At 45.6% G+C, this 143,391-nt stretch overlaps 3 protein-coding genes across 31 annotated transcripts in view; 2 read left to right on the forward strand and 1 right to left on the reverse strand.

Annotated features, from left to right (window-relative positions):
- The first annotated feature begins 27,713 nt into the window (after positions 1-27,713).
- On the forward strand, positions 27,714-31,828 carry LOC146672526 (hatching enzyme 1.2-like). 2 transcript variants are annotated; one of them, XM_085402226.1, is made up of 9 exons: positions 27,722-27,821; positions 28,058-28,085; positions 28,178-28,228; positions 28,537-28,668; positions 29,378-29,495; positions 30,167-30,345; positions 30,662-30,743; positions 30,959-31,083; positions 31,176-31,828. In XM_085402226.1, coding segments are annotated over exons 1-9 (771 nt in total). In that variant the 5' UTR covers positions 27,722-27,767; the 3' UTR covers positions 31,178-31,828. The 2 variants fall into 2 exon arrangements, with proteins under 2 accessions (XP_085258351.1, XP_085258352.1); XM_085402225.1 differs by lacking the exon at positions 31,176-31,828 and having other exon boundaries at positions 27,714-27,821; positions 30,959-31,091.
- A 14,597-nt stretch (positions 31,829-46,425) lies between these two features.
- Positions 46,426-121,333, forward strand: LOC146672527 (calcium/calmodulin-dependent protein kinase type II delta chain). Of its 4 annotated transcripts, none has more exons than XM_085387306.1 (18): positions 46,427-46,748; positions 48,869-48,963; positions 81,708-81,767; positions 83,235-83,289; positions 86,638-86,703; positions 93,404-93,476; positions 97,344-97,446; positions 98,088-98,171; positions 98,628-98,722; positions 98,826-98,948; positions 99,027-99,110; positions 99,206-99,248; positions 100,713-100,753; positions 111,217-111,265; positions 116,350-116,425; positions 116,513-116,607; positions 118,984-119,212; positions 120,133-121,333. In XM_085387306.1, the coding sequence occupies exons 1-18, from the start codon at positions 46,687-46,689 to the stop codon at positions 120,134-120,136; spliced, it is 1,437 nt and encodes a 478-aa protein (XP_085243432.1). In that variant the 5' UTR covers positions 46,427-46,686; the 3' UTR covers positions 120,137-121,333. The 4 variants fall into 4 exon arrangements, with proteins under 4 accessions (XP_085243441.1, XP_085243455.1, XP_085243432.1 ...); XM_085387323.1 differs by having other exon boundaries at positions 100,716-100,753; XM_085387315.1 differs by lacking the exon at positions 120,133-121,333 and having other exon boundaries at positions 46,426-46,748; positions 118,984-119,216.
- A 2,562-nt stretch (positions 121,334-123,895) lies between these two features.
- The window catches only part of ank2b (ankyrin 2b, neuronal), a 156,696-nt gene continuing 137,200 nt past the window's right edge, over positions 123,896-143,391 (reverse strand). For 20 of the 25 annotated variants that reach the window (XM_085401246.1, XM_085401245.1, XM_085401235.1 and 17 more), the window contains 13 exons: positions 142,415-143,391; positions 141,876-141,953; positions 141,611-141,742; positions 141,357-141,494; positions 140,903-141,137; positions 130,946-140,540; positions 129,641-130,552; positions 128,608-128,700; positions 127,960-128,043; positions 127,705-127,869; positions 126,965-127,153; positions 126,718-126,809; positions 123,897-125,941 (listed from right to left, as the gene is read on the reverse strand). The exon at positions 142,415-143,391 is cut by the window's right edge. In XM_085401246.1, the coding sequence (XP_085257372.1) occupies positions 125,746-125,941; positions 126,718-126,809; positions 126,965-127,153; positions 127,705-127,869; positions 127,960-128,043; positions 128,608-128,700; positions 129,641-130,552; positions 130,946-140,540; positions 140,903-141,137; positions 141,357-141,494; positions 141,611-141,742; positions 141,876-141,953; positions 142,415-143,391 (12,886 nt within the window). In that variant the 3' untranslated portion in view covers positions 123,897-125,745. Of the gene's footprint in view, positions 125,942-126,717; positions 126,810-126,964; positions 127,154-127,704; positions 127,870-127,959; positions 128,044-128,607; positions 128,701-129,640; positions 130,553-130,945; positions 140,541-140,902; positions 141,138-141,356; positions 141,495-141,610; positions 141,743-141,875; positions 141,954-142,414 lie in introns of all 25 variants that reach the window. The other 5 variants (XM_085401257.1, XM_085401255.1, XM_085401261.1 and 2 more) reach the window with 4 other exon arrangements.

A 143,391-nucleotide genomic window follows, 5' to 3' on the forward strand; every position in this document is an offset into this window, starting at 1 on the left:
CAACATTTTTTGTGCCCCATTTTTCAAATTGTGCATCTTACTTCAGCTTAATGTGTTTCCTGTTTTGTTTTTACACAGGTCATGTAAAAGAAATCCTACCAGAGACTCGACAAAGCTGAACTGAAAGACAGCACGGGCAATAAATCAGAGCAGCACAGAACTTAAGCACACATATATAAGGTGATTTAACAAATCATGTCTGTTGTAAATGAGTAAGCCATTTATCGACCTGACTCAGGTTTTAAATCATCATGAGAAAAGACTGAATCCTGACCTGAGAATCCCAAGTGTACACTTTGGACTCTCCACTGCAGAAAACAGAAGCTTCAGTCCTGAATCCTGCAGGTTGTTGTTACCCAGATCCAGCTCTGTCAGATGGGAGGACTGGGAGCTCAGGACTGAGGACAGAGCTTCACAGCTTCTGTCTGACAGGTTACAGCCACTCAGTCTGAAGAAAGGATGACAAGAAGACATGAAACACTTGTGTTAAAGTATTCATGGTGCCATGAGGAGCTACTACATTTACAATATTTCAACACTGTTTCAGGACATGCTGGAATCCTTATTGCCTCATGTTACAAAAGACAAATGTGGCAGTTTACTGTGACTTGCATGGATTCATTAAAAAAACAAAACATACGACATTCTCGCCTGAAAATACAGTGGGGCAAAAAAGTATTTAGTCAGCCACCGATTGTGCAAGTTCCCCCACTTAAAATGATGACAGAGGTCAGTAATTTGCACCAGAGGTACACTTCACTCACTCACCACCGGAGTTTGCTCAGTAACTTTAGGGTGGCGACGGCGTGAGCGCCGTTTACTCCTGGGAACTGTGCCGTGAGTTCCCGAGGCTGTAGACGCGGGCACCTCAGGGACGTCGGCTGACTGAGCCGATGACGGGCCGGGCTGCGCCGAAGGGAGGGACAGGGAGCTTGCGCAGCTCCGAGCGTGGAAGTCCCAGGAAGAGCGCAAAGGACTGCAGCGGAGAAAGGCTGCTTGTCGGAGGCACGAAATCTCTCCTCGGCCGCCGAGTAACCCTCTTCTTTGCGCGGGACGTGGGCGGCGACAGGGGAGGTGAACCGGAAGTTGAAAAGGCCGGAGGAGTTGTGGCAGGCGATAGGCTGAATCCTCCAACTCTTATCACCGTGGGACGATGTGGGGAAAAGGCAGCAGCGTTTGCAGTTTGGAGGCTGCGCGGCCCACCTAGAGCCAATCGAGTCCCATAGAAGGCAGACTCGCGCTCCCGGGCATGCCGAGCCTCCTGCCTTCTCCTCTCGTTAGGGAAGGCGGGGTCTGCACGCTGCCGGTTCCGTAGGGAGTTTGCTGGGTCCATTACTGGTCGCGTTCTTCTGTCATGGATCGCTGTGTGGCAGGCAGGATGAGGACCCAATCGCAAAACTCACAGACACGGGGGATGAACTCCTGAAGTGGGAGCACGCGGGGAACACAGGTGACACTGATAATCATAACAAGACACGGCAGGCGTGAACACAACACTAACGGGAGACGGGCAAAGTAAAACAGGAAGTACAGAGGTTCAGACAGGAGGAGAGAGAGCACGGGGAGAACACAGACCTAACGGGCTGGGGAAAACATAGAATGAAACACAAGGAGGGGAGACGAGGGCTCACAGATACATAGAGGGGCACACAGGGAATAAAAGTCACAAGGGGAAAACACATAAGGAACAAAATACAAAAATACATGGAAACTAAGAATACTGGGCCAACATGGCCCAGGACCATGACACCCATTATTGCATAATGTGGTAATATACTCCAGACTGTGGTGTATAAAGAGGGACAGTGTTGATATGGGTAGCACTGTGGCCCCACAGCACTTCAAACCCTTGACGTGTCAGGTCAGGCATCCATAGAATAAAACCTGCACACATGCAGCTATGGCACATTCCTAAGTTAAACTGTGCTGAAAGATCTGATGAGTTCTTTAAGTCCCTATCTCAAAGCCAGCATGACTGCGATGGTGCCCTAAAGCTTCCAGTAAACACTCCCATTTAGATCACACTTCCCAAACTGAAAGTTCATGTTGATGAACCAGTAAGACTAGCAGGTACAGTAACTTGTCCCTTTCCTTCTTTCCTTTCCCAGACACTAGCAGGAATTCAAAAAAACCTCTGTTTCCACATGAAAAGAATCTTCTAAGTGGATCAATTGTGGTTACAAGGGTGGCTGTAGCTCAGGTGGTAGAGCAGATCAGCTACTGATTGGAAGGTTGGTGGTTCGATCCTTGGTTTCCCAAGGATGAACTGCAGTGCAAATATTGTTGGGCCAAACACTAACCCCAAGTTGCCCTACGATGCGTTCATCGGAGTGTAAATGTGTGTGTGAATATTATTTGTTTACACTTGAGTTTAGAAGTGCTTGTGTGAGTGGGTGAATGTGGCATGTTGTATACAGCGCTTTGAGTACACCAGGAGAGTAGAAAAGCGTTATATAAAAATTAGTCCATCAACAAAAGTGATACAGAGAAAGAAAAAGTTTTTTAATAAATAAAATGAACATTTAAACATTCTTTCTCCATTTATTGATTTATATCTTTTATGAAATTGTTTTAAGCACAGCCTTTTTCAGGTTGCACACAAGGAAGCTGCATTTACAAGAACTAATCTTAAAAACCTGTTTCCTGGTTTCCATCCCAGCCCTTTGTCTCACGTAGAGGGTGGCTGAGGTCCAGCTGGTCCCTGCTTCTGTCCCCAGCCTGGCAGAGGCGCCGTTCATCCCAGCATCCGTACCTGCTCCTCGGGTGGGGTTGATGGACACCCAGCCTTTGCCTGCTCCTGTTCCGGTTCCCCGGGTGAGGTCAGCCGTGACCCTGCCGACTCCTGCACCCGTCTCAGTTCCTCGGGTGGGAGCGACAGAGGTCCAGCCAGCTCCTGCACCTACACCGGCCCCCAGGGTAAAGGCAGCCAGAGCCCAGCTCGTCCCTACACCCGTATCTGTTTCTCGGGTGGGGATGACTGGTGTTCGGCCAGGCCCTGCACCCATTCCTGTCCCTCGGAGAAGAGCAGCCAAGAGTCAGTCACCTGTTCAGTCACCAGTTCAACTACCTGCTGTCCCACCATCACTACAACCACAACTACAACTTGCACTTCAATCGATAGCACAGTCACCAGCTCAGTTCATAGCTCAGCAACCCGCTCAGACACTGTCAACCTCAGCTGGCAGCCTTTGTGGGCTTTCTCCGCCAGCTGAGGACTGCGTGGTACTGATGGACTTTGGACAGACTGTTTGCCCTGCACAGCCCCAGCCGTTGCATCCCAAGCCGACTGCGTGCCCTGTGCAGCTAGAGTTAGCGTCTGCTGAGCCGGAGGTCCCTGCACCTGCTGGCTCTGCATCTGTCTCCGCTGGGGGTTCAGGAGGACCCCTCCAGCAGCTCCTCGTCTCCGCTGGCGGCTCTGCCCAGCCCGGCCAGCACCTCCTCATCTCCGCTGGCGGCTCTGCCCAGCCCGGCCAGCACCTCCTCGTCTCCGCTGGGGGTTCAGGAGAACCTCTCCAGCCGCTCCTCGTCTCCGCTGGGGGTTCAGGAGAACCTCTCCAGCAGCTCCTCGTCTCCGCTGGCGGCTCTGCCCAGCCCGGCCAGCACCTCCTCATCTCAGCTGGCGGCTCTGCCCAGCCCGGCCAGCACCTCCTCGTCTCCGCTGGGGGTTCAGGAGAACCTCTCCAGCCGCTCCCCGTCTCCGCTGGGGGTTCAGGGGAACCTCTCCAGCTGCTCCTCGTCTCCGCTGGCGGCTCAGGTCAGCCCGGCCAGCACCTCCTCGTCTCCGCTGGAGGGTCCGGGGGGCCCGTTCAGCCGTGGTCTGGTCCGGCCTCTACATCAGCTGCACCCACGCCCGGTCCGGCCTCTGCATCAGCTGCACCCACGCCCGGTCCGGCGTTGGCCTCTGCTTCTGCTCCGCCTGGTCCAGCTTCGGCCTCTGCTTCTGCTCCGCCTGGTCTGGCTCCGGCTTCAGCCTCATCTTCGCCTGGCCCAGCCTCAGAGTCTTCGTCCTCGTCTGGCCCAGCTTCGACTTTGGCTTCTGTTTCGCCTGCTGCAGCTCCAGCCTGTGCTTCGCCTGCTGCAGCCTCGTCATCGCCTGCTGCAGCCTCGTCATCGCCTGCTGCGGCCCCAGCCTGTGCTTCGCCTGCTGCAGCCTCGTCATCGCCTGCTGCGGCCCCGTCATCGCCTGCTGCGGCCCCGTCATCGCCTGGTCCGGCCCCGTCATCGCCTGGTCCTGCCTCGTCTGGTCCTGTGCCCACCGGGCCATGGCCAGCACGCCTAACACTGGAGAGCCGCCGCTGCCTTCCGCGCGGTCGGCCCCCTGAACTGCTCCGCCGTCTCCTTCGCCGCCGCCGCTGCCTTCCGCGCGGCCGGCCTCCTGAACTGCTCCGCCGTCTCCTTCGCCGCCGCTGCCTTCCGCGCAGTCGGCCCCCTGAACTGCTCCGCCGTCTCCTTCGCCGCCGCCGCTGCCTTCCGCTCGGCCGGCCTCCTGAACTGCTCCGCCGTCTCCTTCGCCGCCGCCGCTGCCCTCCGCGCGGCCGGCCCCCTGAACTGCTCCGCCGTCTCCTTCGCCGCCGCCGCTGCCTTCCGCGCGGCCGGCCTCCTGAACTGCTCCGTCTCCTTCGTCGCCGCCGTTGCCTTGCGCACGGCCGGCCCCCTGAACTGCACTGTGTTTTTGGGTTGTTTTTCTTGGGCTCCGGTGTTTGCTGTGCTCTTTTGTTTTCTGTTCCGAGCCCTCCGTCCTGGGCCCCCGCCGCCCGCCCTGGGTCGTTTTCTGTTTGGTTTTGTTTTTCTGTGTTTGGGCTATCTGGTGCCAGCCCTTTAGGGGGGGGGGGGGTGATGTCATGGTCCTGGGCCATGTTGGCCCAGTATTCTTAGTTTCCATGTATTTTTGTATTTTGTTCCTTATGTGTTTTCCCCTTGTGACTTTTATTCCCTGTGTGCCCCTCTATGTATCTGTGAGCCCTCGTCTCCCGTCCTTGTGTTTCATTCTATGTTTTCCCCAGCCCGTTAGGTCTGTGTTCTCCCCGTGCTCTCTCTCCTCCTGTCTGAACCTCTGTACTTCCTGTTTTACTTTGCCCGTCTCCCGTTAGTGTTGTGTTCACTCCTGCCGTGTCTTGTTATGATTATCAGTGTCACCTGTGTTCCCCGCGTGCTCCCACTTCCCTCGTTAACCCTCTGTGTATTTATGTCTGCGTCTCCCTCAGTTCTGTGTCGCGTTCTCCCTCATGCTGTGTGTGATTCCCCTGTGTTCCTTGGTGAGCTTTATGTTAGTTTTTCCCAGTTTAGTTTTGTATTTCCTGTCTTCCTTTGTCAGCAATAAAGCTGCTTTTTGAGTTCATCCCCTGTGTCTGTGAGTTTTGCGATTGGGTCCTCATCCTGCCTGCCACACAGCGATCCATGACAATGGGAAACACAAAACAAAACCTAAGAACTGGAACTTAGAAAATACTAAAGAACTAAGGAGCTAGGAATACTTCACATGGAAACTGTCATGTTCAAATATTCAGAAGGACTTCAGGAGACACTGAGGTCAATTATGGAGTTCCATAGGGTTCAGTGCTAGGACCAATTCTGTTTACATTATACATGCTTCCCTTAGGCAGCATCATTAGAAGACATAGCATACATTTACACTGCTATGCAGATGACACCCAGCTCTATCTGTCCATGAAGCCAGATAACACACACCAATGAGTTAAACTGCAGGAATGTCTTAAAGACATAAAGACCTGGATGGCCGCTAACTTTCTGCTTCTTAATTCAGATCAAACTGAGGTTATTGTGCTCGGCCCTGAAAAGCTTTGAAATATGGTATCTAATCAGATTCTTACTGTGGATGGCTTTACCTTGGCCTCCAGTAACGCTGTGAGGAACCTTGGAGTCATTTTTGACCAGGACATGTCCTTGAATGCACATATTAAACAAATATGTAAGACTGCTTTCTTCCATTTGTGCAACATCTCTAAAATTAGAAATATCCTGTCTCACAGTGACGCTGAAAAACTAGTTCATGCATTTATTACTTCCAGGCTGGACGACTGTAATTCATTATTATCAGGATGTCCAAAAAACTCACTGAAAAGCCTTCAGCTAATCCAAAATGCTGCAGCAAGAGTCCTGACAGGGACTAGAAAGAGAGAGCATATTTCTCCTGTTTTGGCTTCCCTTCATTGGCTTCCTGTTAAATCCAGAATTCAAAATCCTGCTCCTCACATACAAGGTCTTAAATAATCAGGCCCCATCTTATCTTAATGACCTTGTAGTACCATATCACCCTATTAGAGCACTTCGCTCTCACTCTGCAGGCCTACTTGTTGTTCCTAGAGTATTTAAAAGTAGAATGGGAGGCAGAGCCTTCAGTTTTCAGGCCCCTCTTCTGTCGAACCAGCTTCCAGTTTGGATTCGGGAGACAGACACTATCTCTACTTTCAAGATCAGGCTTCAAACTTTCCTTTTTGCTAAAGCATATAGTTAGGGCTGGACCAGGTGACCCTGAATCCTCCCTTAGTTATGCTGCAATAGACGTAGGCTGCCGGGGGATTCCCATGATGCATTGAGTTTTTCTTTTCCAGTCACCTTTCTCACTCACTATGTATTAACAGACCTCTCTGCATTGAATCATATCTGTTATTAATCTCTGTCTCTCTTCCACAGCATGTCTTTATCCTGTCTTCCTTCTCTCACCCCAGTTTTCTTCCTGTTAAAAGGGAGTTTTTCCTTCCCACTGTCGCCAAAGTGCTTGCTCATAGGGGGTCATATGATTGCTGGGTTTTTCTCTGTATCTATTATTGTGCGATCTACTGTACAATATAAAGCGCCTTGAGGCGACTTTTATTGTGATTTGGCGCTATATAAATAAAATTGAATTGAATTGAATTACAGCTGGCGTGGACGAGGCTAAGCATCAGGCTTTCAAATGAATTAAAAGTCTGTCTTGGTCTTTCATTAATTAATAGGCTGGTGTGAAAAATTGCTGCCACACCGCCCCCTCGGCCTGTGCTTCGAGGTTTCTGGTAGTTATAATGACTCGGGGGTGTTGATTCATTTAAACTAACATAATCATCCTGCTGCAACCAGGTTTCTGTAAGGCAGAGTAAATCAATTTGTTGATCAATTATTAAGTCATGTACTAACAGAGACTTGGAGGAGAGAGACCTAATGTTTAATAATCCACATTTCACTGTTTTACTCTTTGGTTCAGATGTGGATACTGTATTGTTCTTTCTTTGTGATTGTTTATGTTTAAGTTGTTTGTTGCTGGTTTTTAGTTTGTTTTTTGTCTTTTTGGAAGCTGACACAGTCTCTATGGAGATGGGTTTTGGGGGGGTAGCAGGAGGAGAGAAGCTGCAGAGAGGCGTGTAAGACTGCAACTCTGCTTCCTGGTCCCAACTCTGGATAGTCATATTTTGGGGGGTTTAATAAATTTGTCCATGTTTCTAGAAATGAGAGCTGCTCCATCCAAAGTGGGATGGATGCCGTCTCTCCTAACAAGACCAGGTTTCCTCCAGAAGGTTTGCCAATTATCTATGAAGCCCACATCGTTTCTGGGACACCACTCAGACAGCCAGCAATTTAAGGAGAACATGCGGCTAAACATGTCACTCCTGGTCTGATTGGGGAGGGGACCAGAGAAAACTACCGAGTCCCACATTGTTTTGGCAAAGTTACACACCAATTCAATATTGATTTTAGTGACCTCCGATTGGCGTAACCGGGTGTCATTACTGCCGACATTAATTATGATTTTACTAAATTTACATTTACCCATAGCCAGCAGTTTTAAATTTCCTTCAATGTCGGCTTCTCTGGCCCCTGGAAGACATTTGACTATGGTTGCCGGTGTCTCTAGCTTCACATGTCTGAGAACAGAATCACCAATTACCAGAGTTTGACTCGAGTGTGTCGCCGAGTGGGGAAAAACGGTTAGACACATGAACGGGTTGGTGGTGTACCTGGGGCTTCTGTTTAGGACTATGCTTCCTCCTCACCGTCACCCAGCCGCCCTCTTTCACAGCTGCTTGGGGTCTGCTGGGAAACAGCTAGCGGGGCTTACGCTATCTTCCAGAACACTCTTCTCCAACTTGAAGAACCTTGTTGGAGCAACTATTTCTTTAATGGGAGATATCAGAGTTCTAACCAGAGCACCTTTAGCTCTTTCATGGAGAAACTTGCCCAAAGCCTTCCTTCTACTATCCCAGCTACTTTTGTTACTATCCCACTTATAATCTTATCTTTTCGCCTTCAGTGAGTGATTGTTTATTTAATTCTTTAGTTATTGTGAACTGTATGTATTTTGATAGGGGTTATTTTTTGGTTTGGCTTTTGTTATATAAATGACAATAAAATTTCTAATAACTCCAAACTATGTCATAATCAAATGCAAACTAATACTATAGAATGGAAAGAAAAAACAGAAAAAACATACATTTTTCTTTTTTTTCTTTTGTTTGTTTTTTTTACAAGCGAAAAATAGTGTGACGTCTGCACAATGTTTGGACCCCTCTAGGGGTCTTCCTCAGGTGCTTGGCTCGCTCCTGAAAACAAAAAGGCTGGCTGGGTCAATCACAGAGTTTTGCTATTAACAATAGCTTTTTTGACCAAAGTCTATTTCTTTGGCTCCTGACTAAGGAGAACTTTCTTGTTCAATTCTCAGTAAGCAAGACATGCATGAAAGAAGATTATGTATGAATAGATGAGAAATTTCAAGTGACAAAAGACTCAGTGATACATCAGACAAACCAGGAAACAGTTGTTTTTTTTTAAACGAGTTTTTCTAAATAAAGCATCCTTGGGTGCAACCTGATAAAACCACAAGCTGTGCTTAAAATGATTACATAAAAGATAAGATATAAATCAGTAAATGGAGAAACAGAGTTTAAATGTTCATTTTATTTCTTAAAAACTATTTATTTAGTTATCTGTTCATTACAATTGATCCACTTTTTTCTTGGAATTCTCATTTTTATTTATACACAGAAAACAGTTGCAGGTGGATGATTCAAAAATGAGGAAGTAAAGCTGTCAACAACAAAAGTAGGCTCATGTGTAACAAGAAAAAAAAACACCTCTAAGCTGGCTCACCAGACAATACAAATAACAAAGGACAGCATAGTTTAGTAAGGAGGTCTATTTTTGAATTCCTGATAGTCCCTGGGAATAGAGGCAAAGGTATGTATTACCGTACCTGCTAGTCTTACTGGTTCATCAACATGAACTTTCAGTTTGGGAAGTGTGATCTAAATAGGAGTGTTTACTGGAAGCTTTAGGGCACCATCGCAGTCATGCTGGCTTTGAGATAGGGACGTGCTATGCGATGTGCTGTGAGGCCAGAGTGCTACCCAATTCAACACTGTGCAGCAAATCACGAGCTTGTGATATCCCAATATATAGAGCTGGATCACTTTACAAGTGTCAAAAACCTGAATTAGATGAATCAATATCACTTCCTATTGCAAAGTGGGAAGCAGATTTATCAGTCAGCTTAGACCAAAACTTCTGGTCTCAGATTTGCTTAAAAACCTTTAAATTAATTAAAAAACCCAGTCTGCAATTAATACAATACAAAATACTACACAGAGTGACTATACAGGTCATCGGATGTTCAAGATGGGCTTTACATCTTCCAACAACTGCTCACACTGTCAAGGCAATACACCAGACAATTACATCCACGCTCTTTGGTTCTGTCCACCAGTGCAGAAGTTTTGGCGCGAGATATGTGAAGACTTATCAAAGTGTCTTAAATGTAACATTCCAACTTCCCCCTTAGTGTGTTTGTTGGGCAGCTTAGATAATGTCACTTCAGAAAACAATATAGCCCATATGGTTTTCACTGCCCTATGCATAGCCAAGAAAACAGTCCTCATGAACTGGAAAAATAAAAATAATCTTAATTCTAACCAATATAGAAATTATCTATTAGATTACATTAGTCTCGATACAGCCTCTGCCACCACATCAGATCAATTGCTCTGGGCTCCTTTTATCAGCTCCATCACCTAGTGGGGGTGGGGGGTCATAGTTTGGTCCCGCCTTCACTGTTGTGATTGGTGTGGGGGTAGGGACAGGCTTAGGGCGTCGGGGGGTTCCCCGGAGGCATCTTCCTTGGGGGGCTCAACCCGGGGTAGCGGTCATGTCCGGTTGGGGGCTCTGTGGGCTCTCAGGTGACTGTTTCCTCGCGGCTGCGTGCAGCGGGGCTAGGGGAGGGTCTGTGCTGATGGACGTGGGTTACTGACCTGGTAGCCTGGCTGGCCCTGGGTGGGACCGGGCGTGAGGTTCTGGGGGCGCTCCGTCTCTGGGCTGGGGCCCGGGCCGGGCCTTGGGGGCTTGGGTCCTGGTTGGTGTGTTGCCGGGGTTGTGGGCGGGTGGGTGCATGGGGGCCCAGCCCTGGAGCAGGGTGCCGCCGGTGCGTCGAGCCACCTGGGGGGCTCTTCAACTGGTGGGGGAGATGGTCACATCTTGCAGGAGCTTTCCTCTCTTCAGGAACTCTCTCTGCAGGAGGGGGAGATACAGGAGAGGTGGAGGAAGATCTCAGCCTGGGCGTTTACTGTCTTATGTAGTCTGGAAGATGAGTGGGTGGTGGGGTGGGTGCAGTTTTCTCTGTGGTGGGGTTGGGTGGACTGTCCCGGGCTCTGTGGGGCCGGGGGGCGCTGCTGGTCTGGATGGGCCTGGGCCCCCTTTCCCTGGCGGGTCGTGGAGTATGGGAGTGCCTACTGGGGTCAGCGGGGGAGCTGGCCCCAGGGAGGGGTTACCTGCCCCTCCCTTCCTTCCCTCCCCATCTCCAGCTGCCTCCCTCTTCCCGCTCCACCACAACCACCCACACATGCAGGGCCTTGGAGTAGGGGTATGTCACCAGGGTGCAGAGGAGGCTACCCCCCCCCCCCCCCCCCCTCTGTCCCCTTCTGGCTGCCTCTGCCTCAATTTTATCCCACAACTTAGACATTCACATTATTCACACTCTCATTACACATACATATAGGATCTTGGGGGTGGGCACGATACACGGAGTCCAAAGTACCATCAGGGTGTACACCCCACCCCTGGCATCGTTGCCCACCTCTCAATTTTAAATACACTTAGACATTGAGGGCTAGCAGGAGGGACCATGCGCTTACCTGCTGCTCTCTGGCAGGTAGCTCCATGCCCTCCTGGGTTTTAAATGCACCTTAGAACACACATGCATCAACACTACAATGAGCGGGTGGAGTGAGGCTTGGAGTCTTCTCCCACCCCCGTTCTCTGCGGCCTGCTGGAGCGGGGGGGCTAGGAGGAGGAGTTGGCCGTCCGACTGCGGTCTGGAGTGTGGGGCCTCCCTGCTGCTACGGAGTCGGGGTGGTCTGCCTCTCCCCACCGCAGGGAAAAGGGTAACACCACCTGGGTCTGGGTGCAGTTCCCCCCTCCAGGGTCAAGGGTACCTAGACCCAGTTTTTAGAGTACGCTTGGGGAGTGTGATCGTGTGTACAGCGTCTCTTTATGTCTGTCTCCACGTTGGTTGAGTGTGGAGTGAGTGCATATGAGAGCATGGGGGGGGAATGGATGTTTGTGTCTGTGTGTGCCTGTATGTCTGTGTCTATATGTCAGGTTGGGTATCAGACGCCACCTCTCTGGGGACACCTCAGGTCCTCCAAGGTTTGGAGGCCTATCTCCACCCACCACCACTTCCCCTGCCGGTGGCGGACTCCCTCAGGTGTCGGTGCGTTGGTGGTTCTTTGTGTCTGGGGGTGGGCGTCCAGGTACACACCGGCTCACTCCTTGGCGTCCGCTTATCGGGGCCTGGAGCCTGGGGGTCGCTTGGGCCCCTTCGGAGGTGGGGTGCCCCCGGCCTCTCGGCCTGGGGCTCGGTCACTCAGGCACAGCTGGGGGCCGGCGGAGCTCATGGGCGCGTCACTGCAACCCCCCCTGGCTTCTGCTCCGCGGCTGCTGAGTGAACCCTCATCTGGGACTCTCCTCAGCTCTTACTGGAACAGTGGCGCGGCTGCCCCTCTGTTGGTCTTCCTTGGTCTCTTGTGTTCTGGGGGCCTCTGGATGTCTGGAGTTTTGATCTCCTCCATACCCGCTTCACACCCCGGAGGACGGGGCTGTGGCCCCCCCACACTCCCTAGCAGATCGTTACATGGAGAAACCTTTGGAATACAAGCGCGCTGATCCACACAGGTATGCACATGGGTGTTCACTGCTCGTAGACCCAAATTACACCTTTCTTGGCTGCTACTTCGAAGCACATCTGTCCTGCGTGCTGCACAACAACATTGAATATGTAGTATTTACTGCTGTTTACACTTAGCTAGATTAATGCGATGGTGTTGTGTTTAGTATGTTGCTTTGTTTTTTTTGCTTGTTTTCTATTCTTCTCTCAACAGGTGATCCAGGAGATTTTTACTTTTTTTCTCCCCCCCTTTCTCACTGTCCCTCTCCCCTTCTGTTTTTCCTTTCCTTCCTCTTTCTTTCTCCCTTTCCTATCCCTCACTCATGTCTGTCCCGTCTGTAACATCTGAAAATAAAATATAATAAATAATAAAAACAAAGATCGACCAAATGGACCAATACGGCAATGCCACGATGATCCATTTGGCAAAGTAAATCCATTGGGTATCCTTGTTGGTCTTCAGACAACAATTCTGATGGCTAAAGAACCAAATGGGACAGGCAAAAAAAACCAAAAAAAAAACAAAACAAAAAAAAAAACAAGTGTCAAATACCTTTCCCATCTTTCTTATTCTTTTTCTTAGAAAGTGGAGTTACAAAGATCACTCTTAAACTCAAAGATGGAGAAAAATAAATGCTAAAGATTTGAAAATCAAAACCATACACAAAAGTCCAATTCGATCAGATTAGAAATACAAATCTTTAACAAACCAATAATGATTTAAGCTACATTAGCTAATGTTTTTGACGCTATTGGAAGAAAAAACAAAAATAAGCAGACACTTTATAAGTCACAGCAATGTATACACGTTATGGCGACAGTTTGAACTTTTGACATATTTCATGAATTGTGTTTTAAATCTGTGTCACTGATTTGTGTCATGTAATTATGCCTCCATCTTTCTGTTGCAGCAAGAAAAGTCTTATTTCCGCCAATAGTGGCAAACCACGCAACTGAAGCACCAACGCCTTTGTGTGAGTGCACTATGACATCATAGTATTGTGGGACGCCACTTGGTGTTCGCTCGCTCTGTGGTAGAGTATCACTTCCTGTTCCTGCTCAAACACAGTGGTGTTTCTGAGTAGCTTATTTGCTTAGCAATTTAATTAAAACTTTTAAATACATTATTTTTTCATAGTATAATCTTCTCGTGCTTCATCCAAAGCACAATCTCTGTGTAGTCACGACCTAATTTATAGCCAAAGTATTCACTCACTGTGTCTGTACTGTTTCGCTAGCTTAGCTTAGCTCATAGCCGACTCGTTAGCACCATGGCTACTTCACCTGTCCCTCCTGCACTTTCTTGCTCACTGTGTCAGATGTTTAGTTACTCCTCGGCCTCCTTTAGCAGTAATGATATCTGTAACAAATGTAGCATATTTGCAGCTCTGGAGGCCAGGATTACTTAATTGGAGACTCTGCTTCGCACCCTTCATTCATCCATAGCTAGCCAGGCCCCTGTAGCTGGTGCAGCCGAAGATAGCGTAGGCCCCACTCAGTAGCGGTTTTTGATACGGGCGACACGGGAGGTTCAGCGAATTTTTAGGACATCCTGATAATAATGAATTACAGTCGTCCAGCCTGTAAGTAATAAATGCATGAACTAGTTTTTCAGCGTCACTCTGAGACAGGATATTTCTAACTTTAGAGATGTTGCACAAATGGAAGAAAGCAGTCTTACATATTTGTTTGATATGTGCGGCGGGGGATTCTCTGGCTGACTGGAGCAGCATCTAATAACCAACTCACAAAATAAAAACAAAACAACAAACACGAAAACACCAGACATTATGATACAGACTTATAATTTGCACCGATGTTTTTTTTTTAAATTCTATACGCGAAAAGTGAGCGCAGGAGCCCTCGGTGCGCCTGCAAAGTTAAAGTAAACTTTATTGTCATCTCCGCTATATACAATCCAGTATATAGAGAGACGAGACGACGAGGCTCCAGTTACAGCAGTGCAAGTAAACAAACAATAAATATAAGAAGATTAAGAGAATAAATATACACTTTAGGACTCGGGGTAAAGGTAAATGGCCTGTATTTATATAGCGCTTTACTAGTCCCTAAGGACCCAAAGTGCTTTACATATCCAGTCATCCACCCATTCACACACTGGTGATGGCAGCTACATTGTAGCCACAGCCACCCTGGGGCACTGACAGAGGCGAGGCTGCCGGACACTGGCGCCACCGGGCCCTCTGACCACCACCAGAAGGCAACGGGTGAAGTGTCTTGCCCAAGAACACAATGACCGAGACTGTCCGAGCCGGGGCTCGAACCGCCAACCTTCCGATTACAAGACGAGCTGCCAACTCTTGAGCCACGATTGCCCCAGGGATCAATAACAATTTAAATTCTATAATTTACAGTTTGATGATTTAAAGTATCACACACAACCCGTCGAAAGGGGAGGCTGCTTCCAAATAGAGCACATTTCATTCATAATGATGTAATTCCAAGCCCATTATTGTCACGGTCGCAGTGGCTGACCGTATGGAGAGTGTGTGGAGGACTCAGGTGCAGACACTGGCGAAGACATGAAACTGAGTTTTGAACGAAAAGCGAGCCTTTATTTCGGCTGAAGACACAGGGTTCAAACAAGGCAGAATTACAGTGATGAGAACTAAACTATAACAAAACTGGGGAACTAATACTATGATAAGTTATGAAGACACGGAAAGCTATGGCTAAGAATACAAAAGACTGGGCATGAAAACATGGAGGGTGGGAACACAGACGACGCGACACAGACTGCATGAAACACATTGGCTGTATCCCAATTCAGGGTCTGCAGCCCTAAAGTACACAGTCTTAACGATCCTCAAGGGCCGCGTACTTAAAGACCGCTAAGGCCGGAAGTGCGAGGCTTGTGAAACGGTCTAGCCTCCATTGCGCTGCCCAGGTTGCCTAGCAACCATGATACTAACAGCTAAAAACGTTTCATAAAGCTTTGTTTGACAGAAATGAAGGAGAAAATCTTTTGTTCATTTGTTTGTTTGTTTCTACATGAGCTTTGATCATTCTCTGTAAGATGAAGCTCAGCTATTGAACGGCATATATTTTAAAGTAAAGGCTTTAAAACCAAGTTAGTACAAACGTCGCTAATGTCACATAACTTTCCCGACATGTGGCCAACAGTAATGTTTTAATGTTCTTCGTTATTGAACATTTGCACATAAGTGACATAATATTCAGTACTTACTTAAAGTTTACTCTTCGGGCGCCCCTCAGCCGCAGTTTTTTTCGGCAAAATTATCCACACCCACTGCCGCGCTATGCATTCTGGGATATGTTGGGCCACGAAGTCTACACTGCCACATCCTTAAAATTCAGGGAAATGAAGGACGCATTTGAGGGCCGCATTTCGAGCAGCCTTTGAATTGGGACAGCCTTTGTCGCGTCGCTGTGATGTAATCGGCCTTAAAATGCGGCCTTTAAGGCTGCAGACCCTGAATTGGGATACAGCCAGAGACTAAATACACATGAGGGATGATCAGGGGAAGTGGCCACACATGGGAGCACAGCTGACACACATGAACCTAAAGACAGGACAGGAGAAGTGAAACTAAATACACTGGCATTGAATACAGACTTTCAAAGTAAAACAGGAAACATGGAGACCTGAACTAACCATAACCACGCAGACATGATTCATGACAGGTAGACGCACGAACCAGGGAGACTGAGTACAGGGGGAGATGACATAAACAACTAAGAAGCAAAGGACTAAACAGCAATCTAGAAATTAACTAGATGAATTAAACCCTTATGAAAAGGACACTGAGGGAACAGTTTACCCTGCCCGGGATAGGGTTACCGGGGCCCCGCCCTGGAGCCAGGCCCGGGGAGGGTGCCCGAGGGCGAGCGTCTGGTGGCCGGGCCTTAGTCCATGGGGCCCGGCCGGGCACAGCCCGAAGAGGAGACATGGGCCCATCCTCCCGCAGGCCCACCACCCGCAGGAGGCGCCATAGGGGTCGGGTGCATTGTGTGCCGGGTGGCGGCCAGGAGCGGAGGCCCTGGAGGACTGACCCCCGGCTGCCAAGACTAGCAATAGGGACATGGAATGTCACCTCTCTGGTGGGGAAGGAGCCTGAGTTAGTGCGTGAGGTTGAGAGGTACCGGCTAGATATAGTCGCGCTCACCTCTGCACATGGCTTGGGCTCTGGAACCAGTCTCCTGGAGAGGGGCTGGACTCTGTCTCAGTCTGGAGTTGCCCCTGGTGAGAGGCGGCGGGCTGGGGTGGGTATCCTAATATCCCCTCGGCTTGCTGCCGGTACGTTGGGGTTTTTCCCGGTGGACGAGAGGGTTTGTTCCCTGCGCCTTAGGGTCGGGGAACGGGTCCTGACTGTCATCTGCGCTTATGCGCCGAGTGGCAGTTCAGAGTACCCAGCCTTCTTAGAGTCCCTGGGGGGGGGGGTGCTGGAGGGTGCTCCACCTGGAGACTCTGTTGTCCTGCTGGGAGACTTCAATGCTCACGTGGGTAACGACAGCGAGACCTGGAGGGGCGTGATTGGGAGGAACGGCCTCCCTGATCTGAACCCGAGCGGTGCTCTGTTATTGGACTTCTGTGCTAATCACAGTTTGGCCATAACGAACACCCTGTTCGAACATAAGAGTGTCCATAAGTGCACGTGGCACCAGGACGCTCTAGGCCGTAGGTCGATGATCGATTTTGTAATCGTATCAGCAGATCTGCGACCATATGTTCTGGACACTCGGGTAAAGAGAGGGGCTGAGCTGTCAACTGATCACCACCTGGTGGTGAGTTGGATCAGGTGGCGGGGGAAGACGCTGGACAGACCTGGTGCACCTAAACGCGTAGTGAGGGTGTGCTGGGAACGTCTAGCAGAGGCCCCAGTCCGCGACATCTTCAACGCACACCTCCAGCAGAGCTTCAACAGCATTCCGAGGGAGACTGGGGACATTGAGTCCGAATGGACCATGTTCAGCGTCTCCATTGCCGAAGCTGCTGCATTGAGCTGCGGCCGCAAGGTGGTTGGTGCCTGCCGTGGTGGTAATCCCCGAACCAAATGGTGGACACCAGAGGTGAAGGGAGCCACCAGGCTGAAGAAGGAGTCCTATCGGGCTTGGTTAGCCTGTGGGACTCCGGAGGCAGCCGACAGGTATCGACAGGCCAAGCGGAATGCGGCTCGGGCAGTGGCTGAAGCAAAAACTCGGGTGTGGGAGGAGTTCGGAGAGGCCATGGAAAAAGACTTTCGGACTGCCTCGAAGAGATTCTGGCAAACCGTCAGACGTCTCATGAGGGGAAAGCGGTGCTCTACCTGCACTGTGTATAGTGCTGGCGGAGCGCTGCTGACGTCGACTGAGAAAATTGTCAGGCGGTGGAAGGAATACTTCGAGGACCTCCTTAATCCCACTGACACGTCTTCCGAGGAGGAAGCAGAGTCTGGGGATGAGGGGAATGACCCGCCAATTTCCGGAGGCGAGGTCACTGAGGCAGTTAAACAACTCCTTGGTGGCAGAGCCCCTGGTGTTGATGAGGTCCGCCCCGAGTTCCTGAAGGCTCTGGACGTTGTAGGGCTGTCCTGGTTGACACGCCTCTGCAATGTTGCGTGGAGATCAGGGGCAGTACCTGTGGACTGGCAGACCGGGGTGGTGGTCCCCATCTTTAAGAAAGGGGACCGGAGGGTGTGTTCCAACTACAGGGGGATCACACTCCTCAGCCTCCCTGGGAAAGTCTATGCCAGGGTGCTGGAAAGGAGAGTTCGTCCGTTAGTCGAACCTCGGATACAGGAGGAACAATGCGGTTTTCGTCCTGGTTGCGGAACACTGGACCAGCTCTTTATCCTCTCCAGGATACTTGAGGGTGCATGGGAGTTTGCCCAACCAGTCTACATGTGTTTTGTGGACTTGGAGAAGGCATTCGACCGTGTCCCTCGGGGTGTTCTGTGGGAGGTGTTGCGGGAATATGGGGTGTCTGGCCCATTGCTACGGGCCATTCGATCCCTATACAACCGTTGCAAGAGCTTGGTTTGCATTGCCGGCAATAAGTCGGACTCGTTCCCGGTGGGTGATGGGCTCTGCCAGGGCTGCCCTTTATCTCCGGTTCTGTTCATAATTTTTATGGACAGGATTTCTAGGCGCAGCCAAGTGGCGGAGGGCTTTCGCTTTGGTGGCCTCAGAATCTCATCTCTGATTTTTGCAGATGATGTGGTTCTGTTGGCTTCATCGGGTGAGGGCCTCCAGCTCGCACTGGAACGGTTCGCAGCCGAGTGTGAAGCAGCGGGAATGAGGATCAGCACCTCCAAATCTGAGGCCATGGTTCTCAGCCGGAAAAGGGTGGAGTGCCCACTCCGGGTCGGGGATGAGTTCCTGCCCCAAGTGGAGGAGTTCAAGTATCTCGGGGTCTTGTTCGCGAGTGATGGGAGAAGGGAGCCGGAGATCGACAGACGGATTGGGGCTGCAGCTGCAGTAATGCAGACGCTGCACCGGTCCGTCGTGGTGAAGAGGGAGCTGAGTGTAAAAGCAAAGCTCTCAATTTACCGGTCGATCTACGTCCCTACCCTCACCTATGGCCACGAGCTGTGGGTAGTGACCGAAAGAACGAGATCGCGGATACAAGCGGCAGAAATGAGCTTCCTCCAAAGGGTGGCTTGCCTCTCCCTTAGAGATAGGGTGAGAAGTTCGGCCATCCGGGAGGGGCTCAGAGTAGAGCATCTGCTGCTCCACATCGAAAGGAGCCAGCTGAGGTGGTTCGGGCATCTGACAAGGATGCCCCCTGGGCGCCTCCTGGGCGAGGTGTTCCAGGCATGTCCCACCGGGAGGAGGCCCCGGGGCAGACCCAGGACACGCTGGAGAGATTATATCTCTCGGCTGGCCTGGGAACGCCTTGGTATTCCCCCGGATAAGCTGGAGGAGGTGGCTGGGGAGAGGGAGGTCTGGGCCTCTTTGCTTAGGCTGCTGCCCCCGCGACCCGGCCCCGGACAAAGCGGTTGAAGATGGATGGATTAAACTAGGGCACAAATGGATACCAAAGATATATAAAAAACTCAAACACTGGGTCACACGACCCAGCACCATGACAATTATGTAGTTTGTTGTGTGAAATCCCAGAAATACACCTTAGACAAAGTGAATCTGTGAACTAAGGTGTAGGTCTGTTAGGTTATGTTGTGCTGATCCTCGGGTTGGGGGATTTGTGTTCATACTGGAGTGCAAAATTAAAACCAATTAAAACCAACCAAACAGCGAGAGCATACATTGATGTGACACCACAGCCATGCTATCATTCAAACACTGATAACAGCATAAATCGAATTAAATCGGGACTTGATGAGACCTGAGTATCACTAGAAATATTATAAACAGTCGTCTCCGTACCACAGCTTGCTATCAGTAAACACCGACAGCATTCATTGATAGCATAGCACATCCAAGTTAGCAGCAGAGATGGGCAGTAATGCGTAACGCGTTATTACCGTTACTTTCCCGTAGGAACGCTGCGTTACTGCGTTATTAAAACTGTGATTTTTTTTGCGAGAATGTCTCATGACAGTGACGTAAGCAAGTGCGCCGTTGGTGACAACAGTTGTGTGCAGATCAACAATGAATCATATATGGAGTGCAGAGAGAGTATGAGCGTGCAGCGTTTAAAGCGTGGAAGTACTGACCTTACTTTGAGTTTGATTCCATAAAAAGTGACAAAAACATTAGTGTCCATCGTGCGTGGGAAGAAAACTTCTTTTTACAGGGAAAAAAACCCCTAAACAAGCACCGAGTAGCTACGACGTAATGGGAAACTCACTGAGAAACTCGCGGATTCTTCAACTGACCGCGGCACACCTGCACCAGGGTAACCCTCCGCCTACCGCAGTCCTGCTTTAAAGGTGAAAATAGAGCAACAGGACCGCTGAGTCTTTGACTTTATTTATTTTCTGCTGTGTTTTACTTGCATCTATTTGAAAGACTGAGTGTAAACACAAAAAATATTTTATTTTATGTGCTGGAATGTGTAGAAAATAGGTTTAAATGTTAAACAAATTTCTTCCAGTCAGAGAATGTTGCAGATAATTAAATTTTTGCTTGATGCATAAAGTTAAAAAATTAAAACTAATAAAACAAGTTTTAAAAAGAGACTTTTCCATTTGATTACATTTTGTATGATGGATTATGTAGAAAAAGTAGAATTGGGCTGAAAGATCTATCGCTTTATCACCTCTTCAGGTTGTAAATCATGTTTTTAAAAAGTAACTAAGTAACTAAGTAATTAATTACTTTTGAAAATAAGTAATCAGTAAAGTAACAGGATTACTTTTTTGGGGAAGTAGTCAGTAATTAGTTATTGATTACTTTTTTCAAGTAACTTGTCCAACACTGGTTAGCAGTGTATAAATGGATGATTTAGCATATATTAGCACAGGTATCAATAAAGGACTACCGTATTAAATACGTTTACTAACCTCAGGCAGACGGACAGGCGCTCTGCAGGTGGGATTGAGCGCCTGTAATTGGTGTCTAGGCGGGCGATTCTGGGACTGATGCGGGAAAGCAGGTCCTCAAAATGGCCGAGTGAGAGACGGTGATAGCGCTGGAATCGGCCGTCATCCAGGCGCAGCTCCTGGAGCAAATGGTGAAACTCACCAAACTGCTCACGCCTCTGGAGGACCTGATGGACCCAGGTACGGCGAGGACGTCTTTTACGCCGCTGCTCTGCTCTCCACAGTAAATAGAGAAGGGAGACTCTCTCTTCAAGCGCTAGCTCGACAGCTGCCATCTTGCAAAGATACCGTCTGGCACAACTTCCTCCCACATTCCTCCCACATTTCCGGTTCACGATATTTTGACGCGCGATGGATTTTTCTTGGACACGCGTAGAGGTGCGAATGTGCACGCGTCACATTAGGGCCGTTTGGAGCGTTTTGTTCGTGTCCATCGCGTTCGGTGTGAACACACCGTTAGGTTTTGTTTTGTGTTTCCCATTATTGCATAATGTGGTAATATACTCCAGACTGTGGTGTATAAAGAGGGACAGTGTTGATATGGGTAGCACTGTGGCCTCACAGCACTTCAAACCCTTGACGTGTCAGGTCAGGCATCCATAGAATAAAACCTGCACACATGCAGCTATGGCACATTCCTAAGTTAAACTATCTCAAAGCCAGCATGACTGCGATGGTGCCCTAAAGCTTCCAGTAAACACTCCTATTTAGATCACACTTCCCAAACTGAAAGTTCATGTTGATGAACCAGTAAGACTAGCAGGTACGGTAATACATGCCTTTGCCTCTATTCCCAGGGACTATCAGGAATTCAAAAATAGACCTCCTTACTAAACTATGCTGTCCTTTGTTATTTGTATTGTCTGGTGAGCCAGCTTAGAGGTGTTTTTTTTTCTTGTTACACATGAGCCTACTTTTGTTGTTGACAGCTTTACTTCCTCATTTTTGAATCATCCACCTGCAACTGTTTTCTGTGTATAAATAAAAATGAGAATTCCAAGAAAAAAGTGGATCAATTGTAATGAACAGATAACTAAATAAATAGTTTTTAAGAAATAAAATGAACATTTAAACTCTGTTTCTCCATTTACTGATTTATATCTTATCTTTTATGTAATCATTTTAAGCACAGCTTGTGGTTTTATCAGGTTGCACCCAAGGATGCTTTATTTAGAAAAACTCGTTTAAAAAAAAACAACTGTTTCCTGGTTTGTCTGATGTATCACTGAGTCTTTTGTCACTTGAAATTTCTCATCTATTCATACATAATCTTCTTTCATGCATGTCTTGCTTACTGAGAATTGAACAAGAAAGTTCTCCTTAGTCAGGAGCCAAAGAAATAGACTTTGGTCAAAAAAGCTATTGTTAATAGCAAAACTCTGTGATTGACCCAGCCAGCCTTTTTGTTTTCAGGAGCGAGCCAAGCACCTGAGGAAGACCCCTAGAGGGGTCCAAACATTGTGCAGACGTCACACTATTTTTCGCTTGTAAAAAAAACAAACAAAAGAAAAAAAAGAAAAATGTATGTTTTTTCTGTTTTTTCTTTCCATTCTATAGTATTAGTTTGCATTTGATTATGACATAGTTTGGAGTTATTAGAAATTTTATTGTCATTTATATAACAAAAGCCAAACCAAAAAATAACCCCTATCAAAATACATACAGTTCACAATAACTAAAGAATTAAATAAACAATCACTCACTGAAGGCGAAAAGATAAGATTATAAGTGGGATAGTAACAAAAGTAGCTGGGATAGTAGAAGGAAGGCTTTGGGCAAGTTTCTCCATGAAAGAGCTAAAGGTGCTCTGGTTAGAACTCTGATATCTCCCATTAAAGAAATAGTTGCTCCAACAAGGTTCTTCAAGTTGGAGAAGAGTGTTCTGGAAGATAGCGTAAGCCCCGCTAGCTGTTTCCCAGCAGACCCCAAGCAGCTGTGAAAGAGGGCGGCTGGGTGACGGTGAGGAGGAAGCATAGTCCTAAACAGAAGCCCCAGGTACACCACCAACCCGTTCATGTGTCTAACCGTTTTTCCCCACTCGGCGACACACTCGAGTCAAACTCTGGTAATTGGTGATTCTGTTCTCAGACATGTGAAGCTAGAGACACCGGCAACCATAGTCAAATGTCTTCCAGGGGCCAGAGAAGCCGACATTGAAGGAAATTTAAAACTGCTGGCTATGGGTAAATGTAAATTTAGTAAAATCATAATTAATGTCGGCAGTAATGACACCCGGTTACGCCAATCGGAGGTCACTAAAATCAATATTGAATTGGTGTGTAACTTTGCCAAAACAATGTGGGACTCGGTAGTTTTCTCTGGTCCCCTCCCCAATCAGACCAGGAGTGACATGTTTAGCCGCATGTTCTCCTTAAATTGCTGGCTGTCTGAGTGGTGTCCCAGAAACGATGTGGGCTTCATAGATAATTGGCAAACCTTCTGGAGGAAACCTGGTCTTGTTAGGAGAGACGGCATCCATCCCACTTTGGATGGAGCAGCTCTCATTTCTAGAAACATGGACAAATTTATTAAGCCCCCCAAAATATGACTATCCAGAGTTGGAACCAGGAAGCAGAGTTGCAGTCTTACACGCCTCTCTGCAGCTTCTCTCCTCCTGCTACCCCCCCAAAACCCATCTCCATAGAGACTGTGTCAGCTTCCAAAAAGACAAAAAACAAACTAAAAACCAGCAACAAACAACTTAAACATAAACAATCACAAAGAAAGAACAATACAGTATCCACATCTGAACCAAAGAGTAAAACAGTGAAATGTGGATTATTAAACATTAGGTCTCTCTCCTCCAAGTCTCTGTTAGTACATGACTTAATAATTGATCAACAAATTGATTTACTCTGCCTTACAGAAACCTGGTTGCAGCAGGATGATTATGTTAGTTTAAATGAATCAACACCCCCGAGTCATTATAACTACCAGAAACCTCGAAGCACAGGCCGAGGGGGAGGTGTGGCAGCAATTTTTCACACCAGCCTATTAATTAATGAAAGACCCAGACAGACTTTAATTCATTTGAAAGTCTGATGCTTAGCCTCGTCCACGCCAGCTGTAATTCAATTCAATTCAATTTTATTTATATAGCGCCAAATCACAATAAAAGTCGCCTCAAGGCGCTTTATATTGTACAGTAGATCGCACAATAATAGATACAGAGAAAAACCCAGCAATCATATGACCCCCTATGAGCAAGCACTTTGGCGACAGTGGGAAGGAAAAACTCCCTTTTAACAGGAGGAAAACTGGGGTGAGAGAAGGAAGACAGGATAAAGACATGCTGTGGAAGAGAGACAGAGATTAATAACAGATATGATTCAATGCAGAGAGGTCTGTTAACACATAGTGAGTGAGAAAGGTGACTGGAAAAGAAAAACTCAATGCATCATGGGAATCCCCCGGCAGCCTACGTCTATTGCAGCATAACTAAGGGAGGATTCAGGCTCACCTGGTCCAGCTCTAACTATATGCTTTAGCAAAAAGGCAAGTTTGAAGCCTAATCTTGAAAGTAAAGATAGTGTCTGTCTCCCGAATCCAAACTGGAAGCTGGTTCGACAGAAGAGGGGCCTGAAAACTGAAGGCTCTGCCTCCCATTCTACTTTTAAATACTCTAGGAACAACAAGTAGGCCTGCAGAGTGAGAGCGAAGTGCTCTAATAGGGTGATATGGTACTACAAGGTCATTAAGATAAGATGGGGCCTGATTATTTAAGACCTTGTATGTGAGGAGCAGGATTTTGAATTCTGGATTTAACAGGAAGCCAATGAAGGGAAGCCAAAACAGGAGAAATCTGCTCTCTCTTTCTAGTCCCTGTCAGGACTCTTGCTGCAGCATTTTGGATTAGCTGAAGGCTTTTCAGTGAGTTTTTTGGACATCCTGATAATAATGAATTACAGTCGTCCAGCCTGGAAGTAATAAATGCATGAACTAGTTTTTCAGCGTCACTGTGAGACAGGATATTTCTAATTTTAGAGATGTTGCACAAATGGAAGAAAGCAGTCTTACATATTTGTTTAATATGTGCATTCAAGGAAATATCCTGGTCAAAAATGACTCCAAGGTTCCTCACAGCGTTACTGGAGGCCAAGGTAATGCCATCCAGAGTAAGAATCTGCTTAGATACCATATTTCTAAGATTTTCAGGGCCGAGCACAATAACGTCAGTTTTATCTGAATTAAGAAGCAGAAAGTTAGCGGCCATCCAGGTCTTTATGTCTTTAAGACATTCCTGCAGTTTAACTAATTGGTGTGTGTTATCTGGCTTCATGGACAGATAGAGCTGGGTGTCATCTGCATAGCAGTGAAAATGCATGCTATGTCTTCTAATGATGCTGCCTAAGGGAAGCATGTATAATGTAAACAGAATTGGTCCTAGCACTGAACCCTATGGAACTCCATAATTGACCTCAGTGTCTCCTGAAGTCCTTCTGAATATTTGAACATGACAGTTTCCATGTGAAGTATTCCTAGCTCCTTAGTTCTTTAGTATTTTCTAAGTTCCAGTTCTTAGGTTTTGTTTTGTGTTTCCCATTGTCATGGATCGCTGTGTGGCAGGCAGGATGAGGACCCAATCGCAAAACTCACAGACACAGGGGATGAACTCAAAAAGCAGCTTTATTGCTGACAAAGGAAGACAGGAAATACAAAACTAAACTGGGAAAAACTAACATAAAGCTCACCAAGGAACACAGGGGAATCACACACAGCATGAGGGAGAACGCGACACAGAACTGAGGGAGACGCAGACATAAATACACAGAGGGTTAACGAGGGAAGTGGGAGCACGCGGGGAACACAGGTGACACTGATAATCATAACAAGACACGGCAGGCGTGAACACAACACTAACGGGAGACGGGCAAAGTAAAACAGGAAGTACAGAGGTTCAGACAGGAGGAGAGAGAGCACGGGGAGAACACAGACCTAACGGGCTGGGGAAAACATAGAATGAAACGAAAGGAGGGGAGACGAGGGCTCACAGATACATAGAGGGGCACACAGGGAATAAAAGTCACAAGGGGAAAACACATAAGGAACAAAATACAAAAATACATGGAAACTAAGAATACTGGGCCAACATGGCCCAGGACCATGACACCCATTATTGCATAATGTGGTAATATACTCCAGACTGTGGTGTATAAAGAGGGACAGTGTTGATATGGGTAGCACTGTGGCCCCACAGCACTTCAAACCCTTGACGTGTCAGGTCAGGCATCCATAGAATAAAACCTGCACACATGCAGCTATGGCACATTCCTAAGTTAAACTGTGCTGAAAGATCTGATGAGTTCTTTAAGTCCCTATCTCAAAGCCAGCATGACTGCGATGGTGCCCTAAAGCTTCCAGTAAACACTCCCATTTAGATCACACTTCCCAAACTGAAAGTTCATGTTGATGAACCAGTAAGACTAGCAGGTACAGTAACTTGTCCCTTTCCTTCTTTCCTTTCCCAGACACTAGCAGGAATTCAAAAAAACCTCTGTTTCCACATGAAAAGAATCTTCTAAGTGGATCAATTGTGGTTACAAGGGTGGCTGTAGCTCAGGTGGTAGAGCAGATCAGCTACTGATTGGAAGGTTGGTGGTTCGATCCTTGGTTTCCCAAGGATGAACTGCAGTGCAAATATTGTTGGGCCAAACACTAACCCCAAGTTGCCCTACGATGCGTTCATCGGAGTGTAAATGTGTGTGAATATTATTTGTTTACACTTGAGTTTAGAAGTGCTTGTGTGAGTGGGTGAATGTGGCATGTTGTATACAGCGCTTTGAGTACACCAGGAGAGTAGAAAAGCGTTATATAAAAATTAGTCCATCAACCAAAGTGATACAGAGAAAGAAAAAGTTTTTTAATAGATAAAATGAACATTTAAACATTCTTTCTCCATTTATTGATTTATATCTTTTATGAAATTGTTTTAAGCACAGCCTTTTTCAGGTTGCACACAAGGAAGCTGCATTTACAAGAACTAATCTTAAAAACCTGTTTCCTGGTTTCCATCCCAGCCCTTTGTCTCACGTAGCACTGAGTCTTTTGTCACTTGAAATTTCTCATCAATTCATACATAATCTTCTTTCATGTGTGTCTTGCTTACTGAGAATTGATAGAGACAGTTCTCCTTACTCAGGAGCCGAGGTATTAAAAATAGTCAAAAAGCTATTTTTAATACCTCGATCTACACAAAATATTAAACTCTAACTATTATATAAGACATCGCAGCAAGCCACAACAAATCACTCATAGTTTGCCATTTGTCTAATGTTACAGGATTTTAAAATGATTATTAATTAATTTATGGCACATTTATCCCAGAAGTTCTGATGAATTGTTTGGTTTTCCTTCTCTAGCGCCTTACTTCATATCTTTGTTCATTCAGACCACATATTCAGTGTTTGCATTTTATGTGAGTATTTCCTTAATGTGATGCTTGACTGAATTTCAGAAGGAAGAACTTTATTTTGTAAGCTAGCAATGAAATGTTTTACAAACTGAGGCAAAGGTGCAAATTGAGTACATATGAGGAAAATGTTGTTGTTATTGACTATTTTGCCCAAAGGTAATTATGTTGTTAAAAGAATTTCATTCCAGTCTGATTGAAATTAAATTTCTATCAGCATTTCTTTGGGCTTTGCAACTTTTAATTGCAATTATTTAATGCTCTGAATGTTTACGTCAGCCTCAAAAAATGTTTGCAATGTCCTTGATTGAAGTTTCCTTCCTGGAAATTTGTTGCTGCTTTAGTGTTTTGGCATCAGCAAAAAGAAACTAATGGATTGATAACTAAAAAGACAGCCCTGAAACCTCAGCCACACCCTGTGTGAGCTATCTATAAAGATGGAGCAGCCGAACACCTGCTGCATCCAGCAAACACCTGGTACAACAGGTAAGCCTCCTCATATCATCTCCCTGCATGCTGAATCCTCTACGTAGGGAAATCCCAGATATCTGATTCTCTTCATGTGGATGTTGTCTGCTCAGCATTTTCATTGGGAGAAAAGTTAACATCCAGATGAACAGAATCAGCTGTTGGGCTGCCCGTATCCCACTTATATGCCTTTCTATTCCAGCAGTTACATTCATTGAAGTTCTTTTTAAACAGTGCTGTTCAGATTGTGACTGTAGGTTAACTGCAGAGGACCAACATCATGACTCCAGCCTTTTTCTTCTCCGTCTGCCTGTCAATGACAGCCGTTTGTCTGGTAAGCTTGACTCTTGCAGCAAAGCCATTAAATGTTGTTCAACACTGCCGGCTGTTCTGTGAAAGTAATTCTAACCGTGTCTGCTTAACAGACATGGCTGCTTGTTATGAGCGTTTAAGCGTGACACAGTTGAAGTTTTTTCACATAATAGTTTTTGTTTGCCAACAATAACATTTGTCAGTGTGATTTCAAATGTGATTAAGAGTAAGTTGAAAATGTCTTGTTTTTTATTGCAGAGGGCTGCTGTCATTAGAAATATAACTGGTGCGTTCAGTGATGAAATACTTCCAACATATTGAGGTGTTTTTAATATAAGAGCTTAAAGTTAATCTGCTGGTTGCCTCTTGTATCCACAGATGAGTCTCTGGGTGCCCCAGCGATCATTGAAAAAGTCAATGCTAACTCAAGTAAGTGAAGATTTACAAAATAAAACTCTTTTTTGTTAACATATAAATTCTGGATGAAAATGAAAGATCCCTGAGAACTGACATGTTAACATACAGTAAACTCCCAACAGACACAATGATCAATCAGCCTTTTGGTCATTTACTGGCTTGTCTTAGTCAGCTGTTTTATTTGTGTTATTATCAAACATTGTAATTGTGCGATCAATAAAGTAAATGCTGTAAGCATTTACCTCTTTGTTTTGACATAACTGAGCAAATGGCAGCCTAAGTATCGAGCATTTAACCACTCTCTGTTTGTTGTTCTGCAGCAAAAGTGTTGGTTCATGGTGACATTGTGCCCACTGCTACCAGGAATGCTGTTCCATGCACAGCCATTGGCTGCAAGTGGCCTAAAACGGGACCCTTTGTCTATGTACCTGTCTCCATTGGCACTGAATACAGTAAGCAGTACAAACTTTAACCATTAAACACAGACTTTATGAAAAGGAGAGATGGATAAAAATAGTTAAATAAAACCCATTATTATATAAATATATATATTATATATTTCAAGTGGTTTCCAAAAATACTGCTTTGTTAACTATGCTGTTTTATTGTGGGATTAACTAAAAAGCATTTAAACTGAAAAGTCATATTTGTATAAGTATGCTGAATTGATATCATACACAGATGCACACAATTTTCAAATTATGTTTTCATTTAATGTCACTTTCTCAATTTTTCTATTTCAAGACAGACAGACAGACAGACAGACAGACAGACAGACAGACAGACAGACAGATAGATAGATAGATAGATAGATAGATAGATAGATAGATAGATAGATAGATAGATAGATAGATAGATAGATAGATAGATAGATAGATAGACAGACAGACAGACAGACAGACAGACAGACAGACAGACAGACAGACAGATAGATAGATAGATAGATAGATAGATAGATAGATAGATAGATAGATAGATAGATAGATAGATAGATAGATAGATAGATTTTGGCGGCCCTGTCATTCCGATGGGAACTCAGAGATCCTCGAAGCAGCACAGATTGTAAATACTGTTTATGCTGCCAAGTTGAAATGGCTGAAACATATTGAAGATCCTGAATACTGAAGAAGCTCCTCATCAGACTCATATTTGAATCTGCAGGCAGCCAAGAGCGCAACGTCATCATCAATGCCCTAGTCACCTTCCACGCTTCCACCTGCATCCGGTTTGTCTGGCGTACAAGCGACAGAGATTTCCTTCACTTCTTCTCTGGACAAGGGTGAGAATGCACTTGCTGTACTTAGACTGTACTTGTATTTATATGGCAGGACAGGACTGATACACCCACACCCTCTAAACCCTTCAAAAATGCAATTCTGAAAATGATTGCATTACAAATATTCTGTATGTGTCATCAAAACAGGTTCTTGAAGGACCATTCTGCATTGACCTTGTACTGTAAAATGTCCAGTTTTATTTTTGTTTGCTACTAGATGAAATGTATACTGTTGCATAGGAGTGTAAAGAGCATTTTATTCATCTGCTCTTAATTATTTCACATACTATTTGGTCCACTAGTTCCAAAACTAGAGACTGGCACCTTGTAAGGCAAGAAGATGAATCTGGTGGGTTATTAGATGATTAAGGGACGACAGATGTTTAAAAAGCTTCTGAGATTGATTTGACCGCTATCTGTTTATTTACTTTAGTTGATAATGGATATGTGTGTTTTTTATTTTAAAATATTATTTAAGATATTAAAGTACAAAAGCTAAAGTGTGGTTCGAGCAGTGTCTATAGAGCCACAGTGTCAAAGTCGGTCACATGATTACTGTCATTGCTTTTCTTGGTACTTTAGCCTTAGCATGACTAGCTGAAGGAGGAGGATGCACAGTGCTAGGCTATAGAACAGTCCATCTATTTTTTAAGCGATGTCATTGTGTCTATCAGGTGTTATTCATACCTGGGCCGTCAGAATGGAGGACAGCTAGTCTCCCTACAGAGAAATGGTTGCTTGTTTCAGTCGACGGTGCAACATGAGGTTCTTCATGCTCTGGGCTTCCACCACGAGCAGGTCCGCTCTGACAGAGATCTGCATGTGAGGATCCTTACCGGGAACATCATCACAGGTCAGCTGAACTACCCAAAACGTTGGTTACAGTTAACTTAGTACACAATGGGACATCCTCCTGTTTCACAGCAGTGTACATATTACAAGTAATCTGTGCTTTTCCAAACTCAGCACATAAAACACTGCAGTTCAAGCGAGCACTGCATAGAAGATTTTGTTTGTATTTCTTTAGTCCCAAGACTATCAAACAAATGACCACAGAAGAGATTAGCTAGCATTTCGATCTATACATCGTCAAAGAGCTGAGACTGAAGACGGATTTTGAAGTGGAAGCATATAAAAACATGTAACATTTTCTGGAAATCTCTGTTTAGGACAAGAGCACAACTTTGTGAAAGTGCAGACCAACAATTTGGGGACTCCCTATGACTTCAACTCTGTCATGCACTATGGCAGGTGAGTTGCTGTGTGAGATGGACTTTGTAAGGTTTTATATTTCCTTACATGTTTTGCATTTTCTGCAAGAAAATGTAATCCAGACTAACAAAAACATGCACACACTCAGTGGGGAATGGATTTTTAATGTTAAATACTTTATGGGCCCATTTTCTCCTCTGTTTTCCTAATATAACCGCGTATGTGTGTTTGTGTGCTGTTGTTTGTTCTTTTAGACTCACCTTCTCCAAGAATGGGCAGCCAACCATTGTTGCCAGGTCCAATCCTAATCTTAATTTTGGAAATGCTTTCCAAATGAGTCCCAATGACATCGCCCGTGTAAACAGGCTTTATGGATGCTGTGAGTAATTAAGACACACCCACAAAAAAGAAATTTGGTATCTTTTTGTTTGAAGCAAGTACTGATCGGAGTTGATTTTTTTTCCTAACCAGAAATTCAGCAAGAACCTTCAACTTTGCATCCAGACTCTTCAGATGCCCAAACACCAGCATTACACCAAGGGACTGGATCCACTATACTTAAAAATGATAAAAGAAACATAAAATGTGCTGCAAATATCACATTTAGAGAGTTGAAATTCTGGGTCTTTGTTTTACGAGCTAAACGGCAGGCTTATATACCAGAGGGTGATGGTGTTAACTCGCTTTCTGTTGAGGTTTTCTCCCCTTTTGTTAGACTATAAACTATCATTAATGGATTTCTCAATCTGTGCATTTGATAATTAACTTTGTAACTGTAAATGATGCAGACATAGAACCAAACCTTGCGACTGCGACATGTCTCAAAACTTTTTGTTTGGCAAAACAGCAAAGTGAAAAAATATGTGAACAAAACAAAAAGTCAAGTCTTTCATGGAATGATCATGACTGTTGTCTTATACATGACCAACATGTATCAACAAGATATAGTGTGTAGATATAGTCCAGTGTCACAAGTGTAAGAAGAAGAATCTTTCTTCTGATATTTTAAAAATTGATTTTTCTGACAATGTCTTCTAATTTTTCTTGCTTTTGTTTTTCGAGGGGTTTTATCTTTGGTTTGTTGTCTCTTTCTGTAAGAAGTGCTATCAAATAAAATTCCATATTTCAAGCAACAGGGGGCAGTATTGTTTCATTATTATATTTTAAGTTATTTTAGAAATATGTGTTTTGCTTAAAGTTGGACAGAATGTTACAGGTGCCTTTTTTAATGTGCAACAAATGTAACAAATGCACAAATACTACTACATAAATACATGTTCTGCATTTAAAATCCTACCAAACATCAGAAAACTGAAACCAGAGAGTGGATCATGTCTCTCAAGATTAGAGTGCTACTTCTTCTTGTGTAGGGTGGAGTCAGTTCAGTGCAAGTGTTTAGATTGAGAAGATTAAAACCCCCACAGACTTGAATATTCCCACCACCATCATGATGCATCACATAGTAATCTGATCAGCCATTTAGTTTCTGCTGATGTGTTTCTTCATAACTGTTGTTAAAAACTGTTATGAAACCTCAGTCATGCACACGCCTGAACAATGATCCGGCATTTGTTGCTGTAATTGTTTGTACTATCATGCTGCCTGTCTGACTAAATAACTATAGACGGAGCAAGCTGTCAAGCATGTTCAAAGGTGATGTTTAAGGAGCTGCTGGCTGCCAGCTTAGCTTTTCTCCCTGTTTGCTGGTCTGATGATAAGTGAGGTAGGGTTGGGCCATATCATACAGTTCACGGTAATACCGGTATAATGTTGGGCAACGATAAGAAAATGAAATATCGTGATAGAATATGGGTCGGAGCATTTCGACTATCGTAGGCGGAGCCTCGCGGAGTGATACGTACTGTGCTTCAACATAATGTTACCGTATTGTATGTGTATGACCTCTTTTTAAGTTTAGTGGATATTATACATGGTTATGCTGAGGATATGTCGGCCAGTTTCCACTGGAAATGCCTTTTGGTTAAACTGTCAGCAAGGAATTTGCACTGTTACGTTTATATATAACTTTAAGCACATAAAAAAGCTGCTTGTTTAAGTGAAAATACATTGATGGGGTTTTTTGCACTAATAAAGTTGTGGAGTTGTAAAGTATTTTGTCTAGTGTCATTTATATCGTCGGTTATATCGTTATTGCAAATTTTCAAATGTATATCGTGCTAAATATTTTTGGCCCTGCTCTAGTGAGAGGCATGGTTTCATCTGGCCTGATGGTTTGACCATAACAAAGGTTTAGACATTGAGGACACTTGGGGAACAAAAAGAATGAGCAGTGATAAATCCCGGAACAACGTTCAGCCGCAGTCTAAAAACATATTGCCAGAGCTTTGGTTCTCCAAGTTGCTTTGTGACCCACCTTCACTATGGTTCCTTCATTACATGCCATGTGTGACTCATGTCATATCCATTGTTAGAGATGCCAATCTGTTTTGTGTTGGGGTGTTATATCTGCTCTCAGTTCTAGTGCTCTCTGCTAGTGTGACAGAGGCTTCCCTCTATGAGAGCGAGGACACAAAGAGCTGGTTGCTTTCCTAAACACCTTAGTCCTGTCTGGATACATGCGTAATGCTCCAACAGGACAAAGTGAATTAAGCCAACACTGGCTCTTATCAGCAAATGGCTGTGGATCAAAAGCTGACACTTCCATGCTTCCAATGCAGCTCACTCAGTTTTGAGTGACAGAGTCTTTAAGTCAATACACTAAGGTCTCAAAAGGCACCTCTGAGAGCCCCTTATAACCTGTGGGAAAATCCCAGGAGGAATCAGCAGGCTAAGAGAAGGCCTCAGTGTGCAAGTCCCTTTCATTAACCTACTAATAAGAGAATGCTGGCAAGTTGGTGGGATGGCAGTCATGTCTTGTTTGATGGTAAATGGTAAATGGACTGGTTCTTATATAGTGTTTTTCTACTCTTCTGAGAACTCAAGCGCTTTATACAACAAAAAAACAAACTAAAAACCAGCAAAACAATGACTTACATATAAAAAATCACAAAGAAAGAACAATACAGTTTCCACATCTGAACCAAAGAGTAAAACAGTGAAATGTGGATTATTATTTTTTTTGTGTGTCCCGTTTGGATCTTTAGCATCAGAATTGTTGTCTTAAGGCCAAGAAAGATGCCAAGCGGATTTATTTTACCAAGTGGATCATCATGGCCTTGCCATATTGGTCCATTTCATTGACCTTTATTATAATTATGAATTTATTTTATTTTCAGTTGCTACAAACGGGACAGACATGACTGGGGGATAGGACAGGGAGAAAGAATGAAATGTGGATTATTAAATATTAGGTCTCTCTCCTCCAAGTCTCTGTTAGCTCATGACTTAATGATTGATCAACAAATTAATTTACTCTGCCTTATAGAAAAAAAGGCCCTCAGATCAGAAGTACCTGACTCCGTGGTATAATTCTGAAACACGTACCCTAAAGCAGATGACTCGTAATCTGGAGAGGAAATGGCGTGTCACAAATTTAGAGGATCATCATTTAGCCTGGAGAAATAGTTTGCTGCTTTATAAGAAAGCCCTCCGCAAAGCCAGAACATCTTACTATTCATCACTGATTGAAGAAAATAAGAACAACCCCAGGTTTCTCTTCAGCACTGTAGCCAGGCTGACAAAAAGCCAGAGCTCTTTTGAGCCAACCATCCCTTTAACGTTAACTAGTAATGACTTCATGAACTTCTTCACAAATAAAATTTTTATCATTAGAGAAAAAATTACAAATAATCATCCCACAGATGTAATATTATCTACAGCTACTCTTAGTACCATTGATGTTAAGTTAGACTCTTTTTCTCCAATTGATCTTTCTGAGTTAACTTCAATAATTACTTCCTCCAAACCATCAACGTGTCTTTTAGACCCCATTCCTACAAAACTGCTCAAAGAAGTCCTGCCATTAATTAATTCTTCGATCTTAAATATGATCAACCTATCTCTAATGATCGGCTATGTACCACAGGCCTTCAAGCTGGCTGTAGTTAAACCTTTACTCAAAAAGCATCTCTAGACCCAGCAGTCTTCAGAGGTGTGGACTCGAGTCACATGACTTGGACTCGAGTCAGACTCGAGTCATTAATTTTATGACTTTAGACTTGACTTGAAAAAATGTTGTAAGACTTGTGACTTGACTTGGACTTTTACACCAATGACTTGGGACTTGAATTGGACTTGAACCGGTTTACTTGAAAAGACTTGATATTTTACCCCAAATATAAAATTTAACATGCATATTATATAGAGATTGAAAATGTGACGTCATTCACGGGTAGAACCGCAAAGGATTCTGGGAACTCGTGGCAAGCGGTACTAGCGCACGCAGGCTTTCAATTGAAATCAGTCACACAGCGATAAAAAGAAACACAAAAATGTCAAGAAGCTGTTGTATTATTAACTGCAATAGCCGGTCGCATGACAGCCACGGGAAGCCGACGGGTAAAGAGATCGGTTGTTATCGGATTACGTCGTTGAAGAGAAATTGTTCGAGCCATGTATCCAAAGTAACAAAGACGCGACGGATGGTCTGGATTGCAGCCATTCAAAGATCAAATATAACATCCCAGAACCCTCCAGCTCACAGGTTAGTCTGCTCCAAGCATTTACACAAAGGTCAGTCTGCTGTTGTAGTTAATACGTCATTTTTCTTAACATAATTAGTGATATAGGTTACAAGCAAGTCTGGCGCTGAACAGAAATTGTGGCGCTATGCTCCTTTATTTATTGTGTTTATTGTGCATAAATAGTGAATTGTCCTGACACAATATTGTGTTTCGCTTCTGTTATTATGGTACACTGACAAAAACATATACTTTTATTCACAGGATAAAACAGTTGTTTTGTATCACTAATTGTCCAGTACGATTACAGCATACAGTATTATTGTCACTGCTACATTTCTGTGATGGGTACCAGAAATTATTTCCACTACTAATTAATTACCGTTGAGCTCAAAGGTCCTATTAATAAACGGTTAACGAATGTGTATTTATGACGACGATTTGTGAGACTGGTAAACTTATGATACGTACGATGGTCTTTCGTTCTACACGGTGCATTTCAAGGTCCTGCACCCATCCGTCGGTAAACTGTACCTGGGCTTGTTGCAGTGACCTGAAGTTACTAAACTTCATGAGTGTATGCACTCACTCCAAGAACCGTATGATTATAAATATGCATATAAATATGCTACGATGAGATAGCTGACTTCATCTAACTAGCAAATGTTGTCCAGGCTACGTTGGTGATACAGTTTTTTTTAATGTGTATGATATTTTTGTTATGCGATTTTAAAGCCGGTCCTACAACCGCATCCAAGAATAACATGCAGCTTATCTCAGAACTGTCGGTGAAAATTATTCTTGGAGCTAGGTTTAATTGAGCTGCATTTTAAAGAGGTGCAATTTCACAATTTGTGTATATTTTCTAAGTTCACTATTTTGTCATGTGTTGAGAAAAACACAGATTAAAAAATTACATGGTCTAATATTTACATTTAGCATAACTGCAACATTATTTTTTCGTTTTTTTTTTTTAAAGACTCGAAAGGACTTGAAATTCAAAGTTTCAGACTTGTGACTTGACTCGGACTTTTACACCAGTGACTTGAGACTCGACTCTGACTTGCCTGACATTACTTGAGACTTGACTTGAGACTTGAGGATAAAGACTTGAGACTTACTTGAGACTTGCAAAACAATGACTTGGTCCCACCTCTGGCAGTCTTAGCTAATTATAGGCCAATCTCCAACCTTCCTTTCATATCAAAAATCCTTGAAAGAGTAGTTGTCAAACAGCTAACAGATCATCTGCAGAGGTTTATTTGAAGAGTTTCAGTCAGGTTTCAGAGCTCATCACAGCACAGAAACCGCTTTAGTGAAGGTTACAAATGATCTTCTTATGGCCTCTGACAGTGGACTCATCTCTGTGCTTGTCCTGCTAGACCTCAGTGCAGCGTTCGATACTGTCGACCATAATATCCTATTAGAGCGATTAGAACATGCTGTAGGTATTACAGGTACTGCGCTGCAGTGGTTTGTATCATATCTACCGTATTTTCACGACCATAAGGCGCACTGTGCTAAAAGGCGCAGTCTCAGTTATGTGTGCCCTTACTGTATTTAACACACACATAAGGCGCACTGGATCATAGGGCGCATACAAGTACCGTATGCGTATTTAAAAATAAAGCGGGAGCAAACCTGAATTCGGTACCTTACTCACATTTTTATTACCAGTAATCGTCATCATCAACAACACACAAGCATACAAGTGTGCATATTTAAAAATAAAGCAGGAGCAAAACAAAGTTTGGTACTCACATTTTTATCATCAATCAAACCCATCGAAGTCCTCATCCTCTGTGTCTGAATTGAACAGCTGCGCTAAATCTCCATCAAACATGCCAGGTTCACTGTCTTCACCGTCAGAGTCACTTTTCGTGCCATGCGGCTCCTCGGAAACGATGCCGGCTTTTGCGAAAGCTCGAACAACAGAGCCAGCAGACATGTTAGCCCAAGCATCTACAATCCATTGGCAAATTGTGGCGTAACTCGCCCGGCGCTGCCTTCCACTCTTAGTGAAACTGTGGTCTCCACCGGTCATCCATCGCTCCCACGCCGCTCGCAGCCTTACTTTGAACGGGCGGTTCACACCGATGTCCAGCGGTTGGAGTTCCTTTGTCAGGCCTCCCGGAATGACAGCAAGCTCACAGTTCATTTGTTTCACTAGTTTTTTCACATCAGCTGTGAGATGGGCACGCATAGAGTCACAGATCAACAGCGATGGTGATGCGTGGAAAAAACCACCTGGTCTCCTTACATACACCTCCCTCAGCCACTCTTTCATCATTTCCTCATCCATCCAGCCCTTTTCATTTGCCTTAATGATGATTTCTGCTGGAAACTTCTCTTTAGGCAAAGTCTTTCGCTTAAAAATCACCATAGGCGGCAGTTTCTGTCCATTAGCATGGCAGCCAAGCACAACAGTAAAAGAAGACTTTTCGTGCCCCGTTGTGCGTATCGCTACCGTGCTGGTCCCCTTCTTCTCCACAGTGTGACTCACCGGGATGTCAAAAGTGAGCGGGACCTCGTCCATGTTTGTGATGTGGCTGGGCTGGATGTTTTTGTCGCCGATGTGTTTGCTGCAGTAGGAGAAGATGGCCAGCTTTTCCTTATAATCTGCTGGAAGTTGCTGCGCTACCGTAGTCCTGGTCCGGATGGAAAAATGGCACCGTTTCATAAAACGAAAGCACCAAGACGGACCTCCTTGGAAATGTTCAATGTTCATCTCTTCAGCTAGTGAAACTGCTTTTAGCCGAATGGTGACCGTCGAAACGCTTCTCCCGCTCGCTCTTTGCTCGATGATCCACCGCTCGAGTCTTTCCTCCAACTCGAGCCACCTCGCCTTATGTCCGCGGAAACTCAGCTGCGTTTTCTTGACCTGCTGGAGCTTGTTTTCTAGCTTCCTCCATTTGCGAACCATCGATTCGTTAATCTTAAATTCTCTCACCGCTGCTCGATTTCCATGTTCCTCCGCGTAGCTGATGGCCTTCAGTTTAAACTGTGCTTCGTAAGCGTGTCTCTTTGCCATTTTCAGGGTTGTTAAAACAACGATGTCCTGCATAATGCACATACCTGTTCTTTTATACAGGTATGTGCAATTGTCCCGGTATATACGATCAACGCCCACACTTCACCCTTTAACGATCTCATGGTGTTCTCTACTACGTCCTCCTTACAACACATAGGGCGCACCGCGCTATAGGGCGCGCCGCACTTTTTGAAGAAAATCTAAGACTTTTAAGTGCGCCTTATGGTCGTGAAAATACGGTATCTAATAGACTCCAATTTGTGCATGTAAATGGAGAGTCCTCTTCACACACTGAGGTTAATTATGGAGTTCCACAGGGTTCAGTGCTAGGACCAATTCTGTTTACATTATACATGCTTCCCTTAGGCAGCATCATTAGAAGACATAGCATACATTTACACTGCTATGCTGATGACACCCAGCTCTATCTGTCCATGAAGCCAGATAACACACACCAATGAGTTAAACTGCAGGAATGTCTTAAAGACATAAAGACCTGGATGGCCGCTAACTTTCTGCTTCTTAATTCAGATCAAACTGAGGTTATTGTACTCGGCCCTAAAAATCTTAGAAATATGGTATCTAAGCAGATTCGTACTCTGGATGGCATTACCTTGGCCTCCAGTAACACTGTGAGGAACCTTGGAGTCATTTTTGACCAGGACATGTCCTTCAAAGCACATATTAAACAAATATGTAAGACTGCTTTCTTCCATTTGTGCAACATCTCTAAAGTTAGAAATATCCTGTCTCAGAGTGACGCTGAAAAACTAGTTCATGCATTTATTACTTCCAGGCTGGACGACTGTAATTCATTATTATCAGGATGTCCAAAAAACTCACTGAAAAGCCTTCAGCTAATCCAAAATGCTGCAGCAAGAGTCCTGACAGGGACTAGAAGGAGAGAGCAGATTTCTCCTGTTTTGGCTTCCCTTCATTGGCTTCCTGTTAAATCCAGAATTCAAAATCCTGCTCCTCACATACAAGGTCTTAAATAATCAGGCCCCATCTTATCTTAATGACCTTGTAGTACCATATCACCCTATTAGAGCACTTCGCTCTCGCTCTGCAGGCCTACTTGTTGTTCCTAGAGTATTTAAAAGTAGAATGGGAGGCAGAGCCTTCAGTTTTCAGGCCCCTCTTCTGTGGAACCAGCTTCCAGTTTGGATTCAGGAGACAGACACTATCTCTACTTTCAAGATTAGGCTTCAAACTTTCCTTTTTGCTAAAGCATATAGTTAGGGCTGGACCAGGTGACCCTGAATCCTCCCGTAGTTATGCTGCAATAGACATAGGCTGCCGGGGATTCCCATGATGCATTGAGTTTTTCCTTTCCAGTCACCTTTCTCACTCACTATGTGTTAACAGACCTCTCTGCATTGAATCATATCTGTTATTAATCTCTGTCTCTCTTCCACAGCATGTCTTTATCCTGTCTTCCTTCTCTCACCCCAATCGGTCGCAGCAGATGGCCACCCCTCCCTGAGCCTGGTTCTGCTAGAGGTTTCTTCCTGTTAAAAGGGAGTTTTTCCTTCCCACTGTCGCCAAAGTGCTTGCTCATAGGGGGTCATATGATTGCTGGGTTTTTCTCTGTATCTATGAAGCGCCTTGAGGGGACTTTTGTTGTGATTTGGTGCTATATAAATAAAATTGAATTGAATTTCATCTGAAAATGTTGAATTTTAGTAAAAACAATGCTCTGTAGTTTGATGCTGTCGTTACAGACAAAGTGGATGTTTAAAGCATTTGAAATGCTGTAAGTCTCCTTATCAGCTGGAAATATTAAAGCCATAAAATGACATAAAATGGATAAAAACGGATAAAAACTATTGAACAACATCAATGTTGAGCTTGTTCCAAAATTTGAATGTACATGTGTTGAAGGTGCTGCTCTTGTTGAATTGTTAAACATATTTTTCTTTCATCTGTAGAGCAACAAAACAAAAGTTTCATTTTCTTCAGCTTGAATATCGGCAGGTTCAGCAGGTCCTGAGGAAACTGTTTTCAGGATGTTGTATCCTATCCAAAAGCTTTTTGCAATTTTATATTGAGAAACATTATCCTTAACATATTTGACCGCATAAAGTATCATGGCCGTCACACTGTCATTTATATTTTTTTTAATAACTCGTGTCTTAAGTCATCCCATCATACAGGAAATAAAAAAGCCTGTGGTTCACTTTTACATCACAAAATGTTAGAAATATAAACCGTTCATAACAACCTGATAGGCTGGGAGTTTAAAATGCAAACCAATGGATGCAGAAGACGATAATGTCACAGAGCACACGGTGCCTATTATTGTGTAGACATTTAGAAATAAGAAGTCACATCTGTGGCTAAACCATTGTACACCACAACTTTAAAAATCTATAGTGTGTGAGGCTGTGTAGGTAAACGGGGACTTGCCGTTCTTGAACCTGCTGTTGTGTTGATTTTTGAGTGTTTGAACCCAGCGTGTGTCAAACCATCTGTTGGGGTTGTGGATTTGACACCTCAGCATCGTGAAAGTGGGGAAACATGTTTCTGGCTGAGCGTAAGATTTCTGCTTACAACTTGTAATCTCAGTTCTAAATTAAATTCAAAATGTTCTTTGTAAGTGTGGCTAATGTGTACTTTGACTTCTAAGGCGCACACACACACACACACACACACACAAGAACAACAACACAGAGAAGAAGAAGAGGGGGTAGTTTTACTACGCATCATAAAAAACGCAATCATTCATCTTCCAGCTGTATCTTTGTGTTCTGACTTCAGAGTCCTTGTTACTGAGCCGTACTTTGGGGGTCAGACTGTTGTGATACTGGGAGGAAAGGGTGAGGTGTGAGAGTTTAAACCATTACACACAAAACTTCAAAGACCTAAAGAGTGTGTGAGACTGCTAGCTGTGTCATTCAGCAATAAACCTATCTACAATGTATTAGTGTAACCCCCCTCAGTCTCTATGTCCGGTGCTGTATGAGTAAAACTCAGGACTCGAGATGGGTAGAGCTCAGGTGTGGTTTATTCCCCTTTTGTGGGTTTCTGCAATAACATGGGACATGAGTAACCATGGGTTTCCAGCAACAGGATTCCACCCAACACAGCAAAAGCTTCATTGCTACTAATGTATAAACAAATGATCGTATAGTGGAACTCTCAGTTTTCTCAAAATAAATAAAAAACAAATATTGATTGAAAAATAAAATGGCAACAAAATGTATCACGGAAAATAAAATAAAAACATTACTGCATTGTGGTTTAGGTAACGAAAGAGAAATTAATTCACTTAAATGCACATTCATGTGAATATAAATAAACTTCCAGACCAAAGCCAAAATTTCCTTTCATGTACAATAGTAAATGGAACAATGCTGCCATCTACTGGGCAAAACTTAATAAGCAGTATTACAGAATTAGCCTGCAGCTCAACCAAATACATGTTTCAAATACACATACCTGCAATAACATGGGACATGAATAACCATGGGTTTCCAGCAACAGGATCCCGCCCAACTATCAAGAGAAGTTTCAAATTATTAGACTCGACAGTCTCCTCTAGCTGTTAGCCGCTAGCTCAGCGTGTCCATTTTTCCTACCGTCTAACCCATTAATTGCAAAACAAGGTCATAGAACTGAATCTACTCTGATGCTACTGTATGGGCAGTTCATGCTGTTAATGCACTGTCATGTTAACTTCAATGAGGATTTTCAAATATGTTTTAAACTCATATTCAGTCAGGGCGGACTGAGGAAGAACTTACCACAGCAAAAGCTTCATTGCTACTAACGGATAAGCTTAGGGAAAGCCCGTTTACCAGTAGCAGACTTCCGCTGCGGATTTTCAAAATAAAAGTTTCTAAATAAACCCATGGTTGAGATCCCAAGGTTGACAGGAATTTAACAACAACAAACCCATATTCATTCTTTTACATCGTTACATTAGTAAAGAGCAACTTGGACTTCTGTCCCAATAAGCAACGGTTTAACAAATTTCACTGCAAACTATAAAAGGAATCTGGATTTAAATAGAACATAGTAGTGTTGGATTAAGTGCAGGAAACACTAGTATAAGGTGGAACAAATCTCCTTCAACATTCACAATGACCAAAGTGAGGACTACAGGCGTTTCTCTCAGTCAGCTGATTGTGTTCAGGGTAAATGCAGCTAAACACACTGAGACTGCTCTGTGATGTTCGTGAGCTGTGGCCTTTGTCGAACTCGGAGTGAACAAAAGCAGAAAAACAGTAAAACATGCAGTCATTGCAATTCTGGTTTATTTCATGAATACAACGAAACCTTTTAGTCCACAGAGCAAAGGAGCGTACATGATAAATGGATACACATAACACGGACAGTGTTATTAAAAACACGAGTCAACACTTCTTTCTCCCTGCAGCGTTACTGTAGTGACACTTTAACGATGCTTCATGGTGACTTCATGATGATAAAACATGTTCTCTCGTTAGCACATGTCTGCGCTGTCACTTGTCATGAAAATGTCCAGAGCCTGGGTTCAAGCTTCCTCTTCAATCACCACTCATCATTATTAGGGCGCACAATAGATTTGGACCACATCTTAACACTAGAGGGCAGCACGGAGCAGGAGATCGCTGCTTTGGAGTCAGTCCTAAAAATAACCCATCGTCATGGTGATGCAAATAGACAGCTTGTGTGTGTGTGTGTGTGTGTGTGTGTGTGTGTGTGTGTGTGTGTGTGTGTGTGTGTGTGTGTGTGTGCGTGTCTGACAACATGTAGCCGTGCAGTTGTTCCTCAATGAAAAGGTCTATTCTTAGAAACGAGAGGAGATAATCAGCCCAGTCAGCAAGTCAGGCAGCCAACTGATGATGACGATGCTTGGTTCACACCTGTAAATATCTGGGACTCTTAATTGACGACTCACCTTCAAACCACATGTAGAGAACCTTGTGAAAAACCTGAAGTTAAAACTGAGAGTTTATTTTCAAAAGAAGTTGTGTTTCTCCTTTAATACAAAGAAGCAGCTGGTTGCTGCAGCATGTTTGCCTGTGCTGGATTATGGAGATATTCTATATATGAATGCTTCTGCTCAGTGTCTTTGAATGGTTCATACTGTGTATCCTTCTCTGAGGTTCATCACTAACCGTGAATCTCAGTATCTCGTATACTCTCAGGTAGGACGGCCTGCTTTGGTAAGTCGGAGGAACTCAGTTTATATCTAAGGCGATTCTTGGGTTGCTGCCTTCTTATCTATGTTCCCTGCTTGCAATGAAACATGCTGGTCGGTATTCTCTTCGTCCTGAATTCATTTCAATACGTGCTTTTAAATCTAAACTACGAATCCTTGAGGCCCATAACATGCAACTGTTTCAGTTAGACTGATTTATTTTAACTGATTTTTTATTTTTATTTGAACTTTATTGAATTTTACTGAATTTTATTTAATTTTTTCATTTATGTTTGCATGTGTGTTGTTGCTGCCTGTGTTTAATTGAGTCATTTCTGAGACAGCTGCTGCTGCCTATCTTGGCCAGAGGTTTTTAGTCTCAATGGCTCTTCCTGGTTAAATAAGGGTTAATGAATCTGTCTGTCTGTCCACATATATGACAGAGAAAAACTGAGAAAGTGACATTAAATGAAAACATAGTTTGACAATTGTGTGCATCTGTGTATGATATCAGTTCAGCATAGGAATACAAATATGACTCTATCTATCTATGGGCAAAAACATTTATCAGGATATATCTTTGATATCGACATGACTGATGACATGCTCCGACAATCAAGCGGCTTCATAGCTTACCAAAGTCCTACTAAAACATTTTATGGCAGATTTTCGAGCGCCTGTTCCACATAAAATCTGTTCGAGGTCAGTAAACACAACCAGAATTCATACATAAGGCGCACTGTCGATATTGGGGGAAATGAAAGGCTTGAGAGCGCCTTATAGTCTGAAAAACACGGTAATAACGACGGCCCGCTTGCATGTTCTGCAAAAAATGTTCTTTGTTGTGTATCTGACGGTCGAAAGCCAAACCAGTTCCACACCACTGAAGCTGCAGCATTTTTACAAACCAGTTCAGGTTCATCTGTTTCATTCAAAGATCCGCTTTCGCTCTTCTCGTCCTCCGTCGCCGCCGTGCTTTTTCCATGTGCGTATGAAACAAAGGCACTGCGCGTTTTACCCGTATTCAATCGCGACATTTCATTTTCTTATCTTATATTAGTTTATATTTCTTTTATATACATAAGATGCATGTGTATCCCCTGAACTTGAGTCATTTTGAATATATTTGGTTGCTTTTATTTGTAGCCTGAACTCAGTGACTTTTGCACACAAGAGATAAAATCAGTGTCTGAAAACAGGAAGCTGGTTCTAACAGCAGGCTGACCTTCTGGGCCCCACAGGGCTCTTCAGTCTCCTGTACGTGGCTCCATGTCCCTTCAGCTGGTTCGAACAGTAGGGAAGGGCTTTCCAAGGCTCTTTGTGGTATCAAAAAGAACTTCAAAGGTGGTGACTTATTGATCCTGTTGACTGTGAGTCATGGCAGTGTTGACCTGAAACACTCTGCTGCTGCAGATAAAGCAAATAACAGAACGAGGGCTTTTCCTTTTGTGTACACGTAACAGTGCAAACCTTGACAAGTCTTAAATAAATATGTCTCGAGAAAGCGGTGTCCACACAGCCATTCAGCTGTAACACAACAGAAACATTTACATCAGTCTTTCTAACGGCCTCCTGATTTCAGATTAGACTGGAGATGGTGCCAGTTCAGCTCTTTAAGATCTTACTGCAGCACTTGATTTAAAAGTGTCTTTTAAAGTACCTCAAGGATCAATTTGCCAAAGTACAGACCTTATCCTCAGAGTCCTTTCTGTACAGATAGGAAGCTTCTTTTCCTGTACTAGGTGGCCACTGATTTATCTCAGTTTTGCTTAAATCTTCTGTAAGCATAAAGTCTGCTAACACTTCCAAACTGACAACAGACAAATGTACCATTCTTTTCATGTGCTTACTGTAACTCTGTAGTCTTGGCTGGCCTGTGGAAGTGGAACTCTGTGACTGTTTCAAAGTAAAGACAGATTCCTTTTGGTCCTTACAAACCACAGTGAGTAGAAGTATCATTTCAAGCCTGTGGATTGAATCTTGGTATCATTTCTACTCAGCTTGGACATGTTACATGTGTTGAACTGGTTTTTAAAGGTTAAGAACATTAATAAACTCCATCCTTTCCCTCAGTGACACAAAGACTGTTAGCACCACAACAATCTCCTCATGATTAGATTGCTGTAACTCGCTGTACTTGGAAATCCTTCACTCACGTTGTCTCGTCTGCATCTGGTGCAGAAGGTTGCTGCAAGAAAGTGATGGGAGTGCAGACTGTGTGTTTTGGATCAAGCTGTGTTTTAGCACATCACTCTATATTTTGTATTTTATTTCATACCTTTGTCCAGTTTTCATGTGGAAACACAGCTCCTCCACCCTATCAAATATCTCCCATTTATCTTAAGTTAATTCCTGCCTTCAGAACCAGTTGTTGGGACCTTTTCAGTGGAAATAAGGGTGAATTAACCAACCTATAAGCGATAGATATGATTTTTGTGACTTTTATTTACCATCAGAAATAGTTGTTTTGTTCTGTTAAACGAAAGAGAACCGTGTGTTTTGCGGACCAACAGCCTGGATTTCAGCAGGGCAGACTTGCTGCCTGTAGAGGGAGCCCTTGTGCAGGATTCCCAATAAGGAAGCGCTGAGGTGAAATTGTGCTTCATCAGGCCCGCGGAAAAAAGCGGAAGTTGTGCTAGTTTCCTACAAAATAAAACAAAGCAAAAGAAGTAAAACGGTGGTGCTCAAACGTGACGTGAAATAGGTGGAATAATTGAAATATTGAAAAAACATCAAATTTATTTTATCAAATATGTATCATGAACCGCGTGAACCTTAGTTTAAGAAAAATAAAAAAGAGGGAAAAATCACGTTGAGATTAGGATTAGTTGGTGTGACATAAATATCAGATAAACCTCAAATTGAATATTTGCTGTTAATTTTGCCAAAAATACCCACGTCACACGAGGACGTGAGAGCGCGGGTCCGAAGTTGGCTTTATTGTGGTTTCACCACCGGAAGTGTGTCCGTGTGTGTGGCCTCGTCTTGACCGTGGTAACTAATCCAAGCGGCAGAGACGAGCGCAGCAGTAGGTCGCGACGTCCAGGACTGAGCCGAGGTTTGCGAGCGGGACCGGGACAGACACGCGGAGGCTGCGCTGCTTGCAGGACTTCCGCCCACAGGACCTCCCGGCTGCGCTTTCATTTCTTTCCCCGGCGCGACAAGTGGCTCTTTGGGACTCGGAGGGATTCGTGGAGACTGTTTACCGAGCGAGCTTCCAGTTCCCGAGTCGATCACCTCGGCATGGCTTCAACGACCTGCACCAGGTTTACCGACGAGTACCAGCTGTACGAGGAGCTGGGGAAGTGAGTTCGTGACTCTTTGTGTCTCTGAAGTTACTGCTGCTTTCAGTTGCTGCCGTGGAGTCACGGAGCCACCTCCGCCTGCCTGACCCCACCTTGAAGGGTGCAGTCGGCGCTGTGGGCACTTCACTGTACCTGTAGTCTTACTGTCGGCTAACAGCCGCACAGATACTGTAGGATCCGTGTTCGACTCCACGTCTGTAATACTTCGTGGCTGTTTCGGGACTTTATGAACCCCGCCCGTCAGTACCGAGCGCGTTAAAGGGTCAGTCGGTTCCGAGGGACCGACTGAAATAGCTCCGTGTTTTAAGTGTGGCCTCTAAATGCTGCGTGCTGATGAGAAAACACGGCTGAGGACAACTTCTGTCAAAAACCAGTCAGTGTGTCATAAATGCAGGAAGTTGGTTTCGTTGGGGTCAGTGGGGTCACTCGTAAACAACGACGTGTTTCTGTCCACAGTCCCGCCCCTCTGTGCATTCGCTTCATCACGCATGCACCTGAACCCGAGCTGGCTTTGGGGAGCTGTGGTTGATCTCGGCCTGATCTGGGGTCAGCCTGAACGGTCATCACGTCACTGTGGTTCATTCAAATGATTGCTTCACTTTGTTATTCTGACCTGAACAAAGACTTGAGTTATTGCGGGCCTTCACTGAAGAACCACTGGATGCAAAGTTGTGTGAATGATGTAAACTGGATGCTTTGCCGCTGCTACGACGAGGCGCTTCTTAGAAAGGCCTGTTTGAAGCCTTCTCCAGTTTACATGAGCAGGAAGCAGGTGTGGCTGCTGATCAGGGATCTGCTGATGCTTCCACGTGTGCTTCAGCTGATGACCTCTGACCCGACCTTTAGTCTGAGCTCCGAGAGGATGTGCATATACTTGCCTGACATCCACCTGATGCTCACCTGTGTGTGGTTTAGTTTGCAACCCGCAGTCACTGAAAGTTCTTCTGGTTAACCTGTATGTTGAGCTGTCATTAGTGTGTCTGTCTGTGTCGACAGCCGTGCAGCACTGAGCTGTGGGTGACGCACAGTAACAGCAGAAGACGTGCTGATAAGAGCCACATGGAAAACTGGGTTACTCTGCAGCATGTGTGCAGGATGCTGGTTCAAACATGGTCGGAGCAGCGTGCTCCGTCCTGCCTGATGCTGTTTTCAGCCTCCTTCATCTCCTCTTACGCAGAGAAACTGGTCACGGGCTTAATGTTCCTGTTGTAAGTTCTCTGTGTCGATGAGCAGAGTGAAACATCGTGTATCTGCGCAGACACGCTCGCGTACAGGCCTCCCAAATACACTATGTGTAGCTAGAGCAGCGATTGGTTGAAAAGAGCAACAGTGAACGTCAGCACAGAGAGAAGAAGAAGAAGCGCGAGAAGGCAAACGAAACAAAGACAAATGATTCAAAAGTTTTTAAAAAGCAGACCCTTTTTCCACTTTGCTACAACAAAGTTCATGGATGAGGACTTTGCATAGTTTCATATGCAAAGTCATCAGTTTTACTACGAATGATGTTCAGCACAGTCGAGCTCTGTTTGTGGCGTTTGGCTCAGTGAAGCCCGTCACAGCGCCGGGTGCTAACCCGGGCTTTCTCCTGTAGGGTCAGGCTGCGCTCACGTAAAGAGGAGCGCTGCCTCGCTCGCTCGTGTTGAAGCGTGATTAAAGTGCACCAGCGATGTCGAGGCGGCGACTTCAGGCAGAGCCAGAGAAGTCCAGCTGTCTGTGTCTGCAGCAGAGCATGAAGCCTGCTTACACGTGGCTGTGGACACGGGCAGCTGCACACTTGCTCATTCGTTGCATGTTTCACTCACTTTACTTCACTTGCTGCTGGTTTAGGAACAGAAACAAGAAGCTGAAAATAAGCTGCTTCACAACGATCACTCTGCACGCTGAAAAGGGACAAGTGGGGAGTTAGACGGCCTCTGACTTGTTGCAGTATCACCGTCGAATGGTGCGTGTTGTAAAATGGCTCTTGAAACTTTGGACTCGTGACACCGAGACTCGACCGGGACTTTCAGATGTAACAGTGCAACAGAAAACACTTTAAATGTCATTTTCACAGCTGTCTTTGCACATTATGAGGAGTCTGGTTGTGCAGAGGCTGATCCCTGCTTCATTGTGTCCTGTAGGGGGGCCTTCTCTGTGGTGAGGCGGTGCATGAAGATCTCCACGGGGCAGGAGTATGCTGCAAAGATAATCAACACCAAGAAGTTGTCTGCTAGAGGTGAGTACATGCTGCTTCAGGCTCTCACTGCAAACATGCAGCGGTGGCTCACTCAGAGGGAATAGCTTCTTTTTAGCCCCGTCACGCCTCAAACCAGCTTCCTCTTTCTTTTTGGCTCTATGGTTTTCATGCCTCTGCCATTGCTGCCCGTGTCATCTCAGTAGCAGCCAGATGTGGTCGGGTTTCACTGCCTGCAGCTTCAAATTCACTTTTATTTTCCGTGTTTGTTATTGCATCGTCACAGTGGCCTTTTCACGACTCGTTCTGCTGTGTGCGCCGGTGATTTGTGATGAGGTCTTCACATTAAAACATGATTATAGAGCGTTGCCTCGTGAACTTCATGTGATGGTGTCTGTCCAACCCAGAAGCTTCTCTTTTGTCTTTAAAGTTTTCATCTTCTTACTAAAAAACAAAAACAACTTCATCAGTGTCCGTGCAGCAGGAGCCCAGGCGTCCGCTGCTGTCCAAGTGCTGATCGGCAGAAGCACGGCGCACAAACGGAAGGAGACGGGCTTGAATAGATGGGCCGTGGTGATGGAGAGTGACTGCAGTGCAGCCTCTCAGGAGGGGAGCAGGGGGTTTCCCTGCAGCTAGCAGCTGTGTGGAAAGCAAAGGGTTTGCAAATGTGGTTTTAAAAAGGGAGACTTGCAACAATGAAACAAAAAGAAAAAGACTCATTTAGCTGCTGAGAGATTAGGAACTCATTTTAACCTTGTAGCCTTGGAGGACATCATAACCAATGAGAAGGGAGAGCAGGCACGGTAGATGGTTTGTCCCAGGGCTGAGCGACGATGATCTCACATCCCTGATATCAGACGTTTGTCGTGCTGACAACGATATTCATCACAAAACTTTTGTTTTCTGTAACTTCTGTGAGTCTCGGGCAGCTCGACCTGCATGAAGTGTTTTCAGCTGGGCGTCGTGTAGCTGCAGTCGAGTGGTAGATGAGTTGGAACGGCCGCGATTTTCTTTGTATGCATTACACAGCGTGCTGCGGGGCGGGGCGCGCTGCGGGGCGGGGCGCGCTGCGGGGCGGCGTGCTGCGGGGCGCGCTGCGGGGCGGCGCGCTGCGGGGCGGCGTGCTGACGGCTCTTTTTAGCATCTCGTCCCTAAATACTATTTCACCTGATTCCGTTTATTTTGAAAAATCTCAACAGGATCTTCAGCTTTATTGTGAAAGGTTTATGTGGAAATAAACTAGCGGAGCCGCGCGATGCTCGTCGTTGCCCTCGCTGTTGCTAACGACAACGCATAACAACAGTCGCTTGTCCGTAGTGTGGTCATTTTAAATATAAGAGGAGAGAGAAGGCTAAGAAATTCTACATGAAAACGATGTAAATATCAGCGTGAACGGTTTATTTTGAGACACACAGACATGAATATGAAAGATGGACGTTTCACATTCATGTCGCTTATATTGAGCTAGTTTGTCATAAGTCCACGCCGGGCTTATTTAGGCTCAATGAGGAGAAGAAGGTCAGTTGGACAGAGGAGCGTTTATAAAAGAATTGCATATAAATCTAATGGGGCTGTTCACGAGGAGAAAAACATCCGTCCTGCTTTTCCATCATTCAGCTGTCCATCATGAGGTGAAAATAATCCTAGCTCTTGAGGCAGAGATGCAGATGAGCCCTTTGGGTTGCGCCTTCAGAATAAGTGAAATCCCAAAGAAAGCCGATATGATGCTGCTGTCTTTTGGCCACATCACCACATTGCTCAAACACAGCTCGCTTACGCGTAAGCACCGCGTTCTGGTTTACAGGTTTATGGGTTGGTTACCTTCTGATAAATCACAACATTCACAGTGACATCTCTTCATTCAAATTGTGAAATCCCTTTAATCTGGCCTGCAGCACTTTAGGATGTCAGCACACAGCCGGAGGACAGACGCTCTGAAAGTCAAACACATGCAGATACGGTGGCGTGCTGATCCGAACTGACGGTCTCGTTCAGGGAGAGGCCAGAGTGCCACCAATGCCACGGCTGCTTTGTGAGGAGAAGTCCTAAACAGAAGCTCCACCTGAAAGTTCTTCTGTGTCTGCAAACATCACATCAGCAGTAGTTCTAGTGAAGGAACACGTGGTTGCAGAGTGCTGCAGCTGAGCTTGGAAGGCTTTCTGATAGATCTCACTGAGAATCTACACGTCTGTGATGGGGACTGTTCTGCATGTTAATCTGCTGTCACAGTGTGGACACTTCATTTACATCATAATGAACAGTAATTATGAAATAGTGTTAAACTGATAGACAATGCTGGGAACGCACTGGCAGCAGTGTCGGCCCTGAGCTGCCAGCACCATCACCCCAGCAGGGTGAAGCAGCCAAGGCAGGAGGACAGTTTTTAATTAATGGATTTTAATTTTGATGTTCACACTGGAGATTGTGCAGCTTTGAGTTGCCACCAGACCTGGAGACCCCCCCCCCCCGGCCTAAACAAGCTGGCACTTGTGAGGCTCAGAGTGCATCGGTTAATTTGAAAAGTCATTACCAGGTTTTGCTAACACGTTAGCAGGTAGCTATTACCAGTAAATGTGTTTGTAGTCTCTAATGACGATCGTGAGTAGTGCAATGATAACAATGCATGTAACCTTTGTGCGGTACTGTCAGATGTTGATGCAACATGTAGTCCCCTCTGGAAATCGTTGGTTCATGTGTCACACTGCCAGCGTAGCAGACACACATGTGGACAGAAAAGCACTAACCTCAACATCACTGAAGCAGTGCAAGGACTTTCCTTTCAGGCTCACTGGGGCTTCAGAAACGGTGATCTTACCTGTTACACCGCACCTAGAAAACGAGGTGGTTGGACGGTGCTGGGTCAGGTGCCACTTTTACTGTGCACACAAGCATTGTGTGAGTTATGAAGTAAACTTGCATATGGAACGTTAAAGCGAGGAGTCATTTGTGCTCTGCTGTCGAGCGCTCCTCCCAGGCTTCCTCGTGTCCGCTGTGAAGCAGGTTTGTCGAACTTGGATGAGCTGTGGGCCCTGCTGGCGCCGTCGTCTCTTTGGACACGTTAGTGTTCAAGTGGTACAAAAAACAAAACACCCACAAATGTTTCCTAAAATTTAATTTCAAGTATCGTAGAACAAGACAAGCTGCAAACGTGACCACAGATCTTTCATTGAACCACCAAATAAACACAGCGGTCCTCTGTGTGCACGCGTGGCAGCACGAACTGTGATTGTATTTAACAAAATAAAAGCGCAGTACTGCACTAACACAGCCGATCCCTCAGCATCTTTGCACTCTGCTGTTTCCTCGGTCAGGACCGTGATGAAGGTTGCTCTGGCTAATCCGTCGGGCTCCGTGTTGGGCCCGTAGCCGGTAACTGTCAGAGAGGCGTGGAAAGGCTCCAGCAGAGCTTTAGAGTGTCGGAGGGGAACACGGCGCACAGTCTGGACGGCTTGCTTACAGCCGGGCTCGTCAGGCTGCAGCTGTTGTTGTTGTTATATTTACATGCTTTCATCTTCCGTTTCTTGTCGGTAGAAACTCGTACTTTCTCTCTGCCTCGCGCTCAAACACACACAGTGGGAGGGGCAGTCCCACGCTCTCTGCAGCACAGACTACACTACCCATGAGGCTACATGCCTCAGTCAATGCAGTCAACAACAAACAAATCCTCCCTTCACAGGTCAATTCACAGGTTATAGTTCGTCACGTCAGTGTAAGGGGTCCCCGGGCCGCCAGTTTGACACCCCTGGTTTAAAGTGCATCTGCATTCTAACCGGCTCTTCAAAATAAAAGCATAATATTGGAAGAATCCCGAACATAACTACAACACCCAGATGTAGTGAAGTGGAAGTCTTCACTGACGGCAGCCTTGTATGAAGGACAAAGTCAGACCCAGTGATGCTTGGACTCACCGGAGTGGAAGTGATCACTTGAAGACCCACCGGCTGTGGGAAAGCTCTGGTTCAGGAGCCCTTTGTTGTTGCTTCTGGAAAATACCCGAGGCCCAGCCGCTCGATGTGAACTCTTCATCCCCATGGAAACACAACGAGATGGGAAGCTAAATATAGTCTGCGGGGTCATGTAGGTGTTGAAGTATATTAGAGTGTTTGTGCTGTTGATTGTGATCAGCGCTCAGACACAGCGTAACACAAGCACTCCTAACACACCGAAACCCACGAGCCGTGACCCCTGACCCCTCAGTCCTGGTTTTATAGGGTCGCATCAGTAAAGTGCTCAGTCAGAGGTGTGTGTGTGCATTCAATGTCACAGGCTTAACACAGCAGTTACACAGCAGCCTTCCTAAGGCCACACATGAAAGAGGTGGATAAAGAGAGACGTAGTGTGTGTGTGTGTGTTACAAAAGGAAGATGCTGTAACACAAAGCAGAGCCTCGTGCAGCGTGTACAGCTCTACATGACGTGGTCTCATTGTGTCCACGGCTCATCCTTCAGGTCTCGACTGACCCACATGGTCTAGGACTTGAATGACCAGTGAGCTGTTCGTGTGACAGAAGTGATGACTCAGTATCCCTAAGTGCACGTCCTTGTGTGTCTGCCATCACTTAGACAGCTTCTCATGCCGAGGGCGCCCGCCGCCTGCAGACTGCAAGCTGCACTTCATACATCCTACAAACAGGCAACGAGAGACCAGGTTCAGGAGGTTCTGTGTTTACTTGTGAATCTGTGCAGAGCTCAGGCTGCTGGTCTCAGAATCCTGTGTGTGTGTCCATGTATTTAACAGGCGGTGTAGTTGGACTCTGCATGCCCACCAAGCTTTATGGAAGCAAGAACAATCAGATATATGAAGCTGAACATTTGTAAAGTAGGGTCATGTTCACACATTAGTTTATGATGCTTTGCACGTGGATGGAAATGGTCCTGGTATGAGTCGTCCACCAGAACTTAAGTCACATTTTGTAGAAGAACGTTAAACAGTTGAAACCTCGACAAACAATAAAAGGTGAAACACATAGAAAGCTGTCAACATTCATGTAGGGGTGGGGATTCCATATGCAGGCACTAAAGTTCACTAATCTGATTTTATTTAATGTTTTTATTATGTTATTGATGCATCTGCACGTGGAAAGCTGTGTTTAACCCAGGATGGCCTCTAACTCCAGTCTGATCTATCAGTGAGGGAGCCACAGTTTGTGTATCACTGCGAGTGCTGCAGATCAGCTCAAGTGTTTGTGTATATATTAGAATATTGGTGATTTCACCCCAGACTTTCTCTTAAGTGAAGCACAGCTGTGTGCAGCAGGCTAAAAATATCTCATCAGACCTACTCAGGGGAGCATGAAAAACAGAAAGTAGGCTGCCGTGTAACAGAGCAACTGTCAGCGGGCGTGAGGACTCCCCAGTCCGAGGCAAAAGGCTGCCTCAGTTCTCATCCGATCAAACGATGGGGAAGCTAGGCTTTTGTTTGGGTTTTCTTCAGCTAAATGTCATTAATGATATTCCTGTTTTAGCTCTGACTAACTGCACATGAAACGTGAAAGAAGGGTGTAGCAGAGCAGGCCATCTCCTGGTTGGATAGTTGGTGGTTCGATCCCTCGAATCCTTGGGCAAGATACTAACCACAGGTTCCTGGAGTATGAGTGCAGGTTAATGATGAATACAAAGGAAAAAGTGCTTCTACGAGTGGGTGAGGCGTGCACTTTACACTTGTTTTTCCCAGTAGAAAAGCGCTGTATCAGAACCAGGCCATGTACCATTTACCATTTGGAGAGAAGATAAGAAATCAGAACATCATGAGACGTGGAAGAGATCAACAAGAAAGATGCACAAGCAGTAGAACAACTTCGGTCCGACAGCAAGACGCATTAACAGAGTCCAGGAAACGAGGCCTCAGCTGTTCAGCTGTAGAATATCAGTTTGCATAAGTTACTCTGGTTTCAATTCAATTTTATTTATATAGCGCCAAATCACAACAAAGCCGCCTCAAGGCGCCTCATAGATACAGAGAAAAACCCAACAATCATATGACCCCCTGTGAGCAGCACTTTGGCGACAGTGGGAAGGAAAAACTCCCTTTTAACAGGAAGAAACCTCCGGCAGAACCAGGCTCAGTTTTTAAGTGGAGTGGATAAATTCTGCAGGTCGTTCCTGTGTTCGTCTCGCCTCCCTCCGCGAGCCCCGTCATGCCCCTCCCTCCCTGGGACTGCTACAGGTTTCCTCTTGCTTAAAATGCACCTTTAACTTCCCACTGTGACCAAGAGCTTCTGCAGCTTTGTTAGTGTAACAGTCATTTTCACGTTTAAGTTCAGTTGGTTCCTCTTGGGCGTCCGGGTGCCTCAGCCACATACTGAGGGTGAATCCACGTGGAAGGAAGTCCCTCAGACGTCTCAATGTCATGGCTCATGTCTGTGACCTGGTTCATTGCCAAAGGTTGGATTTAAAGCTGTGATTCAGACTGAGGAATTGGAGGCTCAGTTGCCAGTGGTACAGTCATGCATGTGTCCATAAGTTGAGTGACTTCTTGGTGAAAGTTTGGCTGCACCAGCTTTTCCATCATTAAGATGCACATGAGCTTTGCCTCCAAACCTCGAGGCAGGATTACGAGTAATCCTTGAGCTACTCTGCCAGAAGATGATACTTTGGTCTTTTTAGCTTCAAGTTACCCTGGAAAGTGTGCAGCGTTTTCTTTCATTGGTCGTAGCTTTGTTAAGTCGCGAGAACCCTCCTGACCCACAGACACAAACTGGAGTAATTCCTTTGGGCTTCACTCTAAATCCTGATTTAGCCAAGTAGGGCAGCCAGCTGAGGGACAGGTGCCTGTTTTAATTAGGCTTCTTTGTCTGTCAGACTGGGTGCTCCTGTGGAGGGACACCGTCTTCCAGTGGTGCGCTCCTGCACCTTAATAAACTGCTGGTTGGCTCAGTGAGCGGAGAGTGTCCTCTCAGTCATGTCCTTATCTTGGTTTACTTTAGATTTCCTGCAAAGGGAAAGAGGGAGGGCATTGTTGCTCATGACCTCTGATGGTTCAGTCCGTTGTCCATTGGTTGGTTGTGTTCATTGGTTAATGTGTCCGTGACCCATGAAGGACTCCCCCCGTCCACCTACCAAACACCTCCCTGCTTTGTATTGTGTATTCGTGTAATGGCCTACAAGTGCGCCGGTTGTGGGAGGTTCCTCGAGCTCCTTAAAAGGAAAACTGGTTTTCTTGAAGTCGGTGGTTTTGAGGAGTGACAGGAAACAAAACTATAAAGGAAGAGGTAGGGCTGCTCAATTAATCGAATTTTAATCACGATTACGATCTGGGCTTTCAACGATCATTAAAAATGACTGAGCCGATTATTAGCCCCTCCCTCGTTTATCCGCGACACCTTAAAGGCCGGTCCGTGAAAATATTGTTGGGCATAAACCGTCCGTGGTGCAAAAAAGGTTGGAGACCGCTGATTAAGAGGACCCGAGGGAAGCTCGGAAAGCTAAGCAGAAGTTATTTGGAGAGGAGAGTGACTGCCGTTGGTTGAAAAGAGAGTTTAAAAAAAAAAACTTCAGTGGTGTTGCACACTATGTTATATTATTTTTTAAAGTCATTGTTAACCCTTTAAAGCCGGTCAGAGCAGCACGCTCCGTTTTGTGTAACTATTTTTAAATCCCTGTAGAACCTGGACCATGTAAGCTAGCGCAATAATTTGTTTTGCATATGAAACCGGAGGAGTTGTACTTACATCTGATGCCATCAGCTTGTCCTAGGTCACGGTTTCCTTCCACATAAAGCTTTGCAAAAATTGCATAAAAAGCGCTTGCAGGAACAAAAACATAATATTCCAGAAACACGCTTTGCCGATCCATCAGCTGTTCGTAACACTTCCCACAGTGAAACAGACGTCAGCGCGAACTGTCGCATGTCCGCCATTTCCTGGCCGAAACCGGAAGTGACGTCATTTTCGCGGAAATGTAGTTTTTTTTACTTGTAGGCCTTAAAGGCCTATACTGGTCATGTTTGACTTTTCTGAATAGTTTCTGGGATGCTTAGAACTCAAACTTCACTGCTGGAAATAGTTTATTTTGATGCACCTGCTGTTTTCTTTGCAAATTTGCATCATAGGATTGTTTTTTGTTTTTCCTGCAGTATATAAAAATTGGTGTATCTCCAAAATAAAACTATGAACACACTCAAAATAAGTTTCCTGTTGTTGTAAACTATTTTTTGCAACTTTTTTGTATTTAAAGTTTTGAGGGATAAGCCTCTTAAATTTCTCCAAGTAGAAATATATGTAAAAAAACAAAAACGATTTTCAAATTTTTTTTGTAGTTTATTGCACTTTTTTGCAATTAATGTAGTTACTATGGACTTAATGCATACATATTATTAAAATATGGGCTATAACAGTTGTATAGCAACTTGAAATGCTCCCATAAATGGCACTACAACATGTAAAAAAATAATATAAGCTCTGGCGGACTTGGTTCTATAGTAGGTCTTAAAGGGTTAAATAAATATCGTCAAATAATCGCGATCTCAATTTCAGTGAAAATAATCGTGATTATCATTTTTGCCATAATCGAGCAGCCCTAGGAAGAGGTGCGCCCGCTGAATACAAGGCTCAGATTTTGAAAGGTGCAAACTGCAACAAGCCATGAAAACATAAAAACTGCAAACAGCTTTGGAGTTTTAACTCTGTCACTTTATACCTTTCAGATGCAAAGAGCTGTAACCTCCTGCTTTACGTTGGGTTTGATGAGTATGTCCCTGCTAAATAGGTTTGCTCCCTGGTGGGGGTAAATCCTACTCCGGGAATCAAAGAATAATTGTTTCAGCTCATCCTTCATCATTCGTGCAATAGAAATGATTCTCTGATAGCTTATAGATGTGCTGCTCAAACTCACCTTCATATATCAAATTGCATCCTTGGTGCCTGAAATACTGAAACACACAACACCAGCATTTAATGATGTCTGACGTGTGTTATCTTCTCCATCACTAACCATGGGGATTGATTAGAGCATCAATAATGAATATTAACAGCGGAGCACACGGTGTGCACAAACAGGCCGACGTAAGAAGCTGTGGCCACGGTAAGAGCTCTTCTTCTGACTCAGAAAGAAGCACTGAGAAGAAGCTGCTTCAGACAGATTCTGCTGCGTTTGTCCTTGCTACCTGTTACTCAGGTGGGATCCTCGTGCTGAGATCATTTTTGCTCTGTTAAGGATAATCTCAGAGACAAACCGTCTGTATGATGGGATCCAAATGATCCGCCCAGTGGGCTGAATAAAAAACACTCAATGCAGTCGGAGCTCATGCACGGCTTGTTCAGTGAGTTCTGGATGGAGGTGGACGTAGCAGCGACCTTCTTTATTCTCCTTGCTTTACATGCACAGAAGAATCGAGCCTCAAGCGTACAGGGAGTGCAGTTCAGGGACGACCGTGTTTCATACATGAGTCATTGCTTGTAGCTTTGCTTCCATGAGTTTGAGAAATAACATGAAGTGAAGTAAAGAAGGTTCAGTATGCAAAGGCAAACTCGGCGTGCACGAGTGGGCAGAGTAACACTTTGTTTCCCACAATGCAACTGTTCATTTCGGATTGGTAGTGAGGGACCACATGTGGTTTCTAAGAGCTCTAACTTTACAGATGGCTCAGTTTTGACTGACAGCAAAAGAGACGGACCTGTTGCCATGTTTGTACAAGCTGACCAGATCGGACCTTAATCCACATCTTCTCCTCACTACTAACTCTTTTGTTGCTGCATGACGTTTCCATGACAATGTGATCATGCAGACTGGGATCATCACTGAAGTGTTGTCGGCTAGAAGAGCAGCAGAGTTTCAGTTGTTTCTGGGCAGCGTTGTGAGCGTCTCTTTAAGACCTTTGAATGCTCAGCTACAGGACAACAGTCCTTTGTTGTACTTTTACAATTTATAGTTGAACAGTCACGACTAATAAATAAGTTAGTTGGATAAACATAATTAAATAAATAAATAAAAACGAGCTGTGAGTCTGTGATCCAAACAAACAGGCTTCCAAACCTGTTTGGTTACTTTTTAGTAACAATCGTTAAAACTGAGGAGTTGCTCTTCGGTTGAAACAAACGCTGTCTTGAAGGAGAATAAAGTAAAAGAATGAGAGGTGATAAAGGAAGGAAGAGCCTCGTAGGCAGGTTAGTGGTGTGATTTCCTTAAGAGCAGTGAGGCTATGACACAGGCTGAGCAGATCTAGAGTGACTGGGAGATTATGGTGTGAAGCTACAGAGCACTTGTGTGCAGAGAAGCAGGGATGTCAGCCAGGAAGCAAAGTGTGTGGGTTCACTTGATGGAAGTAGCACTGATTGAGCTGCGTAGGTGACGTCGCTGTGAGGGGTGACGTCTCTGGTCCACCAAAGATATAATGTTTACTACAGATACCCGAGCAACACACACTTCATCGTTTCTAAGCCAGGTGGGCGTGGCTCTCTGAAGATGGTAATGCCAGTCAGCCACCACTTTATTGCTAAACAGGCAGCCGGTCCCTCACCTGGAACAGTGAGTCACGGCCTCTCCATTGGTCGACCTGGGACCAAGTCATCAGGTCATCATTGATGGTGGATGCGGGGAGTGCATGATCCTGCTGCAGGTTCACCAACGCTGCTTCTTCAGACTGCTTTTGATAACTAACAAATGCAGACCAGGAACAGCCCCAAGAGCTGCGGGTGCTCCAACCCGTTCATCTATCGCCACGATGCGGCCCTCGTCATTGCTCCAGTCCTTTGGCTCTTTTCCCTGCTTGGAACACATTAAAAAGACTTTGAAGTTTCTCAAAGCCCTGAATCAAAGCTAACGGTCTGCATGAATCCCACCGTGACTGCTCTAAAACCCACCGTGCTGATGGACAGAGGCAAAAACCTGTTTGTAACCGTGACAGCATTTTTCTGCAGCACCGCATCAAATGATCGCATGTGATTGTGAGACAAACCTGTTGCCGTGGGAACTCTGTTTGAACGCGTGGCGGCGTCGGCTAGATAACAGCGGTACCTTTCCAGAGGACCTGAATGTCTTTGTACTTCACTTTAAACGCTGTGAGTGGGCTGTGCTTGAAGGCCTGTGGGAGTCTCCCCAAACAGACGACGACCCGGGCATAGAAACGCTTCCAGTGAGATCGGGAGTGTTAGGAGTTCCCGATATGATGACTTTGCTCTGGTGGATTAAGTATTTTTATTAAACTGAATGTGTTTTTATGGCAGAACTAGTCAGCTGCTGCACTTGAATGAACTGCTTCAGAGACGACTGCGTTCGATGTATTTGCTGTTTTTATTTCCCGTGATGTCCACTAGATATTAGTTTGCCTCAGTAAAAGCACTCTTCAGAGAAACGTCACAAACAGTTATGGAGCTTTTTCTCTTTCAAAGACTTGTTTGTATTTGTTAAATGAAGGACGCTCTGGAGAGAAGCAGCATCTCAGCGTCTCTACCTCACAGTTGTCCTTTCTGAGAGAACAACCCAGCAGTCAAAGTGTAGCAAGCTCTGATTCAGCTGAATATTTGGTTCGTTTTTAGTGCATACACAATGACTCACTTCACATTTCTGTGGTTGATTCCAGTTTATTTTCCATCTTTCAGGGAAACGTCAGATTTCTGGAGCAGAGCTAAACAGCCAGTGGTTGTAGCGCCTGGCACGTTTCAGCTGCAGCCTCTCTGAGCGTGCAGCTGCCTCTGAACAAGTCTCTCCCCATCATAGCGCCTCTCTCCAGCTCCCCTCAGGGAAACGGTCTCCGTTCCTCGATGCATTTGTACATGTGTCAGTCTGTGGCGATACTAAACGTATTGTACAGTTGCTAATTGTGAATAATCTTTGAATTCTATCAGGATCTGAAAGGATGAGTCTGAGAAAAAGCACTGAAACAAAATGCCTAATGAGTTAGTCTGTCCTGTAAATCCCTGCTCTGCTGTAAGGCTGCGATATGTAAAGCCTTTCCCCCGGCATTCGTCCGTCCGGTAACTGATGCAGACTCTTCCATGGGTGGAGCGATGTGCTCATGCACCGACTGATTTGTGCATTTAGAATTTCTACGTTTTGTCTGTTTCAGTGTTAATAGTTTTTAGATTATTCATTTGAGACGTGCCAGTCGCACAAAAGACGCTTACAGTGGAAAAAGAAGCCACTGTCTCGTTTTCCCACCGTTGATTTAAAAATAAAGTATTTAGTTTTTTCTGAACATGGGCCACGGCCTGTCCTTCTGTTATGAGTAAATGGACCGACTCTTACGTAGCACTTTTCTGCTGTCCACACAACATTCATGCACTTCTAAACTCAAACTGAGCAACGCTGAGGCCACACTCGGGGTCAGGATCTTGCCCGAGCATATTTGGCAGACTGGGGAAGCCAGGAATCGAACCACCGACCTTCCCGTCGGTAGCTGACCTGCTCTCCCTGCGCCACAGCCAGCCCCTGTATAAGACAATGAGTTTGTGTATCCATTTGTCATGTATGCCACTTTGCTCTGTGGTGTTAAAACATTGCCTGCTTCTCTCAGCTTCAGCCAGCATGTTACAAACTCTTGGGCACATAAATCAGGCGCTCTTATAAAAACGATCGGTGAAAGGCTCGGCCTGTCGTCGGTGGTCAGTGTAATCGCCCAACCCTACTCCGCTGTAAGCACAAAGAACAGCACGACCTCTGCATGAACTTTCCAGACCAGGCTAGCCCCGTTAATCTTTCATGTTGGAGACGACTTTCAGGCGGCGCAGACTGCCAGTGTTTCAGTTCGTTCAGCTGCCCCGTTGACCCCGTGCGCTGTGACAGTAATTTAGATCGTTTGGATCCTCTCCCAGCTGTGGCTCGCTTTGGCGTGGACCGCAGTCCACAAAGAAACGTCTGATTAAATGGAGGGAAATTATGCGTTTGATTGATTTTCCTTTTAAATCAGCGCTGAACAAACCTGTAAAGCTTGTCTGCTGTAACAGCGCTTCAGTGTTGGTCATCACCTCGTGTGGGCCTGCAGGTTCAATCAAAGGCTGAACTCATTATCAGTTTCTTTACCCGTTTGGATTTAGTGTGGGAGCCGTCACGGCAGCTGCAGCCTGAGATACTCGAGGTTGTGTCACACCGCTGTTGAGATTAAACGCCTCCACTCGAGGGTGACTCACTTCTGCAAACTGCCTCCGTGAGCTACAGGAGACGCCCGTGTGTGTTTCAGAGGTTTGGTGTGTGAGAAGCTGCAGTCCAATGCAAATCGATGCACAGACGACTCCCTGCTAAACAAATGAGCTGTTGTGGACGATTCAAGCGTCTGTGTTATTGAGACGTTCTGAAATGAGACTGTCAGGATTAAAGAGAATATTTCTGATCCTGTACGGCACATCCAAACGCACATGTTGTTCCGGCGCTGACTTTTCTCATTGTCGTCATTTTGAGAAACGACAGTGAGACCTGCCACCGGTTTCCTCCCACTCAAGCCTGAGATCCAGCAGCCTGAACAGGCTCTGATGTCACACTTCTCCTCTCATTATGACCGTGAGAGAGTGACGGCCTCATCGCCACGCCGTGGATACGACTGCTCGACGCTGTCTGATATAAAAGCTTGGCCATCTCAGACTCGAGTGATGGTCGTCACAGCTAATCAGCGCTCTGCGCTGTAATTAAAGCAACTGTTTGACCTCAAATAGCCTGTGTGGCTCAGTATAGCCTCATTCCAGATCGTGTGTCAAAAGCAGAACCTGGGCCTGTGGTGGATTTGTGTCTTTGTGTGTAATCCAGGGTTTATAATCCCACTCTCGTGCTGTCGTCACTGCGGCCGGACACACCTCCCCGCTCGCTCCCTTACTTGGGATTATGTCCTCCTGATTGTTTCCTCAGACGGTCCCTGAATCTGCAGGACCGGTTTCAACATGACATCTGTGAGGAGGACGTGGCAGTAGCAACAGCTGTGTCCTATAACGGTCCTGTGCAGGCCGACTACTTTCCTCATGACCTTTAGTCCAACCGTGACCATCAGCAGGAGTCTGGAGAACAACGCGGTGACGCTTTAGGATTATATGATGGATTTCTAGGACTTTCCTCACACACGTCTGTAACACACGTGTGCTGCGGGCTATCAGTAGGACCGGTTTCTTCTTTAATCGCAGGAGATTAGAGTCCTGATCTAATGCGAGTTTGGCGTCAGGCCATGTTTCCTGCAGGAGCCGTGTTTACGTGGACACAAGTAACCGGATTAAAAGCCTAACCAGAATAAAAGTGCTTCATGTAAACACTGACCTCACCCGATCCCTCACATCAAACTCTCCCGGGTTCTGCCGATCGTCCTTACAGCACGTGTCTCCTACGTCAGATATGTCGCTGTGCTGTCCGTGTAGACGTAGCAGGACTGAGCTACGTCTGGAAGATGACAAATATTCACAGACAGAGAGGTGAGGAGGAGAAATCTGTGACGAGCAGTGAGGTCGCAGTAAAGTCCAGATCCAGACACAGTGTTATCACAGGTCGTCACGTGGGATTAAAGTTATACGTCCCATTTTTACCGTCACAGCATTTACGTTGTTATTGCAACGAGTGTAAGTATGTCATCAAAACAATGTGAGTAAAGATGCACTCATGGGAAACACCAGGAGAGCCTGTCGCAGCCAACAACCATGAAGGAGGATCATGAACACCGACTCAAACGCAGCTCTTTAAGCTTTCAGCGGCTTCAGGCAAACTGTGAGGAGGCCCATTTGCTCTGCAGGAAGTCTTTGTCACTTTACCTTGATTGTGATTAACGGCGTGGCAAAGTAAAGAGGAGTCTTTCAGTCAGTGGTTAGTGGCGCTGTAACAAAACGACAGCAGCTCCTCAGTTATGAAAGGGGCGTGGGGTCAGTGGACCCTGAGGCGTGTGGTTCAGTTGGGTTTATGTCGGGCCAGACGCCTCAGTGCGCAGAGGTCACCGCAGAGGTCACCGCAGAGGTGCAGACTTTCAAACTGCACGTGGCCTCCAGATGAGCTGACGTGGAGACTCCGCTCAAAGTAACAGGAAACAACTTTATTAAGTGACCAATGTGTTTCGGCTCGTGGCTTCATCAGGGTCGTTAAAAAATGTCATCACTTTTTTTTTATTTAAAAAAATACTCAATAAATTGAAATGGACCAATCGCACCTTCACAAATAAACCAGCTGACCAGAGCTTTCCAAGACCTTAGCTCTAATTTTTTTACCCCTCTTATCAGGTATCGTTGGTGGTTCTTTAACCCTTTAAGACCTACCATAGAACCAAGTCCGCCAGAGCTTATATTATATGTTTACATGCTGTGGAGCCATTTTTGGGAGCATTTCAAGTTGCTATACATCAATACAACCATTATAGCCCAGATTTTAATATGTATTCATTAAGTGCATAGTAATTACATAAATTGCAAAAAAGTGCAATAAACTACAAAAAAATTGAAAATCGTTTTTGTTTTTTTAACATATATTTCTAGTTAGAGAAATTTAAGAGGCTTATCCCTCAAAACTGTAAATACAAAAAAGTTGCACAAAATAGTTTCCCACCACAGGAAATTTATTTTGAGTGCCTTCATAGTTTTATTTTTGAAATACACCAATTTTTATACACTGCAGGAAAAACGAAAATAAATATTATGATGCAAATTTGCAAAAAAGCAGCATATGCATCAAAATAAACTATTTCCAGCAGTGGAATATGAGTCCTAAGCATCCCAGAAACCACACAGAAAGTCACAAAGTCAAAGATAACTTTTAAAAAGACCAGTATAGGCCCTGAGGCCCTGATGGTAAAAAAGACTACATTTCTGCGAAAATGACGTCACTTCCGGTTTCGGGCAGGTAATGGCGGACATGCAAAAGTTCGCGCTGACGTCTATTCCAACGTAGGAAGTGTTACGAACAGCTGCTCGGATCGGTAAAGCGTGTTTCTGGAATATTATGTTTTTGTTGCTGCAAGTGCTTTTTATGCAGTTTTTGCAAAGCTTTATGTGGAAGGAAACCGTGACCTAGGACAAGATGATGGCATAAGATGTAAGTACAACTCCTCCGGTTTCATATGCAAAAAAAATTATTGCGCTAGCTTACGTGGTTGCAGTGCTACTGGGATTTAAAAATAGTTACGCAAAACAGAGCGTGTCTGCTCCGACCGGCTGTAAAGGGTTAAAGGTCCCTGATACATGTGGATCACTGTGAGGTGGCTTGGGTGGAAACTTCCAGCATGTAGTAATGTATTCAGATCAGTAGGTCTGGAGTGCAGCGAGGGGGCGGAGATATGTCTTTTTGTTGGTACTTTGGTGTCAAGGGTTAAACTTCCTTCGTCCTTCGCTCCCTTCCAGAGTAAAAGTGCTGCTCCAAAGACACAAGTGGTAGAAAAGGGTCAGTTTGGTGGTTATATCGAATTGCTTCTTCCAGGTGACCAACAAATAGTCAGGCAAAACTGGGCGCCATTTTTGTTGCCATTGCCGTGTCAGATTCGCACAAGAACAGTGTGTAGAGAGCTTCATGGGTTTCCATGGCTGAGCAACTGCATCCAAGCCTCACGTCCCCCTGCACAATGCAAAGCGTTGCATGCACGTAGTTGTGGAAACACGCCACCACTGGACTGTCGAGCCGTGCAGGAGTGACCAGTCACACTTCTCCGTGTGGCAACCCGATGGATGAGTCTGGCTTTGGCTGCGGTTGCCAGGAATACAGTCCTTTGCACGTTTGGTGGACGGGGGATGACGGGGGATGACGGGGGGAGGTTCGTTCTCAGGAGTTGGGCTTACTGCTCGTAGTAAGCCCAACTTTTGTGCAGTCATGTTGGAACATGACTGCACAAAAAAGTGATGAGAATTAGCTCCTCCAAATTTGAGACCGTGCTGCTCAGCTGGAAAAGGTTGACGGAGTGCTGACTGGGCGAGGCACGAGTTGAAACATCTGGGGATCTTGTTCACGAGTGAGCGGAAAGGCAAGAGATTGATAAAGGTATCGGTGTGGAATCATTGATGCGAACACTGTGACGGTCCATCGTGGTAAAGGGAGAGTTGAGCACAAAAGCGAAGCAGTCGGTTTACACCCTCACGATGGTCAGGAGCTGTGGGTCAAGAACAAGGTTGTGGACGCAGCAGAAGTGAGCAATAGTGGCTGGCCTCTCCTGTATTGGAGCGGAGCTCAGTGGAGAGCCTCTGTGTCAGATACAGCCAGTCGAGGTGCTTCGGCATCTGTTTAAGATGCTGGAGAGATTATATTTCTCAGCAGACCTGGGAATGCCTCAGTGTTCCCCCAGAGAAGCTGGAGGAGGTGGCTATGAAGAGGGTGGTGCTTGGGCTGCTCCCACAACCCTGGATAAGTGGAAGAAGATGGATGGATGGAGTCCACAGCCTTCAGTGAAGTTCACCATCAAGCAGAGAGAGGACACAGAGACGGCTAGCAGCACATCTGCTGTTGGACGTCTGTTAAAAACCAGATTGATGTCACTGTGCATGCTAGTGAAGCTTTTTGTCTGTGCAGCCTCCACTGCGTGGCATCAGCATGAGGCCAGGCAGGTGGCATCATCAGTGGACGCTGCTGTGGGCACACGGTCCGCTGTTATCAACAGCATCCACCCTAACCCCAGCTCAGGGCGTAGAGTGCCGACACGCTTCAGTGGCTGAGCGGAGGAGGATGTGCTTCAAATGAAAACGCAGAATTTGGCAGTGAATAAAAATAAAAGTGGAGAAAGATGATCCCTGCAGAGTCACTGTTCATGTGGTTCATTCAGCGTCTGTAAGCTGCAAACATTTACACGCTCGTGGCTCCGCCTCTTTATGTGAGGGAGGTGCTGTAAACAGGAAGAGGACAGACCCAGCTGTTAGAGAGGGGGGCTGCACCGACCAGCTGGGTTTCACTGCTGCCCCCCACCCCCTCCCCCCAGGGGCAGCGAACTACACAGAGCTGCTCTTTTTATTTATTTCACTATTTTTAGCCCACGCGGTTCAGTAGGTTTATGTGTTTAAAACATGACGGAGTTTAGATTCTAGCAAAGTGTTTGTCTCCATCCTCAGCTACCCACAGCACTCAAGCTGGGTTTCATGCTTCCACAGCCGTGTCAGTGCGTCCTCTTTGCTCATGTTTACTTGCATTTACTGTTGTTGGTGTTCAAACATGGGACAGAAGGCTAACCACATCTACACGCGACCACGGTTCCACACTTTGCAGCAGGACTGCAGGAGGGTCGCTTTGAGGCCAGTGACCGGCCCGTGACCTCCCGGTAACCTCTGGTTGCTAGGCAAATATGTGTATCCCCGAATGATTGGTCGGCAGTTGTGGCAGGATGCCAATAAGATAAGATAAGCTTTATTGTGACATTAGGCACAAAGAAGTTGCTCTAAAACTCTGTCAGTGTGTGTTCTTCCCTGTAATAGATGCATGGCCCTGCAGCCTCCTGCACCCCTGACTGCCTCTAACCTCAGTGGGCTGATTGAAACCAGGTGTCACTGTTTCAGCAGCTTTTACCTCACATCCTCAGTCCTCTCCTCACCCACGGTTCGAGCCTTACACAGACAGGGTGAGGAGTACACTCTCTGAACAGTGCATCTCAAAATTGACTCCCGGCAACATTTAGCAGGACACCCATTGGACCGTTGGGGTCTTTATGTAACCAGCAACACTTCAGTTGTTGTTAGCAGCATACGGATGATTGTAGCCACATACTTTCATTCAACTACAGGTGGATGCAGAGCCTATGTTCAAAGTCAGTGAACAGTTTACCCATCAGAGTTCTCTGCAGCTTCACAGAGTTGCTTTGTTGTTGACATCAGCTGTGACTTGTTGTTTACTTTGTTTTTTCTAACATAAGTTTAAAGTGTTTTGCAGCACCAGGCTCCCCGTCTGTCATTGGGACAAAGAATAGTATCCGGTCTATGCAGCCGTCTCCTCAGTGAGTGAGGAACTGCGTTCTTTGGTTGAATGATCAGAATAAGTCTGCGTTTCGTCTGCGTCACACAGCTACCACCAGGTGAGAGGAGTCGATGTGTAGCTGAGCTTTGATAGAGCTTGTTAGCCCCACACTCAGCTGCGACTCTGGAAAGACTCTGAGTGAGCTGAAGGTTCAACTCCAGCGTGTCTCTGTGAGGAGCTGCATGTCACCGTGAGCAGCACCGATGCAGCCATCACTCACAGGAACAGCAACGTTTCCACTCAGAGGGCCTCAATCAGCTGCACCAGGGCAGCGGTGTGATTGAAATTCACCCCACGAGGCCCAGGCTGCATCACTTAATGACATCGATTTTCTGGACAATATACAAACGTGAGAGGATTGGAGGCTTAAGAGGTCCTTTATTTATCTAACTAAATGCTGTTTCTATTATTTTATTGATGCCATTTTAAGTGTGATCCAACTGATTTAGCCTCCATCCACCATAAATGCTTATCCAGCTTGGGTTGATCCGCAGATTACCACAACACGCTTTGAAGCACTGACAGATAACCATTTGTCCACTACTCTGGATGACTGTGCGACATGAATTGGTAATCAGCCTAGCAGGCGTGTCCTTGGGTCAAAGAAACCCATAGAAGCTCCTCACAGCGAGAAGCTGCAGTTTCCAAACCAAACAGCCTCCTGAGATGTTGCTTCCTCTGTTCAGAGGCTGCAGTTCTTCCACTACAAGCTTGTACTTGTGACAGTCATTCAGCTCGTCCACACTCATTACTTTCACTTTGTGTGGAAAAAGGTGAGCAGGCTGAAAGCTGCAGGGCAAGTTGAGCTGGATGCTGCCTGGCAGCTAAACGTAACAACAGTCGACTGCATGAAAGGAAAGACGACATTTTCAGCACTTGATTTCATTCAGACCGTCCTCTGGCTGCATGCCAACCTTTTAAAGTTGCATTTTCACTGAGCACGTGGCAGCAGACTACGAAGGTCCGCTCAGCAGTGCAATCCAGCAGCCTTTGAACCTCCTGAACACAAGCAGGAGGAAAGTGCTCGTCTCCTCCTGCACAAATGCAGTTTCCCTCAGTAGTAGATGATCAAAGATGTGAGAGGGCAGCAGAAAAGATTTAGATTTGTATTTCAGAGGGAGCTGGTGGATAGATCAAGCTGAGAGCAAGCAAAGCAATGCAGCACTTTTTCTTTTTTCCCCCTTGTTGCAATTAGGGCTGCCACGATTAGTCGACTAGTCATGATTACGTCGACTATCAAAACCGTCGACGACTGATTTAATAGTCGACGCGTCGTTTGAAGCTTTGTAAGATCCCAAAAGACGCAGGAATAAGTAGCAGGATTTAAGAGTGTAATAACGGACTGAAACAGAAGATGGCAGCACTGCATGTACAAGGATGCCAGCTACCGTTAAACCCCGAAGAAGAAGAAGCTGTGTCCCAGAATTCATAGCGCGGCCCAGCTCAGTTTCCAACAATGGCGGCAGCTAGTTAGTTTTAATGTTACTCTTATTATTCTTTCTGGGTCACAAAATAAACGTTTAACATATTTTCAGGGAGAATGTAGCTGTGTAAACCTCAAATATCTGCTCAGTTTATCAGGACACCACGTATTTTCAAAACCGCTCCGACGTTTTCGGAGACGTCTGTTACCCACTAGCTCGATAGCTAGCCGGGGGCAAGGCTAACTAGAGCCGTGAGAACACCGGACTCCCGGCAAATCGTTTTCAAACCCACCGCCGTCTTTCGCTACTCAGGTTAAATATATATGAGTCACTTAGATAACTTAAAATGTTATTGTTTGGCTTTTTTCAGTATTTTATTTGTTCCTGAGTAAATCGGTTTGGCTGAGATTAAAGTTTTTACACAGCTGAATAAACGTCAAGCAGACAGCTGATTATCAGAAGTGTGAGATGCTCCAGAATATACTCCAGTGTCCTGTTATATTTTAGATAGAAGGAGTTTATTAAACTTCACCGAAACAATCTGCAAATTTCATTAAAATTTAATAAACTATCATCTTGTCTTTATTTTTAGTTAGCACCTTAAACACTTAAAGCTGTAAGCTAATGATAGTTATATAAGAGCAGATGCTGCTGGTGCAATAAGCTGTACGTCTAATGGATCTGATTAGTCGACTAATCGCAGAAATAATCGGTGACTAGTCGACTATCAGAATAATCATTTGTGGCAGCCCTTGTTGCAATGAAGAGAACATCTATATGTGCAAGTCTACCCACTGCAGCCACGTCTGATTGGTTGTCCAGCGTGTCTCAGTGTAGAGTCTGCAAAGGACCCTGGCTCTTACTAGGGCTGGGAGATATATCGAGTTTTTTAAAAATATTGAGATATTTTCATATGAGATATAAGATGTGACCATATCCTTTATATCGATAAAGTCTATGTTACGTTATAATTATAGTTGTGGAGCCACCGGTTTGCCTCTCTTTCGTCCAATTTTGTCTCTACGCAACGTTACTCCGCCTCTCCTTCACTGAACACAACTCCCCCTCCTCCCCCATCGCTTCACCTGCAGGCAGCGACCAGATGGACACGGCAAATCTCCGTTAGCGAGTTGTGGGGCTTGACGGCGTCAACGCGCTAACGAGCTAACCACGCTAACGCCATGCAGCCCACAGGGGCTGCACAGCCCAAAATCCTTTTATTTTCTCAAACGTTGACAGCGCGCCTTATGTATGTTCTGGTTGTGCTTGATGGCCGCGAACCGATCTTAGGTGGAACACGGCGCTCAGCAATCTGTCAAAAAATGTTTTACAACTTTGCTAAGCTACGGAGCTGCACCGCTTGATGGGTTGTCGGAGCATTACGGCTGAGCCTCGCGGAGTGATACGTACTGTGCTTCGACGTAATATTACCGTACTGTGTATAAGGACCATAAATGGCAGCTGTTCAGAGACGTGGTTATGAAGCGGGAACAGAGCAGCTGTGAAATCTTTGTTATTGTGCTCAGCGTCTGTTAGTTTACATTTTGACTGCACAGTTGTGAGCTCTTTGTTATGCACAAAAACAACATTGTTTTCTTTTATTTATGGAGCATTATTTTTAATAAATGCTGATAATTTATTTTTGAGTAATTTCTTCATGTAACTCTATGCTCTATGTTAATAAAAGTGCCCGTGTGACATCTGGGACACAGTGTGACTAGAACTCTCTTTTTGTTCTTAACTTATGGCTTTAAAAAAATATCGAGATATGAATCTTGGGTCATATCGCCGAGTCCTGGCTCTTACTAGTGAAATGTTTCTGCCGCTAAATTGTTCCTGCTGAGATTCAAACTTTTTCCTGAACCGTACGATGTATTTTCATGTATTTTCATTCTTTCCATTGGTATCCATGGTGTCATCATTATTATTAGAGATGATAGTGATGTGAAAAATACATGCGAGTCATTAAACCATCATGTCCAACCAGCCTGTGAAGTCACAACAACAAACCTGACCTGCTTCAGTTGGATCGCTCCAACATAGTTATTCACACGACAAAGAGCCTCGGTTCAAATATGGAGGAGATGCAAATCCGTGGGTTGCATCACGACGGGCATCCAAATCTAATACGTGGGATTTGATTTTATAGACTTTGTGTGAAGGTAACCAAACTATTCATGTCGTTAATGGTTGTTGTAGCCAACCGATGACAGGAAGAGAGGATGTCGGGCATTTTTTAAACGTATCGTATAAATAAAGAGATAACTGCAGGATTAGCTCAGAGCTGACTGGCGCCTGGTAAAAGTCTAAATGCACTTTGAGACTTAACATGAATGGCTTCAGCAGAAAGATATTAGTCTCTAAATGTAGAGCTCAACAGAGAAACCAGAGTAATAACAGCTGCTCGTTTAGGTCAAAATGTCCAACCCAGTTATGCCTGTAGCCATGGAAACATCGTGGTACCGTAACAGAGGACTGGACGAGCTACATGTTTACATGTACACAGTCTACACGGTTACATTTGGCCTCATGTGATTGTCACAGCTCATCAAAGGCACAAATGCACAGCTAGTCTTCATTATACATCAAACTTTATTTGCAGCAGTTCATTCTGGGCACACAAAGTTAAACAGCTTGTTTTTCCTGTACTGGCTTTTAAACAACTCGTGTAACGAACGTGTGAAAGAATACAGAGCTTTGCTTTATAGTAGCATCTATTTTTAGCCGTCTCCTCCTCTGCTGCTCATGCAAATGTGTCCAGATTATGCCCGGCTCATTCAAATAGGAGCCTGTCTATTGCAGCAGCAGCAGCATTAGGTGGTGGTCAGGGAGACGCGTACTTCTGTTCCACTGCAGAAATAAATGTTTGTATTAATCAAAACATGTTTTTAAAAGATGAATGAGATTTCAAAGGAGGGATGTGGACGTGTCAGAGACATGTTTGTGTGGTTGGATCCCAATATCACAGTCACATGCAGGACTGTGGCAGCAGCATATTACTGGACACAGTTTCAGATGAATCGAAGGCAAACGTGTGAACTGAGCACAGAAAGATGGAAAAAATGAAATTGAACGGGAACATTCGACTTTAAAAATGACCATCAAGTGTATTTAGTGTGCTTCTGGCCTCCTGTCACATAATGCTTGAGCAGTGACAGACTTCAGTAGTTTTCACTGCACGACTCACAGGTTTGATGCATAAGAAATCAACGTGGACACATCCTCTACTGTCTGCTCCCAGCCTCTAACAGCAGCTGTACCAGTAGTGCGGTTGTTGCATTATTGCTGTGTTTTCGTAGAAACGCTTTCATTGATTCTCAAAAACTCAAACACATTTCTTCTCAGTGTCCTGTTGCTTGGAAAGAAGAGAAGTTATTGAACGGTGACTAAGTACCATGTTGTAAGGTACTGGTTGGCCACAAGCCACCATCAGACTCTGTGTTCAGCTCAGAGCAATCAGCTGTCAGTGTGTTCGTGTTAGCACCACCAGGACTCGCCATGGCAACAGGCAGATAAGTGCAGGGCCTCCTTTTTAATGTTAAAGTTTTAATTCAGTCTGGAGGAATATCTGCGTCTGTCACTGCTGACTGTGATACTGAAAGAAGCGTCGTTTTTTTAGCATGAGATCTCTGATGCTCGGCAGTGTAAGCGTTTCTCCTGGGATCTGACATCGGTCTTCACTGATTGGGTGGTTGCTCTTTCACTCAGTTACTGTTAACAGGAAGACTGGCCAATAAAAAATGTCACCTTCAAAGTCTGTGATGAAGATAAGGTTTGTATCAGGCAAACGTGCTATGAGAGATTGCAGAGATGTTGAACATTTTGGTGTCACTTTGGGAGGATGAGCGTGTTTAAAAGTAACTCTGATCAAGTCGGGACAAAGCAAACCCCTATAAATGGATCTGAAACAGACCGAACTGGACCGTGACTGGAGCGCAGCTAGATCCAGTCTGAATCCGTGACCCTTATCTGGCGTGGTGGTTTGTCCTGCTTGCCTCCGTAGCCTGGTTACGCTGTGTTTTTGGCCCAAGTGCTGAAACGTTTTCTTGCATTTTGTGCGTAGCAGTGTGTGTATAGCATGTGTTAGAAAAGCTCAGTTTTTGTGACTAAGTTGTCGTTTGACACGGACAGACTGCATTTGCTCTCTGCTTGTGCAGTAGACATGGTGCACAGACTTGCTGTCGTTGTACACAACAGGTCGTGACAGGAACGTTTGTAATGTGACAGCAACCTCCACGGAAAGCTGGGTGGAACAGCTGCCAGCCAGTCGCTGAGCAGCACATTCCTGCAGTCTCTGGGAGTCCGTGCAAGCCCGTACCTGCTTGGGCACATGTGCAGTAGCTCTAATTGCTCCAGAAAATGCAAACAACTGGGTGTGATGCCAAACCCTTAGAAACTCTTGCAAAACAGAAGGAAAGAAAAGCTGTATGCACACCACACTGTCTCTGCAAATATGAACCTGCAGAGAGATGAAAGCTTGTCACCCTGCGATGAGTGCTTACATCAGCCAGGGTAGAAGACCAGCAGAAGGCTCGAACTAACCGAACCCTGGCCTTTGAAGGTTCGACCCATCATTTTTACGTCTGCATGTGTAACATTGTAAATGCACACGATTCTATTTCGTACTTAATCCTAGTGTAGACAAAAACAAATCAACGCTCCAAGGAATCTCCTGCCTTCTCTGCTGTACGCCGGTCTCTGCAGCCATCCAACACATGCATAACTCGGCACACAGCATAATGTCAGGCAAGCTGGAACAGATCTGTCAAAACGACAAAGTGTATACCAGCGGGGGCATTGAGGGTGGTCGCAGAGCCGTCGCGGGGGGGCCAGCAAAGGAAGTGTGGGAACCACTGCTGTACACCAACATGAGCACACACTTCACTACTGTACTTGAAGCCTTCATGGCAGTAAGCAGGGCAGCATTCCCCAGAGGGGGACGATCCAAACCCTCAGTATGTGACCCTGCGACCAGAGTACCTTTGATAAGCAGGAGCCTGAAACAGAAGGATTCCTGCCGAGCGTCAAACCTGCGCTGGATCCTCAGCTGTAATTATGCAACAGAGCTGCTTTGTGACCTCTGCAGTGAGAAGCCCCTGAATGGTGTCTAAAGACATATTACCTGCATCATCTGCTGGCTTTGAGAGCGATTGTGCAGCTGCTGTGATGAAGCAGCCAAACTGCTGAATAACAAGACTAACAGGCCTCAGGACTGCAGTGGAAGCGGCACCAGGTGGGACTTTAGAGCTTTTGTCGACTGTAGTTTAGGACTGAAGGTAATTTGGGACCTTGTGACAATTATCTCTTCACTTTTACAGACACAAGTGCTGCTTTCTCTGCTGGGGACGTGTTAGCTGTGGAAACAGGTTTGAAATATCCATACAGAGCATTTAGTTCGTCCTTGCCCAGCCTGTACAGCACACTGAAGGCTGTCTATCAGTCCTGCATCGAGTCAGCGGATCTAAGGCAGACTCTATTATTACTGTCAGTTTATCCTCTTTTCATTGTTTTGGTGTGGCGTCACACACAGGATCAGTTTCCCTGGATAGATCTGTTAGTTGGTAGACCATGCTCAGGCACACTTCCCTCTGTCCTGGTCTTTGCTGCTGTAGCTCCCCGACAGGTGGGAAATGTAAAAATATCATTTTTATTGAAAGGTGATTGGAAAGAAATTGAATTCTCAGCTGAAACTGTGTCGAAGCTTCTGACTCTTCCCCCTCGTTAGTGAGACTGAACAGTCACTGTGAATGGCCGAGTGCAGACGAGTGCATTCTGCTGATGGAAACTGACCCTGGATCAGAACAGTGATGTGGGGTGTATATTGTGTTGGATGTTTCTGTCGTACTTGAAACTCTGAGCCTTTGGTCGCACGGTTCTTATTCGTCTCTGATTCCTGACTGATGTTGTTTATCAGTCATTCATGGTCACATGGTCAGAGCTGACTGATGACCAGGTTCACCTGTTTGCAGTCAGACAGACGCAGTGATTGTTCATTCTTCTTCTGTGGTGGATGACCAGCAGCAGTGATGTTTCATCAGAAGATGGGGTCACCGTTATCCGTCCCACGCGTTGTCTGAGGCCTCTGGTGGTGGTTTCCTCTTCTCTTCCCTGAGGCCGAGCTTCCTTTGACCCTCTGGCAGCACTCACCACCTGCTTTGGGCTTTTTGTTGTTGCTGTGCGACCGTAGACAGGATGCTGTTCGTAGTCTACACTTTTTAAAGAAAATTAGACTCGCAGGACGACGCGTAAATGTTTACCTCAGAAATATGTGCTCTCCAGTGGACCTGCGACCTTCTTCCACCCTCTCACACTCACCCGACAGTGACTCACTCAAATGTGCGTCACTGTTGGCACAGTAAACAGTTTTTATGAGTCAGCTGCACAGCGACTCTGTTACAAGCTTCCATTAAGTTAACACGCCCGAGGTGTCCGAGGCTCAGTTGTTCCTGAAAACAGACGCCAGCGCTTTCCTTACCTGGTGCCAGGGGCGCTTCTAGGATCAGAGCTTTGGGGTGCCGAGCACCCAGAGAGCTGCCCAGCCAGGCAAGGTAACCTTTACTCGTTACGATGAGACGTCTTCCCCGTCTCTGTCAGTCCCTGCATCCCTACATGTCTCCAGGTGTCCCGAGTTCCCTCTGACTGTGTCCTCGGTGCATTTAAACCTGTTCCTCTCTGTCCTCGTCGTCTGCTGTCCTCGTCTCCGCTATCAGGCATCATTATTTTACCATCTCTGTGCAAGTCTGCAAATTTCTTTATTAAATCATGAGATTCCTAAATTCATCAAGTCTCTCTGTGCCTGGGTCACAGAACATGACATCACTGTTTTCTACATTTGAACAATTTAATCCCACATGTGTGAAAGAAAAACACTTTTTTAAAGTCTGTAACAAAACCATCAAATCTGATCAAGGTTATTTAAACGCTGCTAAAGAAGAATGGACTGGAATTAAAAATGCATATCCTGACCTTCATTACTGGTTTATTAATAATGAATGATGCTCACAGTGAGGAAGGAGTAAACTGAGTGCAGTTTATGGACAGATTCACTTTTAATGTGTGTGTTTAATATAATACAGACACATAAAAATGATCCTGATGGCTGCAAATCAAAGGTCCCCCTGATTTAAGTGTAGATGTGTGGAGTTCACAGCAGCACGTGTGGGGTGATACTGACACACTGGGGACAGACTGCAGCTGTGGTTGGATGGAAACCTGCAGGTCAGAGGTCACTGTACATGGTCTCGGATTACCTTTCTAAGAACTACAGCTGATTACATCAACTAGCAAAAATCTGCTTTTCCTCAAAATATTTTCACAATAAAAGAAAACAGTAAAGTTTCCCTGAAGTGCTGTAAGTTACAGGATCTCCTGTCAGATAACTGGAGAAGCCCTCTGTGCCAGGAGGGGCTGGATGGCCTCGACCCTCCATGCAGTAATGTGCTGGGTCACTGGGGACCAGTATGGTGACCGGTACTGGCAATGCTGTGTTAGGAACGTCTGAAAGGTTGCATTGTACGTTGAGAAAAGTCATTTTTGCAACCCATAAATATACATATAAGACTTCTAAGAGCTGACTGTGGGAAACATCAGCCTAAATCTGGCTCTTTAAGGGAAATCCAAACGCTTCATCCCCTCAGCTCGAGCAGGCTCTGTGCAGCACACGGTCTCACTTAGCTAGCTGCATTGTGACAGGTCATGTATTAAACTGCTTCCAATCACACCTGCACACGAGAGCCTGGCAGCGTCTGCAGCTCCACCACGACATGAAGCCACGGTCATCATGAGCGCTGCTAAAGGATCTGCCACTGGAGCAGACTGAGACAGCCGCACGATCGGCTCACTGACGGCGACTGTTTGTATCGCTCACGTTCTCATGGCGAGCCTGTGCGGGCTCCTCGCCGTGCACGCAGGAAATGTGCTGGAAATGCTTTGTGAAGAGGAAGCCTTGTCTTTGTCCCCAAGCCTTCTTTCATTTGCAGCTCCCTCCCCCAGGCTGCTGGGCTCCTCGGGGGTTACTCTCTGTGATACCAGCATGGGGCCTGTTGCTGTTTTGTTCTTTGCTAAATGCATGGGGCAAAGATAAATAATCACGTCTTTTGACGAGATTTAATGAACCACAGGTGTTTCTCTGTGGAGGAAAGGTCAGAGGTCATGGACTGCAACCCGCTCTCTCACTGCAGCGATGCTGCTGTGGCCGGATCGTCTGTTTGGGGACCAGATGTGCTTCACAGAGCTGTGGAGGCGGCTCCTTCCATCCAGTGGACACGTTGAAAATAGCTGTCGGCCTCATTCTGGCGCCTGATGACGCTGTTCAGAGGCTCATCGGGGGTTTGTAAATGGGCCAGTGTCACAGCGCGGCCTCACAACTTTGTTCGTTTCATGAAAAGTGTCACTGTTACAGGACTCCAGGGCTTTATTCTTACAGCTCGTGTGGTCTCTTATAACACAGGTACAGAGACAGACAGAGCTGAGGACTGACGTACAGGACGTCCATCTTCATGCTTTGTCACATGTGATTTTGAATGGATGAGTTTGTCTTTGATGGTGGAAGCAGCCGGCAGCTCTTAGAGGAAGCGTGCACCGATGAGGCTTTGGGGTCGGCGTTGCCTCCATGAGCAGCTCCAGCATATCGCTGAGGTTGATGGTGCAACCAGGAGAAAAATGTAAACATGAAGACGCACAAACCTGTTTGTGTCGCCGTGTTTGATTACAGACCCGCAAATACAACTGTTATTTACTCAACACGCGGTGCACTGTTAGCACTGGACATGCCAAGGCATCCTTTTACACTCGTGTGTGTTACGGAGCTGAACTGAGCAGAGTCAGTCTGCTCGTCCAAGCAAACGTGGACGGTGGATGAGGACAAGACAACAACCGTCCCTGTTCTGAGTTTGTTGCTGCTGAGGCTGCTGTGACATCAGTGTCTGCTTCACACTGTGCGTTGTGTTTGTGTGTTTTTAGCTTCACATTTCTTACACGTGGTTCAGCTCGTCGTCACATTTTGATCTCAGACGAACCTGATTGGATCCAAAATGTTCAAATGCTGATTTCATGTATCCAGAGGAGGAGCTGTCCAACCCTGTGTCAACAACATCCTCGCCCCTAAACTGACACCCGGCTGGAGACGGTCACGTCTTAATTCAGTCAGTGTTTCTGAGGATGATGGGCACAAGTCTGATATCTCTGTGATTTTACAGGAAACCTGTCAAATCTCTAAAACCCTGAGAAATGAGGAAGCTGAAGATGCTGTCACAGCACCGTAAGACCTCACATTGTGCTAAATTAATGTTGAACCATTGCACGTTAAACACTTTCAGTCGACTTGGATGTTTTTCTTACTCCAACCTCTCCACGTTGGCTTTGGCGTGACTCAGTGAGGTTGTCCGTCTCTTGGCCATGTGACGGCCTGACCACGGCCGTGTGGCAGCTGGACTCGGTGGCATTGATGGATCGGTGCTAATATTAAAGAGCTGTTTCATATTGGTCCACATAAAAAGAACAGGACTGAGCCTCCAGTGTTCGGAGGTGCTGATGCTCAGCGCAGCACTCATGCTGCTAATCCTGTTACGTCACAGATTAGCGGCGTGCAGCCACACGGAGAGAGTGGGTGATGTCGGGACAAGAACATCCCCCAGTGAGCACCGGTCCCTGCAAAAGCACGGCCCATTGGTCCGATTAGGAGCTGAGGAGACGAGGTGTGATTGGAACATACAGCAGCTGCTACACAACATCTGCACTAGTCTGTGGTCTCTCTAGATTAGGATCAGTGTGCAGTATAGACGACAGCATGTGGTTGCATGTGCAGTTTGCTGCTGGGATGTAGCAGTTACCTCCTCCAGCTGCTCTTTCTTCATTTTTCCATCACAAATACAGGACGATGTGTGTGCAGTGTTTACTCACAGTGACCTCCAAAGGTCACAGTGAGAGACTAAACATGCTGTATGCGAGTCAAAGCTTATGGCCTAATGGGGCCTTTCCACAGTTTACTGGTTTCATCAGAGTAACAATGGCTCATCAGCACAAAGTAAAGATGGTGTCAGACCTGCCAGCGCCCTGCAGACATGTTGCAGCTGAGCCTGATTCCCACTGCCAGTCCAACTTCTTTTTCCATATTTGCACGTGAGGATGATGAGAAGCAAACCAGGTGAGGAGCAGAGAAGGAGATGCATATTCAACAGGATGTGTCATGTCACATGGTTTCATGCTGAGTACAGAGTTTAATCTCAATCAGAATACTTTATTAATCCCAAAGGAAATTACAGCAGGCAGCACGCTGATGCTGCATGTGCACTTACAAAGGAAGCCTCTGACCAACTTTACACAAACATCGACCTGCCTTCTGCATGGAGGGCGTTGGCTGATGATGGCGCTTTGCTCAGGCCTTCATCACACTTAGGACTTAAACTGCTACTGTACCAACTAGGGCTGGGCCATATTATACCGTTCACAGTAATACTGGTATAATGTTGGGCAACGATAGGAAAATGAAATATCGCGATAGAATGGGAGTAAAACGCGCATGCGCAGTGCCTTTGTTTTCATACGCACATGGCCGATTGTTGAGTGAAACAGATGAACCAGAATTGGTTTGTAAAAATGGTGCAACTTCCGTGATGTGGAACTGGTTTGGTGTTTGTCCGTCAGATACATGACAAAGCACATTTTTTTGCAGAACATGCAAGCGGTCGTCGTTATTGTCGGACTAAGATGCTCTTAAATCTGGGAGTAATCTGGGTCCTAAACTCCGTATGTTCAGGTCAAACAACACTGCAGCATCACTTAGAGTTAAAAACTGTCTAAATTCTTTCATCTTTAATAAAACGATCAGTGTTGCTGCTTTACCAGGTGTAACTATAAAGTTTAACTTCCAGGCATCCATGAAAACAAAATTTATTACATTTAACGGAGTTAGAAGTTAGCAGGAAGCTAGCGGAAGTTAGCTCGCTAGTTTCGCTAGTTACCTAAGCATGATATAGCATGTTCTGACTGAGAAACTAAACAGCAGTGACGTTTGTAGGGTTACTGAAGTTGGGCTAGCTGGTATATAATGATGTGCTACGTGATCGCTAGCGACACAGCTATGTTAGCATAACATAAACAGTGAAGCTGGAGGACAAACACTAACACTTTTCCACTTATAAAAGTTAACGTGAAGGTTCTTCATGGTTAGAGACAAATGCAATCGCATGGCAGGATGCTGTAAACGGACCAAACTTCAGTCAGGAGAACAACTGAGATAATCCATCCACAATACGAGGTTAGTCATTAATATACTGCAACAACATGGGAATAGAGCAGCTGCAGAGAATTCAACATCAATGAATCAATGGTACAGAAGTGGAGGAAGCAAGAAGAATGAGTTTAATAAAGTTTGATTTATCTGACTGCTTTGTTTCGCTTAATGTGTCTTATAATCCCGTGCACCTTATGGTCCGAAAAATGCGTACTGCACACTGCAGTTTAATGTTGCAAAGCACCTCTTTTTAACTTCAGTGGATATTATACATGGTTATGCTCAGGATATGTCAGCCCATTTCTACTGGAAATGCCTTTTGGTTAAACTTTCAGCAAGGAATTTGCATTTGCACTGTTACATTTTTATAAAGCTTTAATGTACATAAAAACCAGCTTCTTGTTTAAGTGAAAATAAATGGAAGGTTGTCTTTTTGCGCTAGTAATGTTGTGGAGTTGTATTTTGTCTCGCATCAATTATATCGTCGGTTATATCGTTATCGCAAATTTTCAAATATATATCGTGATAAATATTTTTGGCCATATCGCCCTGCTCTAGTACCAACAACATCTGGACCATTAGAAATGCAATAGGGATGCGTAACATCCTGCATGTGGTGCATGTTTCTGTGTGTTATCACACTGATCAGCCTGTGAACCATAAGTGCTTCTAAATTATGACCCGAACTCTAAAACTGCACGTTCTTACAGAAAGCACGGACACGTTAATGTTTCTTTCTGGATTTTCTGCCACAGTCAGAACTGTTGTCTGAAGGTAAGACACGAATGCAATCAGGTAACGTGCTTACACGAAGCTTGTCTTATACAAAAGGCTTCTGGTGTCTAACAGGAAGCAGCTTTGTTGATGCTCCTTCCTGTTGCGCTGTCAGACTGACCCAGTGAAAACATTGAGTCGTGTGGCAGCCTGTGACAGGCTGGTGATCTTTTGGGATGGACCACGGCAACGAGAAGCTTCTGTGCCTAATATTATGGCTGTGATTGACAGCCTTCAAGAAGACGACTGGAATGAAGAACAGGGTAAAAGTGTGAGCGTGGTGGTTAGTTGTCTGGTCCTGAGAACATCTGTAATAACCTTCTTTTCCAGCTGTTTCTGTCAGATGATGCACGTCCGCCTCGTTTAGCGCTGTGAAAGGCGAAGAATAGACTCGCCGCACACGCTCTGCACCAACGGCTGCGTCACGCTTGTGTTTGACGTGCCAGAGCTCACATTTCCTCGTTTCCCAGGAGGGAGGTGCTGTTTGTGTAAACGCCGGTCTGAAAAAGGCTCACACAAATATGGTCTCTCTTTGTTTTTCAGATCACCAGAAGTTGGAGCGCGAGGCCAGGATCTGCCGCCTGCTGAAGCACTCCAACATCGGTAACTAGAGCTCCTGCTTCACTGAGGACATTACAGTTTTATTTATTTCTGTCGACAGTGAACATGAAAGGTCAGCCTTTAAAGGCTGCCCGTGACGTCACATAGCGGCTCTGCCAGGATATTCGCCCGTGCAGCAGCTCTCCTCAATAACTTCATTACTTCAGTCAAATCAGAAGAGCTGAGTCTTAATCTTAGGGTTAGGGCTGCCACAGCTCTCCTGGCTTCTTTGCTCTGTTGAGTCCTCAGAACGAGTGCAAGAGCACACCCCCACTGCCTCATTCCCCAAACTACCCACTGCAGACTCACCCGTCCCTTATTGCAGCACAAGCACAAGGATACTTTCCCTCTGAGCCACAAAGACCTGCAATTATCACCTCAGCAATGACTTTGTGGAAACTGTCATTTGTTTTTCAGTCCTTCTAGTGAAAAAAGAAAGGGACGGGGGAAGTGACAAATGAGGGGATGATGGGGGTTATTTGGTTTGCTGGTCTATTGTGAGCTTGTCTGAATCGGACTAAGCAACACGTGAAATTGGAGGGTTTAGTGTGAAAGTGATGGGGTTTGTGTCCCTGCTCACAGCACGAAACCAAGGCTGACTTCATTCTGCTTTAACGTGGTTTAGTGTCGCACAGACGTGCTGGCTGAACTTACAGGTTACAGAAGAATGCTGCTGTATCTATGTAATGTGCTCTGTTGTGTCAATAACATGAGCTCAGCTCTTAGTCATTTATACGATGTCTAAATCGTGTCTGGACACTAAATATATGTGAACACAGATGAACGGGAATAAAAAGACTAATTTATCTATGAGCAGTTATTTTAGAGATCGTGCTGTTAGATTTACAATGTGTCCATATTTGTTTGATCTTTAGCAAACAAAAGGCAGCTGATTAAGATCAAGTTTGAACAGGTAACCGTACACTTGGCACGCCTCTTACCAGTATCGTCCCAGCAGCATCCAGCTCCACTGCAAGCTCATTGCAGTGACGGGTCTCTGATGTCGGCCATGAGAGGAGCTGATGGAAATGCCAAAGATCCCCACAGCGAGAGCGTTCCCTTTGGTCTCTTCATCCACTCGTATGTTGGACTGTCTGAGCTTTCGTGAGCGCTGCTGTTAGAGGAGTCTTTGATAAAGTCCATTATTGGTCACAGCAAACGTGTCTTACATGTGGAGCATGAAACCAGCATGTGACCTGTTGTTTGCCGAGTTCAAGCCCAACATCAATCAGGCAGAATTAGACGTGAAGAGTTCTCGATGTGTTTTCAGAGTAATGAATAAATCGTCTGCAGTTACTTGTAAAGTCTGTTTCCACAGGTCCACAGGTAAAATGAACTGTGTTTAAATTGCTGCTGCAGATCTCTGCACACGTGCAGATCTGAAGTAGAAAAACGCCGTCCTCATCAGCTGCTGGTCACGTGGTGCCGGGGCAACAATGAAAACGTAATTTTCCCCTCCTTCTCCCACAGTGCGGCTGCACGACAGCATATCAGAGGAAGGATTCCACTATCTGGTCTTTGACTTGTAAGTGCTGCCTTTGATTGTTACATGTTCCACTAATGCACCACGAAACACGTGTGACTGCGCAGACCACACCCACATCTCACACAAGACGGGTAACCTCGCCGCTGTCCCATGCACCGCCGCCGAGGCATCTGGGGAGCATAAATGCAGCGTGTTGCTTTACTCTAGGGCTGGGCGATATGACCCAAAATTCATATCTCGATATCTTTTAGCTGGATGGCGATATACGATATATATCTCGATATTTTTTAAAGCCATAAAGTAAGAACGAACAGAGAGTTCTTAGTCACACTGTGTCCCAGATGTCACACGGGCACTTTTATTAACATAGAGCACAGATGTACATGAAGAAATTACTCAAAAATAAATTATCAGCATTTATTAAAAATAATACTCCATAAATAAAAGAAAACAATGTTGTTTTTGTGCATAACAAAGAGCTCACAATTGTGCAGTCAAAATGTAAACTAACAGACGCTGAGCACAATAACAAAGATTTCACAGCTGCTCTGTTCCCAACTTGTACTGCGTGACTGAGCCTGGAGTTTGAAATCCACTTCAGGTGCCATTTATGGTCCTTATACACAGTACGGTAATATTACGTCGAAGCACAGTACGTATCACTCCGCGAGGCTCAGCCGTAATGCTCCGACAACCCATCAAGCGGTGCAGCTCCGTAGCTTACCAAAGTCGTAAAACATTTTTTGACAGATTGCTGAGCGCCGTGTTCCACCTAAGATCGGTTCGCGGCCATCAAGCACAACCAGAACATACATAAGGCGCGCTGTCAACTTTTGAGAAAATGAAAGGATTTTAGGCCGTGCACCACCTCTGGGCTGCATGGCGTTAGCGTGGTTAGCTCGTTAGCGTGGTTAGCTCGTTAGCGTGGTTAGCTCGTTAACACGTTGACGCCGTCCAGCCCCACGCACGGGGCGATCCACACAGTAACTCGTTAACGGAGATTTGCCGTGTCCATCTGGTCGCTGCCTGCAGGTGAAGCGATGGGGGAGGAGGGGGAGTTGTGTTCAGTGAAGGAGAGGCGGAGTAACGTTGCGTAGAGACAAAAGTGGACGAAAGAGAGGCAAACTTGCGGCTCCACAACTATAATTATAACGTAACATAGACTATATCGATATAAAGGATATGGTCACATCTTATATCTCGTATGAAAATATATCGATATTTTTAAAAAACTCGATATATCGCCCAGCCCTACTTTACTCCATCTGCTCAGGCACATCCTATACTCCTGCATCCATATAAACATATAAACACGCTGAGATTACTGCTGGCTCACACAGATGGCAGGTATCTGTTCCAGAGTGTTAGGGAAAATATTCTAAAACACTTCTTCAGTAAAGACTCAGAGAAGAGAAACACACAGAGTTCTTGCTAGCAAGGGCAGCTCCCTACTGAGAGACTCCGGTGAGGAACTGCCCTGGTCTTTATTTATACTCCATTGAACGTGTGTGTGCGTGTGTGTGTGCGTGTGTGTGTGCGTGTGTGTGTGTGCGTGTGTGTGTGCGTGTGTGTGTGCGTGTGTGTGCGTGTGTGTGTGTGTGTGTGTGCGTGCGTGTGCGTGTGCGTGCGTGTGCGTGTGTGTGCGTGTGCGCGCGCGTGCGTGCGTGTGCGTGTGCGCGCGCGTGTGCGCGCGTGTGCGTGTGCGCGTGTGTGCGCGTGCGTGCGTGCGCGTGCGCGTGTGCGTGCGTGCGTGTGCGCGCGTGTGCGTGTGCGCGCGTGTGCGTGCGCGTGTGTGTGCGTGTGTGTGCGTGCGTGTGTGTGCGTGTGTGTGCGTGTGTGCGTGTGTGTGTGCGTGTGTGTGTGTGCGTGCGTGTGCGTGTGTGTGTGTGCGTGCGTGTGTGTGTGTGCGTGTGCGCGCGTGTGCGTGCGCGCGTGTGTGCGTGTGTGTGCGTGTGTGTGTGTGCGTGTGTGCGTGTGTGTGCGTGTGTGTGCGTGTGTGTGTGCGCGTGTGCGTGTGCGTGTGTGTGTGTGTGCGTGCGTGTGTGTGTGTGATCAAAGGTGCAGAAAGTCCGTTTTAATTCTGCAACAATCTTGAATTCTCCCAACCAATCACAGCAGATGGCCCCGCCCCTCCCTGAGGTCTCTTCCTGTTAGAAGGGAGTTTCTCCTTCCCACTGTCGCCAAAGTTGTGCGTCCACATTGAAACGGCCGTAAACGCTGACGGCCTGCCTCATTTCTGTCTGCTGCTTGTTTACTCTCCGGCTCTTTGAAGCGTGGCGGCAGAATGACGAGGAAAAGCAGCGAGTTTTTCAAATGGACTCACAATGAGGAGGAGTTGCTGCTGCGAGTAACACAAAAGTACAAAAGCGAGTGAGAGTTAAAGATGTGAAGCACAGCTCTCTGCAGCTTTAACAGAACAATGCTGTGTAACGCCCTCTGCTATCTTTGGTTAATTGGTCACATGACTGCACCACATGACTGACGTGCGTCATCTTTTTCGAAAAGGCTCCGGGTTCGATGTCCACGCTGTGACGCAAAGATGACGTTTTCTAATGTTTCCGCTTTGGAGAAAACGCTGAGTTTTCCTTGACCGGAAACGGCGTCTCAGTGTGGACGGACGCCAAACGGAGAGAAAAAACCTTCGTAGGAGTCAGGATCCTTCCTCCAACGCTGCTCAGTGACTGCCTCCTCCCTGCTGGGTGTCATCAGCTGTTGTTTGCAGTCATATCTGGCAGCCAGAAAGGAAATGGCTTTCTAAACTCGACGAGCAATAATAAGATCAGAGGTGTGTCTCCTTCCTGGCCACGAGCATCTCCTCTTTTCCCTTCATTGAATCATTGCCAGTATGGATGCCGGGAGACTCTCGCAGTGGGTTAAACCACAAACCCTGGATGAGAGAGGGCATGGCTGCAGCACCATCAAGTTGTTAAAGGGCATTTAGCTGATTTACTTGGCTTAACATCGTCTTTGAACATCTCCAGACTCAGCTGCAACCTGATTCAGTTGTTAGTGCCACTTGATTTGATCTGTGTTACTTGGAAAATCTATCTGACTTGAGTCATGGAAATGTTTTCAGCTGGAAGGAATTCCCCTCCAGCTGAAACGGTAATATTGTTGCCTGGCTGCATCTGCTGGGATCAGGGTTTTCCTCCTCGTGTTCCCAGCTGGGCCCAGTCCCTACAGAGGGATGGAGTTTCTGCTCTAACGTGTGAGACACATGTAGCTGTAGCCACTTTAAAGAGCTGACGTCTCTGTGACCAGCAGTAACTTCAACAAACCAGTCTGAATGGGACCAGTGCTGTACGTGTGCTGGAGCCACACATTCCCCCTGCAAATGAAGTGAAACCAGCTTGTTTCTGCTTTTTGTTTCGCTGTGTTCGTTCCCAGAGTCACTGGTGGCGAGCTGTTCGAGGACATCGTTGCCAGGGAGTACTACAGTGAAGCTGATGCCAGGTCAGTGTGAGCTCTTTCCTTTCTGCGTTACTGTAGACGTGTCATGTGACTCGCTCTCCCTCGGCAGCAAAGGCGTATTCATGCAGCCACAGTGAACTAGAGCAGACACACAATGACAGCTGATCACAGTGGATGTTTGCAAAGCTCATCATGCCTCACGTATGCATCTATGCCTTTTGTGCCCCAAACCCTCTGTACCTTTTCTCTGTCCCTTTATGAGGAGGCTCCTTCCTCAGCTTCTGTTCTGCTTATTAAAAATCACCCATAAAGCAAATAATCCAGAGTAGGGATGGGTATCGTTTAGGTTAGGTTAGCAGTGCTTAAACAATGGAAAAAACACAAACTTTGTCCAAAACCTCTCATGTTTAACTGTTTTTTGTAAAAAGATAACAATGTTAGCCTTTTCTGCAGCTATGGGGCATATATGGTATCACTCTTGGCTGGAAGCAGTGCTTAAACAATGAAAAAACACAAACTTTGTCCAAAAACCTCTCATGTTTAACTGTTTTTTGTAAAAAGATAACAATGTTAGCCTTTTCTGCAGCTATGGGGCATATATGGTATCACTCTTGGCTGGAAGCAGTGCTTAAACAATGAAAAAAACACAAACTTTGTCCAAAAACCTCTCATGTTCATCTGTTTTTTTGTAAAAAGATAACAATGTTAGCCTTTTCTGCAGCTATGGGGCATATATGGTATCACTCTTGGCTGGAAGCAGTGCTTAAACAATGAAAAAAACACAAACTTTGTCCAAAAACCTCTCATGTTTAACTGTTTTCCACTTTTTCTTTGGTCATTTTAGCCTTTTTGGCCAGGGTGAAGGGAGCATCTGCCATCAAACAAGAAGACAGCCACATGTAGCTATGATGATGTTTGCTAGTTCACCTTACATGCATTAATATAATAACGTGGTTAGCCTACTCAACGTAAATTACACACAAACAACATGAAGCTACTCACGCAGAGAAGAACGGCTGCTGCTGCATCATCATCCTCATCATTTCTGCTACACTGGCAGGGCTAGGGGCCAGGACTCTCCTCTTCGGGTTTTTGGGGGATGTTGCTAACTCCGGGTCCGACAGTATCAGCTTAAAGCACTTGTTGCAGGCTGCTGAGTTTGCATCTTTTGCCATCATGGCACCGGACACCGGCACCCATCCCTGATCCAGAGTGACTTTTGTGTAACATGTTAAAGGTTTCCATTGCAGGTTTTATTCCTTCCTGCAGGAGTTATGGACAGTTTCACCTAATTGATGCTGTTTGTGGTGGAGTTTGTGTTTTATATGAAGCAAACTTTGTATTTTCTCTTAACAACTTGAAGGAACAGTTCAGCAGTTCATACGCGTGACTTTATTGAGTGGGTGATGTATTTAGCACACAGATTGGGAGCAGAGGGAAACCCCAGAGTCAAAGAGTACAGCTGCCACCTCAGGCTGAGTGCACGATGGCTGTATGTGATTTTCAGCTTCAGCACTTGTCTGTGGAAGCTTGATGCTTTGGCAGGACTTTACGGTCTGTGCTTGATGTTCTTCAGCCGAGCTCTACGAACGCTTTGGTTAAGCCTCAAACGCTGGTGCAGGTACCTGTGCAGAAATAATTACTGAGGATGCCAAACGTGCAGCAAAAGGTGAGGAACAATGCTGCACGCAGAGAGTGTTAATCGTTTATTCTCAGCAGGCAACAAGACGCAGTGAACAAAATCACATCAGTTTGGTGGCGCCTTCGCCTTCTTCTACGTCCACTTCCACACAGTTTTTGAAGGAAGTCAGCTGGCAAACATCTGGGAGAACTACGCACAGATGTTCTGTGGATGTGGGCGTCCTCAGGTCTCTGATCGCAGACACACTCGATGATGTTGAGATCAGGGGGGCGTCACTTCAGTGCTGCTTGTTCCTCTTTACAGTAACGAGTTCCTGATGAGTTCGGCTGTGTTTGGGCTCCTTAAACAGTGAAAGCTCTCTTTCTTTACAGCATTTTCCTCACCTGCCTAAGATGTTTGCACAGTGCTGTCCACAGTTTGTCAGACCTGCACAAACGCAGGCTGGTTGTCTAACGGGGCCGAGATAGAGATGGCTCCATGAGCTTGGACAGCAGCAGAAACCTTCGTCAAACACTGTCCCTGGTTCCTGCACCGTAGCTGCTGACAGCTCTGAGTGGCTCTCTCACTGACTTCATACAGCTGGACGCACACGTTTGAATTTATTTAGGATTTTCTCCAATCCTCACAAAGCCAAGAGTCTACATGAAGGCTTAGTTATGTATATACGCCCACAGGAAGTGCTGCAGGAGGCTCTACAGTGACATGCTAATGTGTTGTAGTCATCATGATTGACTACAGCTGGTAGCTTGTCTTTGGATTTGTTTGACAAACTTCAGTGGAGCCTCGCCGTCACCCTCAGAGGAGAGGAAGTTAGGAAGTCCAGGATCAACCTGGGAACCATTAAGGCTCAAGACTGTGGTGAAGCGAGTTTTCCACCACCGTGGTTGGAGAGATTGCCGACCACACAGTGTCCGTATGGATAAATCTTCAAAATGAAGTTTGACGGTGGGACAGGACAAAGAGCTGTTTGGCCCCGATGACAAGAGGCTTATGTTGAGGAGTAAAGCTGAGGTTCCTAAACCTGAGAGCACCGTGCGGACTGTAGGAGCTGTTCTGCTGACAGCGGTGCAGGTAAGAAACACAGCTGGGTTCTCCAGCAGGACAGGACAACATGCTGCTCCGAGCTCCGCCTCCGCTTCAGGGCCCGGACCACGAGCCAACATGTTCAGATCGGTGACGGTGGTCAAATATACCGACAGAATCATCCCCGAATCCTGTTGATGGCTAAAAGCATCATTTTAAGCTGTGTGACTGTAGAGAAATGCCAAATAAATCCAAGCTCGTGCACCGTTGCTTTCAAAGTCCTGCAGGAGAAGAAAACGTGCACTCACATTAGAAATGCAAAGCCCCGTAAAGATGCCCAGGACGAGTGGATGGAAACAGCTGAGCTGTTTACCGTCACCGAGCTTGTGCAGCCATCATGTCCATGCTGCAGTGTATTCATCGCTCATGGTCACCGCTGCGCCTGTTTAGTCTTTGCTCGTGTTTCTAGTCGTGTCTTTGAATGCATCCCTCGTCTCTCCGTTAAACTTCCTGTAGGTTAGTTTAGCGTCCTCGTGTCTCTCGTGCGTCTCACCTGTGTGCTTCTCCTCCTCTGTTATGTGTTCCTGTGTTTATAGTGCGGCCGTAGGATCCAGAATATTTAAAGTTTACCTTTTTAGGTCCTGACAGTGAGCAAAGTTTGTTACCAAGCAGCTGTATTCCTGACACTTTAGCTGTTTCCTGCTTCCGTCTATAGCAAAGACAGACCTGCCTCTGCAGCAGCTCGCACTGCAGAAAGTCTTCACGCCATCGAACACTGAACTGTTCCTTTTCGATGTTCACCTGTCACTGCAGTGCTGCTCCAGGTGTCTGACACTGACCCGTCCTCCCTCTCCTCTCTGCTTCTGGCCTGGTCTGCCTCCACAGTCACTGCATACAGCAGAGTGTAGAAAGTGTAAATCATTGTCACACAAATGGCTTAGTGCACAGAGACCTGAAGGTTAGTAAGGGCCAACCGTTAAGAGACTCGGCCGTGCTGCATCCACTGCCTGATCAGTGCCACGCCCCCTCCACCAGTCACCCTCGCACATCGCCACAGCGGGGCGTTGTGGGCAGGCTGGCTGGAGACGAGGCGGCGGGATGTGTCGTGCAGGCGGGGGCAGGCAGACGCCATCACAGCCTGCCTCTACTGTACGCCACCAAGTGCATGTAGCATCTTTGCTAAGTGGTGCGCTGACACAGCCGCTGTCAGGCTTCGTCAGAGAGAGGAGAAAGATGGTGTGGTTTCATTATGATCATTGTTATGATTCTAAAGGTGGAGCATCATTAGGTTCAATTCAAATTCATTCAGTGTGTTTACACATAAATACAGCAGAGAAAGTTTGAAGCAACGAATTTGCTTTTTAACACTTTTGAATCTATAAAAATGTGTTTAAGAGATGAAAGCAGGAGCAGACCTGAAGCATCCTCACAAACAGGATGTGCTGCACGAGTAACACTTTCAGCACGACACAGTCAGAATACTCTTAGTTATGCAAGCCTGCATCCAGATGTGGCACGCTTGTGTTACATTTCCACAACTGTCTGTCTCTAAGCACCTCCTAGCGTTTGCACACTCCTTCATTGTGTTGGGAGCAACTAAGGGCTGCAGTGTGTTTCTGAAGGATCGATCCACTGTGCAGGCACACACGGACCCGGGCCCTATTTCAGGAAGCCGGTTTAGAAAACTCAGAGTGAAAAACGATACTCAGGGTTGAGTAACCCCGAACTGTCCACCTCGGAATATTCGGTTTCAGAAAGGCTGATAACAAGTAGTTCAATCAACGCGGAGTTGCTTTAACCCCAAGTTAAGCGCGCGCACGAGGATACATAAAGCCCTGATTAGTGGAGCACAGATTAAGCGAGTCACCATGGAGACGGAGGGAAAGAAGGCGCGGTCAATGTATTTTACAGCGCTTGAGGCCGAAATCCTGATGGCAGCATATGCCGATAACATGCAAATTTTGCAGAAAAAAAGTAACACAGCCTCAGCTGCAAAAGAAAGTGAGCATGCATGGCAAAACATAGCCAACAGAGTCAATGCGTGAGTGTTAATATAAACATTGATCTAGGGATTTCCACCCATTTAACACGTTATTTTATTATATGTTATTTTATTTGTTATTTTATACATTTTATTTTGTGATGTGATGTGAGCGCAGGTGCAACCCAACAGGCCCCAAACGTTCCTGGCAGCAAGTAAAGATGAAATATAAAAATATAGTCCAAACAGGTGAGGTGTAATTGTATTATGAGCCATAGTGCTTGGTCTGTTTGTCCCATGTAAATCAATTGCAGTTAGAGGCTACATTAATTTCCCCTCTGTAAGCACTTATTGAAATTATCTGAGCACATTACAAGTACATATTTGCTTACTCTGTATGCTCAAATGTGACCCGTTATAGCCAACAGGAAAAAAGCGGAGGCCCGAAAAACAGGTGGGGGTCCTCCACCACCACCACTCACAGAGGCTGAGCAGTTGGCTTCCACATTTGTGATAATGTTGGCAGCATCATATATGATCTTCACAGTGCAGAGAACACAAATTAGCATCCATTACTATAATGAAATGATTTGTTAGTTTGAAATGCTACAGGGAACTATGTACCTGTACATTAATGCTGTGGAAAGACTTCCTGTTCACATGGTCTCCTTCATTTACTGAAGGAGCAATGATTGGAATGTGAGTGCCATCTGTACAGCCAATCACGCCTGGGAACCGTGAGAATAAATGTAAAATTTAAGTAGTAGTTCAAGTATCACCACATCATGAATTAAGTTTCGTTCATCCTGATACCTGCAATTTTGTGGCATCCCTCTTTGATAAATCTTGTGGGTCTGTGACCGGGGAACACCACAGACGAGTACAGGAGACGTTTCAGTGCAACTGTAACAACCTGACTGCCCGACAGACGGTAGCCTTGGAAACGTGCTCAGCGTCACCAATATTATACAGAAAGCTCCCGTTTGCAAAAAACCGAAGTGCAATACAAATAATATGTAATGAACTGAGAGCATGTCCGCGATGTGTCACATGCGTAATATATGGCCTGAGGATGTTATTCAAATAAATTATAGATTGTGCTGAGAAACGGTGACGTTCACACAGGAAATCATCAGGAAATGATAAAATGTCCAAACGCGCTCTAATCACTCTCTCCCGGCGGAGAGCTCTGCGGAGAATTTGGGCTTCAACATCTACTGGCTCTTCGAGGAAGGAGCACGCCATGTCTGACACTTCCTACAGTCAGGTTTCCGACAAAGAGGCGGAGAAGGTCAGGGTTAGTTGAAGTAAACCTGCTAGGGGGCAGGTTAGCTTCACGGAGTGTGTCGTCATAGTAACTCACTCAGAATTAATCTAAACCCGCTTTGTGAAACCGAAAACCCAGAGTTTTCGTTAACTCAGGGTATACTTACTCAGAGTTTGCACTAAACCGGCTTCCTGAAACAGGGCCCTGAGCTGGTCACCTGATGTCAAACGCACACGGGTCAACCAGCTCTTCTTCAGCGTTGGTGCGTCTGGACCGTGTAGCTTCAGCCCGAGCGTGTCATTAGACGCTACATGTCTGTAATGCTGCATCCATGTTCCATGTTTAGGAGGAACCATGTAACCTACACAAACATGTAGTGAACCTGCAGCACTATATTTGGTTTGTCAGTCACAGGTTGCTTCAAACTTTAACTGCTTCATTCACATGTTGTCTTCAGTAAAGTTTGTAACATTATCCTGTAAAGGGACACACTGTGTCAGCTCCTGTAATAAACCACACTATTCTGTAGCTCCGCCTCTCTGCCCCGCCTCCAGATCTAACCTCTGCTCTGAGGCTCGGGCAGAGAGCTGTGTGTGAGGATGATGATGAAGTTCCAGGATGTGTTTTAACTGTGGCAGCACAGAAAAAGCCCCGTTTTCAGCCAAATTACCTCAAGTTGCTGCTAATTTTAGCTTCTGGGCGGCGAGTTGCCACATTACTGAGCTCCGCCCACTAACACGCCAGCTCCCCGAGGCTCAAAGCAAGCTCACAGCTACAAATATGAGTGTTAGCTCGTCACTAACCCATGCCCCCTGGTGTTTGCATGCAGTCACTGCATTCAGCAGATCCTAGAGGCTGTGCTGCACTGCCACCAGATGGGTGTGGTCCACCGCGACCTCAAGGTGAGTCGATACAAACGGTCTCTCTCTGTCCTTTTGTCCTGATGCTTTCCAGTTATGCTCTTTCCTTTTCCCTGTCAGTATTCTGAAGTTCTCATCAAAACACTTGGTCTTCACCAGCAAAAGTTGGAACATTTCTCTAAAATACAAGGAACCAACAATGGCTGCGCGCCTGTTTCTTTAAAGAGCAGCGTCTGCTTAGTGTCAAAAGTGTTGTTGGGTAATGATTGTTGTGCTAAGTTCAACTGTTGAGGAAATTCAGTGTGAGGCTATAATTTGAATGGTCCTTCCAGGAACGACGCCCTCACGGAGCCATCAGCTCTGCATCTGTAACCAGGTCAAATGCTTTACGTGGAGCCGCTGAGCACATTGTGGTGTCTCATCGTGGGTAATTGCACTAATGCCTCCGCAGCGGTCTCTCTAATGCTGCTCTCCTCCTGTGGTTCGCTCCCGAAGCTCTAATTTGTCAATCAAATGAAGCGGGTGTGTCTGAGGTTTGCTTACCTGCAGCAGTAAGCTGACGTTTTGCATCTGTCGGCTGCCCTCGCCCCGCACTCTGATTGGCTGTTGCCAGGCAGCTGCCACAGTTGACTGCAGAAACACAAAGAAAAGCAAATGCAGCCGAAACAAACGAGCGAGCGGGAGCTGTAGAAACAGCCACGTTTTTGTGTGTGTGCACTCGTGTGATTCGATTCCTGCACATGATGGTCTGTGCAAACACACACATGCTGTGGAGGTCGATGTGTAGGAAAGAGTCCTGGGTTACACATGCCTGCACTGTGACGATGTTTTCTGTTCACATAAATCCAGCGCAGTCATCTTACACTGTGGAGGCTTTCTGTCAGTGTAAAGATTTAACATCCTGAGATGCTTGAATGTAAGAAAAAGGAGTGTGATGATGAAGCAGCGCTGCTGTGGTCAGTGAGAGGCTTAAACTGTGAGAAATAACAGGAAAAGTTCTTTGTGCAGACAGAGTCTGTCCTGTTTGTGTTTCACTGTAAACCCACAGTTAAAACCAAATGTGCACATTTATAAAGCAGGAACTATTACTGCTTTCCTTTGGTGCTGTGTGGTTGGTCACAGGGAGTCATTGCCAGTAGAAGCTGAAGTCTCACATTTCTGCCCGTCTCCACGAGGACCAGCTGGACGTTCTTTGGTGGGTTGGCTCTGGGGCGCTGGCCTTATGTTGACACCCCGCTCTAAGACTTGATCTCTGTTGTTTCCGATTATCAGCCTTTGTAATATCCACATTATCCTCCCACATATTCTCCAGAGACACAAGAATAGAAGCCACTCGAACAGCTCCGACAGAGTGTTGGTGATCAGCCAATGTCAGCGCAGCCAATGAGGAAGCGCGGTGTTCAGAGTCACAGGCGGAGAGGATTTTGATGGCTTTCTGGATCTAATCTCGTTTATTTGTCACCTTTCTGAAAGTTTTGTTCTGCGTCTCCCAGAAAACCTCAGTAATTTGTTGCATTTGTGATAAAGCTGTAAAAGATCGCAGCTTTATTTCTAAAGCACTGCAACATAAAGTGCTGCACAGAGTCCAGACTGAGCAGGCTCTGATCCATCAGCTCATTGGATCTGCTCTTTGACTCACTGTGTCAGACACAATCCAATCTATCACAAGAAGGGAGCACAAACCCTGATGTGAACTGTGCACAAATGCAGGACGTGCTGGTGCATTGGTGCATGCTAAAGGCACAAACCTGCATCCTGCACGGCTCCATCACTGTTTGTGTTCTTCGCCCTGCGTTTGACTATCTTTGCATGCGTCTCATCCAGGCCTGAGAGCTGCAGTAGGTCAGTTAGAGACTGTGGCGGCGCTTCAAGGGTTCAGTGACTGGATTCATTATTAGCAGCCCTTAAAGCACACTGGGGGCCTTCCATCCATATGGCCCCATCTGAGAGATCATAAATAGATTATCAAGCACAGTCAGGGTGTGCGACACAATATCCACTAGAAGTGAGTGTCAGAGTTGTCTGTGGACCGAGGAGAAGCTTCTTTTTCCTGTGGGAGATCCTCAGCTCTGAGCATACAGAATCAATAAGGATCCAGTGCAGTCAGATATCAAAGGAGGCACTGGTGTGCTCTAGGTGTGTTTCCTCTGGTAGTGAGATGAAGGTGGAAAGCAGCCCTCATCCTTCTCCACAGGGCGGAGGTTTACGTTTCAGCTAACCAAGAGAAGGAGCTCTCAGTGGCTGAGCGTTAGCCTCCGCGGGCGAGGATGACTGTGAGTACAGAAAAGCAGTGTGCTACAGTTAGTATATACCAGTGGGCACGAGGATGGAGAGAGCTCATGGCTCTGGCATCACAGTGACTCTTATCTCGTGGTTCCAGGATTTGTCCCTCAGAGAGATTTATTGTCATTGCACAGTCGTACAGTGAACCTGGAGACCTGTCCCACGTCGGCACTACGTACAGCAGGACAGGACAACTTAAGTACTAAAAAAGTGCATGTTTATTGCACCTTGTTATAAATATTGTTGTTGTTACCCCCAGAAAGGTCCAGGGAGGCATCCACTCAGGTCAGCTGTTAGCACTGATTAGGGCCTCAGCAGCCCCAATCTCCTGCCCGACGGCAGCAGCTTAAACACCCGGTGAAAGAGGAGGCCCGATGACTCTGTACACGGTCCGACAGGAAGTCTCAGGTGGCAGCAGGAAGTCCAGCAGTTTCTATTAGTCTGCCTGTTAGTGCCGTTTTGAAAGCAGAGCTAAGTCAGCGAACAGCAGCCTGGCGTAACGGCCTGTTGTTCCGGTGGGAGATGGCAGCGTTGTAACAACTGACAGCTGATCCGTTACCTCTGGATGGGACCTGGAGCGAGTGTGGGCTTGAAATACTGCAGGTTAGAATATCAGTGATGCACTGATGGCAAATATGTTGACCTGATGTTGCTAAAACCATCTAGTCGACACGTGCAAAGGAAACTGTAGATGCAATCCCACCATTTACTTCCAATCAGCTGGTCCCAACTCCGGCCTGTTAAAAGGTGTCTCATTGCCAAGGTGTCACGTATATAACCAAAACCAGTGAGCTGTCAACACCTTCACCAGTTTCTTACTGGTTGGTTACAGAAGAATTTCCAAACGACTGACGGTTGCAGTCAGCATCCAGAGGTGGAAAGACCAGGGCCAGGCTGACCCGGTGTTTGGAGGTCAAAGACACATCAGCCAACATTAAAGGGGGCGGGGACATCAGGGGGCGGGGCTCAGATACCTGAGAGGAGGATGAACGGGAAAATGAACCTAGGATGTGTGAATGCAGCTCTTGAAGGATGAACCTGTGGCAGACTGATGTCGTCAGCCGGGTGGAGATGAGCATGTTCATGACACAGTGATTGTGATCAGAGTGCAGGTGTTGCTGTCATGTTTCAGCTCAGTGTGGGCGTCGTCCACAAACTCCGTCTGATGAGTGATTGGCTCTCACTGACGCTGAGGTGTGGTTGGACAACAAGCTTGTGTTGTGATCAACAGCAGCTTGTGTTGTTGTTGTGTGCGTCTGTCGTGTTGACATCGAGGAAACTGCTTTGAATATGTTGACGAGCGCTTCACGTGTCCTCCGCGGCCGCTCTCACGCCCCGCCTGGCTCGCTCGTATTGAAAGAGTCGTGCAGCCGGGCTGAAGCGACCTCAGACTGAGGCTGATTATGATCGGGCTCAGCATGAGTCAGTGCTGAGTTTGTGTGCAGAGGCCTCCAGCCCAGCCATTAGTCTGTCCCGGACGCTCTCTGACATCAGTCCTTGATGATGCTGTGATAGCCCCTCCTACTAGCTGCTAGCAACCAAAGTCTTGATGCATGTTGAGCCTCATTGTAAAGTCCTGTCTTGAGCCGCTGCAGGATGCTGATGTTTCCTGTTCTTCACTCCAAGCCAGAGAATCTGCTTCTAGCCAGCAAGCTGAAGGGCGCTGCAGTCAAGCTGGCAGACTTCGGCCTGGCCATCGAGGTTCAAGGAGATCAGCAGGCGTGGTTCGGTGAGTGACCTCAGTTTGGTCCGTGTTAGCGTGACTTACCTGTGTCAGCACTGCGACCTTCATGTATCAGCTGACTGTTTTAAAGCCCAACATGAATGTCAAGAAAGATGTCAGTGTGCACTCATCCCATCAAAGTGAATCTGTGATTGTGGGATGTGTCTAAATACTGGTGATAAAACTAATGACATAACACACAGGTTAGCTGTTTTGCACAGGTGCAGTCTGTCAAAATGTTGTGTAACTACACACGAGCCGGTACATCTGTCAGGCGTTTGCTCTCCAACGATGTCACTGTGTCAGCACACCCTAATACCCCACAGAGACGAGGTGCTCCACTGCTGCCGGCTTGCATCAGGGTGGAGGTCTGGCCTACTTGTCTCCATCTAGTCTCTGTGGAGCTCTGAGATAATTAGTCTGTTCCCCCAGCACCAGCTTCCATCTGGAACCAGTTCATTTTATGCCCTAACTTAAGTACCAGTTGGACGTCCCCCATGAGCGTGTGTGAGCCAAAGCACACGCCTGGTGCAGAGTGCTTTGATTGCAGCTCTTAAACCTTGCTTTACGAGGCCTCTGGTCCTACCTGCTTAGGTAACGAGCTGTGGGTCGTCTGTACAAGCTTCACTTGTGTGTCTGTGTTTCAGGTTTCGCTGGGACACCAGGATACCTGTCTCCAGAGGTGCTGAGGAAAGATCCCTATGGCAAGCCAGTGGACATGTGGGCCTGTGGTAAGAGACGAGCAGCGTGTCATTCTGTCCTGTGTGCTGCTCTGTGGCAGCCTCTTGGATTAATCACTGCTCTCACTAGTGAAAGCAGCACATCTGGCTGCAGCTGTGGGAAACACATGCGTGCAGCACACCTGTCCTGACTCAGACCACAGCAACAAAGGGCGGTGTTGTTTGTGGTCGTAGCGGCAGATACGGGTCCTTTTCATCTTTTGCAGGCAGACGGCCAATTAAAAAGCCCGTCCCTGGTAACACCAGCAAACAGAAGCGCTCAGTGTGTCTGCATTTACACAAACAGCAGCTGTTTGACTTTGTCTGCTGCTCATTTAGAAACAGCTGAATGCAAACAGGTTGTCCTGGTGTGACGTTAGTGAACACAAGCCGGCCTTTTTCCTGAGGCTCGGTTTGCTTTAGTAAAGACGTGAGCTCTCGGTTAACTTTGGTTTCCGCTGCTCGTAGGAGTGATCCTCTACATCTTACTCGTGGGCTATCCTCCCTTCTGGGACGAGGACCAGCACAGGCTGTACCAGCAGATCAAAGCTGGGGCGTATGATGTGAGTTACACCGTGCAGCCACGCACACGTGCAGAGAAATGTGTTCCTTTTAACAATAACGGTTAGCTAAACTCCAAATGGTTTTCACGATGTCGTTGAACAGTTTCCCTCCCCAGAGTGGGACACGGTGACCCCCGAGGCCAAAGACCTGATCAATAAGATGCTGACCATTAACCCAGCCAAGAGAGTGACGGCCACCGACGCACTCAAACACCCCTGGATCTGCGTAGGTGTCGCGCTCCCTAACCCGGGCAGGTTGTGTAGTAGCGTTTAAGCTTGTGACACTGCCTGTGTGTTTCCACAGCAACGCTCCACTGTAGCATCCATGATGCACAGACAGGAGACTGTGGAGTGCCTCAAGAAATTCAACGCCAGGAGGAAACTCAAGGTAGGCGGCGGCAGTGAGCGGTGCACATCTAAAACCCTGAAAACCAGAGCATGCTCATCCTGCTGTGACGCTCCCCTGTCCATCTCTCTCCTCAGGGTGCCATCCTGACAACGATGCTCGCCACTCGAAACTTCTCAGGTACGACCTGGAGTAAAGGCTGACAGCCAGTCATGGCCCGTGTTGTAGCGACTCCCTATAATGCCGTTCACATGTGTGGTTCACATGTTGAGGTGCTGCCTCGGAGTCCTGCTGTGTCCTGATGTTCTGGCCTTTAGAGCCCATTAAGCTCGGTGCTCCCCATCGAGCGTGCAGATCGATGCCGTCCACGGGTGCCTTTAAAGGGCGAACCATTTCAACTGAACCAGTATTGATTTGTGTTTATGACTAATGACAGGAAAGCTGCTCATTCCACTTCTGTCTCAGCTGTGAGTGCGATCCCTCTGTTTACCTTTGTTTTTCTTTCTTCCTCCTCGTGTGGTAACTCGTGTGTAAGGTAAGAGTCCTCGCTGTAGCTAGCACGTCTCTGCAGCGCTGAGCTACACTGCCAGGTTTGAGTCCGGGCATGTGTGTCTACCAAAACTCCACTGTGGGTCAGTTTGTGCATTAGCGGTCATTGTAGAGGAATCAAAGCTGGTTTACGAGGCCTTTGCCATCCTGCAGACTAAGTGTGAGAAACGGCCTCAGTATTGACTGCAGAGGGGAGCAGACGTCTCTCGCTTCCAGTCAGATGTTGTATCGTTAAATATACATATAAAATATATTAGACCCACTGACAGAGCGGAACTATCACATGTTGGAGTTAATCCTTTCAATGTGTGTAAATATGATGTAATTTCAATAGAAAAACATCACAGGGATATAAAAACAGTTAAGTTTGATGTGTTTTAATTGATCAGAAGGGAAAAGTTTGCTGTGTGCAGACAGAAAGCATTGATTATGTGATGGATCTGTTCCATGTGTATCTCACAGCAGCTGTTGATATAAAGTTCGACACGTATCGATGCAAAGTCATTAAAAACGTATTAAAGTTCCTGCTTTTAAAGCTCAGCTGCTCCTAAATAGACTCGTAATTATATCATCTCCTTTAAATACTGGCCCAGACAGACGTTTCTCTTCAATGGCCGCCAAAAGACAGCTTTGGTCACTGCAAAGCTTCGATCAGTCACTCTACGTGCTGTGATTTAGTCTCACCCTGACAGACGATGCACCAAACTGCTTACCTCTGCCGCTACAATCACCTGCTTCATGTCTCACAGCGTCCTTGCATGTCGACTGTAAAGTTCATTAACCGGCCACAAATACGTGAGGGAAGCTCAGAGTTGCTGCTCGGTGTTCTTGCTGAAAGAGCAGAGTTTCCTCTAAATGTGCTCCGTGTCTCCTGAGGTTTTACCAGCTGAATCTAACCGCATGCTCCCGTCTCCGTTACTGCTTTCTTTGGGCTTTTTTTGTCTCCTGACTTTGCTTTTTCCTCTTCTGCTTCCGATGGTAGGGCCACTCTGAGGCTGCTAGTCATTGGCCGCCTTGAATGGACCTGCTGCATGTGCCTGTGTAGTTGTTCAGCTGGCGTCTGATTTCCTCCCATTGTTGTCTTTGTTTCCACAGCAGCCAAGAGCCTGCTGAATAAAAAACCGGATGGTGTCAAAGTAAGTACCGTCACACTCCAGGTTACAGATGTACCTTATTGTTGACAGCAGGTCGTACTGCACACCCCACTGGACCCCCGTGGGTTTGCTCTCATGTTTGAATACTGTCAACAAAATGGACATTAATGAAGCTTGTCTTCAGACATGCATCCGTCCTACCAGGTGTCACAGGTAGTTCGTCATTTTTCACTGTGTTGACTCAACATGAAGATAAACTCTTCAATTCACGTTTATGACTCTTTTAGGAACATGTGCATCTGAAACAGCACGGTGGCACAGCGGTTAGCGCTGTTGCCTCACAGCTAGAAGGTTCTGAGTTCAACTCCACCATCAGGCTGGTGGAGTTTGCATGTTCTCCGTGTTTGTGTGGGTGCTTTCCGGGTACTCCGGCTTCCTCCAACAGTCCACAGGCAGCGGGGTTAACTGGAAACTCTAACTTGGCGTGCGTGTGAATGTGTGAGTATGTGTTAGCAGTTAGCTGTCCAGGTGTGCCTTGCACCTCTTGCCCTAAGACAGCTGGGATTGGCTCCAGCTCCTGAGACTCCAGCATTGATGGAGGTCAGTAGTACTTATGTCATCGTACGTATATGGACAGTTGACCGTTTGAGAGTCATCCTCCTTGGTTGCTGCTGGTATGCTAGGCTATGCTGCTTTACCCAGTATCTCAATTAGAGTTTCTATTACATTTGCAGGTTCTGTAGGTGTTGGGGACTGTGGATACGGTTTATAGTAGGGCAAAACAGCCGGGCAAACAGCATGTTTACAAATCCCAGACACAACGATGTTGTCGGTGTGCTCAATAGTGAGAAAGAAAGAGGAAGCAGAGCTCTGCAGAGCTCCGCAGCATTGCTGTTGTTTGATTTGACAGTTCTGTGAAATGTGCTGCATCATCTCTGAGGCTCATTAAATAGCTCTGGTTTCCCTTTAAGCACAGTCCAGCCTGTCAGAGGGACTCGTGTTCCTGCCTGTGGTAGTCCGCTTGTCTTCATGACCTGTTAAAAACGTGTTGCTGGTTTCATGAATTTGACTTGTTGCATTATGTGAAAGGAAGTGCTTTTTGCTAAGTATGCATTTTAATCACCATCGTGTGGTTTCATTTACTACTTTGGACACAAATGAATATGCAGTGGATTGATGTGAGTTACGTTTCACAATGAGACAAAGACGACGTTTCCTGTGTTCACGCAGAAAAGGAAGACGGACAGTGCAGAGCACGTGGGGGTACGTCTGCTGCTTTGGTAGCCAGACCAGCTTTTCAAGTAGTTGGCAATAGAGACCTCGTTGTGTTTCCACCACAATCACAGTGCTGCTTGAGGCTGGGGAGGCACTGCATGACTCACGACACAGAAACACTATAGTTTGGGCTGAATGTGTCAAAGCAGCTTTATCATTGTTATTATTAAAGTCAGAGATGCCTTTGAATCCGTGTTCAACATTTTATTCAGAAAATGTAGGATTTAGGTTTGAAACCTCTGAAATACTAAAAATTAGTGTTTTTATGTAAAACAAAAATAACGTTTTAAAGTTTTCTGTGTGAGGTCCACCTGTTCTGGTGTGCAGGGCTGACCTGAGCTCATAACCACTGCTTGCTGACCAAATAGCCACTTATGTACACAATCTGTAGCTTTCTTCTTCTCCTGCATACAGCAGTGTTGAATAGATTAATGCTTATAGTGATGCTAGTTTCACGCTGAACTCTTTTGTTTGCTTTGTTGCACAGATGGGAACAGATTCCCATTCCTGACCCACGTGGACGTTAAAACCAGGAGTTCCACTGTCAGCATTAAATAAAGTTATGTAGTGTGTCCCCAGCCGAGACTAAACCGCAGACACTGGCACAGTAGATGACACAGCTTAAACCATAGATTCTGAATGTGTGCATAGTTGTGGTTTAGATTCGTTGAATTTTCACGTCGACGTGGAGTTGATGTGATCTGATTGTTTCGTTGTCGGGGTTTCTTAAAGTCGGCGTCTCCGTGGTGTGTAAATGTGACGCATGTTCCACATTTCTGAAACAAAAGCACGCACAAGGAAAACAACTTTCCACAGTGACCGTGTGCTGTCAGGCACAACTAATGCCGTTTAAAATTAAATTACCATATTTCGCTCATTTGACACCACTGACGGGTGAAGGCAATAATGCTAAATATCTGAATCATGCTACACTAAATCAATAACTCTGTTATCTCTTCATCACTCCTGTTAGTAGGCGGGGCGTAGTAGGCCGTGACTGAACTGCAAAAAGTGTAACGTTGGACAGAGTATCTCAGAACTGCAGCTCTGGAGTGTTCCCAGTATACAGTGGTCAGTATCTACTAAAAACCAGTGGTGAACAGGGTCAGTGATGCATGTGAGGAGCAAGGCCAGTGTGGTCCAGGGGCTCGGTCATCCATGATAGTTCCTGTTCCTTATCCCATCTGTCTTGGTGTTCTTGGAGCAGCACATGTGTACCCTTGTGTAGATCCTTCACAATCAGCCCCCTGTTTGTCCTGTCAGGTGATCAAGCAGTGCTGTTAGCTTCTTCAGGCTGCAGACGGGGCTCACGTCGGGTCCTGGGGCCGTCCGGCTCTTCGTTCCAGACACTTGTTGTTGGATGTCTGCCTTTGTGATGCTGACTGGCTCTTGTTCTCTGGTCTTATGTCCACCAGCCACTCTGCGTTTGTATTTTTCTCTTTTCTTTTTCTCCCAGATGTTCTTCGAGTGTTCGAGCTCTGGTCTGTCTGCCTCTGATATGATTGCCTTGTAGCCAAGAGTACAATCTGGATATATCTTCAGGCTTCATGACCAAACCTGTGAGCCTCTGGCAGTTTCTACAGCCTCAGTTATTGTTGTATTTTTTCTTCGTCTAATTGTTTTGTGAGAGCCTTCACACCAGCGGCCTGTTGCGGTTGTGCTGTAGGGCGCTGGCAGTGCTCATTCTGTTCCTGCTTGCACAAAGGAGCAGATATTGGTCCAGCTCTGCTAGAGTAACTGCCGTCTCCTGGACTCTCCTACAAGTCTGAGACTGTGATACAAGATACAGCAAACTGTCTGGCACTGGGAGTTGTGCGTTTGTGAAACACCTGTGCAACCTTTGTATGGCCCCGGTATCAGACCACACTGCTGCACTAACTTCAGCCAAACTCCAGCAGGTGAAACTAGCAGCCCACACTGTTACCCACCTGATCAGATCAGGAAGTCTGATTTAAAAAGTTCCTTTGATTCTTTTTAGCTGTGTGTGCGTGTAAAATAATTCACACAGTGATGTCTGGTAAAGTCCCCTAACCTGCTGTAGCTTAATCAAAGTAGTCACAGCGCCTGAGAATCTTTCTTTAGGATGAACGATGCATTTTATCAGCTTTGTGTCTGACTGTCTCTGCTGCTGTCTCTGCTTTCGTCTCTGCTGTTGTCTCTGCTGTTGTCTCTGCTGTTGTCTGTGCTGCTGTCTGTACTGTTGTCTCTGCTGCTGTCTCTGCTTTCGTCTGTGCTGCTGTCTGTGCTGCTGTCTCTGCTGTTGTCTCTGCTGTTGTCTGTGCTGTTGTCTCTGCTCTCGTCTGTGCTGCTGTCTGTGCTGCTGTCTCTGCTGTTGTCTGTGCTGCTGTCTGTACTGTCGTCTGTGCTGTTGTCTCTGCTGCTGTCGTCTGTGCTGTTGTCTCTGCTTTCGTCTGTGCTGCTGTCTGTGCTCTTGTCTGTGCTGTCGTCTCTGCTTTCGTCTCTGCTGTCGTCTCTGCTTTCGTCTGTGCTCTTGTCTGTGCTGTCGTCTCTGCTGTCGTCTCTGCTTTCGTCTGTGCTCTTGTCTGTGCTGTTTTCTGTGCTGTTGTCTGTGCTGTCGTCTCTGCTCTTGTCTGTGCTGTTGTCTGTGCTGTTTTCTGTGCTGTTGTCTGTGCTCTTGTCTGTGCTGTTGTCTGTGCTGTTGTCTGTGCTGTCGTCTCTGCTCTTGTCTGTGCTGTTGTCTGTGCTGTTGTCTCTGCTCTCGTCTGTGCTGCTGTCTGTGCTGCTGTCTCTGCTGTTGTCTGTGCTGCTGTCTGTACTGTCGTCTGTGCTGTTGTCTCTGCTGCTGTCGTCTGTGCTGTTGTCTCTGCTTTCGTCTGTGCTGCTGTCTGTGCTCTTGTCTGTGCTGTCGTCTCTGCTTTCGTCTCTGCTGTCGTCTCTGCTTTCGTCTGTGCTCTTGTCTGTGCTGTCGTCTCTGCTGTCGTCTCTGCTTTCGTCTGTGCTCATGTCTGTGCTCTTGTCTGTGCTGTTTTCTGTGCTGTTGTCTGTGCTGTCGTCTCTGCTCTTGTCTGTGCTGTTGTCTGTGCTGTTTTCTGTGCTGTTGTCTGTGCTCTTGTCTGTGCTGTTTTCTGTGCTGTTGTCTGTGCTGTCGTCTCTGCTCTTGTCTGTGCTGTTGTCTGTGCTGTTGTCTGTGCTGTCGTCTCTGCTGTCGTCTCTGCTCTTGTCTGTGCTGTTGTCTGTGCTGTCGTCTCTGCTGTTGTCTGTGCTGTTGTCTGTGCTGTTGTCTGTGCTGTTTTCTGTGCTGTTGTCTGTGCTGTCGTCTCTGCTCTTGTCTGTGCTGTTGTCTGTGCTGTCGTCTGTGCTGTTGTCTGTGCTGTTGTCTGTGCTGTCGTCTCTGCTCTTGTCTGTGCTGTTGTCTGTGCTGTTTTCTGTGCTGTTGTCTGTGCTGTCGTCTCTGCTCTTGTCTGTGCTGTTGTCTGTGCTGTCGTCTCTGCTCTTGTCTGTGCTGTTGTCTGTGCTGTCGTCTCTGCTGTTGTCTGTGCTGTTGTCTGTGCTGTTGTCTGTGCTGTTTTCTGTGCTGTCGTCTCTGCTCTTGTCTGTGCTGTTGTCTGTGCTGTTGTCTGTGCTGTTGTCTGTGCTGTCGTCTCTGCTCTTGTCTGTGCTGTCGTCTCTGCTGTCGTCTCTGCTCTTGTCTGTGCTGTTGTCTGTGCTGTTTTCTGTGCTGTCGTCTCTGCTGTCGTCTCTGCTCTTGTCTGTGCTGTTGTCTGTGCTGTTTTCTGTGCTGTTGTCTGTGCTGTCGTCTCTGCTGTCGTCTGTGCTGTTGTCTGTGCTGTTGTCTGTGCTGTTTTCTGTGCTGTTGTCTGTGCTGTCGTCTCTGCTCTTGTCTGTGCTGTTGTCTGTGCTGTCGTCTGTGCTGTCGTCTCTGCTCTTGTCTGTGCTGTCGTCTGTGCTGTCGTCTCTGCTCTTGTCTGTGCTGTCGTCTCTGCTGTTGTCTGTGCTGTTGTCTGTGCTGTTTTCTGTGCTGTTTTCTGTGCTGTTGTCTGTGCTGTCGTCTCTGCTGTCGTCTCTGCTCTTGTCTGTGCTGTTGTCTGTGCTGTTGTCTGTGCTGTTGTCTGTGCTGTCAGCCCAGCCAGTGAAGCAAACACACACATTTTAATAATCAGTATCTTGCAGTAGACAAAGAGAAGAAGTATCAACCTGTTGTTGTACCCTGGTGCATGCTGGAATCAGCACACAGACAACTAGTAGAACAAGTGTCATTTACCTTATTAAATTCATGACAGCAACTGGGTCATTTTTTCCTCTCCACTCTCTGTTCGCTGTCTAACTTTGAACTCTGGGGATCTAATACTGTTTGAATATTCCACGGTCTATTAACTCATGTCCTAATAACATTTCTTGATCGGAGGTTTGATCAGAGGAAGTTAATTTGATGAGCCTCTTCGACGGCTGAACTGATGCTGAAACGTTCCCGGTGGGGTGGCACACGTGACAGCGACTCCTGAGCACAATGTCCCACTTTTGCTTCCACAGCAGCTGCTTGAGGAGTGACTGTTTGGACACTAAGCCTTGTCACTTCTGCCCTGTTCCATCTACCTGCCTGTCTGTCCACTCTGTCTCTCCAGATCAACAACAAGACCAATGTGGTCACCAGTCCTAAAGAGCCTGTCCCCACTCCTTCTCTGGTACACTGTCTGCCTGCCTTGCTGCCTGTGTTTGCATGACTCTGTCTCTAACTGTAGATCTTTCATTACTTCTGCTCTGTGTGATATTTTACTTTCTGTTGTCGATGGTCACTGTTGTTTTCTTGTTCTTTCCATTTGAAACGTCTTTGTTGTGACATGAGGGTTGCTTTGTACATTGCTCCATTGCTACACATGGGCTACATTCTCCTTTGTTGTTGATGCCAGCTGTAATGGTACTGGGACCATTGCAAGCCAGCTGTGGCTAATACACTGTTGGTTGTTATTGCATTGAGACAATTAAGGTATGAAGATGGAGGAGTTCCTCGATGTTAGAGGCCGGCAGGTACAAAGGTCGCTGTTAGCAAAGCAGAAGGGAAACAGATCCGACTCATAAAACCAGATTTATGAAACACGCCAAAGTCAAATCACAAGCTGTAGTTTTCTTACACCCCCAGCTGGATGCCAGTATTCACACTAAAGTTCACCTCCTTCATGACCCTAATATATCCTCACCAGAGTGTCTGCTAGGTGCACCTCTGTACAACTGCTCATCAACACAAGTATCCAATCAGCAAGCTACACAGGAGAAACTCAGTGGGTGGGGTCAAGACGGGCTGCTGAAGTTCAGAGCATCAGAACATCGAAGAAAGACAGTTTTAAAAAGCGTGGGTAGAAAAGCTGGATGGGCTGCAGTGTGTATTTTGGAAACTGCTGATCCACTACGGTTTCCCACCCAACAATCTCCTGGCTTCACAGACAATAGTACCAAAAAGAGAAAATATCCGGTGGGCGGTAGTTCTTTGGGCCAACAATGTCAGAGCAGGATGGCCAAACTGCTTCGAGTTGATAAGAAAGCAACAGTGAGTCAAATAACCACTGATTATGCCCAAAGTATGCAGAAGAACATGAAATGGGGGCTGTTTTCTTTGAGCACTATTTCAACAGCACAGCCGCCCTGAGTGTCCACCCATCTTATGACAGCTGGTTCCAACTGGTTAATGTCTCGTACTGGGATCAGTCCAGACCAGAGCACCACTGGGATGTGGTGCAGCATTATTTGGACCTGCAGCTGCACAATGCTGTTGTGTCAGTGTGGACAGGAAGCTCCAAACCTTGTTGAATATATGCCACAAAAGGCGTACCTAATAAAGTGTCTGGCAGAGGAGAACATAAGTAGATTTTTTATAAACAATAACCTCACGTGGACCTGAAATTGATCTCATCTTCAAGTCTAGAGAACAGTTGTGAGGTATTTTGTTCTGGCACCCGTTCATGTCCAGGCTTTAAGAACAGTCTAGTTTAAATATGTGTTAGTCCCCGTAGTCTCCTCTGCATTTAACCCACCCACACAGTGAGTGGGCAGCACCCACACAGTGAGTGGGCAGCACCCACACAGTGAGTGGGCAGCACCCACACAGAGTGGGCAGCACCCACACAGAGTGGGCAGCACCCAGTGAGTGGGCAGCACCCACACAGAGTGGGCAGCACCCACACAGAGTGGGCAGCACCCACACAGTGAGTGGGCAGCACCCACACACTGAGTGGGCAGCACCCACACAGAGTGGGCAGCACCCACACAGTGAGTGGGCAGCACCCACACAGAGTGGGCAGCACCCACACAGAGTGGGCAGCACACAGTGAGTGGGCAGCACCCACACACTGAGTGGGCAGCACACAGTGAGTGGGCAGCGCCCACACACTGAGTGGGCAGCGCCCACACACTGAGTGGGCAGCACCCACACAGTGAGTGGGCAGCACCCACACAGTGAGTGGGCAGCACACAGTGAGTGGGCAGCACCCACACACTGAGTGGGCAGCACCCACACACGGAGTGGGCAGCACACAGTGAGTGGGCAGCACCCACACACTGAGTGGGCAGCACACAGTGAGTGGGCAGCGCCCGGGGAGCAATGTGTAGGGACAGTACCTCAGGGTAGCTGTTCAGTGGATTCAAACCCCCAGCCTTCTGTCCGTATCTGATTGCAATGATCAGTTCATGAGTTGACAAACCCGTCACATGTGCTGGAATCACAGACGTGATTGGTGATTAAAGCTTGTCTTTAAATGGATATCAGAGCTTCTTGTGTTTTCAACCCCAGGTTCATAAATGAGACAGACGTCAGTCCACTCAACAAATCTGCATCCTTCTCTAAATGTCCCTCACTAAGTCTGATAATGCAAACATGCAGTTCAGATTAATACTTCCAGGTTCCTGCACCAATATAAGAGTGGGGCTCGTGTAGCACAGTGGCAGAGCTCACTCACAGCTTCACCCTGTTGACAGGAGTTGGTCTGCCTCAGGTTCGCAGCTGCTGAGTTTGGAGTTGACATGCAGGGAAACCGTCCTGATCACGTGTCTCTTTATAGAAGTACTTTGATGCTTCAGTGAGCGTTCAGCTCTTTACAAACATTACACCACCATGTGTGTTCCTGTCGTTGTCATCCTGGCACTAAGCAGAACCATCTGTGGGTGTCGTCGCAGCTTTCAGTGCCAAATCATCTCGTGTCTGCAGTCGTAGTCATTGCTGTAGTTGCAGTTTTGTTTGTAGTGATGACCTGTTTTCCCTAAATAGCAGCTGTTAAACTTCCCTTCACTGCTTTCACTTGAGTCCATTTTGCTGAACGCCTGCGTGCCAGTCTTACTAATCGACTTTCACTCAACGTCTCCTCCTCCTCTCAAATCAGGAGCCTCAAACCACTGTTATCCACAACCCAGCTGATGGAAATAAGGTACACGGCTGATCGCCTGCTGATCTGAAGCTGCTGCTGCTGTTCGTCACCATTTAGACTAGAAGTTTAATGCTGCTTCTGATGATGGTGTTTGTGTGCCGTTGCTCTAATTCAACGTCATGCAAGAAAACAGCCGAGAGATCTGTGAAATACTGCACGTTATAAACTGTTGCATGTAATCATTTGGACGTAATCTTGGTCATCTGCTTACTGTGACGAATATCATGTTTAATGTTTAAATTGTGCATCGTGCTGAGGTTGTTTCTTTGGAGAAGCATCATCATGTGCTGTGACCAAGCAGCTGTGCATGTTGTTGGACACAGCAAAGAGACAGCACATGGATACCAGAGCCATCCTCAGTGCTTCTCACAGTGTTGTGCAAACGTATGGATCTACATCAGCGCGTAAATCCATAAGACATAGACAGAAATGCATGCTTGTGTTATTGCTTTGTGGAGTGAGGATATTGTGATAGCTCATATGTTATATGTGCGTAGTCTGCTGTGTAGATGCATATGCAAGCTGGTAGGGCTGCACGATTTTGCATAAAATGAGAATCACGATTTTTTTGGCTTAGAATTGAGATCACGATACTCTCACGCTTCTCTTTTCCAGTATAAATATTTATTGCACTTATTAACTGCACATCAACTTCGTAACAGTTGAGACTGAACATAAAAACAATAAATAAACATAAAACAACAAATGTCTCACGTTTTGTTGTTGCAGCAAAATGTTGTCCTGCTTGAAATTCCGTCTCCACCGTTGCTCGACGCTGCGTGTACAGAGCAGGTAGTGCAACAATAGAAAAATAGTTGCGGGACGGCACTGTGTAGCGTTTGTCTAGGGTGTTGATCGTTTTCCTAAATCCCTCGTTTTGCACAGTGTTGATGGAGCCATATCTTTGGTCAGGTGATAAGTGATAGCCTCCGTGATGTCTTTGTGCCTGCGGGAGTGCGACGTGTATAGGGAAGCGCTGTATAAGGTTCCCGTTATTGATGTTTGGGTGGTTGACCGGGACGGATTTTCTCCTGTCACTTTCTCGTCATCCCTGACGTGCTCGCCGTTGTTGTTTCCCTGCTAATTTTAGCATCACACGGCACAGCTTCTGTATCACGTGGTATAAGGCTCCGCCCTTGTCATTTGTTGAGCAGGAAGAGTGAGCGCTTGTTTTCATGCAGAGTACGTCCCGGATCAAAATGCGGTACAATCGTCGTCTTTTTTAAAAAAAAATTTTTAATCGTTGTCATTTGGAAATGAGATCGCACATAAGTATGAATCGAGATCGCGATTTTCTAACGATTAATCGTGCAGCCCTACAAGCAGTTGTTTCATGTGAACAAGGATACAACATATTAAAGGGTTGAGGATGCTGCTAAAGATAAAACTGCCTTAATGAGACAAAGTATTTCAAACATGTCCACTTTAATCACATTTTGATGCCAAGTCCACTGTTAAGCTTCAAATGATAACACAAAACAACATTTTGGTCCCTGAAAGAAGAAATTATTGAATATATGAAGCTTTGAAAGTAAGAGATTTCACCTTTCGTAAGACTTCAAAAAGGCAAAAAGGGGGAAAACCAACGTTGGTAATGAGTAACAAGTCCTGACAAGGTCATTTTTGTCTCATCTGATTTTAAACTATCGTTTTGAGCTACACAACACTGAGACATGATTTCTGAGAAAGCCAAACAAATGTCTTCAGCATTGGCTTTGGCCATCTGCTCAATCTGCTGATTTAACTCCAAGTTGTAACAGGTGTTCAAGTAGGTGATGGTGAAATGCCTGAACATGGAGCAAACTGATGTCAGTGAAACTGTTATACTCAGGCTTCCTCTGGTTTGTCCTTCTGCAGGAGTCCAGCGAGAGCGCCAACACGACCATCGAGGATGAGGACGTGAGAGGTAGGGCGGTCCAGATGTAAACTACACCTTGTTCACAGGATGACACTGCTTTGTTGTCTGTTTTTACACTAGTTAGTCAGTGAGTTCAATATATGTCTGAGTACTGACAAACACACAATGTGCCATCATCTGAAGAAACACAGGAACAGATGAAAAGCAAAATCTTTATTTATCAGGAAGCATGTATAATGTAAACAGAATTGGTCCTAGCACTGAACCCTGTGGAACTCCATAATTAACCTCAGTGTGTGAAGAGGACTCTCCATTTACATGCACAAACTGGAGTCTATTAGATGGATATGATACAAACCACTGCAGCGCAGTACCTGTAATACCTACAGCATGTTCTAATCGCTCTAATAGGATATTATGATCAACAGTATCGAACGCTGCACTGAGGTCTAGCAGGACAAGCACAGAGATGAGTCCACTGTCAGAGGCCATAAGAAGATCATTTGTAACCTTCACTAAAGCTGTTTCTGTGCTGTGATGAGCTCTGAAACCTGACTGAAACTCTTCAAATAAACCTCTGCAGATGATCTGTTAGCTGTTTGACAACTACTCTTTCAAGGATGTTTGATATGAAGGATTGATGACAGCTGGCTCACAGATGGCTTTTTCAGTAGCTGTGGTTCAGTGAATTTAATGTCAAATCCAGTGCCGTTAATTTCTCTCCCAGTCTCTTGCATCTCGTGTTTAAAGGAGCTGATGTGTGTCTGTTGTGTGTTCGCTACAATTGTGACCTTTTGATAGAGCAGATTCTCAATCATTCACATAATTCAGATGTATTAATGTGCATGCCAGCCTATACACGAGACCTTTGCTTTACAATGGCCTCCATTGTTGCTCGTCCCTGTTTCTCTGTTGCATAACTGACATTAGTGCGTGATGCTAACCTTTTGCGCCCAGAAGAAGTTGTAACGATTGACGTCCTGTAGCCTCCACGGACCGTGATCTTCACAGATGACGTTATGATTTGTAGAGAAGAGAAAAGGGAGCCTGGAGAAGTGAAGTTATGCTCTGCAGATGAGAGGAAGTCATTAAAAACACGCGTGTAAATGAAATCAGATGAAGATGCACTTAAATGCCAACACACGGTGAACAAGAAGAACAGGCGGGCTGGAGTGGGCAAAGCTGAGTGTCAGGGATGACTGGTGATCTCAAGAGTGAAAGGGAAGGTGGTGCAGGAGCTGGAGGTGGCAGAGATCACTGGGGGTGACCAGGACGAAGACGGTCAGAAATGAGCCAATCAGAGCGATGGCTGAGAGTGAGGGTATGCAGATAGAGAGCTGAGGGGGACAAAAGAGGGTGAATATGCAGTTGGCAGGCAAAAGGAGAAGAGGAGGAGCACAGATGAGATTCAGGGATGTGGTACAGCGTGGGCACCGGGGTCACCTTACATCACTGCATCGTTCCTCCATGAACATCGCTGTGCATGCTGTCATTTCCTGCACGCCTTTCATGTTCAGTGTTCTTCATCTTCTGTTTTCTCCATCTCACTCTCCTCTTCATTCCTCCTTCATCTCCATCTCATTCTCCTCTTCGTTCCTCCTCCATCTCATTCTCCTCTTCGTTCCTACTTCATCTCCATCTCATTCTCCTCTTCGTTCCTCCTCCATCTCATTCTCCTCTTCGTTCCTACTTCATCTCCATCTCACTCTCCTCTTCATTCCTCCTTCATCTCCATCTCATTCTCCTCTTCATTCCTCCTCCATCTCCATCTCATTCTCCTCTTCGTTCCATCTCCATCTCACTCTCCTCTTCATTCCTCCTTCATCTCCATCTCATTCTCCTCTTCGTTCCATCTCCATCTCATTCTCCTCTTCGTTCCTACTTCATCTCAATCTCATTCTCCTCTTCGTTCCTCCTCCATCTCCACCCATCCTCTGATTTCTCCATCTCAGCACCGTCCCCCTGCCCCAGTCTGCAGATCTACCACCTTAAGCACTTGGACCCCTTCACTTCTCACCTGCCTTCATCCAGCTGCCTCTTACCCACCCCTTGCCTTTCGTGCTCTTTGTCTTCATCGTCTTCTGCTTCGTCCTCCTCTTCTTCCGTCTCCTCCTGCTGGTTCTCTCCCAGTGTTTGGCCCAGTGGTGAGGAGTGCTGCCAGTATATCCTGCGGGCACTGGCGGCCGCCTTCGTGCTCCTCTTCTTCACGTCGTCCTTTATGATCCTTTTCACTGACCATCACACCATGTGTCACTGCGGCCCCCAAACATGCTCACAAGACCCCGGCCCCCAGAGTGGCGTGCCCCTCAGTGACTCCATCGACTCCCAGTGTAAGTCGCCCTCCTTAATGCCTGAAGCTGTGCGCGTCACTTTATTGTTGATATTATCTGAAAATGTCTCTGAGCAGGGATGAAGAACATAATGACTGATGTGATCCAGATCAGGACCTTTGTCTCACGCTCTGTTAGAAAGCTTCCTCACAGCAGTGTGTGCCGTTAGCTCTGCTTCTTTAGACGCCAACTTAGAATCAGCTCCAACAGGTGAAGAGCGAGCGATGGATGTTTGCTGACCAGACTGTTTATGCATTCAACCAAACCAGTTTCCCTGCTGCTGTGGGACAGCGCCACTCACTGGTCACTGTCACCACTACACTTTGTCCTTTTTGCTTTGGCAGCTTTTGGGTTGGAGGTTTTGACTCATCCTGCTCATAAAATGAGTTGTTTCGTTTTCTTTAGAAAGCCTCTGATTAGAGTTTAGATCCTTATTGTCCCTGTGAACATAATGACTGCTGATTGTCTTTGTGCTTTATTACAGACTGTTTTTGTCCTGACTAAATCTGTCATAGGGAAAATTTGACTGATTACCTGTAAACCAACTTTGGATTTATTATTTTGCAAGATTCCAGAAAGAAAAAGCAGAAAAGGAGCGTTTAGGTGATCGTGTTCATAAATGATGTTAAAGACGCTGAGGGTGTGTAGTTCTGTGTCGTTCCTGTGTAGGGCCGCATTAAACATTTGCTTCATTTGTTCATAAAGTTAATAATGATGGTGAGAAACCACAGCAGCCCCTGAGCTGTTGTTTCTTTTTGTGTTGTTGTTAATAATAAGTATTAAATTAGACTTTATCAGTCACAAGCCTTTAAAGTAAACGGGAGTGACTCAGCATTCTGACTCCTGCTTCACCTCTAGCCGTGTCCAAGTACTTGCCAAATGTTGCCTTTAATTTTCCTGTTATTCAATGAAACCATTTCCTTCATACTATTCTGACTGAGTCATCTCACCCGTCCTACCCGAGTCTCGCCAACACTCGGCGTGTTCTCCGTGACCACATCCTGAATCTCCTCCGTGGTGTGCCTCTGTTCCTCCTGCCTCCATATTCACCATCTGATGTTCACATTTCTAATCGTGTCCATGCCACAGTCACAGCATCTCCAGTTCTGCTCCAGCTTCGTCTCCTTTCTTTGGTGATGTGATCTCCAAAGCGTACATGATAGCAGGTCTCACTTGCATCTTGTAAATCTCGCCTTTTCCTGCTCTCCTTCTGTCATAAGTAGCCCCTGATATCACTGCCTCGCCCTGCCTGCACTCTACCTGCTCCTCCACCTGCTCCACCCCACCCTTTGCAGCTTCAGCCTCATGGCACCTTAAACCCATCTGCCACCCCTGACTTCCTCATGCTCATGTGCTTTCTATAGATGTGCAGAGACACATTGCAGCTCCTTTGATCATCACAATCAGTGTTTTCAAATCAAACAGCACATCTGTAGCGCACAAGAAGCCATACTGCTGCTCGCTGATCGTCACCTCTCCTCCATGGTTATCTCCCATACTGACGAACTTACGAGTGATCAGAAACATTGGAAATAATCAACACCAAATTGAACCCAACCCTGTGTGCTTCTTCTTTGCATGATGGTGAAATATAGTTTCATTGCACGTTGCATGGATGGTTTTAATATCCATGCCATTTTATTAGGGAAGTGTTAGGTACCTTAATACCTAATAGGGTACTTAATAATAGGTACCATAACCTTAATAAGGTAGCAACAAGTGAAGCAACACTGTTGCTCCACATGTGGGAATATCTCATGGTACTTGCACTAGCAACAGAGGGTACAGAAAGAGGTTCCTCAAACACAGTGAGCACCCAGACATGAGGTGTTTCTGTGGAAGACTGTGGGAACGACACAGGAGTGACCAAACAGCCGGTCCATAGCACAAAGTAAGGAAACCATCTCTTCACGGCACGACGGACGGGCGGTTTGAGGGAGGAGCGACACATGTCGAACTGGAACATCACCAGAGGTGCTTACAGCACCAACTGTCAGCCATCTATCACACAGTCCTGAAATCCCTGCTTTGATGGATGAATGGAGCAAACATGAAAACGTCCCGACACATAAACCTGCGCTGACACGATCGCCTCAGAGATGAAGTATCTGGACTCCCATCAGCATGTAGAACTTGGTGCTTCTGGACTGGAGGTGCAAATAGTTCACACAACAGTAGCGTGTTATTAGTCGTGGTCTGGTGTTTGATGGCTATTCAGCCACTCAGTGACCTACACGCTGAGCTCCAAGTAAAGTTCTGGTTGTCGTTTAGGAGCAACGTCGTTGGCAGATCTTAGTCTGACCAGAATGAACCTTGTTATAAAACTCTCGTTAGTAAGAAGAAAACCGTCTGTGAACTGGTCACCCTGGAGTTCAACTGCCAGCCTTTCACAGAAGCAGCCAATGACCCGGTGCAGTTGTTGAAGATGCTGTCTTTGGGTTATGTTGTGCAGTAAGATTCTTGTTACGTCTGCACCGTTTGACTTGATCATGTTGTGTGACTCTCTTTCACTAGTGCTTGCATGCAAAGCCACATCAGTACTTATTGTGTCCATTCATTGTTTCCTAGCTAACCTTCTTAGCACGAAAGGTAATGTTATCGAACCAAGCTGACCACACTGACCTCCCAGCTTTTCCTCCATCTCCATGTAACATTGTGCTATTTAAGGTGGAGCCCACGCTCATGCTGTGACAATGAACTCATGCTGTCTTTGTGTTCCTGTTTTTAACCTTTAACTGTGTTTTCATTATGTCAAAGCTGTCCAGATATCCCAAACTAAAGCGATGTGTCTCTGTCCCTCAGCTCGAAAGCAGGAGATCATCAAGGCCACTGAGCAGCTGATTGAGGCCATTAACAATGGAGACTTTGAAGCCTACACGTTAGTCATTAAAGTACTTGTCAGTAAACTCTCACACGTTCATATGTTTCCATAAAGCTAATGAATGTGTTGCCTGTGTTCTTTCAGGAAGATATGTGATCCTGGTCTCACATCCTTTGAACCTGAAGCCTTGGGTAACCTGGTGGAGGGCACAGACTTCCACCGCTTCTACTTTGAGAATGGTACAGTGTTCCTGCGGGACATGGTCTGATGAAGCATCGTAGCTGTCCCAGTTTAGGCTCACATTTCCTGTAAGAAGTGCATCGCGTGCAGAAGCCACTGTGGAGAGTGACTGCATCCCTTTGTGTTGCACTGCCTCATTCACCACCTGTTGCAGCTCTGACTCATCTATTGTCTTTATTACGTTGGTGTTACATTGGTGTTACGTTGGTATCACGTTGGTTTTATGTTGGTATCACGTTGGTATCACGTTGGTGTTACGTTGGTATCACTTTGGTGTTACGTTGGTGTTACGTTGGTGTCACGTTGGTGTCACGTTGGTGTTACGTTGGTATCACGTTGGTGTTACGTTGGTATCACTTTGCTATCACTTTGGTGTTACGTTGGTATCATGTTGGTGTTACGTTGGTGTCACGTTGGTGTCACGTTGGTGTCACGTTGGTGTTACGTTGGTATCACGTTGGTGTTACGTTGGTGTTACGTTGGTATCACGTTGGTGTTACGTTGGTGTCACGTTGGTGTCACGTTGGTATCACGTTGGTATCACGTTGGTGTCACGTTGGTATCACGTTGGTGTCACGTTGGTGTTACGTTGGTATCACTTTGGTGTTACGTTGGTGTTACGTTGGTGTCACGTTGGTATCACGTTGGTATCACGTTGGTGTTACGTTGGTATCACGTTGGTGTTACGTTGGTGTCACGTTGGTGTTACGTTGGTATCACTTTGGTATCACTTTGGTGTTACGTTGGTATCACGTTGGTGTCACGTTGGTGTCACGTTGGTGTTACGTTGGTGTCACGTTGGTGTTACGTTGGTATCACTTTGGTATCACTTTGGTGTTACGTTGGTATCACGTTGGTGTCACGTTGGTGTCACGTTGGTGTTACGTTGGTGTTACGTTGGTGTCACGTTGGTGTCACGTTGGTGTTACGTTGGTGTTACGTTGGTGTTACGTTGGTGTCACGTTGGTATCACGTTGGTGTCACGTTGGTGTTACGTTGGTGTTACGTTGGTGTCACGTTGGTGTCACGTTGGTGTCACGTTGGTGTTACGTTGGTGTCACGTTGGTATCACGTTGGTGTTACGTTGGTGTCACGTTGGTGTCACGTTGGTGTTACGTTGGTGTCACGTTGGTATCACGTTGGTGTTACGTTGGTGTCACGTTGGTGTTACGTTGGTATCACGTTGGTGTTACGTTGGTGTCACGTTGGTGTCACGTTGGTGTCACGTTGGTGTCACGTTGGTGTTACGTTGGTGTCACGTTGGTATCACGTTGGTGTTACGTTGGTGTTACGTTGGTGTTACGTTGGTGTTACGTTGGTATCACGTTGGTGTTACGTTGGTGTTACGTTGGTGTCACGTTGGTGTCACGTTGGTGTTACGTTGGTGTCACGTTGGTGTTACGTTGGTGTTACGTTGGTGTCACGTTGGTGTTACGTTGGTGTCACGTTGGTGTTACGTTGGTGTCACGTTGGTGTTACGTTGGTGTCACGTTGGTGTCACGTTGGTGTTACGTTGGTATTACGTTGGTATTACGTTGGTATTACATTGTCTCGTGAAACAACGTGGAGCGTTGTGGACTTCTCTGCTGTAGCGATGAATCTCCTGAGTCCAAGCCATGAAAATGGTAAAGGGCACACTGGCTTGTGCAGCATGTTTGGACATGAAATGCTGGTTGGGCAGCAAAACCAACATTTACCACAACAGAAAGCAGTTGTTAATCAAGAGCAACAAATTCAACCAGTTCACCTGGTTGCTCTCTGGAGCGGGTTTCCTCGTGCGTCCCAGTGTTTTCCAGCACTGTTGGTTGATGCAGGTCATTTTCTTAGTATCTGAGGCCTGGATATATTCAGTGTATTTCCATGTTTCCGCAAAAGTTCAGCCGTGTTTGTGGTGTTACTTTCCAACACGCTAACACCCTGTCTAAAAAACCAAACTTGTCTTGCATAAATTACTCTGTACAGTCTTGGGTTTTGTCTTCGTTTAAGTCTGAGAAGCAGCTGCATGCTGCTGCCACACCAGCAGGTCGACACCAGAGCTCAGTCAGCTGATGCATCAGCGTTTTATACGTTTTGTTAAGACTTTAAGCCAGATTTGTCGCTCACTTCAGTCATTTAGATGTGACTGATGCTGGATATTGGCTTGGTGCATAGCTAATACCTTCTATGAAATGTAAATGTAATTTAAGAAACTAACTGTTAACAGAGTTAATAGTTAGTTTCTTAAAAAAAATAGAGCCACTGAAGCCTCTTTCAGTTGTTATATGCCGAGCAATTTCACATATTTGTAATTATTAATAATGCATCGGATGCTTTAAAGCTAATATGTGGTCCCTGTCGAGTGTTTGGTTGTGTCACAGTGTTGTTGTCCTCTGCAGCTCTGTCTAAGGGGAAGCAGCCCATCCACACCATCCTGCTCAACCCTCACGTCCACCTCATAGGCGATGACGCCGCCTGCATTGCCTACATTCGCCTCACCCAGTACATCGATAGCAGCGGCATGCCTCGCACCATGCAGTCAGAGGAGACTCGCATCTGGCACCGCCGTGACAGCAAGTGGCAGAATATCCACTTCCACCGCTCCGGCTCTCCCACCGTTCCCACCAAGTAAGATCGCCACCAGATTGCTTATAATGTTTAGACACGTAGGAACAGTTTTAATGAGTGTGTAGCATCAAGTCAGTTAAACCCCAGGGATATTGATCTGATCAGTGTAGTGGGAGAGAGTGGGCTGATGGATCAGGTACAGCTCCTTAACCATAGGTAGGCCAGAGAGCCAGCAGTGAGACAACCCCCCAACAGGAAAGGTTTTAATGGTGACGGCCATTGACGTGTTTCCCTCGTCATCTTTTCTCACTGTTTATTCCCCAGTTTTGCATTTGGCTCGGGTCAGTGTCGCTGCTGTTAGCATGAAACAATATCTAGACCAGGGTCGGCACCTCCGGGCCTCGAGGGCCTGCAGGTTTGAGATGTGTCCTTGATCCAACACAGCTGATTTAAGTTCTCCAGAGGCCTGGTGATGAACTAATCATCTGATCCAGGTGTGTTGACCCAGGGAATTACAGAGGTTGCACAAATAGTCCAGAACATCAACATATGCTGGGAGACACAGAAACCCTCTCAGGTGTTTTAAGCAACCGGCCGACGAGTAAACATGCTCTTCTAACACTCTCGAGACACAAAGCGTTCCAAGTTTTGGTGTCGTAACCAGTAATGTTGGTGCTTTTGTGTAGAGATCATTCTGCATGTGCTGGTGTTGGTTGATCGGACGAACATGTTTGTTTAAATCACCACCCTGCTCGATTTCCAGAATAAAACAGCAGGCTGCTCCTCCGTCACATGGACATCTGACCACAGTCTGGACAAAGTATTCGAGAACAGCGTTAAACATTCAAACGAGACAAAGTTTCCCTTTAACAGCTTGACACGTATTCCACGTCTAACGAGCCGTAATGCCCAGTAACTAGATCAGAGCAGTGGGTGAAGCTGACTGTGTGGGTTTGTGTCTGACTGTGCTCCACTTTCAGCTGAGATGACCTCCACCACCTTCCAGCCTACAGCAGTCAGCTGACTGACTTCTGCCGTCTTTCCATCGGATGCCCAAGCCACGCCTCCCCCTCGTTTGCTAGCGCTCTGCCCTCTCAGTGTGTTGTTTACATTGTCGCTGCTGAACTGAAGTTTATTCTAAATGTAAAGGAGTTCACACTTTGACAACATCACTTTGTAGAGAGAGTGCAGGGTGTTCAACATATCTCTGTTTGCAGCATTTTTATTACTGGTTTCTTGATATATTCTTTTTTAAATAGAAGTGGACTCTAATGGTGCCACTGGTTCCACTTGATTTTAATGGGCTAGTCTGTGAAGCTCCCAGTCAGGATTACACATGTTGTGCTATTGTGATATTTTTACCTTTTGGCACAATGACCGATATCAAACTTTTTAATCACGTTTCTGTTTCCAGACACAAGCCTGCTTTGTTTGGCTGATCCATAGATTTTGGTAATCATGTAATTTGCTCTTTGCTTGATCCATATGAGTTGACTTATCTTACTGATGTATGTTTACTAGGAACTGTAACTACATGTTTAAAAGGGAAACCGTTTGTTTTAGTGAGTTCGGTCATCACGGAGCATCGTGGGAGGAAGTGTAGACATAGATTCTTAAAGCCATTCTGACTCCTGCCAGTCACATTTTCATACAATAATAAGTTAATTATGTGAATCTGTTTGTTTACATTTTACAGTGTGATATTGATGCCTGTCCTTCTCCTCACTTACCTTTAAGAACATCCTCCGTATTTCATCCTCTGCTTAAAGTCGAACCCTGTTTAACCGTGTAAATCAGTTTGCTAAGTTTCATCACTGACCGGGTTACTCATGCTCAACACTCATTATGTTACGCTATAGTTATTTTAGTGCCACCATCTGACTGAAAGGGAAACGGTTGTTGTGGAGATCACAGGGAACAAACTTTAATTCCAGATTGAATTGAGTGCAGAGGAAGCCGTTAAAGACAGTCACAGGTGTGTTTTTGTGTTAAATAATCACTGAAATATTTAGAGAACTGCTTCGTATTGATTTCTTTGATCACATTTGTCCATTTCAAAGGACACTTTGGGTTTATCTTTGTGATTGAACTGTATGATGGGCTGCTGGTATTTAATGTTGCCATGATGGGCCAAGCCTGATGTTTAAGAAATCTCAAATAAAATGTGATTTATGCCAATGAGCGATTTGTTTTTTCATTCCTTATGTGAACTCTGCATCAGTGATATTTCTGAAGTTTTGCTGCTGATGTTTAGCTTTGATATTTCTTTTTGTGCTTTGATGCTGATTGTGAAAAATCCTGCTGAACCTGCCCGCCCCCGCCCCTTCATCCTCACTCGGTTTCAGCAGATGTCGCCCCTCCCTGACTTATTCCTGTTAAAAAGGGGTTTTTCCTTCCTCCTCCTGTCACCAAGCTCTTGCTCGTTGGGGTTTTCTCTGTTATTGTGGGGTCTTTACAGTATAAAGCAGTAATTTTGTTGTGATTTGGAGCTGTAGAAATAAAACTGAACTAAAACAAAATGTTGAAATAATTTGATGTAAAAATGACCAAGTTACCTTCACATCTTTTAGAGTTTTTCACTCAACTCTTGGTACCCCTACAGCTTCTCGTGTTCCTTCTTCCTGATATTGCTGTCATTGGGAACTGCTACATCGATCACTACGGCCGTCTTCTTCTGTTTGTCTACCACCACTATGTCCGGTTGGTTAGCCACCACCATTTTGTCCGTCTGTATCTGGAAGTCCCACAGGATCTTAGCTCGGTCATTCTCCACCACCCTTGGGGGCATCTCCCATTTTGACCTCGGGACTTCCAGGTTATACTCGGCACAGATGTTCCTGTACACTATGCCGGCCACTTGGTTATGGCGTTCCATGTATGCCTTGCCTGCTAGCATCTTGCACCCTGCTGTTATGTGCTGGATTGTCTCTGGGGCATCTTTACACAGCCTGCACCTGGGGTCTTGCCTGGTGTGATAGACCCCAGCCTCTATGGATCTTGTACTCAGAGCTTGTTCTTGTGCTGCCATGATTAGTGCCTCTGTGCTGTCTTTCAGTCCAGCTTTGTCCAGCCACTGGTAGGATTTCTGGATATCAGCCACCTCCTCTATCTGCCGGTGGTACATACCGTGCAGGGGCCTGTCCTTCCATGATGGTTCCTCGTCTCCCTCCTCTTTCTTGGGTTTCTGCTGCCTGAGGTATTCACTGAGCACTCGGTCAGTTGGGGCCATCTTCCCAATGTATTCTTGGATGTTCGTTGTCTCATCCTGGACTGTGGTGCTGACACTCACCAGTCCTTCCTTCTGCTTAGCGTACAGCCTCAGGGTGCTGGACTTGGGGTGAATGCATGCATCAAGACCATGCATGGTCAGTGGCTTCTATCTCCTCCTTTGGCCAGGTTATTACCCCAGCAGGGTACCTGATCACGGGCAGGGCGTACGTGTTGATGGCCCGGATCTTGTTCTTACCGTTCAGCTGACTCCTCAGGACTTGCCTGACCCTCTGCAGGTACTTGGTGGTTGCAGCTTTCCTAGCGGCCTCTTCATGGTTTCCACATATAAGTAAATAAAAACATCTATATATAAACATAAACATAGTGACTACAACCCAAGACTAAAATCTATCCTGTGTATTTGTGTGCGAGTTAGCCAGATTACACAACCAAAGCTTGTGAAGAAGAGTTTACAAAGAGTTCTCAGGCTGTGTCAAAGGAAACACCTACTAACATCACGCACTAACACATACTACCACACAATCCCAATTCAAGAGAGTGGAGACGTGTAAATAAAAGCAGAACTTAATAAGAGAAAATATATCAGGTGTGCAACAGCAGCAACATGTCTCAAACAACGTTGGTCAGCAAGCAGCGTCTTAGAGGTTCACCGATGTGCAAAAGCACTGCTTAGAGTATCTATAATTTCACATTATTACACAGAATTATGTTTATGTCCCTACTTATGTTTGTTGCTCGTTGTGTTTTGCACCTACAAAACCTCGTAGACATCGAATTGACCACAAACTCCTCGAGTTCAATGTTATTACATAGCACCGAATCACAACAGTCTAAAAATGCTTTATATTGTCAGGTAATACAATACCTCATAAACCAAGCTGTTAATGTAAAACCTCTGTGCTAGCTGAGGTCCAACAGCTAAAGCAGGAAGGGGAACTCCAGGCCTCCAGTGTCCTGCAGGTTTTAGACGTGTCAGCTGATTCAGACTGCTGAAGGACCTCCTCTACATGTCTGGAGGTTCTCCAGAGGTAATGAACTGGTGTGTTGCAGGACTGCAGGACACCGGCCCTCGAGGCCCTCCCCACCCCCGAGCTTAAGCCTGGCCAAAATCCCAAACACGTGAGCAGTAATCGAGCTTTTCACATATTTATGACCTCATGTTGTAAAGAACAGAGGACCAAAATACCTCCACAAACTCTGAGACTGATAAATGTGCATTCAAAGCAGCATATCTGACCCTCCTCTGTGTATCTCTGTAACATTCGTAGTATAAAGATTCAGGTTTTATCAGATACACTAAAATTAGCATAAGATAATACGAGTAAGTCTTCCCAAAGCTACAATCATAAAACCGTGTGTACAGTTGGCACTTTCTTCAGCATTAACCGATTTACAGAAAACTCACCTGCTGCAGGCTCAGTTCAGCTTTGACCAGTGTTCTCCCAGAACTCCCAGTGGACAGAAATATCCTTCGTCTTTGCCACAAACTCTTTGAAGTTATATGTGGTGAAAAAATGACAACGGGCATCATTCGAGACATGTACAGTTTTATTGTTGTGCCACAAACACACTGCAGCTCTTTTACCTCATTAGCATTTTTATTTTGATCATCTGATAAAGTCATACATGCCCGCATAAATATTTGCACTGTTAATATGTATATATTGTCATCACCATGGAATTAAGATGCTCCGTTATGAGATTGGTTTTCTCTTTTTGACCTTTATTCTTCCAGTGGATCAAAGTAAATGGCAACATTGTTACATGGAAAATATGTAGATGAACAGCAAACACACGTAATCATGTCTGAATGCGTCGCAGCCGCCTTATAGCAACACAACTGTTTGTCTGCGATGGCAAAGGAACAAACAAAGGTTTACCTGTAGCTTCAAAATACATCCAAACTCTCTCTCACACACACACAGCAATAAATAAAGAAACACAGGTGTCACAAATGAAGCGGGTAAAAGCCTCGGCCTGGGTTTAAAGTGGCTTTAAAGTCAAACGTGGTAACAGTGATGACAGGAAACAAGCAAATCCACGACTACATTATTTATGTGTTGAAAAACAAAACTAAAGGACAAGTCTGCTGTTACGTGTCTACAAATCTGACGAGAAGCCCAAAACCAACAGAGTGTTACTGGGACCATAACCAGACTCTAAAAGGACCCACTGGTTTCTGTTGGAGCGATCAGTTGATCTAATTAGAGCCTGTGGGCTGTTCATTTTCTCTTTAATCACTACCAGAGGTCTCTTCCTGTTGATAGTTCTTCCTTCCGACTGTTACCAACTCATATGGTTTTTGCTCCAATGTCTATTTTCCATCCATAATTTGCTAAACGAGCTTGAAGAACACTGAGACCATGAAACCTGTGATGCCATTTTTCCTAATAAATCAAAGGCAAACTGTCCATTTTCTCACAGACTCAACACTTCATTTTATATTAAAGTCAGTGTTGCAGGCTGGAGGAAATGTTGCTGCATGCATGGCCAATGACAGCTGTGTGCAGCAGAGGAGCAAAAGCAGAGCTGGCGTTGGGTTTTCCTGTAGATTTGTTGACAGTAACAGTCAAAGCTGCGCTTTAAAAGGTGTGGAAACGCTACGAGTAGCTGCAGGTAAGGAAAAGCACCAACATGAAGCACGAGGACATGAGTGCTGCACCGAAACATTCATCATCACTACTTTCTTTCTCCGTAGACACGGCACACACAGGTGACAGAAACAATGCTCCACACGTGCAGGAAGGACAGACACGTGGATAAAGTAAGGGCAGATGACAAAAGGTGTGAGCACACAGCCTTTGTGAACAGATGGGCGGGTTGATGTCGGCTGAGTTTCTGATGATACGCATTCACACTTTATCTGGCATTAATCTCATGTGTACTGTGGCCGTTCTGCAGCTGGTGCATGTACAGCAGGTTCAGGTGGGCTAACGTGGTAAATGCTTTGAATTATTTCAGCTTCTTTCCAGTCCCAGCTTGACTTTTTGTCATCAACTCCCCTATGTACAAATGTTTACACGAGTTCTTCAAGAAGAGGCCGGTGCGTGAGGCGAAACATCCGAGACGCGCCTTTTCTTTCTAATCCGCCTTTGGTGCATCGTACCTACATCACATCAAAGCAGCCGCAGGAAGCGAAACACGAACAAAAATCATCAGGACGGTGAGGGGTGGCTATCTTTGGTCACAATCAGAGCGAACATCTATCGTTAAAGCACAAAAATACGGTTCCAATATCTGACAAACCAAAGAAGAAGAAAGAAAAACTCCAGTGATGAGCAGGGACAGAGGGCGGTTCGATCTGAGGAAGTGTACGTCACCAAAAGCTTCAGTGGAAAATGTAGATCAGTGGAAGCAGCTGCTCAGCTAAGGTTTTCATCCTCCTCCTCATCCTCGGTGTCCTCACAGTAGCGCTGGAGCAGTCGGTGCAGGTGCTGCTGCAGCGCATCAGGCTGCAGGGCATCTGCGGTGTTGTCCAGGCGCTCTAGGTGCACATGCTTCCCCTGAGCATCCCTCACCACGGTCCTCTTCTGGCTGCGTGAATTACGCATCTGGCTTCTGCAGGAACAGGAAACGGTAGTAGTTCATCCAGGATCACAGTAAGTGGCTGCAGACTGCCAGGCTCCACGTTTGTTTCATAAAGAACAATAAATGCATCACCTTCATTTCCATGTTAATTAATCATATCGCACCACATGATGCATCATGCTTTAACTGTTGTTTAAATATTTGCATCAGGATTTTAAATGTTTTTCAGATATTTCAGATTTCTAGAACCATCTAAACAAACTCAGAATCATTGTGTTGTTTCCTAAATCCCTAATAATTGTAACTGTATTGCATCTATACTCGTGTGGTTACATGGTGTTGTCACATCTAAAAGGATGCTGGTTTGAGTCCAGCTGGAGGCTTTGTTGTTGGATCAAATCAAATGTGGCGACGCCCTTTTAAAAGAATGATGTCACACATCATGTGGACTGAAATGAAAAACAAGTTCACAGCCTGTTCTCTCTCTAGCCCGCTGGAACAAAACGTGGCTGAAACAAGCATCAGAAACCAGCAGAGCATAAGCAAACATTAGCATATGCTGCTGTCACTTTGCTTTATTACTCACTGGTTGTACCAGTAATGGCACCATTGTTTCATACCAGGAATGCCAGTAATGTGAAATATGTGTGTCTGCATCTATTATTGCTACACTGCACATCTCAGGATCTGATGAAAACAACAGAAGTTGTATAAATAATGTGCGCACGTGTCTCTTTTCTCCCTCACAGACAGTAAAGGTTAGGACAGTCACAGTGTGGTCACACAGCACACTCATGCAGTCCAACCTTTTAACCACAGAACCGTCATCCTGTACAATCTCTTTCTCTACTATATGCGGCATTAGCACTTTTCCAAATCCTCCAGCGTAACTCATTGCCTGGAGGGGAAGAATGAGGAAAGACAGATCAAATGCTAGAAAGCTCTCAGGTTTTCTCAGCGCAGTGATAAAATGCCTGCATTACACCACGAGTGTCCTTTCATCCTCGACGCGTCTAAAAACAAATATTATTCCTGAGCTGAAATCTTACTCACCTTCTCAAAGTCCTCTCTGGCTGAAGGCAGGTCTGCAGCCAGCGACGGGTCTCCTGTGTGCTTCTCCATCCTCTCGCCTCTCACCACAGTTGTCTTGACAACCTTGCTGACCTTTCTGCCCTGCACTGGCTCCACTTCAAACTCTGACGCTGTGGCAGCGCTCAGAGCCGGGGACTCTGAAAAGGTCAGCTGGGAAGGAAATACGATGTCACGGTTACTTTGAATAACAGTGGACTGAAGTACAGCAAAGACGTGCCTGCAGTTAACTGGATTTACAGTTAACTGGCTCACCCAAACACATCGGAGAGAAAGCGAGTCCATCAGAGACGTTAACTTGGGGTGAATTTCTTCCCCGAGGACATCAGGCATGCAGACTGATCTACCTGAGCTGCAGCCAGACCCTCCACTGGAGCCAGCATCCAGTTGGATTCAGGCTTAAAACCGTCACAGCTGCATCAGGAGGCCCTGAATGATCCCTTGGTTGAGTTTGTTAGACTAAGCAGTTTGTCTTCGCTCAGTCTCACAGTGTGTATATGCAGCACTTCTGTATTTAATATTAGCAGCACTCTCTCCCTGCACTTCACCTCTCTGCTCACTTCTCTTTCCCCTCACCTGCAACAGGTTGCAGCACTTTGAGGCAAAAAATAAATTGACTCTCGACTGCAGCAAAATAACTCTCCTCATTACCGGATATAAAACACAAAGCAACAGTAGGATTAGCAGACGTCAGAGGCTCTCACCTCCTTCTGATCGCCTCCACTATGAAGCACAGTTCTCTTCACCACCTTTGAAACAGCATCTCCCTCCTCTATCTGGACCGACTCCTGGTGAGAGCCTTCGATGGTCACTTCCTGTGTCTCCATGCCGTCTGGAGACACATATTTACGAATGACCTTCCGCGTGACCTGTTGGAGAGGCAAGTCACTGTAAAGGTTTTCTGTATGAAGGACCAGGTTTTAAGTGTAATACAGATTTCAGTGTTGAATCTTCCTCACTTTCTTGACCACCATGTTGCCATCTTCATCGATGTACTTCTCTTCTGTCAGGGTCTGCAGGGGGATGTCTGGCAGGTTATCGGCCTGCAAAAGACACAAAACGCTTGCTGTGGGTTCACACCTTCACTCACATTACGCACAATCTACAGACGTCAAAGAACATTTTGCAGTCAATCCAACGGTAATTAATAATAGTCAGCTCCAACAGATCTCTGTATTTCAAGTCCGTCTGAAAACAGTGTTGACGATTGCTGAATACCAGCGTCATTATGGGTCCATTCAGGTTATACACAGTGCAGCTTTCCTGTTTCAATGCACAAGTATCACTTCCAGTAACAAAAGAAAAAAAACCCTAATGGTGACACGACAACATGTGTAGAACAAAGTGTAGAAATACAAATTTATCTTAAAAAACAAGCAAAAAAACCAAAAATGTGAATCTAAAGTCAATGAAATTGTAAAGGACCAAAGTTTCTAGCTGACTCTCTGAAATATGACGTTCTGCATTAGAGGAAAATGAATTTGAGCCGAGTGTATTATACAGGATTAATCTGAAAAGCTCAGGCTGAAAAAGGAGCAGCAAAACTATCCACTAAACCTTCAACAGGCCACAGGCGCACTGCACTGCACGCAGTCATGCTCGTTTACCTGAATGATTACTCTGCGTCGGACCACCCTGGTGGTCAGTACATCCTCCTCTGAGCTATCAGAGGACAGCATCCCTAGCTCCTCAGCTATCTCCTGCACATAACCAGCATGGGTCAACATAGCATGGGTCTAAACAGTGTCTACAGTTAACTTCTGCAGCCACAGGTCTCTGTGCAATGCTGTGAAAAACTGAGTACACTGTTACTGCTTCCACAGGAATCAAGAGGGTAAGTAGCAGTAGCAGGTTCTGCTAATCAAATGCATGTGAGCAGAAGTCTACAGCATTCAGGTGAGCATCAACACAAGCAATGAACTGCCCAGATTGTTGGCCAGAAGTTGTTGCTGTCCATCAATCTGACGTCCAAACAAGTCAAAGTGGAAACATTGTTAGCAGGAGTTAGAGGCGATGAGCTGCACTTGGCCTGGGTACGTGCAGTCAGTGTAGGGAAGTCCTGAATCCCAGAGTCAAATGAAAGGCCACCTGTACCGAAGACGCTACTACTACTGAAGAACAAAGGGGGGTCTGAAGTACTCCCACAAATCTGCAACAGAACGGCTAAAAAATAAAAGACTCGAGCTGGGGTAGTAGTCCAAAGACCAGAACTCAACTCTTTACCTTAAGAGAGCTGTGCATAAACAAAAGCATAACTGCACTGCCCCATATGACTGTATCCTTCATAGCTAAAGGAAATTCTTTTTGCATATATTTAAGGGGGGGATTATCTGTACATGTGAGTGGGATGAACTGCAACAGGCAGAAATCAAAGCAAACAGGTGCAAATGTCTCTGTTAAAGACTCCTTACAGCAGCTCATGCATTTCAGCAACAGTTTGAGATACTGCAAACAAACAAACCCCAAACAGCACACTGGTGTGAGGAAGAAGTGTTTGTGTTATGACATTTGCAATATTTCTAATATTTATGCACACAAAAGCATTTCAGTGTCTTTTAGTCTCCAAAGTACCGACTGCTTGTTTGTCTCTTGATTTAGGAATGCAGATCCACAGCACTGTGCTCATGCTCAACCTCTTACCCGTCCCAGGAAGTCATCATCGTCATAGTATTCTGCCTGATCTCTGGAAGGGAGCTCCTCCAGTACAGGGAGCCCACTGTCTGTCTGATACGCCTCTACATCATAAGCAAATTCAGGAAGACTTTCGCTGCTGGTAGAGAAGAGATTTCTATCTTCTGCCCGCAAGAAGAGCTGGTTTGCTTGAGTAGCACGCTGAAGGCCAGTATCAAGACTACTCCCAGGTACTGGTGAAGGGGGTTCAGAGATATGATAGGTAATCACATCTTCTGGTTCCGAAAAGTCAGAGAAGGCTTGTCTGCAGTCAAAGAACTCCATATCTGAATCAGAGTGCTGTGGAGATTCAGAGCCCTTGAAGTGCTGCTTTACTGGGACATTTGGTTTACCTAATTCAGATTCGGACGCTTGTTTCTCTCTAGTTCCTGTGAGGACCTTCTTAAAGTCTGGTGAAAAGTCTTCGGTGTCTCCAAGGGTTTCAGACTCTTTCTTAGTCAGAGCTTGGCTCTCAAGCTTAGCTGACATAGAGTCGCTGAACACTGACAACAGGAGGCTCCTGTCATTCAAGGACACTTGGCTACAGTCAGGAGCTCTCAGATGTTCTGGAAGCATTGCCTGGTAATCTCGATCAGGAGTTGGCGAGGGTGAAAAGTGCTCACTAGATTGTGCTTCCTTCAGGGACAGCTCCCACTCAGAGCACCTGTGGGATGCAAATGAAACCTTCTCACGTGAAGGCAGAATTGGAGTAACAGCTCTGTGAGTTGTGTATGTGCTGTGTTCAGGTAGCTGTAGAGGGACTGATGCCATCAGCTTGTCTTCACCAAAGAGCACACCTATGTTACTGCTCTGCTGTGTAGCAGACTGAAGCTGTGTGTCATCGTCTGTTTGAAACCGTGTTTCCTTTGGTGTCTCAGGAGCCTGGAAGTGAAATTTCAACATTATCTCAGTAGCTAACTAAGAATACCAGAGGGTGAGCTTTAACCATGCAGACAAAGCCTTTTTTAATCCAGAAAAACAAAGCAAGTTTAGTCTGAGTTTAGGGAAATAGGTTTACTGCTTAGAAACGTGCAACAGACTGCAAAAAGTGCCCCTCAATAAACAACCGTCTGTCGTCAGACAAATGAACTGAAGGGAATAATTAGTAGCTCACGACACATCCCCAGCATTAATGCACTCCATGTTGTTGTTAGTTCAGCAATGTATTTTCCTTTTTTTGTCACACAGTTACACTTTTTTATGTCCAAGTGACATAAAAGGTTACGTTAATGAAAACTAGTTACTCTCTGCTGGATTTCATGCTTTCAGTCTTACCCTTTGAGAGGCTAGCTTGGTCTTTAGATCATCAACACTAACAGGCTGGGTCTTCTTCTGCTTTCCTTCACCATCATTAACATGTGAGTCTTCCTCACAGACGGTGGTTTGTAAAGTTGAGAAGCTTCCAACCTGGGATCCGGGCTCCATCCATTCTTTGTATGACTGAAATTCTGGTTGTAATTCTTTCATTTCTTGCCACTTAGGATGTTCTTCACCAGACTTATCCCCAATTTGAATTACTAACGGTGACATCGCTATTGGGCTTTTGATAAGTAACGATGAAGATGGACCAGAGTCTAATTCCTCCTCTGATTCCGCAGTTTCAGGGCTCAAAGGTCGCGAAATATCATTAATCCAACAATCAACAGGCAAGGCCACAAACTCAGAGTCTGATGCAAAAGAAACCGGAGAAGATGATCTATCTACTGGAGTAGCATTCATAAAATAAGATGACAATATTCTCATAAATTCAGGTACCGGTGAGTCAGGTAACAGTTGTTCAAACTCACCGAGAGACGACACAGATTCAGGTGAGGATGGTCTGTCACTACCAGCAACTTTTGATGATTTGACAATCAACTCGTACTCTGAGTCTGAACTCTGTGATTCAGTTGACGATGACTCACAAATAGTGCTGTAAGCCTCCAACGACTCTGTAAACTGAGGGATGGGAGAGTCTGGAGACAGCGGCCTGTTCTCATTGAACTCTGGCATTGATTCTGGAGATGATGCTCTTTTGTCAGCCATGTGTACGGCAGATTCAAATGACACAGGTATGTATTCAGAGGACTCAGAGGATAGTGGCCTGTCTGTCTCGTTTTGATTATCAAACAGTGGAACTTCCACAGATGATGGTCTGCATTCTACAAAGTCAAAGTCTAAATTCAGTGGCATATGATCTGAACCCAATGCTAAAGGTGACGATGATGATCTGGGAAACATTACACATTCTGACAATGCCACTGTAAATTCTGGTACTGGAGAATCTGGTGAAAGTGGTCTGAACTGACTGACTGATGTCACAGGTCCTGGTGATGGTGCTCTTGCATCTAACACCATGACTGCATTGGGGGACATGGAGGATTCTGGTGAACCTTCATCCTGTGTTTCTGCCTCAGGCAATTCAAATATAGACTTTCCCTGTCTGTATGGAAGTGCTCGTGAAGAGAAAATGTGTTCAGTCATAGGTGGAAGTGACTCTGCCTCCTCTGAATTTTTATCCTTTTCTGTCCGATTTTCGTCATCTGTTTCACTTCTCTCGTAGTCCATTGTGCTGTCAACAAACTGTGTAAACCTTTTTTTACTATGCAAAGTTTCTCTGGCACACTGAAGATGACTTGCTTGAGAACTTGGACTCCATCGCTCAGCATCATCAGCGAGATTATACTCAGTTACCATAATTAGTGATTCTTTAGGGTCAGGTGGGTCTTTTGATTCATTTAAAGATGATCTGGATGCAAGTATTTCCTCCATATCTAATACTAAAGATTCAGGTGATGTTGTTCTTTCTCCCGTACAGAATGGAGCTGAAGCCTGGGATAAACTGTCAGAATCTGAAAAGTCTAATGGTGACATGTTTCTCACACACGTGAAAGTTTCCACAAAACTCTTTGTGAAATCGGGCACTGGTGATTCAGACCCCAGGAGTTCGTCATATGATCTTTCGGACTGCGCTGACAATGCTCTCTTGGTAGTGACTCTTGCGTTAAATGGAGAATATGTCAGATCACAGTCCAGATCTGAAAACAATGATGATAATGATTCAGAGGATGAGCTGCCATAAAGTGTTCCTGCTGCTGGAGCCTCAAAAACATTTTGTGCAAACCAAGGGAGAGGTGAGTCTGGAGAAAGCTTCTTGTGTTCATCAAATGACTGAGTAGATTCTGGAGATGCTGATCTAATGTTTCCAAGTAGCACTAATGTCCCAGGAGACATGGGCCTGTATTCTGGTATAGATTCAACAGAGAGCGGCCTTTCTTCTGTTTCTGATTCTACTGATTCAGGAGAATCTGGTCTGTTCTCAACACAGAAAATTGTGGACATCAAAAAGTCCCTCACAGCGTACTCGACATCTGATTCGATGGATTCAGGAGAGGATGAGCGATACCCAACATTTACAATGACGTGTTCTGGCATTCCTGGTGTGTAATCGGGTATTGGCGAGTCTGGTGACTGCACTTGGTACTCATCTCCAGATGCTACCGAGCCAGGTGAAGAGCATCTCATGTCATGAACTAGTGAGCTTAAACTTATAAAAATATATTCATCGTCCGAACATGTTGACTCATGAGATGCCGATCTTTGTACAAAGACATTTTTGGGTACTCTAAACAGTGTTTTCACAAAGTCAGGTACAGGTGAATCAGGTGAAAGTTTATCTGATGATAGAGATTCAGGAGAAAGTGGTTTACCAAGTGTTGGGAGGTCTATTTTTAGGTCTGAAAGCACTGACTCAGGGGACATGGACCTTAAAGCACTGTGAGACTCACGAGGTAACTGAATGGGTGAGGCAGGTGAAAGGGGTTTACAATGATCTTCTGACTGAGTTGAATCAGGAGATTCTGCCCTGTCCTCAAACATCTGTAAAATCAGAGGAGCATATTCTGTTTCTGAAGCCACTGATTCAAGTGACGATGACCCGTGAGCTTTGAACTCAACATTAGTTTCTGGCAAACCCCGTCTGAAGTCAGGTACAGGGGAATCAGGAGAAAGACTTGTGTATTTGCTCACAGATGGTAAGGATTCTGGAGATGAATGCTGGCCTTCTGGGACCGTAAGAGAATATAACTCTGTTTCAAAATCAGATAACACAGATTGAGGTGAACAAGACCTGAAGTCTGTATATGATATTGATGATTCTAGATCTGGTCTAAATTCAGGAATTGGTGAGTCTAGTAAAAGTTTAAACTCTGATGCAGCTGATTCAGAAGATTCGGCTCTGTCCTTAAAAAGCCCTGTGGCACACAAATCTCTCTCTGAATCTTCATCTGAATATACTGATATGGGTGATAAGGGCCAGTGTTTGACTTCTAACATAGTGGTGTACTGGGGTAGTGGAGAGTCAGGAGACAAACATCTGAGGTCAGACACATCTGACTCTGGTCTGTCCTTAACATCAGACATCTGTGAAATCAAAGGAGCATATTCTATTTCTGAAGCTACCGATTCAGGTGATGACAACCTGTGACCACTGGCATCAACACAAGAAAGAGTGGAATTTGGTAAATGACCTGATTTGTTTAGAGAGCCACTTGATTCAGGAGAAGATGATGTGACATTTGCCATTAGTGATACAGGTGAGGAAATTCTATACTCTGATATAGAGTCAAAGGTCAAAGGTTTCTCTTCAGTTTCTGATTCTAATGATTCTACAACAACTGGCCTATCTTCAGTATCAAGTAAGCGGTTAGCTAAAGATGAATACTTAACATCAGACATAACTGTTGATCTAAACTCAACAAACGATGGGTAACGTTCAGCTACTCCTGACATCACCTGAGGTTCAGATGAATCTGGTGATTGAGTTTGACTTTCGTCTCTAGATACGCCTGAATCAGGCGATGGAAGTCGGCGTTCATCTGTCATTGATAAAAATCGACCCTCTTCAAATTCTAAATCAGAAAAACAAACAGATTCAGTTGAACTGGACCTGCATTCAGCATTCGAAACACTTGGGGGCTGAAATATAAAATGTTTGAATTCAGGTATAGGTGAATCAGGGGAAAGTGTCCTAAATTCATTTTCAGAATCTGGTGTAAGTGATCCCCCCTTCACCTCAAAAAATTGCATGTCCAAAACTTCTAAGTCATTGTCCAGCATGAAAAATGTAGGTGATGATGACCTACTTCCAAAAACTAACACACCTTCTTCTATATCTGGGTTAAATGGTGGTGGTAGAGGAGAGTCTGGAGATAGAGGCCTAAACTCATTAATGGATGCCCTTGAGTCAGGAGACCATCTTCTTATTTCGGTCACTAAGTCTTCAGGTGACATGGGCCTATATTCCATGACTGACTCTGGTGAAAGTGGCCGCAATTCAGTTTCTGAATTGAAAGACCCTGGACTGCCAAGGATGCAGGACTCAGCAGGACTAAATTCTGATGAAACTGAAGGTTCAAAAAATAAAGCAGAAAATTCCTTCTCTTCCACATCTGAATCGAGTTGAATACATTCTACATTGGTCCCAGTATCATCAACTATTTCAGCTCTGTTTACAAAACTTTCTCCTACATAATGAGGATCATACAGCTGACATATCATCTGGTGTGCCCTAAATGTTTCATCAGCTGCTGACATCTTGTCTTCAAGATTGGAAGCTGATTGAGGTGAGTCTGTTCTCTCATTTGTAAAGACCACTGAAGTTGAGAAGCCATAATCAGTATGTGAAAGCAATGACTCTGGTTTGGAGGACCTATATCCAAAGGCAGCTGTGTGCAATTCAGGTACAACAGGTCTGAGGTCTTGTAAGGGGGAATCAGGTAAAAATGGAACGCTTCCATCTGCAGATATTACAGAAACATGTGATAAAGGCCTCCTTTTGTTGTGGTCTAATCCATCAGTTGACACAGCTGATTCTGGTAAAGATGAGTGACACTCTGAAATGTTAGAAAAGTAAGGGAAAATCGGAGGAACTGGGGAATCCGAGCACATGCCTTTCAAAGAATCTGGAGAATCTGGAATTTCCTCCAGCAACAAAGACCTGTTTTCTGACTTAGAATCAGGTGACAATGGTCTGTCCTCTGAATCCTCCAGAACATACTCAGTTTTTGTTCCAGCATACTCAAAAAACCCAGTTTTACTTGTCTCTCCGACATAGTGATGATCATGTATTTGAGAACTTAGCTTCCAAAATTCAGCACCATAAACAAGTTTATCGATGGGCACTTTAACCTTCTTTAAGGACTTACCACTACCAGCAGTCTCTGTAAACTCTGTGATTCCTGATTCAGGAGATTTGGGTGTCTGTTCAGTACAAGTTATGTCTACACTTGATTGTTGAAGTAGTGACTTAGAAAGTAGTAATTTATGATCACTAATTGAAATTGATTCAGTAAGGCCTGTTTCAAATGTCGGCATTGGAAAGTAACCACTGTCTTCTCCAGAAATTTCAGAATAAAGAGATGAAGGTCGAACTGCAGAGCAAAATGATAGAGCTGAGTACTCATTCCTTGACGAAAGCAAAACGGGTGATAAGGGTTTTCCAGGAGTAGCTGTAATGGCACATAGCGGCATGTCTTCATCAACAGAATCTGGAGATGAAGCTCTGTTTTCAGAGAATAATGGTTCCAGAGAATCAGACCCATACTCTAGATCAGAGCAGAGTGAATCAGGTGATGAGGACCTTTCCATTGTAGCCGTAACATAACCTTCTGACAAAGCTACTTTAAACTCTGGGATGGGTGACTCAGATGTAAGAGCCATGTCTTCATCAACAGAATCTGGAGATGAAGCTCTGTTTTCAGAGAATAATGATTCCAGGGACACAGACCCGTATTCTAGATCAGAGCAGAGTGAATCAGGTGATGAGGACCTTTCCATTGTAGCTGTAACATAACCTTCTGACAAAGCTAGTTTAAACTCTGGGATGGGTGACTCAGATGTAAGAGCCATGTCTTCATCAACAGAATCTGGAGATGAAGCTCTGTTTTCAGAGAATAATGATTCCAGGGACACAGACCCGTATTCTAGATCAGAGCAGAGTGAATCAGATGATGAGGACCTTTCCATTGTAGCCGTAACATAACCTTCTGACAAAGCTACTTTAAACTCTGGGATAGGTGACTCAGATGTAAGAGCCATGTCTTCATCAACAGAATTTGGAGATGAAGCTCTGTTTTCAGAGAATAATGATTCCAGGGACACAGACCCGTATTCTAGATCAGAGCAGAGTGAATCAGGTGATGAGGACCTTTCCATTGTAGCTGTAACATAACCTTCTGACAAAGCTACTTTAAACTCTGGGATGGGTGACTCAGATGTAAGAGCCATGTCTTCATCAACAGAATTTGGAGATGAAGCTCTGTTTTCAGAGAATAATGATTCCAGGGACACAGACCCGTATTCTAGATCAGAGCAGAGTGAATCAGGTGATGAGGACCTTTCCATTGTAGCCGTAACATAACCTTCTGACAAAGCTACTTTAAACTCTGGGATGGGTGACTCAGGTGAATGCGGCCTGTCATCATCAACAGAATCTGGAGATGAAGCTCTGTTTTCAGAGAATAATGATTCCAGGGACACAGACCCGTATTCTAGATCAGAGCAGAGTGAATCAGGTGATGAGGACCTTTCCATTGTAGCCGTAACATAACCTTCTGACAAAGCTACTTTAAACTCTGGGATGGGTGACTCAGGTGAATGCGGCCTGTCATCATCAACAGAATCTGGAGATGAAGCTCTGTTTTCAGAGAATAATGATTCCAGGGACACAGACCCGTATTCTAGATCAGAGCAGAGTGAATCAGGTGATGAGGACCTTTCCATTGTAGCTGTAACATAACCTTCTGACAAAGCTACTTTAAACTCTGGGATAGGTGACTCAGATGTAAGAGCCATGTCTTCATCAACAGAATTTGGAGATGAAGCTCTGTTTTCAGAGAATAATGATTCCAGGGACACAGACCCGTATTCTAGATCAGAGCAGAGTGAATCAGGTGATGAGGACCTTTCCATTGTAGCTGTAACATAACCTTCTGACAAAGCTACTTTAAACTCTGGGATAGGTGACTCAGATGTAAGAGCCATGTCTTCATCAACAGAATTTGGAGATGAAGCTCTGTTTTCAGAGAATAATGATTCCAGGGACACAGACCCGTATTCTAGATCAGAGCAGAGAGAATCAGGTGATGAGGACCTTTCCATTGTAGCCGTAACATAACCTTCTGACAAAGCTACTTTAAACTCTGGGATGGGTGACTCAGATGTAAGAGCCATGTCTTCATCAACAGAATTTGGAGATGAAGCTCTGTTTTCAGAGAATAATGATTCCAGGGACACAGACCCGTATTCTAGATCAGAGCAGAGTGAATCAGGTGATGAGGACCTTTCCATTGTAGCCGTAACATAACCTTCTGACAAAGCTACTTTAAACTCTGGGATGGGTGACTCAGGTGAATGCGGCCTGTCATCATCAACAGAATTTGGAGATGAAGCTCTGTTTTCAGAGAATAATGATTCCAGGGACACAGACCCGTATTCTAGATCAGAGCAGAGTGAATCAGGTGATGAGGACCTTTCCATTGTAGCCGTAACATAACCTTCTGACAAAGCTAGTTTAAACTCTGGGATGGGTGACTCAGATGTAAGAGCCATGTCTTCATCAACAGAATCTGGAGATGAAGCTCTGTTTTCAGAGAATAATGATTCCAGGGACACAGACCCGTATTCTAGATCAGAGCAGAGTGAATCAGGTGATGAGGACCTTTCCATTGTAGCCGTAACATAACCTTCTGACAAAGCTACTTTAAACTCTGGGATAGGTGACTCAGATGTAAGAGCCATGTCTTCATCAACAGAATCTGGAGATGAAGCTCTGTTTTCAGAGAATAATGATTCCAGGGACACAGACCCGTATTCTAGATCAGAGCAGAGTGAATCAGGTGATGAGGACCTTTCCATTGTAGCCGTAACATAACCTTCTGACAAAGCTACTTTAAACTCTGGGATAGGTGACTCAGATGTAAGAGCCATGTCTTCATCAACAGAATTTGGAGATGAAGCTCTGTTTTCAGAGAATAATGATTCCAGGGACACAGACCCGTATTCTAGATCAGAGCAGATTGAATCAGGTGATGAGGACCTTTCCATTGTAGCTGTAACAGAACTAGCCTGAAAGATCCTCAGTGAGTGGGAGGAATCCGATCTAAACATGTCTTCAAGCAATACCACTTCTGGCGCTACTGGTCTACATTTTGTTTCAGAATGACGTGATAGGGACATGTTGCAAAAATCTGATGGTAAATCAGCAGCTTTATCTTCAACAGGGTCTTCTGAATCAGCTAGAGAAGATTGCGGCCTGGTTCTATAAGAGTGGCAGTTTGCCACCCCTACATACTGTGGGTCACAGATTTGAGACATGAGCTTGCAGTGGTCTGCATCAAAAGCTAAACCACAGACTGGTATAGAATGTTGTGTTAAAGATGAAGATTTGTCCTGACGTGGTGAAAATACCAAAAACTCGTTCTCTACATCAGCACTTTCATAAGCTGCTGTTTCAGGCATTTCAACATTTCCCTCTTCTACACTAACTGCTGTTTGAATTACCAACAGCTGCTCATTATCACTTACAGAGCCAAGAGAATCAGGAGATACTGTTCTTTTCTCAAAAAGCAATGGCATAGCCTCATACTCGGTATCTGACAGCATAGATTCTGATGATGATGATGATGAGTGGTAATGAATGGTAACAGGATGATTCACACATGATACATATTGTGGTATGGGAGAGTCTATGGACAAGTCTTCATTTAATGTCACAGACTCAGGGGAGTACGATCTAATATCTAACATTGCTGAGTCTGGAGACATTGGCCTGTATTCGGTTAGTGACTCTGGAGAAAGCGGTCTTTCCTCAGTACCAGAAAGTGAAATGATAACCCAGTTGCCAACATATTCAGATACTAACTCCATTGGTGTTGCTGGTTTGTTCTCATTTTCAGGTACATTCTGTCCGAGTGACAGCATGTTTTCAAAATTATCCTCATCATCAAGATGACCAGTCTGATTTGTATTTTGGGTTTCATTCATGCTACTCGTGAATTTCACATCAAGACTGCCTGTATAAGGAGTGTGGTGCACATCACTCTGAACCACAAACTCTGAAATGTCTTTATCAGCCTTTGTTTGCCTGTCACCTGCATGAACCTCATTGTTCCTGACTTCTTGCTTTGTGTAATCAGGGGAGTAAGCTGTAGGTAATAAAGACACATCCTCACTATCTGAATCCACAGTCTCAACATTGCCTCCATACAGGACCTTATAAAGTCGGCATGAAACTTCATCCATGTGTTTTGGGGCCATTTGTTTTGCTTGTGTGCTTTCTGTCATCAAATTGAGGGGATAAGAAGGGAGTACAGTAGTAGGTTGAGTGGGAAGCATTTTTTCACCAGCATGTTGTTGTGTAAGGCGTAGTTCTTCATCAGTTTCTGTAAGTTCCATCAACAGTTTCTGAAAGTCTTGCTCCACTTGCTCACACTCGATCAAACTGTCTCCAAAATCAGTCATTGACAACGGTCGACTTTTGCATACACCTGTCTGAGAACTGTCGGATGTCTCTGCCCAAGGCAATGGTGACAAATGATGAGCTTTGTCTCCAGAGTGGGGTCTTTGCAGACACTCTAAGCTCCAATCCTCTCCTCCCTCTGCCCCCTCATCTTCAGCAGCCCCTTCATGGTCACATCGTTCAAAAGTGGGGAAGGTGGACGTTGGGGTAACTTGGGCACATAACTTGGGTGCCCCTTTGTACATGGGGTGTAGCACATGGGATCGGAGATTATAGGGAGAGGTGCAGTACAATGTGAAGAAAGGACTTACTTGTTTAAAACTGCCAGTTTGTACCAAGTCTGTCATTTCCTCATATGTTCTTTGTGATAAGCTGCAAAGAAAAGAAAATGTAGAAATGCAGTGCTGAGACAAATGACCAAAATAACCCAGTATCGGCCTAATCGCTCATATTACTGTAAAAGAATATATTTCACAAGTTTAAGGAAATTAAACCGACAATATTTAATGCATAGTAGTAAAAACCGTATTAAGTTTGCGAATCTGTGTCAAAACGATCACTAAAAAGAAGTAATAAAGGAAGCATCTTAGCAAACTGCTTTTAACCTTAGCAATGTGTTCCTTGTTTCTCTCTGTTGATGTGCAGAACAGTTGCAGAACATGTGCACGGCTGTCAATAAACAACTAGATAATGTGGATGGGGTGACATTAAACGAAGCATCCAGAGTAACTCACTGTGTTGTTTCCATCTCTTTTTGTGGCTTGTCTTTGTGAACAGTTCTAAGAAGGCCTGCTGCTGTGGAGTCTGTCACCGGTCGTCCTGTTGTCTCGTGAAGTGATGACAAACTGGATGAAAGGTCTTCTGCTGAAACTATGGGAACCTGTTGTCCTGAGCGTGGACTCTTTTTTGCAGCCTCTGTACGCTTGCTGATCCTGGGGCTGTCAATGTCTTCATGAAGAGCAGCGAAACCTGATCGGGCACACAGGACAGGAAGGGAAATTTTAACCTCTCAACAGCCAACAGCTCACGGTCATATCACATTGAACAGAAGTTAAATGTATTTTAGCAAGTTTACTAGATTCTAGTAAACGTCTAGTAACTAGAAGACATCACCTAATCTCGTGCATGAATCTTACAGTTTTCCTGTTTTAGTATTGTATACTCAAAGTATTTGGTTAGCTTGTGCACCTTCACTATGGTCCTGTGCTATGGTCCACTCGATTTCTGCATACGTATGTGAGGTTTCTTCTTCAGACGTCCTGCTTTCAATAAGGTGAACAATATCCATTCGATTGATCTTTGTCAGTCTTTTGATAAGTGTTGCTTCTGTTGAAACAGAATAAAAGTTTCACTTCAAAGCTGACAACAAGATTTATTTACTTATTAAGTAAAAAGCAATAATTCTGAGAAATGTGTACCAACTACAGGAACTAAACACTGGCCTGTGGCAAGATTTCCCTCCCTCTCTGTCCAGACTTTCAGAAGAGCATGGCTTTGGTCTTGAAGTGAGTTGGGGTTTCCAGTTCTTATCTCATTGATCCTCTCCTCACTGAAGTCAAGCTCCTGTGCTAACTCTGTTGGCGAGAAGATGATACAGTAACAATCGTGAATATTTGAAGATACATTTGAATGTCTGGTGTATCTTGAGGGCCTGCCAACTATGCATTGAGCTTGAGCGCTTCATCGCCGTGATGAGGTGTCACTCACCCGTCCAGCTGAAGCCAAGGTGGTCAGCTATAATGGCCAACCGTTGCTCTTTTCTCTCTGCTTCATCCTGTGGATCTACTGCAAATACCACCAGACAGCCATGAGCGGTCAGAACCGCAATGTGTTCCAAATGATATGTTCACAAATATTAAAAAATAAAACACCTTCACTGGCTTTCTTTTTTGTGTTCTACTAACGATGTCTTTACATAGGATTAATTAAGGATCCAGACCTATACCCTAGAGCATGATGTGTCATTTCAATCAATTGTTGCCATTACACTTAATTGTTCTGGATATTATTCACATTTTAATCTTTAAAGTTGTTTTCACAATAAAGCCTTTAAGTCAATCTTGAGATTTTCAGCACACATACAAGGAAAGTGAGACATCATTACAAACAAAAACACAGCTCAAGCAACATGTTTTCCTTTTTACTTCAAGAAGACATAATCACAAGAGACAGAGAGGCAGCACCTTTAGCTATCGTACTAATGAGGCACAAGAGATAGAGAATAGCCCCTTAAACTGGGGGGATACCTTGACTTTGGACTTTATCGTCTGGGATTCGCTGCATCTGTGTCTCAACAGGTTCGTCCCACAGTGGTCTAATGGGAAAGATGTCTCCTGAGGGAGGGAAATGTTCTCTTTCTATGACTAAAGGATCAATGAGACTGCTCTCGTCATCTGAGATGGTGGCCGCAACCTCTTGCTCTCTGTCTGCCTCTGCCAACCTAGCCACCAGTTTTGCTGCTTCATCACTTATCTCTTCAAAGAACTCAACGGGCTCTTTATAGGGCTCCCTTTTTTCTTTAGTGGGTGTTGTTGAATGTGACGACTGACCGCTTTTGCCTCGGACTGGCAATCTGGACTGAAAACCCTTAGATTTTGCCGCCTCAGCACTCAAAGGACGACCCTGTTCTTTTTTAGATGACCTGGGAGACTCCCCCTCACAGAAACTCTTGGCTTTGGAAGATGGAGTCTTGGTTTTGACATCCACAGAGGGACCTGCATCTGTCTCAGATTTTCTCCTTGTATCCTTTTTCACAGGGACCTTAAGTTTTTTGTCTTGGTTATTTTCAGCACGTTTGACAGTAGAGTCAGGCTTCATCGTGCTAGCTTTAACTGGAATTCTAGATTTAGATTCAGAAGTAGAGATGGCCTCTTTTTTAGGAGTGCTGGAAGGGGAAACTGCATGAGATGGAGAATGAATTGTTGATTTACCGCGGCCTTGAGAAGAAGTAGGCTTAGCTGGTGCTTTGACTGGAGTCTTTTTAACACTACTGGAAGCGCTTTGTTTGGATTTTCCTGTTGTTTTGGGGGCTTCTATTACTGACTGTGGTTCCTCTGGAGAAGAGTCAGAGGACTCTTCCCCCTGTTCAGAGTAAACTGATCTAGTGATAGTAGTATCTGCTGTCTGTACATTTGTTATCATTTGACCAAGGGAACTTGTGTCTAAATCTAAGGATCTTTCAGTTATCTCTGCTTTCATCTCTAGAAGTTCTGGGGATGTCCGA

Source organism: Rhamphochromis longiceps, linkage group LG3, assembly GCF_057381845.1.
Source record: "Rhamphochromis longiceps isolate RC_006_pf linkage group LG3, R_longiceps_female_GT1.1, whole genome shotgun sequence".
Taxonomy (NCBI): Eukaryota; Metazoa; Chordata; class Actinopteri; order Cichliformes; family Cichlidae; genus Rhamphochromis; species Rhamphochromis longiceps.

What these genes read in the sequence shown, in the direction of transcription:
- LOC146672526 (XM_085402225.1), top strand. Translation starts at nt 27,768, where the DNA reads ATGACTCCAGCCTTTTTCTTCTCCGTCTGCCTGTCAATGACAGCCGTT. An exon ending in CAATGACAGCCGTTTGTCTG is followed by an intron (nt 27,822 to 28,057) that starts GTAAGCTTGACT and finishes TTTTTATTGCAG; the next exon opens with AGGGCTGCTGTCATTAGAAA. An exon ending in TACCGGGAACATCATCACAG is followed by an intron (nt 30,346 to 30,661) that starts GTCAGCTGAACT and finishes ATCTCTGTTTAG; the next exon opens with GACAAGAGCACAACTTTGTG.
- LOC146672527 (XM_085387315.1), top strand. Translation starts at nt 46,687, where the DNA reads ATGGCTTCAACGACCTGCACCAGGTTTACCGACGAGTACCAGCTGTAC. An exon ending in AGTGGACATGTGGGCCTGTG is followed by an intron (nt 98,172 to 98,627) that starts GTAAGAGACGAG and finishes CGCTGCTCGTAG; the next exon opens with GAGTGATCCTCTACATCTTA. An exon ending in GGAGACTTTGAAGCCTACAC is followed by an intron (nt 116,426 to 116,512) that starts GTTAGTCATTAA and finishes GTGTTCTTTCAG; the next exon opens with GAAGATATGTGATCCTGGTC.